This window comes from Doryrhamphus excisus, linkage group LG4 (genome assembly GCF_037039965.1).
Source record: "Doryrhamphus excisus strain RoL-2023G ecotype Guam linkage group LG4, RoL_Dexc_Guam_v1.1, whole genome shotgun sequence".
In the NCBI taxonomy this organism is placed as follows: Eukaryota; Metazoa; Chordata; class Actinopteri; order Syngnathiformes; family Syngnathidae; genus Doryrhamphus; species Doryrhamphus excisus.
This window is the reverse complement of record NC_136360.1, coordinates 4,894,353-5,038,531: the sequence shown is the minus strand read 5'-3', so window position 1 is coordinate 5,038,531 and position 144,179 is coordinate 4,894,353. Positions and strand designations below refer to the sequence as shown.

The window sequence follows — 144,179 nt, the reverse complement described above, 5'->3', positions numbered from 1 at the left end:
GTAGGAAATAAAGTCTGTGATGTCTCTCAATTTTTTTGTCTCTTGTTTCTGCACAAAGGCACAAGTACACTCACCCAGAGACACAAAATAACCATGTGCACATATAATCGCAGCAGGATCCAATTCCTCTGTCAAGATTCTGCTTAATAAACTGAAAGCTACTCGACATGATTTCAGGTTTTACCTGCTGTGAACGAATGGAATAAATTGCAGGTAAATGTACTTCTAACTTCGACTCCTATTTTATGAGTTTCTGCTGGCAAGGCTGTTCCCAGCAGGATGAAATTTCTAGAGATTACTGTGTAATAAGCCTTAAACCGACCATGGGTGAATTGAGACTGAGCAATCACCCTTCTCCCAGGGTCGCAGTACTCATTCTCCGAGGAAAAGTCACTTGTCTACCAATCCCTGGTCAGATGTATTAGTGTGGAATTGGAAAGGAACAAAGGTGAGTCAAGGTCATTTGAGGGCCTTTGGTCTATTGTTCGGGTCCTAAAGCCAATCATCATATTTGAATCCAATGATGCACATCCGCAATATGTGAGTTCATTTTAATTTCACATCAATCAGAACTTTACAATTACCCATTCAGGGAAATTATCGGCAGAGACTCTCTCTTCATCATTTATTGTCCCCTGTCAGGGATTGGTTAGATGGTGATTTGGGCAGTTGGTAAGAGTGTGCTAACCTTTTGACATCCCAACATGTTATTGCCAACTGCTGTTTCTATTATATTTAGCTGGGAAATTACATATTTTTTCATTTGGCACAGTCTCCTAATTGAAGCCGACCATCTGACCGGAATGGCCTACAAAGTTACTTCAAACCTGTCAATCACACTGTGAATCACTTGAGATCGGATTTGTTGGCAGTGATATTCATTTTATAATTTTGCAAAACTGGGACTCTTTAACCTAGATGCATCCTTCCATTTTATATACGAAGAGCTTTTTTCCAAAAGTCACCTGGGGCATTAAGTTATTTGAGTTTTTATTTTTTTTTGCAGGACAACTTTTCAAGAACTTGTATTATCAATCAAATCAAATCCTGCTATTTATTTATTTATTTATTTATTTTTCACTTCAATGTCTTAAGCAGCGTTTGTAACAAGATTTTGGAATTACACTTTTAATGGTTTAAAATCTCTGTTGTTGGTATCAGTAGGCAGCTCATTCAATATTTTACCACAAATCATACTAATTAATACATTTCATACATGTAATCACAATTCAGGTTATATCGCACAGAATTCCACCCAAGAATTGGTGAGTTATATTCAAATCATTTAATGATGCAAAACACACAAAAGCCTCCTTCAGAAGAAAAGCTCAAGAATAAGAGGTGTGACCAAGAGAAATAGGTCAGTGAACCTCTTGGGTTGTGAGCCATGCCAGTTGAAAATTCCTAGATTACAGTATCTGGTAAAGAAGGTGACTTATTATGACTACTATTTTGAAATGCATTATGGGAAGAAGTTAAAATATTTTTTTTATTTAAACTTTTACTTGTATAATTCTTTGTTACCTTTAGAGTGTTAAGGTGCTGTGTGATGAGTTTAGTGTTCTTTGTCAGATGACACTGTGAGTTGGATTGTTAAATTGAGAAATGACCTGCGATTGACAACTTGTCATTAGTTTTCTCATAACTCATGACTGGCTCATGCCAACTAAATACCTACCTGGTCCTCATGGACTCATCAGTGCCACAATAGGCCATTTTATGACGTGGACACTTCTGGCATATAGTCCTGTGTTGCTTAAACACCGGTCCGTATTATACACCAGAAATTACGGTGCTTGTTGTACTCATTGTAGGACCTCTGTTATGGGAATACATACATACAACACAGGCATTTGAATATATTACAATATCGTACAAAAGTTAATTTCAGGAATTCAGTTCTGATTCAATGCGGTGAGGCTCATGGCTGGTGAGGCACTGACTCCTTTGGAGTTTTAGTGAATTGCATGTGACGTCATTCATTGTAGTCAACAGTCTGAAAAAAGATGGATGAGGAAAAAGCATTGTAACATAAAATAGGATGTCAATAGACAAGATCACTGTTTGTGCTTTTCTTTTAATTTAAAATACAATATAAATAATGAAAAATATATTTTTAAGTTTATTGGAGACCTTTAGACAAGAACTAACACCCCTATAGTCACCTTTACACTCTGATTACCCAACATAGTAGACATAATGGAAGTAAATAAAAAATTTAACACACACAATTTTACAGACACTATTGGAAATTTAAACTAATTTGTCAGAAAATACAAATCTCTTTTGAATGCCACATACGGGTAAATCACTGCCTTTGAGCAAACCAGAAGGCCCAAGTGATACATTTTCCCCAACGAATGATCCAACACGTCAAGAGAGAGGCTGTATTTTTACATGACAGTAATTTCACCATGGCATAGAGGAGTCATTCAATGTTTTGTATTAATAATATAATAATGTGGGGATGGGGAACTGTTTTTCGAATTCATCTGGAATAATCTGTCATGGTGTAATTTTCAACAGGCGTCACTTCAGTTTGTTTTTTTTTTCTTTTTTAATGCCCATCCTCCAAATGTCAAGGACATATTCCGGATTAAGTCAAATGTCTGAATGAGAATAGCCAATAGTTTTTTGGGGTTTTTTTTGCTACTCTACAGTGTTTGCTGCTACTAACACAGATTAATCCCCACATGAGGACACGCTATGTGTTGAAATGGTCCAAATCAGCTGTATATAGGAATACATAAAGAATAAATGCTTGCGTTGAGATAACATGACAACATGAACACATCCAATTGCATAACATTTTTGACATTGCCACAAATGTGTCAAGGAGAACACAAATTAGGATGGTGTTGACACAAAGCAATGAGTGTGACGTTATGTTTTGTGCATGAGCATTGCTTTCCAGATGCATTGTGTTGTCATTCACAAGTTGCATTTTTGGGGGGGTAATGTGAACAATCAGATTTTAACAAAATATCCGAATTTGTCAACATACCCTGTAGTGTGAACATAGCCTTAGATCCACCAGCTTGACAGTATTCTTTTGCAGAGTTGGTCAGTTTCGTGTCACCAACTCAAAGTCCTGAATATGTTCCTCCGCAAAGACACAACAGTGAGTCCCACCTACAAACATTCTTCAGCACAGATTGCACAACAAAAGTTCCCGGTGTTACATATTATTATTGCACCTTTTAAATTCAGCCAATAAGCTCAGTGCATTTTCAGCCAAATGGCGTATCATAAACTGTGTGATCAATGACTATGTCTCCGTTTAGTTAAGCAGTCCAAAGAACCAGGAAGGAAGACTCAAGAGAAGCAGTAGCTTTACACTGAGCTTTGGAAAAAGAGATTGCATTTTTCCGGCCTTGTGGGAAGTTTTATAAATGGGTAATTTTGATGGAACCACATTGGGGATTTTCAAAATCTTAAGGAATTAGAAAAGTTTCCTAAAAAGTTCTTACGATGGTACAGGGGTTATTATACGTAATACTTTGCCTTTTAAACCGAACATGTTCAGGTAATGAAAGGTCTTATTAAAGCAGACAAGTTCATTTGTATTAGTCACTTAGGACACACAGGACCAAACTGCCTAATGATTTATTACAGGAAAGAATTCAGCATTCAAGCATCCTTGGACCTTTTCTGGCCCTCCAACTACAGAGATGTCATGTAACATAGGAAATTAGTGTCAGAGGAAGTTACTACTTTGGACCTGCAAATTAATCAAAGACAAGACAGTGAAAGGGGAATGGGAGCCCTTGTCATATTGCTCCCTTGCATGCAATGAACGCCGGTTTCTGGAGCATACATCAAAGTGTGAATAAGGACAGGTAGGGGCCATGAGAGCTGGCAGCCTGAAGGTGTGCAGGGGGGATGGCATGTCTGCTGGGTTGAAGGGTGATTAGGAAGGGTGCTATGACATGGAGGGTAAAAGGGAAGACAGACAAAAGACAGTTTCTCTTGCACTCATTGCAATCGTCAGAGATGCTCTGACCAAATGCTTTGAAATGTAACTTTTCAAATGTATGCTGAAAGATGTCAGTGTCCCGACAGAGTGAGTCTTTGATTAACATTACAAAAGGCAAAATTAGGACAGAAGTGACACACCGAAACAATGAAAGAGCTTACTTCGTCCCATGGTTCTCCATATATCATCCGAGCAGATGGGCTGTGCAGCTTTTATTGTCACACTTGCAATATTCATGTCCCGTCTATTTGTGTCTGTCAAGTCAAAGTTAGCTTGGTCATTTTACTTCCACAAAGTCATCGGCACAGAGCACTCTGACTTCTTCACTTGGCGTAACCTTGCGTATCTGCCACATCATTGCTCTAAGGGAACTTTTATGATGTCGCTGATTTGAAATACTATTTAGAAACCGATATCGATGTGTTTATCTGCACTGTACAGACTGACCTCAAAACTATGTTAGCTCCGCACATGTAACTCAACCTTTTACAAAACATGGTCCACAAAGCATGCTGGGAAACTGGAAGCACTCCCAGCGACGGGAGTGATGCCTCGTCCTGGCATGATTTTTGCATATTATGCACATATTAACCCACAGTGAGTTGGTTTTAGCGTCATTAATGCACACAATGTATGTATTCCTTCATGCGGCCCTCGGTGGAAATAGTTGGACACCTGCAATAGAACAGGTTTTTCAATCTTCTGCTTTCTCTTTCAGCTTTTCCTTTCAGGGGTCGCCACAGCAAATCAATCTCCATCCAACCCTGTCTTATGCATCTGTCTCTCTCACACCAACTACCCTCATGTCCATATCCTCATCCATAAACCTCCTCTTTGGTCTTCCGCTATGCCTTCTACCTGGCAGCTCTAAACGCAGCATCCTTCTACCAATATATTCACTATCTCTCCTCTGGACATGTCCCAACCATCTCAGTCTGGCCTCTCTGACTTTATCTCCAAGGCCTCTAGCATCTGATGTACTCCTTCCTGATCCTATCCATCACGGTCACTCCCAATGAGAACATCAGCATCCTCATCTCTGCTACCTCCAGTTCTGCTTCCTGTCTTTTCCTCAGTTGCATTGTATCTAGACCAAAAAACATGACTGGTCTCACCACATCTTGCCTTACCTTTCCTTTTCATTTTACCTGAAACTCTTCTAATTCATTAAAACCCCCGTCACTGCCCAAATTACTGTTGTAAGAGTAAATAACCATTCTTTAAAATGTCATTCACAGTAAAAGAAAATGCATTTATAATATAAGTATATTTTTATTTTTCACACAATAAATAACTGAATTATCATCCTCTCTGGCAATGGCGTCATTTGGAAATTGTAACACTTTAAGAAGCATCATTTTGTGAAAATCACAGTGAAATTTGGCACTGGGTTCTTACATTAGTCATTAGTCTAAATTAAACGAATGGCAAAGTTATTAGTTATTAATTTATGGGGGGGAAATACGTTTATGTTTTTGTAAGAGGGATTCTGACCAGACACTACCATCTGTAAATTAATGTATGCTTCTGAGCATTTAATTAATACATTTCACAGCACAAGCCACTATATAAGAATATATACTGTGTTCCATAGAACGTGATGCATTTTTCCCTGAAATCATTGCTAAATTGGTGTTGGTGACTGCAGGCCACAGCAGTAAAAAGCTGAAATGGTGAAACAACACTGCCCTCCTTAGGCCAAATGGGAATAATACAATGGCCCTGTCAAACCTGAGAAGAGATTTACACTCATATATATACAGTCTAAGTACTGTCTATAATCTAACCATTATGTCCCACAACCGAGACAAACCTTTTTTTTTACAAAACAACTTTACACATGGATTATTTTTCAGACACTATTGGAAGAAAAACACAGGGAGGATGACAGAAGCCATTCTGAACATAAGCTCTATAAATTGTGAGAGCTGAATTGACTCATTGCATCACATTAAGTGTTTCCATCATTGCACAGTGTTTACATGCCAGCCTCGGCAGGTTTGACAGTTTTTATTATTTGTTCTCTCTCCCGCCCGTCATCTTTCAATGTCTCTCACCTGTCAATGCATCTCTTTGTTTTTCCTCACACACTAACACACATGGCGATAACATCCACACACAGAATTTGACTTATTGTCCACATATATTAACAGAAGGTTGGACGGTTTTTAGATGCAGACAATGACACCCACTGCTAAATCATTTTGTTGGTGTGATTTTCTCCTGAAAATGTTGCTTTTGCTTGGTCTATTTTTGCGATTAACTATCAAGCATTATATATTTTAGATACCCATTAGAAATCAAAAGTCAAATAAATATTAATATAAACTGACCAGTACTGATGTTGCTGGTATCCTGTCCATCCAGTTCTGTCTATCCATGTATGTGTTTGTTTCTTGGGATGTTGTGTGATTGCTGGTTCATTGTGTTACGAGTATTTTTTTTTTTTACATTTATCATGGGTGGTCGAGGCAAGTTAGCAGGATCCCACGATCCAGATTCAGGTGTTGCGTTTAATAAAGTTTATTGTAACAAAAGATCACTCAAAGACGAGGAAACAACTGAGAAACTAGACAAAGTACAACGGAAAACACGCTGGGTTTAACCACAGGGAAAAAGAAGTAACAAACAAAAGCCGCTGCTGAAAACCAAGTAGGCGATAAGAAACTAACCGCCAAAGAAGTCATGCAGGGATACGAGGGACTTACAACAGGATACAAGGTGACCAGAAAGGAAACACAAGGCAGGGAGGCACGGGAGACAAGCAAGGTACAACTGACAATCTGGCAATGAGCACAGCTTAAGTAGTCACAGGGTAATTGGCTGGGAGCTCCTCCCATGAAACTCAGAGATGCACTGCAACCACAAACAGACAGGCGGCAGCAACGCAGCACAACAGAACATCCTTCCATCTATCTGTTTTCTATGCCGCTTATCCTCACGAGGGTCACGGGTATGCTAGAGCCTATCCCAGTTGTCTTTGGGCGAGGGGCAGGGTACACCCTGGACTGGTCGCCAGCCAATCGCAACAACAGACAACAGAACATGACAATACATACTTACAGTAAATGGGATTAGGACTAGCGACTACAGATGAGAAATAGCCTTTTGACTAATTCTTACATGTTGCCAGACGTGTTTATTATTATGCATTGTACCTATACAGATAAAAATGTATAAAAAGCAGTGTGAATTTAATTTACAAGCTTTTACTCCCCCCAACCTTATCATCATATTCAAAGTCGCTGGTTCGGCTGATCATACACACATAGAGAAAATCTCTCATTAAAAATATTACGACAGATAATTATTTCTACTGTAATCCTTTGTTTCCACAGTTTGTTGCTTGAAAATGCTTAATTTAGGCAAAAAATACATAACATGTGCTTAAATATATATATATATATATATATATATATATACGTATATGTTTTGACTAATGATAGGCCATATTCAACAACAAAACATCACTGACACCTAGTGACTAGAGTAGAGTACTATGTGAACGTCTTTGAATGTATCGTTGGAATGTCTTTTGTATTTTTGTAATTTGGTTGTTCATTCGTAAATAGTTCATTCAGCCATTTTATAGTTGAAAATAATTTCAGCAAAAAAATATGACAGCTGAAATATGCATATGCTATGACTAATAATAGGCTGTTGTCAGCCAAGGAACAGCATGATTTATTAATTAATATATTTATGAAAAACAGTGATAGAGTGAAAGCGGCGAGGGACGACTGTTACTCAATATCCGACTGTTCACAAAGCACAGCTCCTGACAGCATCTCTTACCATCACCATGTGGAGACTGGCTGAGGAGTGCGTAAAGGAACGCTGTTCTGTAGAGAAACATAATATGTCATTCAAATGAAGCAGTACATCTATTGATATTAATACAAAGATTGAGTGCAATTTTTTAATTATTCGAAATAGCTGAACATTGGTGGTCACCATTTTATGTATACAGAATGTACACAATGTATTTCATGTTCCATACTCCCCTCCAAAGTACTATATGATGAATCTCTATTCATATACAAGGGTTTAAATATACTAGAGCAGCAGTCAGTGTTTATTGAAGTCATACAATTCAATGTTTGCATTGTGTCCTGTTAGCACTGCAGGCATAATGATCTAGTACAAGATTTAACCTTGCGCACTATGAACCCCATTCAAGTTGGAATGCATGTTCCCCTTAATTATGTTCTCCATCAATGATAATAATAAACACACAGGCAGCTTGGACTCATTGCACAGCATTGAATAGTTCAAGGGCAGTCCAACATTATGTGAAGATGGATGGTGAACTGCCAAGAGCATGCTTGAGTATTTTTTTTTTTTTTATTATTTCAGTCTTTCTTTTTTTGCAAGTTACTCTGTCAGATCTGATCTTACATTTATTGGACTCCAGATGTTCTCATAATTGAATGTTTTTATATTTTTAAGACAACATTGAAATCAGTAATGATAATAATCAGCAAAATCAAAAAATGAATCTTATCTGCCAGTTGGCTAATTAAACGCTGCTTTAAGAGACACGGCACCATGCCTGTCCGTTATATGACCACGAGGCTTCTAAGCAGGAGCTCTCCATGGTGACAACAGTATGTTGTCTTTGCTGCATGCTTAATAGATGGTGTGTGTCTGAACACATCAATAATGTGTATTCGTGTGTTTTTCTACACACAGACTGGAATTAATGTGCTGTGTGTACAGCTTGTGAGTAGTAGGTGTAGGTGTGACCGTGTGTCATCTATTTTCTGTCAACAAACACCTGTTTGTTCCTTGTTAATTAAATGTTGAACATTGTCTCAATTTGTCAAGGCGTTTTCTTATGGTGGAGCTACCTCGCTATACTGCTGAAGGGTTAGCAGATTAACTGTAAGGGGCAGACTTATGTGCCATACATAATTTAGTCTTTTTATTTTGTATACAATCAATCATATTAACGGCAATATGTAGTCTTGTGTACTCATAATGTCCAGCAATTCTGCAGATGTGTTATTTTCAATTCAAACATTATGTGAGTGTCAGACGCAAGATGAATCCTACGAGAAAGCACTCTAGCGCACCATATTTCTTTCCCCTCACTTCATTCTCTCACTACTCTTTCTCATTAGCAGGTATCCCTGACAAGGCTGATGGCTGTTTGGACAATGAAGGCTAACCTCTGTAAGTCCATTTATGAGTTCATTAATTAACAGACGATTGCCTCCATCCGTCAGAGCTGGTTAGTCAGTTTGTTCTGGCAGCAGCTGTGAAGGTGTCATCTTTTAATGGCACAACCCTCATCCCCACTTTGAACTGCATCAAATATCACTTTTTCTTCTTCTTTAAAGTAATTATTTTATTCTTTTTCACACTCATGTCAAATTCTCGATGAGCCCAGAGTAGCGTATGTTTTACTTTACGTCAAAATTTCTGTATATAATCATGCATGTGTTGTCATGTTATTAATACACTGCATGAGTCCAACTGTGTTTATAATGTATTATTATCACAAAACATCCCTGTTACAACCCACCTCTTTAAATCTGTTTTTAATATCTAACTTTTTATATCTGACTGCTGTGCCCCGCCCCGCTTTTTCTCATGTTTTAACTGTGTATTAACAAATGAATGTTGTTGGATGTATTTTGGTGTGTCTTCTACTCTGTTTACTTGCTTTTATTTAACTCCATTCTTCTGTAAAGTGTCTTTGAGTATTTTGAAAAGCGCTATACAAATAAAATGTATTATTAAAAATAAAATGTATGATTAGAAAAACTTTAGCATGCTCTGAACTGGCAACAGGAACTGACAGTTATTGTCCGTTTATGACTTCATAAGTGGATTTCATAAGTCTTGTTGTTCTTTGATAACTATCACAGTACTGCTTTTCTTATTGATCATGGCTCTGCAATAACCCACAATGGGGCCAAATAAATGTGTTCACTTTCATGAAGAAGGTAAGAAAAATTCAAGAAATAAATCATAGCAAGCTACAAAGTTGGTGTCGCCGTGTTTGTCAACAGTCAAGTCCTCAATCAGGGTCAAAGTGACATTACATTTTAATGTATGCATTTTGAATTATTTTCTGCATGTGTAGCTGTAACTGTAAGACAAACTGTTTTGTGTTAACATTTTTAGGTGGCGAGACTGGATTACTTGGAATTGCATTATTTCCATCCATCCATTTTCTATACCGCTTGTCCTCACTAGGGTCATGCGTATGCTGGAGCCTGGAACCATTCACAAGTTGGAACGAAATGCCAATTTTGACTTTCCACTTAGGCAAACATGTATATTTGTTGAATGTGGTATGAAGCCACAGTACGCGGAGAAAATCCATGCATGCACGGGGATAACATGCAAACTCCATCCAGAGATGTTCCCACAGAGATAAGAACCCAGATCTCCTGACTGTGAAGCCAACATTAATTTATCCATTTTCAGTGCCAATTAATCCGTAGGCAGCTGGGATAGGCTCTAGCACACCCCCATGACCCTCACGAGGATAAGCGGCATAAAAATTGGATGGATGGATGGTTCCACACCAAAATGCAATAAATGAATTTCCACAAAGAATATGGAATATTTGGGATTAATTTTAATTTTCATTGTTATGGCACAAGAAAACTTGTTCATGGTCTTCTAAATTTGTATTTTTTAAAGATTATCAAAGCCCTCTCGACAGAAAATAACAGCCATATAGTTGCCTTTATATTCATATTACCCAATACACTAGATATAATCATAGAAAATCCAAGGCCATGGTTGGATGTTTTGGCTTTTATTTTTCCACAGCACATACTTCCTGGTTTGTATTCCGTGTCAATGTGACACTATCTTGTTACCATAGAAATCCATGCACATCGGTCAGTGCCTAGTGCTGACAACAAATCCGATTTGATCATTTGCAAATGACAGTTGAGCGCCAAAATCTGATTTGATCAACAAATCAGATTTGCCTGCAGTGTGAACATAGCCCAAGGTGTTGCGTATGTCTCGAGAATAAAAATACTGACAGTCAATAGAAAGTTTGAGGTAGAAATGTATGCATATTTCTGCTTGTAGGAGGGTTGTAATCATACCTTGTGGATTCTTTGTTGACTTAGTGCTTGGGTAGTTGAGATAATGATGAGTTGTCATGTCACAGTTCATTGTACATGGGTTGGTCTCTGTGGACCAAATACACATTGTGCGATACTCTGTAGGTGTCTGCATATTTTGAGAATTGATTTTGGAGTCCCATATAAAGGGTCAAAAAAGGCCAGCATTGTTAGTCCAGTGAACAGCATCATGCCACGTCTTTCATGTGATCGTCTCCGGGCACTGGGTATTATGGAGGCTGGTTTGAGCTACAGTGATATAGCCGAGCGTAAGGCCTGTCCCCAACCAAAAATCAAACAAAAAGCCAATATGCTTCTTTTACCAGGACATTAACAAAGTGCTGGTATTGACAACTCACCTTTTTGTATTTCACAATGCATTTATGTCTAATCTTCTCACATGAAAAGTAGGTTTATCCACCTGGGGCCCCACAGTTGTATTCGCTGCCTTTTGAAGCGCAGATGCAGCCGACTCCCTCTTTTGTGCCCAGAGACGAGATACAACATCAGAATGCAAAACTTATATCACTCTTACAATTACAGGAAGTCCCACAAACAGCAGACATGCTTGTTATGGATGCTGCACCGGGGGAGGAGCTGATTGGCGAGGGGGGATCGCCGTTTTAAAGCAAGTATTGGCGGATATCCTTACCCTTCGTTTTCACTGATATCGGCTGATACCGATCAGTGGCCGTTTAATCGGAACATACCTTATATACAGGATGGTAAGACATCTTGTGATAATTTTAATGTGGTTTTTATAGTGTATAAGATCGTCCTTGAACGGTTTGGCTTTCAGCAACCAACAATGAGAGCCTCGCTTGACATCCTTTATCCATCAAAGTTAATAATAATTCAAAAGTAATAAAAACAAATGTTGGAGCTGTCACGTACACATACATCACAAAGGTAAAGGTTAATGAGGTTAGCTTGCAATAATTAGTTGGTACACTGAAAGGTTGAGTAGCAAAAGGTTGATATGTTAATTACATATTGTCTCAGTCCATAGACAATAGATACTTCAATTAATCATTTAAAAGCCTTCACTTCAGAAACATGCATTAGATTTTTTACTTTGTTCACGATTCATTGAAAATGTCTTCATTCCGAGATGACACCCAAGTCAAGACATCTATGAGCAACAATCTAATTCACAAAGTTGACATATTAAAGAAAATGGACTGTAATATAATATAATATATGTCTCAATCGAATATTATGAGAAGCAAACACAAAAAAGAATGAAGTCGTAATTTGTAGAACATTAGGTTGGGAAAAAGTTAAATAAATAAAGTCAAATTGTAGTCAAAATCATATATTGTATTACAAGTATAAAGCCAAAATATTATGGCAATCATGTCATACATAGTACGTAATATGTAGTTGGAAAATTAAAAACAAAACAGCTGTTATTTTATTAAAATAAAGTCATTTGTTAAGAAAAAAAGCTTGTATTGTTATTGGGAGAAATAATATAATTTTAGTAGCATTTCATCTATATACATATATACATTTCATCATTGAGATCAGTTAATTGAGCAACCAGACATGTGGCTGTCGTGTTTGCTAAATAAAAGAGCATATAATTAATTATTAAACCTTCAGTAAGACTTCAGTCAGATCCAAACGCTCAGGCAGACATTTGAGATGGGCTTTGACATGAGATGCCACTGTGTTGGTTTGTAAATGTTAATAAGGTTTCTAGTTGTGACCAATCTCTAATGAATGTGCTGGGAAGGCCAAACACCAATTTAATTAAATGCCTATTTGTTTTGAAGTTGTCTCAAGACCCATATTTTGTTCTTCAAAAAATGTGATTTAGTACAATAGTGCACTACATTGACAAACAATTCTCGATGGAATATGAAGGAATAGTATGACTTTGTTGTGTCCCTTTCAAAAGTATGGATATAAAAAGAACTTGTAAAACACATTTTTGGCCTACATATGTCTTACTTACCCTCCAGCTATGAGACTGAGAAATAGCATTTCATCTCTGGTCAATACTATACCAGGGAAATATGGTATTTCCCAGCATATGTTATTCAGTGCACTTTTTCTTAAGATCATGAGCTCTAGTGGATTACATTCAAATGCAATCATTTGAGAATATTCACCCCTGATCAAAATTTGACCAGTTGAAAAATTGAAAGAATTTTGCAATGTTGGATCTTGAAAAGGAGTGGGTCGTTTTTGAGTAAGCAAGTCATTGCCAACTGAATTAGACTGATCAAAGGTTTAAGACCTTTAAAAGCCAAAATATTTGCAAAAATGTAGATTTACCGTCTGTCAGGTATTGACTCTTCATTCAGTCATGATCTCTTGGTAGCAAAGGTAATAAAGTTTTCTCACTTTTCCTACATGAAAGAAAGCAAGCCTCTCACAGCGCGCCGTCTCTACCGAGGCAGAAGACAGTATTTTAAAACTTCTTAAAATATCCTGAGGGTTATGGAACAAAAATGTCAAATGGTAGACCAAAAAAATGACATCTGCCCTGAGCTGGAGGATACGATTGACTGTCCGTCAAGACACGGGATGATACTTAGCTCAAATGAAGGTTGTTACTGCTGCCAAGTGCAGACCAATAACCATCAGATGGCATCTGTGACAGAAATGTTTTAACGTATTCAAAGGCGTCATCATCTCCTTCGATGCCACAAAAAAGAGAACCGAACATGGGACATTAATAGAAAGAAGTTTTATACTCTGATGATAAAAAAGTAACCCTGATGGGTTCCAAGGTGAAGCCCTCCAAGAAGAGACAAACTGAGATGTTTTGCTTACGCTACAGTGTCAGAGGCACCATTATAATCTGTGGTTTTCTTTCTGTGGAACAATGGAGATTCAGGTTGTGCAGGGGCGTCAAATGGCAAATTGGTATATGGAGATGTTGCAGGGGCATCCCTCATGACTCAAGGCGTCCGTCTGTGTGGTACTGATTGTGTTTTTCAACAGGACAACGCACACTAGACATAGAACTTTTCTTCAAAGTCCTCTGCTCGCCCTCTGACAACATACAGCTGCTTTCCAAGTCTGACATAGCTTGTAAATGTCCTTCCAAAGTCAATCAAGTTTGATTTACTTGAGCAACCACAAAGCCTTTGGGGGTGGATCCAACAATTTCTCCCTTCTCTCCAGTATCTTTTTGGATTAGGACTTTTTCCAAACACACAAAGCGAGTAGATTGTCCTTTTACACATTTAATACAGGTGCCTGGAATATCAGGAGACCACCTGTTGAGCTTTACAGGTGTTATATATGTCCTCATCAACAACCTGTAATAACTTAAATGAACTATCAACACGAGAATTATCGGCTTTTATAGGTGTGCTTTATCACAACCTTTGTGTGGTATATTTTCCTCAATATAACATAACTGTCGCGAAACTGCACTTTTCAAGTTGCTGAAACAACACTTTTGTGGTCCGGGAGGTGGAACAAACCCAGCAGATTGCCCCCATCTGCACACCGGTGACATGAACTGTCTCTGGGTCACATGGTTGAAATTGCCGGTATGGCTACAATGCATTGTATTTAGACCAAAGCGTAAGGTTCTGTATTAAAAAGAGTTATCTGTGTGGACATTAAAATAACCCGGGGGTTACATTGACAGAAGTCCACAGGAAAGCCAAATTAATTGAATAACATGGGTAACGGCAAGTTCAACCATTTGTGGTTCCAGAACAAAATTTAATGCATGGTTGAAAAGGGTGGATGGAAATATATACTACACCATCTGCAATAAAACTTGAATGAAAACACAGACCATCAAGGCATTGAATCCCGTGGCAAATCAGAAAAAAACGGTCATAAAATGCCAGCAGCAAGCTCATGCAATCAGCCAGTTTTATTCCACTTCAGGATCTGGAGCATCAAGGTCCATCGTGACCCAGTTTGCTGCAACTACAGTTGACCAGAGCTGCTCTGGCCACAATAGCTAAGCACAAATCATTACAATAATGAGTATCATTGGTATCAAAATCCGGGAACATGGTCTCCAACTTTTAAGTGTGGAAAAAACATGATGGCGTATATTGCATTATTTCATCAACCTCAACGATAAAGTTAAGGACCCATTCGTGCTGTTGTTTACTGAAAGTCTGAATCAAACAAATTCCAACTGTTGGATCTGCATGTACATCTTTGGGAAGGTGAGTCAGTCCAGTTAATGTTCCTTGGGGTCTCAGGTTTGGGGCATGCAACAGTCCAAGACTTGAAACATGTCAAAGTGAAACAGGGGTCACAATCCGCCATCCGTGATTGTAGTCCACATAAATACAGCTCCAGCAACTGCCTTCCCCCCCTCCCCCTTAGAGTTGCACGACCATGTAGTAGGGACCCCCGAAAAACAATAAAAAGAGAGGAGCGTGAACTGCATATTCAGAGTGGAGCTGCATGTCACTGGGTATGTTGTTTTACTCTCCTCGCTGCGAGTAACTTTGCATTTTGTTGTCTGTCTCTTCTGTATTTCAATGTTTTTACAAGTGTCACAGGAGTTTGAACCTGACAGAGTCTCAAACATGTTATTTTATTTCTAAAATAGGAAATTTATAAAAAGAAATTGTGAGAATTATGAGACCATTTTCTTAATTTGTCCAAATAACGCCACAGAATTTGGTAAGTGCACTGAGAACGGTGTGAATCACAATATGGGGGGAACTATGGCGCTTAGAGGAGTCTGTGCTCTCTGTGTGCTGTTATTTTTTTTGGGGGGGGGGGTCAATGTGTTGTCCGCTTGTTGGCAGCAGAGGGCACGCACATCACACAAACCTGTAGACTTGATGGAGTCCGGATGCAGCGAAGGTTCCTCTCGTATTAAAAATGCTACGTTGGGTCAGCAAGCGCCCAAATCCGCATTGAGGCGGTACTCCCCATGTACGGATCCCAAAAGTTTGCCAAAGTTTTTTGCACGTAGACAGCACAAACTTACAAGTGCAGCGTGTTGTGATCCCCGCTTAAGTCACTTGGAGTCTCTTTTGAGTTACAGCTACTATAGTACATCGATCAAGGAAGAATGAAGAAGGAGTCTGATGCAAAGGGAAATAAGAGAAAGGCTTTAGAATATTACATGGAGGAACTAAAAAAATGAACCTGGAAAACTTTCCAAGAAGTTTCTAAAAATCTGGCCAGAGATGCAAATAGGTTTGCAGAAGTTGTTGAAATTGGAAGTGAGATGGGCCAGCTCATGAAGTCAAATGCTCTGAGGAGGAGCTACAAGGAAAAAAAAAATAGCACAGCTCAAGAACATTGTGGAGGAGATTGGAGCTAAGGAACAAGAGCTCATGTCATGTAGAATAGTTTTTGTGTAGGCACACGCACACCGAGGGATGAGCTGGATACTCGTTATAAACCAGTATCGGTTACGATAATGCATTTTTGCCAGATATGAGTATGATACAAATACATTTCATCATTATTTGTATTTAAAGAAAATACTCATTATGTATTCACTCTTCACACTCTGCGATTGGCCAGTCACACACAGTGACCGCTTCTCCCGAGACGGTTTCACGGTGCAATTAGGAAGTTGCAGTCAACAAATGTGCCCTCTTTCTAAATTAAAAAAAATAAGTTTACGTTCAAACATTCCTTCTTGGCCCATCATATCACAAGATTCTTTGCATGCTTCCATCCAGTCCTTTTAAAAATACCAACAATCTGGGAGAAGTGTAAGTATTGTTTTAAAAAATAAATATTGGTTTGTAAGTTGTAAATATTTGTCCAAGCTGGCAATTTGATGTGCAGAGCCTTTGGATGTCAAGTCTTAAATCTTTCTACTATGGGAAAGTTTCACTTTGATCTTACTACCATGATTATGTAAATACATAACACTTCATATAACGTACATAAATTGAACAAGATTAAGTCATTTCGTGTTTGTGTACATCTTGTACATGTTTATTGGGAAATTCTGCATGTTAACATTTATGAATGTTTGTACTCGTGTTCATGTGATCTCATGTTTACATTTCTGTTGCTAGTCTTTAGAACAGTCTTGAAGGAAATGCATGCATTAGCTCACAACACATACAGTAATCAAACAATAAAAACTAAATATTGTGCTGAAGCTACTCTTGTGGCTTTCATCTGCTGTACTAAATGCAAAAGTTGAGGGATAGACAGGATATTCCGTCAAACAAATGATTTACTGATTTCTACTTTGTACTTACAAGTACAGTAAGTACAGAAAGTACAATCATTGTTAGGTTAGTTATAGGTTCGTTTGGCTGTCATGGGCAACAGATCCAAGTTTTGAAGCATCAAATAGATGTTGTTCAATCTCCCTTGCGGTCGTGAGCACTGAGATGACTCACTAGTCCAATACTAGTGGCAGACTCTTGCCCCGGGCCCGCACTGAATCCGGTAGGCACTGCGGCGAGCATCCGCAACCATGCTCGCGAGAGCAGATGTTCACATGATAACCAGCCTCGTATACTTGTCATTCTTGTAAACAATAGCCATTTGTCTGCACAGCCACGGTGTTTTTATTTTTTTTGGTCCCTTTTGATGCCATACAGTATATAAGATTGTGTCTTTTTTCATGTCTATTATTATTACATAGCGTTTCATTAGTTCATATTGTTTGTTCTTTGAGGGTACAATGTTGATAGATAGTGTCCAAATTGGCACTGTAACTATTATTATTGCAGAACATCCCGGTCCTCTATAGCCCGCAGCTCAGAACTACACAATATAAATGTTGCTACAATGACATTACTGACCCCTAGTGACCAGTGTAGAATACTACGTTATGTCTTTAAATGCATCTTCTGAAAGTATTTCCGTTCATTTAGCCATTGTTATGTTTGAAATGTTCTAGTTATGCCAATAATAAGTGCAATTTACTCAAATATTCATATTTTTACCTAGTAATATGCTGTATTGAACCATGAAATAGCAATAATGTATTAATTAAGTTATTGTGAATTATTGAGTGAAGTCACAGAACTGTGGGTTTATACTCATGTGCATGTTTGTTATGTTAGTTTCATATTATACAGTTATTATTTATGTCCTATGTTGTATCTCTTTCAAGTCACTCAATTATTTTGCATTGATATATGTTTTTTATTGTATTTAAAGTAGAGTTCTAGTAGTAAGCATGAAAAAAATGTCAAAGTGAGTCATTTTCAAATAAGGACTACATTTTACATTTACCATGAAGGTCTAGTTTAACATATGTAACACACAGATATCACAGTGATAAGCAGTACTGTATTTTTCAAAGAAAATAAATGTGTTCAAAATGTTCCACTTGGTCCATGGTACAGTTTCTATCATTGTCTTTTAAGCAGAGAAGGGTCTGGTCTTTTATTATTACATGAATACTACATAATTTGATCACAATAGTCAGAACTCAAATAAGACACACATGCTCAAACCAGCAATTAATGAGTTGACATTGACATGACTTTCCATGAACAGTATGGAAAGTTTATGGCCATATTCAAGGTGAACTTTCAGCAAATCAGTCAATTCAGTCAATATTCCATCAGTTTTCATTTTAACGACACACCACTGAAAGTGCCAACAATTACTTTTTATAATGGGAAGTAAATGAACATATTATTAACTACATTAACTATATTTCTCTCACTGAAGGTCAGAACGTGTGTCATTAAATCACCATACCAAAAACATCTTTTTGAGGGACTCTTTATTTGGATAAAACATGCTAAAAAGTGTACCATGCAAAAGCAGACGCCTTGTTAAGGGTGCTGTCATTCTCTAGTCAGCATTCCTTTCACTGATTATTAAGAGACTTGTCAGACACAAATGAGTTTCTAGGGACATTGTAGGTTTGAACCCATAAGTCTGACCAAGGAATGAGGAGTGGTTATTGGAGTTACTTTAACAAGGCTGGTCCTTTGCCATAAATCATGACACTTGGACGTTTTGTACCGTCAATTCAGTGACCTGAAATAGTGGAAGAGGAAAAATTAACTGTGCTCGCTGAGAACTTCCTTGTTCAGTCCAGTGGGGGTTTATTGGATTTTATCCTGCTGGGCTTACAATGTACTGTGTTTGCACTTACAGCTCTCGCAGAAAGTTGGGGATATCTACAACAGTTAGGTGAGTGAACATGAAGTTGTGTGTTATGTTAAGCATTGAACACGTTGGACATACACATGCATTCACCTGCAAACATTATACAGTAGTCTAATTTAGGTCTATCCTGAAAAGTAGCTGAAATACGTAGCTCCAATGGTGAGTGCATAGCCATGGCCAACAATTATGGAAATGGGTCAATTAAAACTGCAGCCTGCAGTTGCCAGTTTGTTCCCCGCCGTTGAGCCTCACCCGACCAGTCCAGAGTGTTCCCAACGTGATTGGGAAAAAAGACAGTGATTTTACTGGGTAGATACAATCTGTCATTGGTAGGGATGCTCTGATCAGGTTTTTATGCCGCTGATACCAATCATTCATGAGGGAAATCGTCCAGACACCAATCACATAGATTAATGGTACATTTTTAAATGAAAAAAAAAAAAAAAATCTTTTAATTGCTTACTTCAACCCAAACAAGGCACATGTTTGTTTTACCAGAACATGAACAAAATGCTGGTATTCACAACTCACATTTTGTATTTTAGAATGCATTTGTCTCCTGTATTCTCACATTATTTACTGCTGGGCATCGAGTCCAACTCACGTCACCCTGCCAATTGCCCGCCCCCCAAATGCTGCACCACACTAAAGCGTTTTAAGGCGTGTTTTGCAGGATGCAAAACATCACATAACATAACATTTGTTGTAACATCACTTATAACAACAAGAAGTCCCAAATGGAAGACGTGCTTGTTTTGGCTTTGTTAAGGGAGTAGGTGGGAGATGGTTACTATTGGCAGGCTACTGCACTGGGGCGGAGCTGATCAGCGAAGGGGATCAGTGCTGAAACCCAAATATCAGGATATGCCAATTGATTGGAACACGCCTAGTTAACGGCATTACCAGCAAACCTTTCTGTCAGTGTTGCAGCATGCAAATGGTGACAGAGATAATCACCGTTCTGAAAAATCACACTAAGGCTAAAAAACACCAGGAGGAAAAGAAATGTCTGGTCCCTGCACAGAAGTCAATTACACAACGTTTACAGAACACATCGGTAAATGCCCAGCTGGACACAGCCATGAGAACAGCTGAGTGAAAGCTTGCAAGCTTTTTTAGCAGAAAACAACATTGCAATTTGAGCTTCAGAGCATTTAGTGGAAAATTGAGGACATTTTCCAAAACTCAAAAATGGCAGAGAATCTCACTTTTGGCTGCACAAAGGCAACTGCAATAGCCAAGCTTGTTGGTTATTTAGTGACAAAACTACATTATTAGATATACTATACAAGGTCTGTGGTGATGTTTTACTGTACGAGATGGCCAAATCACGTATGTATGCAAGGACAGATAAATAAATAAAATCTCAGATATTACAATACCTCACAAAATTAAGCAAGTGCCTCACATTTTAGCACTTATTTTGTTTTTTGCAAGTGACATTGCTGTAAAAATTATACTTGGATATACATTTGAGTAGCCAGTGTACAGCTTGCATAACTGGATGAGCAGGATAATTGTTATAAACAAGTTATGGAAAATGAATTTTTGCCAGATACAAGTATGAAACAAGTACATGTCATTTTCCGTATTTGTGTTCCAAGACCATTCTCATTATGTATTCACTCTTCCTGCTCTGTGATTGGCCAGTCACACACAGCAACCGCCTCTACCGAGACGGTGGCAGCTCAGCCATGCCTCATTCATGTACGTGGCAAGTAAAAATGGCTTGTGTTGCATTGGTCATTTCACATGTAACTGCCTGTGTTTTTTTTTTTGCTTGCTCTCATCTAATTTGGCTGGTGAGATAAAGTCACTTGGAAAACTTTGCTTCAAGAAATGAACACTGTCTTTTGACAAAAAAGCAGTGAACAAGGCAACAACACACAGGCCTTATTCCTAATGCCTAAATAGCTGAGAGCACAAATCAGTACCAACGCGCTTGTGTCTTACTAACAGTTAAGCATGGTGGTGGTAGCTTCATTATCTGGACTGAGTGCTGCCAACGCTGAACCCAATTGAGCACCTGTATGACATTGTCAAGTGGAAGGTGTTTAGCATTCATCAGCTCCGTGTTGTTGCTTCTAAGTGCTTCTCAGACAGTGCAAGATAACATTGGTGCTCACCCAAGATATCGACACAATCTGAACACTCTCACTGTGAGTTGTACTCTTATGTTGCCAGCTATTTATAAATAAAGGCTGTGTGTTGAGTAATTTTAACTGCATAGTAAGCTGTACACTGACTATTCCATAGTATATAATGCAATGGTTGCTTAATTGTGAGGGGTGTGAGATAGTGTAATCTGAATGCATATAGTGCAGTGCAACATAAACATGAGCCTACTGGAATGCAAATTGCAGGAAAAGATGCCGTCTCCACATAAATAAGATCATCTTTCATAGTATACAGGGAAAGTGTTTACAATATCCAAGTGGCAGCTGGAAAGACTTCACACATTAATTAACCTGAGAAACTGTTTATGTCTCCTGGTCAGCAGTTTACGCTTCCATGTCAGTGTGCAGTCTAAAAGTCCTATCATTATTTGAGATTCCACTTTTTCATTTTCCACACTGCAAGGTTGACACTCATACAGATACCAACCTTCTTTTTTACCTTGTTGTTACAGTATTAGATTTGGAGGCACTCGTAACTTTAACAAAATATATAGTCACTTCAACACGAGGGCCAGATTCTTTTTCAGAAAGATTAACATTTCTGACTTCTCAGCTGTCTATCTGCTCCTCTCTTCATGAATAATAATGGCGGCTGTGCTGAAGAGACTCTCGTCACACTATCTCCACACAGGTACACAAAGACATCTTCCAAAACAGCAATGGCTTGAGTGAGTGTTGCTGTGGCTCACCTTTGTAGCACGAGATGACTCTAAAAACTTGTTGAGAATTTTGGCATTGAAATGTTCAATGCAGAATGAAATCTCAATGAAATGTGTGTGCACAAGTGTCCAAAGGAAGTATAAAACAGATGGTTTTTACGTTGCCTCTCAAAGATTTAATCTTAAGTCAGTTTTGGATAACATTTTCACTCGAAATTAGAGTAAATTGTACTCTATGGCCTGTGTCAAATTTTCAGATTTATTTCTAATTAACAATGAAATTAACAGGCCGCATGGTGGACTAGCATGTTGTCCACATAGTCATCAGATCGGGAAGATCTAGGTTCAAATTTGCATGTTCCCCATGCGTGCGTGCTCCAGTTTCCTCCCACATTCCAAAAACATGCACGTTAGATTAATTGCCGACTCCAAATTGTCCATAGGTATGAATGTAAGCGTAAATGGTTCTTTGTCGATATGTGCCCCTTTATTGGCTAACGACAAGTCCAGGTTGTACCTCGGAATCAGCATACCCCGAGACCTGCATGAGGATAAGCTTAATAAGATTAACGTGTTGGTCATACTGCAATAAATTCAGTTCTATGATCCTCAGAGAACGCCGTATGGGACCACAAACATAGCTGTCATTGGCTCTGTATGGCATTTGTATGTCAGAAGGCCTGGCGTAAATAACAAATAATCAAATGTTTGCAGTAAACAAACACATTTAACAAAGCCCAATTAACTTCAACTACTAACTTTAACTTCAACCCTACCGTTCAACCCTACAGTTGAAGTTAAACACCTTAAGGTGTACAATTCAGGACGCCTTAAGGTGTTTAACTTCAACTACACCTTTGCCCTTCCCGTTTGTCTTGCCCGTTAAAACCGAGAGCCAAAGTGCAGCAGCTTATGATAAGTAAAATGTATTTAATTTTATTTAGTTGTAGTAAAAAACAAAGCCAATGCTAACCTATGGCTATGTGCTATGCATTGGGGAAGTTCTACACAAACAGCATTACAACACACTAATTAATGCTGCCAACATGTTTTATATTTCCAGGTGGATCGCCCAGCGGCATACAGTATTTTAAATGCAAATGTGCCCAGCATAATCCGCTTATGGAACAATGTCGAGCTGGAGCTCAAGCAAGACTTTTGCTTGACCAGGATAGCAATGAACGGCTTACATAGGCTGTTATGCAGAGAGCAGGACCATGGCTGTGGGAATGAAATGGAGCCGCTGATGGCACACGGATGGTTGTACAGGGTGGTAGCGTGTGTTCAATGTCCCAAAACGTACATTTCACTGCATTGTACATGGTAGCACAAAACATGTGTCTAAAGTAAAACACACAGTGGGGTGAAAAAGTGTTGCCACCCCCCTTCCTGTTTTTTTATCTTATTTGAAACTCAATACAGATACAGCAAAAGACTGCTTCTTGGTGATATTGGTGCAATAAGTGATGTTTTCCAGACTGTTGTAGGTCAATATTCTGTGTACCTTTGGTTGTTCTGTAATTTCCAGAAGCAGCTTTTTTTTTTTTGCTTTTTGTTAGTTTTAAAATTTGCTGTACTGACATTTAAGTCTTCATGGATTTTCATTGCATTTAATTTCACTGAATGTGCAGCCTGTATGGCCCTTTTTACATAATCCCGGCAGCCAGGGCTGCAACTTTGGCTGATGTGGAACGTACTTTGGGGAAACAGAGCGAACAGTAAACTGAACTTCTGCCCAAAGACAGGCTCTACTTCACTCCAGAAATGTTGTACAGGTAGATTTGACATCCTCTTGACGACAACTCTGTGTGATGCCTGGAGGATGATACGATGTGTCTTCACTCATGGACTTTTGAGGAATATTATGTGGATGATGGTGCAAAGTGCTCATGCTTCAGTGCTTGGTTCCTGATCCTCAGCCCGCAGCTTGGCAGATGTGTTTGGCCTCCTGAAAATAGCAGCTCTAATTGTGTCTCCTGATGTAGCCTTGAGATGGTATACAAATTGTCCGCATCTACAATGTTGTGTTGTGGAAATTTGCTTTTTGCTTTTTTTTTTTTTTTTTTTTTGCATAACTGTTCTTGGTCTCACTGCAGAAGCGTAATGTTGATGCTTCTATTCACAGTTTCAGATACCTATCCTGACGAGCATTTGCGCTCATATATTTAGAATTGGATTGAATGACGTCTACCCTGTCTAGGCCTGTTGACAAGTTTGACGCTGTCATAATGTAAAGGTACAACCTGAGGAATTGTTTGGCCTACTCTTTCAAGCAGCGTTTGTCCGATGTCTGTTTCTGTGCCCCTTGGGTAAATAAATATCTTCAGTATTAGTCATGCATCTGGGCCTCTTGTTTTTATGCCCCTTTCAAAGGTGGCTGAATAGCTTCCGCTTGTATCCTAAGTGACACAAGATCCTCACTCATCAGAGGCTTGACTGCAAATTAGTTGTGCATCTGTAAATCTGGCCCCAGCCATCCTGGCTTAAACGGCAGATGCAAGTTTAATTGTTTAGAACCACAAACAAGCAAAGGAAATTATTTATTTTAGCTTGACAGTGAATAAACTGAATTACTGAATTACATTTTGTCTCTCCCACAGCATTAATCCTGTCTACCATCCATAAGAACCATGTGTAAATTATGTATTATTAATGCCATAAGTTAGTGATGTCGAGCTTATATTTAGGACAACCAATGACTTAGTGATTCTATGTATTGGCAGACTCTGGATCTTAGATGTCCCCTTGTGATACTCAGTGTATATTATATGTTAACACATATGATCACATAATTTACACAACACACACAGAAGAAGCATCCCTAAGTGTAATGGCAGAGTAATTAGTACCGTGTTATGTGATACTATCTTCAAACATAAGTAAACCTACTTACAGTGGATGAACTACTTTGAACAGTCAATATAATAAACAAAAACTAAAAAAGATAGTATCATGTGCCTTTGGGATGATAAGAATATCAACTGAGTTTGGCCAGAGGTGGCTCTTTCATTCAAAGTATCTCTTCACAGCTCAAATGACCTTGGGATGCAATTCAATCTGCAATTCAATCTCTTCCCTCTATTTTGAGTCTCAATTAGACTTAAGGCAAAACGGCACAAAGTTAAAGTGACATTCTATGGTGGACAAAAAAGAACAATCTCAACTAAAGTGTGTTGCTCTACTCCTAAAACATTTGGCATGCTGTTTCTTTTCTCCACAATGCAATTTCTTCATCAGTCACACTGTGGTAGTACTGAGCAGACAAAGTGTAATTGTATGAAATGCAAAGTTTACCGAGATCATGCTATAGGATGTAATTCTAATCATTACTGAAACTCAACAGAATGCAGGTTTTTTAATACTATGATGACAGGAACAGGGCTGCATGGCGGTCGAGTGGTTAGACCTCACAGCTAGGAGACCCGAGTTCAATCCCACTCTCAGCCATCTCTGTGTGGAGTTTGCATGTTCTCCCTGTGCATGCGTGGGTTTTTCTCCGGGTACTCCGGTTTCCTCCCACATTCCAAAAACATGCTAGGTTAATTGGCGACTCCAAATTGTCCATAGGTATGAATGTGAGTGTGAATGGTTGTTTGTCCATATGTGCCCTGTGATTGGCCGGCCACCAGTCCAGGGTGTACCCCGCCTCTCGCTCGAAGACAACTGGGATAGGCTCCAGCATCCCCCGCGACCCTCGTGAGGATAAGTGGTAGAAAATGAATGAATGAATGAATGACAGGAACAAATTCTACGCCTAAGTGACAAAGTCTGGATTTTGTGAGCCAGAAAAAATAACAACATCAAGAATGACTGAATGCTACTTACTTACGGCAAACATGGGCACACACACACACAAACACAATAATTTTATGTGTATACAGGTTTTAAATTGCCAGAATTGATCACTCAAAGAGAAAACAGCAGTTATCAAAATTTTGTCATTAAATGAGTCAAAGTGAGACGGTATGTCCAACAAAGCTTCAGTTTGTGCGTTGCTTTTAATATTTTCCCCACACCACACGGGGATGTTGCTAGACTGCTTTCTGGGTTCAGCTGCTGTCCTCAACGTTGGGGCTGATAATAGTTCAGTATAATAGTTGGTGAAATTCGTCCAAAATTATGTCAATACTTCAACTTACTGACTTGTACTTAAATATAATGACATTTACTTAAAATCTGATTACATTACAATTGACAAATTATATTTAAAATAACATCAGCAGAAAGTGAATTTCTGCAGTAGTAGGATTTCTTCATAAACAAAATATTTTTTGTAGTTGGAGCTTAGAAAACCTGTTTATAACTTCTTCAAAGTAATCCCCTAATGCACGTTCCTAGCCTTCTCTGCTCTGTCTTCATGCACTCCAAGAAGGATTCTTCTAGCATTCCTCTCTGCTTCGTCCTCAAGGCCATCCTGATGTCATCCACTTCTTGACCTGACCTGGCAAAAGCAACACACAATGCATGTGCATCAACGTGCCATGCCATATGAATCTGCGTGGCAGGATTCTTTGTCACCTTCCATGATGAAGATTGAGATGAGGGGGAAATGAACCTCATCTCTCACTCTGATTAATCGCTACAAAGTGTAATTAAAGGCTTTAGTTAATTCCCCTGTCTTTTCTCCCTGGTAACCATTTTTAATCACTTCCTCCCGTTGGCTGTATATAATTAAATGGCTTCATTATATTAACTCCATCATCTTGAATCACACTATGTACAAAATACAATACACTGCATAAAAAGTAAAATAAATACATCAGGATTTCACAGACAAAAAAAAATCAATAACTGCTGAGCGTCAACTGAGTTTGATTAACTGATTGAGGGGATTGCATCATTAGAAATTGCAAAATTAGTGCCGTCAATCATAAATGTTATCACAATTAATCAAAAGATTTCCTAGAGGAACTTGCAATTAGTTGTGTGTTTTATGTTCTAGTTGTTATTAAATTTAGATTTTTCACTTTATAACACTCCAGGGTCAGCTAATTACTCATGCATTAAACAAATGGTTATTGTTTTAATGTATTAACTGATACAAAAGAATAACACATTTATAATATTCTGGAAGCCTAAAAGTGTAAATTTTGCCCCATAAAGAAAGAAATGATGTTGGTCTGTGTAATTGTGATGCACAGACCAACCCCTGATGCTTTACACATAAAGCCACACATTGGATATAGGGTAAATGTGTTGGAAAAAACATACTGAAATGCACATATAATTTTTGTAATGACGTAAGAATTAAGAGAAAAAAAGTCAGAACTTAATATAAATTGAAAAAAAATGCAATTTTGACCCACGTACGTAGGTAAATATCAGATACTAGCGCCTACACAGAACCAGCAAACCAAGGAAACTAGACTTAAAAAGAACTGCCGACTCGACATCCATTGTATATCCTGTGCAGGTTTGACTGCTATGATGATGACATCAGCACACATTAACTGCTTTAATAGACGGTCCAAAAGACCAAATTTCTCAACTTAAATCACAAAAGTCTTCCTCTTCCTTGTCACTGAACAGCGTCATAATTTCTTCGTCACACACATCATCAGTCTCCCTCTGTCCTTCTTTCATGTGCTCTCTGTGTCCACCTCTTCATCTGGCGGTAGTCCCAACCCTTTGAAACCCGTTGAAGATAGCGTTTTTTCTGCTTGAAGCTGCAAGGATCCACTGACAGACTTGTGCAAGAGTTGCACAGTTCTTTCTGTGACAGCCAAATTCATCGCCTTTGACTTGAAAGTGGCAGCATATCATATCATATCCATTTATTTGTGTGTTTTCTATGATGGAAGATTGTGACTACCCGGCTGTCACTGCGCATGTGCAAAACGCATCTAAATTCCAGTGCAGTAGGTGGCAGTATGCACCTATGCGTTGTTTGCAACCTACCGTAAAAAAAAACAAAAAACAAGAAGAACACCTCAACATCCGGTCGCCACTTTTTTGGCAGTCAGTGTCAGATGGATGGATAACAACTTTAGTCATCTCAAAGATAACATTTATGTTTTGTTTATATGGTTTGTTGTATCTATATGTGAGCGGATATGACGTGCACACCTGTAATGCTCCGTACATTGTATAATGTTTACATCGGTTCACCTGGGGAATTGCTGGAAATTACAGCAATTATTATTCGCTATGGACTTCATAATATCCATGGTACAATGGGACCTGGGATTGTCCTTTAAGAATGTACATGTACATTCATGCACTTTCATGAGGCTAAAATCAAAAATTTATAAAAAACATTTTTTTGTAAATTTAGGAGAAAACAGGAGAAAAATAGTCAAAATGTTATCTTTGTCAAGGCCAAAGATCACATACGTCCCCCCTTTTCACAGCTGTCTCAGGCGATGGCTTATACGACGCAGTATTAAAATTATCTGAGCGTTTGAGAAAAAAAAATCATAATATTACGAGAATAAAGTCGGAGATTTATGACAAAACCTCATAAATTTATGTTACAGGTAGATTTGTGTGACTTGTGGCTTTGGGCAAGTGGAGGGGAAGGGGTAAGAAAGGTAGAAGTGACAAGAGCTAGAAATGCTAATTCTTCCTGAAGCACGATGGTCTATTTTCCCTTTGACACACATGACACATAATATTACAAATTTATTCTCATAAACTTACAACTTTTTTATAGAAATAAATCTTTGGTAGTTGCTGCACAGCGGCCGAGTGGTTAGCGCACATGCCACACTGCTAGGAGACCAAAGTTCAATTCTACCCTCGGCCATCTCTGTGTGGAGTTTGCATGTTCATGGGTTTTCTCCCGGGACTCTGGTTTTCCTCCCACATTCCAAAAACATGCTAGGTTAACTGGCGACTCCAAATTGTCCATAGGTATGAATGTGAGTGTGAATGGTTGTTTGTCTATATGTGCCCTGTGATTGGCTGGCCACCAGTCCAGTGTGTACCCCACCTCTGGCCCGAAGACAGCTGGGATAGGCTCCAGCACCCCCGCGACCCTTGTGAGGATAGAAAATGAATGAATCTTTGGTAGGCTGCACGGCGGTCTAGTGGTTAGCGCGCAGACCTCACAGCTAGGAGACCCGAGTTCAATCCCTCGGCCATCTCTGTGTGGAGTTCTCCCTGTGCATGCGTGGGTTTTCTCCGGGTACTCCGGTTACCTCCCACATTCCAAAAACATGCTAGGTTAATTGGCGACTCCAAATTGTCCATAGGTATGAATGTGAGTGTGAATGGTTGTTTGTCTATATGTGCCCTGTGATTGGCTGGCGACCAGTCCAGGGTGTACCCCGGCTCTTGCCCAAAGACAGCTGGGATAGGCTCCAGCAACCCCCATGACCCTCGTGAGGATAAGCGGTAGAAAATGAATGAATGAATGAATGAATCTTTGGTAGTGAATGAGTTCATAGTAAAGTTGACTCCCAGAATTACTGGAAGAAATGTCAGGTGCTTGAAAGGCTGTTACACTGTTGAGCCAAATGTGGCATATTCCAATAAGATGTTCTGTCTCCCCTGTTGTTTTGCATAGGCAGAAAAGCCTTCAGTCAGATCTTAACCAAGGGTGACTTTGGGTTGCTTTCAAGTGATGAGTGGTGTGCAAGACTGGTACATCTGGCAGGTACATTTCAACATTTTAATGAGTTACACACATGGATGCATGGAGGGGAAATGAAATCTGCTCACAAGTAAATATAAAATAAATGGATTTCATCCAAAGGTGTTGTTCTGAGAATGGCATTTGGAAAGCGCTAACCTTGACATGTTAAATTGTGCTGCACTGTGTGACACAACAGGTAAACATCTGCAAACTCTTGAACAGAGCATCCTTCTGGTTTTGTCGTCTTCTCTTGTGAATTTATGTTGTTAAGAGCATTAAGGGCTCCGTCAGGAACAATCACGCCTTGATCGATCAAAGTATAGACGTGCAAGAGGAATTTGGTTTCCAATTGAATTGTCTCTGTGTGTTAACTCAGATTTAACAGAGTCAAACAAGGTATTTATGTGGAAATTAAACTGAATCCTGTCCAGTCATGCCATGGAAATCCCGCAAGCTGAGAACTGCAAATATTTGGATTTTCTGATATTTGTAATTTGTACACATTTTTGAAATTAGGTTTAAATGTTTAGACAGCCTTAGAACTAATGATTATGATCGCGGAATATTGGTTGATGTGTAGCTTGTGAATCATGGCTGTAATTGCTCTACAAAGTAAGGTGTTTTTGAAGTATATATTGTGATGTAAAACTAAACAATAATATGAGTAGATAAGTATAACAAAAAACATAACTTTTATGAATATATGCCAAAACAATATTCCACAAAAACAATTAATGGTCAGACAGCAATTCTGTCACAAAATTACTTATTTCATTTTCCTCTTGTCTTCTTTCTTCATCATTGTATCCCCCAGTTTTTCCTTTCACTGGCCCTACTCTCTTTTCATTGTCCTAATTCTCCTTCCTGTTCTTCTGCTCCTTGGGAGTTTGACCCCAGCATGTCCTCAGCAAGGGAGGCAATTAGGAAAGGGGACACAATAGAAGGTCACTGTCCAAACACTTCATTCATGTGGATGTACAGGCCATGTTGCACCAGTAGCCTTCCCACTGGTCCCCCCTGGTTCTCTGCAATCCCTAAAGACAGGAAATAAATCATGTCAAGTAAGTAATTGTAAGCAAGTAAGTATATATTAAAGTATTTATTTACTTTCAGACGGAAAAACAGTTTTGTTTTTAGTCATTATCCAAAGTTGCAGATATCTTTTTTTTGTTTTTTATGTATAGTTTTTTGGGGGGATCTACCTTTCCATGGACAAGCTGTATTACGATTTTCTAAATAAAGCACTTTTCCTGTTTCCACTTTTCAAAACTATATAAATGTTATTAAACAATGCCAAAAATTAGGAAAATTAGGTTTCCGCATTTGGAAGTGAGCCCTGCAAGAAGCTTGTGATGGTTGTGAACGCTCAGTTTGAGAGACTTTTTTTCTAACACTGGCACACTGTGATGTAACAGTGTGCCAGACTTCCTTATATGGTCATGCCCGGGTTCAAGCTGTTCACTGTACAAGGTGAGTATGACCAATCCCAGCAGAGTGCCTGGAGGCACGCCCTGGGTGGAATAAATTAAAATTTTGGAAATCTAAGGAAATACAGCTGGAATAGGTGCAAATTCTGGAAGATCTCGAAAGCTTTGTGTGTGGGTTATCATTTGCAACTGCTTAATAGGAGTCCACAACTCAATACAAAGGACCCACAATGAACATGGGTACCCTTGGAAGTGGGTACAAAGGAAGGGATGACATTTACATTTCAAAGATATTGGGACGTATAAATTGCACTGTTGGTTTAGTTGTACACGTGGCTGCCTTTTGTGATGTCAGCATTTGGAAGTAAGGCTTAAAATGTGAACATATCACAACCTCGCCCTGTTACTAACCTCAAGTCACAAAAGATTAGATGTGGGGCGTCCGATGTTTAAAATAGTAAATACCACACAAACCTTTGCCCACCTTCTCAACACTTTGCCATATTTTATTAACATTGTTGAACAAAAAAAATATTTGTAAAGCTGTAAAGAGTGGTTCTGGTGCATCATTTGACACATGGCCAAAAAAAGACGCATTTAAAGGAGCCTCAGAATTTCGAAAACTACTCCACTGACTTGTGACATTATCTGTCTTCAAAGGATGGAAACTTTATTGATTCCACTTTTGATTGTCATTGAAATTAGTGAGTTTTCATTGTGAGGATTATGGTATTGTATTATTCAACAACATTTTACTTTGCAGCTATTGAGAAGGTTCTGTTTGCATCTGTTTTGCACACAATAATGGTATTTGACAGCCTGCAGCATGACAAATCCCCTTGCTTTTTTACCTGGTAAATGTTGCGTGAGCTGTGCATACCATCGTGGAAGACAGTAACATAATTAATGGGAAATGAGGCTGATAATAGCGTTTCAAAACATTTAAACTACTTAATGAGCTTATTTGTTGAGAAAATTAATGTCACGACCAATCTTCCTTGGCTAACTTGCTGTGTTAAAATAGCATATTAATATAACGCAAACAAATGTTAAGTGTCAAAACACAGCCCATTCAGAAGTCTTCTCCAGGAAAAATAACAATAAAAATATTCTTGCAAGTGTCAAAAATAGCATATACAAGTTTTCTCTCAGATGGGGGGGCATGCTTTTCAAAGAAATTTAAAACAATGCTTCTTTTTAAAGTCAGCCTTTTATGTATTGGCTGACAGGATTTGAAATCTGTCTTTTTTCAGATTTAATGCCGTCCATCCATTTCTATGCCGCTTATCCTCACTAGGATCGCGGGTGTATGCTGGAGACTATCCCAGTTGACTTTGGGCAAGAGGCGGGGTACACCGTGGACTGGTCGCCAGTCAATTGCAGCATATAGACAAACAACCATTCACATTGCCAATTAGCTAAACATGCATGTTTTGCAGATGTGGGAGGTCTCGCCCAGGTCTTCTCGATCTACTGAGAGTGTGGCTTACATGCTAACCACCCAACCACCGTGCGGCCTCAACTACAAACTTAACAAGAAAATCTGAAACTTTAAATAATGTACTGTTGCAGCTTTTCTTTTAAAGAGATAGATTTTACATTTACTTGTTTATTGGTGTTTGGGTGCTTGCTGGTTCCCTTCATAGAGGGGTTGATGGCCCTGTTGGGGTTCCATGGGATCTGTCATTTCAACATGCTGTCTCGTTGAGGTTTCCATGATACCCAAGCCGACTTGATTGCTGATATGCAGCACCTGGGAAGACACGCCCAGGAAACAAAAGGGCTCCACCTCCAGGAGCTCATTCTCTCTCTCCTTGACTTCAGGCAGCACCATGTTGTTTTTTGTTTGACTGTTTGTTTTGCTTAGTTCCTTCTTTCATGTATCTTTATGTTAAAATAAACTACCAAAAACACTCATTCAGTTGTTGACAGTCCTTGTCACAACCACTGACCAAGGAGCAACATACTGTATGTCTAACGGCTATAGTTCCAGTACTGCATGTGTATGTACGTTTTTTTTGTCAGACTTCAGCTTCTCTGTGTTGCCATATCAATGTAACTTGCCCAGGGCCTTCAGAATCAGGGTAGCTGATCCATGTCACAAATGATTGACAACCGGGCTGTTTTCTAACCAATCAGATTTCAATTTCACCTCATGGGTCCATTTGTCATTAGCCTGTCTTCCTGTTGTTTGGTCCGTGCTGCTATCGGAGTAGCATTATTAAAAATAAGAGCAATATTTCAGTTGTGGACTGTTAACATCAATGAGGAAGATGAAAGAAAGTACACAGAGCATTTATAGCAGTTTCTGCAAACTCCTAAAAAGTCCCTGGAAAATGAAAGCCAAGTCTGTTTGAATGTGAGTCAAAATCAGGAGTATTTTTACATTTTTTTATGTGTTCTGGATATTCTAAACATGTAAATAAATCAGTATTAATGAGCAATGTTACCAGATATTAAACAAATTTGCTTGTAACCTACAGCAACGGCTACTGCACAACTATTTTTCTGTATTCAACGCCCATTGGAGAAACTTTGGACAGTTTGGATGGTGTGAATGACATGCTTGTGTGTGTCCCAGTAATTTTCCATGACTCATATCTAAGTGGTACACACATCTAAGTAAGTGTGTCCTGATCATAGTTGACCCTATATTTTTAGACAGATAGTGCACTGAGCTATTAGACTGTATAATATGTAACATGGGCCACAGTGATGTCAGCAGTTTTCTGTCTTCTGATTGGTTGATCATACTCAAACAGTATGACAGTTGGAATTGAAACTGGTGAATATTGTTTATTAATTAAAAGTTTGTTAGGTTTTTGTCATGATTTTAGATGATCAATGCTTTTATGGTACTGTAGAGAAGAGGTTTGAAGTATGCTGGAGCCTATCCCAGCTTTCCTCAGGAGAGAGGTGGGGTACACCCTGGACTGGTCGCCAGCCAATCACACGGCACATATAGACAAACAACCACATGTTTTTTTTTTTTTTGGAATGTGGGAGGAAACGGGGAGAACATGCAAACACAGAAATGCCCAAGCGGAGAATCGAACCCAGGTCTTCCCGATCTCCCGCATATGTGGCCTGCATGCTAACCACTCGGCACCGTGCCACATTTATCACTAAACTATGATACATTCCTTCCTGCATTTTCTACCTAATCTCTGAAAAGATTAAATGCATGGCATAACAAAACAAGCCATGTTAATGATCCAAAGACTTAAAATAAAATAAAATAAATTACATTAGTGTTTCTACAAATGAGGAGAAAGTCATTCTGAATGATGTTTATGTGCTTTGTGAACTCAAATATACCAAGTAGGTTACCTGACATCGATAAGTTTTTGCAACAGGAAGCTTCACTGTTGATGACTCTTTCAGTGAAGAAATGATTTTAGTCAGAGCAGTTTATGTTGTAAAATGTTGTCACCAGAGTTTGGAAAACTAGGTCACTTGGGTATTGACTGAATATGGCATTGGGCCTCCTCAGAATCTTTTTGAAAGATCAAAGCAGACGACAGTCATTGTTGTGACAGTGACTCCAAAATGAGAAGAGTCAAAAAATCTAAACAAAATGTGCAGTCACTTCATTCCTTTGGTGAAGTTAAGGCACTGGTCCTCAATTATTTTCTATCATGCCACCACTTGGGGACAAACATTTTTGCGCCCCCTTGATTTTGAAATACAATTGAAAAAATGATATCTATTAATTTATCTGTACTGTACAGACTGAACTCAAAACTGAAATCAGTGAAATGCTACATAATGGAAAGCAATGAAGCATGCAAGTGTATTCAAGAGTCAAAAATTGCATGTTGACTATGACAAATTCATACGTTGGCAGTTCTGCACAAAAATTGAAAGTACTCTCTGCCTCTCACACCCCCTGTGACAGTTCACCACGATCCCCCAGTGTGTCCACTCCACCATTTGACAAGCACTGATTTAAAGGAAAAGAAAAAGCTTTCCAAGGGTTTGATCACCCTGTGGAAATCATAACTTGAAATCCTAACAAAAAAAAAGGTTTATGATCTGACTCAGTGTTACCCCATGATGTAGAAACATGGCAGCAGGTGTGATGAATTAAGTATTTATGGGTAATTATTATACCAGGCAGCAAAGTCCAAGACCTCATAGTGCAAATAATATATCCAGTAGCGACTGCGGAAGCCACGAGTCCATGCGATCACAACGACAGTGTTTGCTATCATGCTATCAAAGTAGCGCAGCACAAGCAGGGTAAAATAGTCACAGCACAGGCAATGCAGAAGATCAGAAAGCTGAACATGAGAAACAATAAAATGAAGGGTTGAGCGGGGAGCGAGTGAAGTACCTACCATTACACTGGTTTTTGAGCATTTGAAATGATTTGTGGACTCCTATAGAGCAGTTACACACAATAACCCACAAAAAAACTTTCTAGATCTTCCAGAATCTGCACCTATTCTATCTGTATTTCCTTGGTTTTGTACTTCGTGCCAAAACAGTCAGTTTTAATTTATTCCACCTATGGCCCGCCTCCAGGCACGCCCACCCCACTGTGATAGGTCATACGCCCATGTATGTATGTTTTTGGTTGATTTTGGATCCATATCGGTATCAGCCAATATTCAAGGTTGCAATCGGTGTATGCTAGCAACATCAATGAAAAAGTTGTATCAGGACACCCTTATCATATACATGCAATATATGGTTTTTAAGAATCCACCTCTTCCTTTCCATTTGGTGATAATAGTCGTAGTAATAGTTTTGGATTTTAATCCAATGTGAATTTTCGTCTTGTAAGCTATGGCCATTGGCTCGGTAAGCTATGGTTATCAAGAACCGTATTCCAGATCTCACAGCTCTGAAGAGAGACCCATTATTTCACAGTTTTCTCTTCCTGTTTAAAATGTATGTCTGCCTGTGTTTCCCATCTCCAGGGTCCGAGTGTTAAATTAGTACCATCGCGGCAGTTCCAGGTCTAGTCTCTGCCAAGGTCACTTGGCCTGAGCTGACAGATCCTAGTCAACTAAGCCAGATGGTCCCCTCTGCACACATTACCCTCTATAGATATTCACTCTGAATGAGAGGACATCAAATGTGACATTGAAAATGAGTGTATCCAGAGTTTCAGGTGTCAAGCTTATCCTTAAAACGGTGAAACAAATGTGTATAATGAAAAGAAAATCTGCCTTCAGGTTACTTGCGTAAAAGGCTATACTATAATGGGTTTCTAATTGATGATGCTTTACAGAACATGATAATAACACATTGTGCTGATCCCTTGATTCTGTGTAATCTGGTATCTGAGCCTTAAAACAATGAGCCTTCACTCATTAACACTTTTAACACTGAGATTTTAAATCAATTGCAATCATTCATATTTACATTAAAAGATCCAAATAATTAGTCTTTAATTTAACTTTTTGCAGGAATTATTTCCTTTAAATTTTAATGAAGTTGAGAAAAGCTGTATCTTTTAATGCTATATATTATAAGAATATCAGAAGGTACACTCAGAAGCAGCCGTGTCTAAGTTACCATTCCTTTTATCTTCTACTTTGCTGAATGTGTGATGTTCTTTTTTTTTTAAAATCCTGTAATTACTGTGGACTAATCAGTCCATTTAACATTTGTCTTTTCTTTTTGTCCAATGTCTAATTGGACAAGAGGAATCAGGCAAATGGTTCAGACATTCTGAAGAAAAGTGGCTTTACATATGGTACTATTCAGGGCTTACATTATGTATTGAATAATTTTCTGATAACATTGGGACCGTTTTTTGGTGACTGGCTGAAGAAAGGAAAACCTAGATGAGTAAGCTTGCAGTCAGTGTGCTTTTCTGTGAGGAATTACATCCTGCATACCAAGATAAAATGACACTTAGTGAAGCATTCATAGCAACTTTGTGTGAGCACAATTCACAAGGTTTATGGAGTTTTCTTGGACAAAGCTGACATGAATTTGTCCATTGAGGTTTGAGGTACTGCATGTCACCTGGAATCGCGTGACAGTTTTATTTTATTTTGGTATTTCCGTTTTTTTATTTGTTCATAGTTTCCTGTTTGAGTTTCTTTCTTTTCCAGTGCTGGGAGGCACTGCTAGCATCAACTGATCTCAATTTGCAATTCTTACTACACATTGACACATTTCATACCTAGAGCAACAGTATGAATGGAGTGAGACCTTTTGTCAGTCATACAGTCTCAATGGGTAGAGGCGGTGTAACGTACAGTGAAGAAAATAAGTATTTGAACACCCTGCTATTTTGCTATTTCTCCCACTTAGAAATCATGGAGGGGTCTGAAATTTTCATCGTAGGTGCATGTCCACTGTGAGAGAGATAAACTAAAAAGAAAAATCCAGAAATCACAATGCATGATTTTTTAACAATTTATTTGTGTGATACAGCTGCAAATAAGTATTTGAACACCTGTGTATCATCTAGAATTCTGACCCTGAAAGACCTGTTAGTCTGCCCATTAGAAGTCCACCTGCACTCCATGTATCATCCTGAATCAGATGCACCTGTTTGAGGTCGTTAGCTGCATAAAGACACCTGTCCACCCCATACAATCAGTAAGACTTTAACTTGTAACATGGCGAAGACCAAAGAGCTGTCCAAAGACACCAGAGACAAAATTGTACACCTCCACAAGGCTGGAAAGGGCTACGGAGCAATTACCAAGCAGCTTGGTGAAAAAAGGTCCACTGTTGGAGCTATCATTAGAAAATGGAAGAAGCTAAACATGACGGTCAATCTCAATCGGAGTGGAGCCCCATGCAAGATATCACCTCGTGGGGTCTCAATGATTCTAAGAAAGGTGAGGAATCAGCCCAGAACTACACGACAGGACTTGGTCAATGACCTGAAAAGAGCTGGGACCACCGTTTCCAAGGTTACTGTAGGTAATACACTAAGACGTCATGATGTGAAATCATGCATGGCACGAAAGGTTCCCCTGCTTAAACCAGCACATGTCAAGGCCCGTCTTAAGTTTGCATATGACCATTTGGATGATACAGAGGAGTCATGGGAGAAAGTTTTATGGTCAGATGAGACCAAAATAGAACTTTTTGGTCATAATTCCAATAAGCGTGTTTGGAGGAAGAAGAATGAAGAGTACAATCCGAAGAACACCATCCCTACTGTGAAGCATGGGGGTGGTAGCATCATGCTTTGGGGGTGTTTTTCTGCACATGGGACAGGACGAGTGCACTGCATTAAAGAGAGGATGACTGGGGCCGTGTATTGTGAGATTTTGGGGAACAACCTCCTTCCCTCTGTCAGAGCATTGAAGATGGGTCGTAGCTGGGTCTTCCAACACGACAACGACCCGAAGCACACAGCCAGGAAAACCAAGGAGTGGCTCCGTAAGAAGCATATCAAGGTTCTAGCATGGCCCAGCCAGTCTCCAGACCTGAACCCAATCGAAAATCTTTGGAGGGAGCTCAAACTCCGTGTTTCTCAGCGACAGCCCAGAAACCTGACTGATCTAGAGAAGATCTGTGTGGAGGAGTGGGCCAAGATCCCTCCTGCAGTGTGTGCAAACCTGGTGAAAAACTACAGGAAACGTTTGACCTCTGTAATAGCAAACAAAGGCTACTGTACCAAATATTAACATTCATTTTCTCAGGTGTTCAAATACTTATTTGCAGCTGTATCACACAAATAAATTGTTAAAAAATCATGCATTGTGATTTCTGGATTTTTCTTTTTAGTTTATCTCTCTCACAGTGGACATGCACCTACGATGAAAATTTCAGACCCCTCCATGATTTCTAAGTGGGAGAAATAGCAAAATAGCAGGGTGTTCAAATACTTATTTTCTTCACTGTAGTAGAGATTATATTAGTAGATTGCATTATATTGTCGTTCCCTGGATTGTTTCATTCCAAAAAGCCCAGTTTGCAGTATCTTCTGAGAAGGATCGCAATAAAAGTGGCCGTGTGTTTAGAAGTTGACTTTTTTCTTTGTCACTCAAAGTTGTAGGGGGAGTACAGATTTGGAAATAGTTGCTTTTTTTCATTCATTCATTCATTTTCTACTGCTTATCCTCATGAGTGTCACAGGGGGTGCTAAGCCTATGCCAGGTGTCTTCGGGCGAGAGGCGGGGTACACCCTGGACTGGTGGCCAGCCACCACTAGACCACCTTGCAGCCGTTTCTTTTTTCTCCATGCTTTATTTCAATGCTAATCTGGCAACACAAGAGAGGCTGAGGAGTGCCAAAAAAAAGTCCTATTAAAGAGTTCTTTCAAAATTAAGCAGGGACATCTGCTATACAGAAAAACGTCCTTGTGCACCAGAACGTGAAATGCATAATCAAAATTGTCATTCAATAAAAATGTTATTTGAAGTTAGTTTTCTTTTTAGATGCCTCATGAGTTTAACACAGATGAAAGGACAGCAGAAAGGAAAACAATCATATTTCATTTAAGAATAGAACTGACGATAAATACATAACTTTTTTATTATTCATATTGAACACCGTTTTAAAAGTCTATCAATCTCAATTGAGATTATCACCATGGAGGAGCATCGTCCTCAATTTGTCCGACTGACTTTTTGTCTTTCCAGTGGTTAGCAGTACGGATGAGCGAGTATCTTTCACCCACCTAAATTTCTGTATCTGTATTGGTACTCTGAGTGGGAGGGGCATAAACCAGAAATGGGTGGAGTTATGTCAGTGATTCTTGACACTTTATTCTTTAAAGCTGTGTGAAGTTGGCCAGGGGATAGCTAAGCAGCCATGGCTGATCACTGGTCTTGTACTTCGCAGTGTGCATAGAGCTGTCAGTGTCAATCACCGCCAGTCAAAAAACATACTTTGGGTTATACCATACTCCCTCGTACTTCCCTCAATGTGACATCACAGTCAAGATGGCGGCAGGCATTTGAAAATCACAATTTTTTACAGTAGGGAGTGTAAAGAAAAAGAGGTCTGTCCTCTGTCACAGGCTAAGTTCACACATGGAAAATGGAAAAAGTTCTGTTTATCATCTTTAAAATGTATGGCACCTCATCTTCTCGTGGCATGATCACATTTGTCATTTATGAGGATATTATTCATTTATTATCCATTCAAATTAATGTTGATTTTGTATTCATGATCTCACTGTGATTATCACATTAATGACAGTTGAGGCCAATGACAGAATTATTGAGAAAATAATTTTTACTCTTTTTACCCAATGATTGTCCTTTTATTAGAGGTGGATTTTGTATACAGACAGCAACATTGCAATTTCCCTAAGTGTTGCAGCTGAGCACATTCTTATGTGCAATGACAAACTGAAAGGGTTTCTGGTCCCCACAGAATTCCTTGCAAACATCACTCAGAAAAACCTAATTTTGCCCGAAGCACTTTAATTTGGTTATTTGTTTTCAAACTTTTTTGGCATCATGAGCACTGCAATGTTGCTGTACTGTTCCCCCATACAGTAAAGTCAGTTAGAAAAGCATTTCTGTCCTGGAGCCCAGACACAGCCACATCATTCATGCGCATACTTTGTTCCCATGTCTTCGAGCTTCTTCTGTTGCCCCGTGACTTGATCTTTTGTTTCAGTTTTAACCTTTAAAAGCTCGTCATAGTGCATTGTTGTCTCTCTCAATGCTTTCTTTTGTCTCTCTTAAGAAACCCAATTTCTTGGTTTAGCTGTTTTCCTCCATCAGCGCACCGAGAGACTGTGTTTTTTTTCTGCATGTGTTACTGTTATCTTGTTCAGCATAATAGTGTAATAATAGCTGTCAGCTCTTTGGACTCCCTGATGCTGATTTCCTTTCTGCCACTATTATATTGCTCTGTTTCTGGTGCATCATCTCGGTCCTCCCCAGGTTTTTCCACTGTGGAGGATGGACTTATCTGAGAGGTTGAGATTTGGGTGTGTGTATGTGGGGGGGGGGGGGGTATTTGCATGGCACGTTGCTAAGCAACCAATTTGCCAGTTGCGGCAGTTAACTTATTTCAGCGAATCCGTGCCTCACGACTGACATTTGTCAATACATCATCCTGCTCTCATGATAAAGAACTGTAGACCTAAAATGTGTGAAATAACCCAAAACCACTGATAGCTAGAGCAGAGCTTTTTAACTGGACACCTTTTCCTTACACCGGAAGTGACTTTATGAATGCATAATTTCACAAGCTCACAAGCTCTTCAATATGCATGCAGATGTGTGCATTCTCTCGTCAATTTGTGTTTTAGAAATCACAATGTTGATGTCTGGCCATGCAGTCTTTCTTCATGAAGTAGTCTCAAATGTTTACTGTAAGTACTCTTCCCATTTATTTGTAATCATCCACCGTTTACATTGGCCACTCACATGAACTGTCTTATGTTATGTATTTTCTCTCTGTAGTGTATGTATGATGATCCAAGTTGGGAAGATCTGGGATGAGGCTACATTGAGTCTCTCCTCTTGGCTTAATCGCATAAACTGGGCTTACAATATATGAAAAAAATCTATAAATTCAACAAAAGTATTGTTTTGTCTTTTTTTTATCTTAATGAGCAATCTGTGTTAACAACAAAAATTCCAAAAGAGTCTGTACCTCACCATATGTCACTGATTTGTATGCGCATTTACACTCACATACAACAAGGAGTGTAAATGTAAGTTTGACAGGAAAGAAAATGAGGTCTGTCCTTTGTCACAGGCTAAGTCAACACATGGAAAATTGAGAAAGTTATGTTTATCATCTTTAAAATGCATGGTATCATCTTCTCGTGGCATGATGGTGAAATTTGTCATTTATGAGAACATTATTCATTCATTATCCATTCAAATGCATGTTGATTTTGTATTAATAATCTCACATGTGATTATCACACTTACAGTGAAGAAAATAAGTATTTGAACACCCTGCTATTTTGCTATTTCTCCCACTTAGAAATCATGGAGGGGTCTGAAATTTTCATCGTAGGTGCATGTCCACTGTGAGAGAGATAAACTAAAAAGAAAAATCCAGAAATCACAATGCATGATTTTTTAACAATTTATTTGTGTGATACAGCTGCAAATAAGTATTTGAACACCTGTGTATCATCTAGAATTCTGACCCTGAAAGACCTGTTAGTCTGCCCATTAGAAGTCCACCTGCACTCCATGTATCATCCTGAATCAGATGCACCTGTTTGAGGTCGTTAGCTGCATAAAGACACCTGTCCACCCCATACAATCAGTAAGACTTTAACTTGTAACATGGCGAAGACCAAAGAGCTGTCCAAAGACACCAGAGACAAAATTGTACACCTCCACAAGGCTGGAAAGGGCTACGGAGCAATTACCAAGCAGCTTGGTGAAAAAAGGTCCACTGTTGGAGCTATCATTAGAAAATGGAAGAAGCTAAACATGACGGTCAATCTCAATCGGAGTGGAGCCCCATGCAAGATATCACCTCGTGGGGTCTCAATGATTTTAAGAAAGGTGAGGAATCAGCCCAGAACTACACGACAGGACTTGGTCAATGACCTGAAAAGAGCTGGGACCACCGTTTCCAAGGTTACTGTAGGTAATACACTAAGACGTCATGATGTGAAATCATGCATGGCACGAAAGGTTCCCCTGCTTAAACCAGCACATGTCAAGGCCCGTCTTAAGTTTGCATATGACCATTTGGATGATACAGAGGAGTCATGGGAGAAAGTTTTATGGTCCGATGAGACCAAAATAGAACTTTTTGGTCATAATTCCAATAAGCGTGTTTGGAGGAAGAAGAATGAAGAGTACAATCCGAAGAACACCATCCCTACTGTGAAGCATGGGGGTGGTAGCATCATGCTTTGGGGGTGTTTTTCTGCACATGGGACAGGACGAGTGCACTGCATTAAAGAGAGGATGACTGGGGCCGTGTATTGTGAGATTTTGGGGAACAACCTCCTTCCCTCTGTCAGAGCATTGAAGATGGGTCGTGGCTGGGTCTTCCAACACGACAACGACCCGAAGCACACAGCCAGGAAAACCAAGGAGTGGCTCCGTAAGAAGCATATCAAGGTTCTAGCATGGCCCAGCCAGTCTCCAGACCTGAACCCAATCGAAAATCTTTGGAGGGAGCTCAAACTCCGTGTTTCTCAGCGACAGCCCAGAAACCTGACTGATCTAGAGAAGATCTGTGTGGAGGAGTGGGCCAAGATCCCTCCTGCAGTGTGTGCAAACCTGGTGAAAAACTACAGGAAACGTTTGACCTCTGTAATAGCAAACAAAGGCTACTGTACCAAATATTAACATTCATTTTCTCAGGTGTTCAAATACTTATTTGCAGCTGTATCACACAAATAAATTGTTAAAAAATCATGCATTGTGATTTCTGGATTTTTCTTTTTAGTTTATCTCTCTCACAGTGGACATGCACCTACGATGAAAATTTCAGACCCCTCCATGATTTCTAAGTGGGAGAAATAGCAAAATAGCAGGGTGTTCAAATACTTATTTTCTTCACTGTAACTAAATTCTGTAATGCTGTTACTGTTAAGTATTGTTTGCTTTTTAAAGAACATTTGTGGCCACTGACAGAATTATTGCCAGAAAATATTTTTACAGCCCATTTATCCTTGTCTGATAATGAAACTTTTCCTGTTTTTACCCAATGATTGTCCTTTTATCAGAGGTGGATTTTGTATACAGACAGCAACATTGCAATTTCCCTAAGTGTTGCAGCTGAGCACACTCTTATGTGCAATGACAAACTGAAAGGGTTTCTGGTCCCCACAGAATTCCTTGCAAACATCACTCAGAAAAACCTAATTTTGCCCGAAGCACTCTGCTTGAATAGTATAGCAATACATTTTCAAATGTCTTGAGGAATTCCCACTTCTCCAAAACAAGTAGTATCTTAACATCCGTTGCAGCATAGCACTTTCCCGCGAGAATTTAGGCTACCATTGTTTAAATTAGGTTTACGCAATATCAGGAAAACATGTTTGGTGGATGAAAATGGCAATATGAATATCTGATGCAATTTGTGAACAAATAGTAGACCATTGGATATGCATTCAGAATTTTAACAAGAGGTCAAATGAATTATTTTATTTTGAAACATACTTTTATTTAAGTTGACTTAAAACTTGATCAATACCATCTGACAAATATATATATATATATATGTGTGTGTGTGTGTGTATATATATATATATATATATATATATGTGTATATATATACGTATATATATATATATGTGTGTATATATACATATCAACAAAAATATAAAGTGTTTTTTTCATGAGCTGAAGTCTTCTACTTTTTCTACGTCAGGCCCATTTCAGATATTTGTCAAATTAAAATGTCAATGTTTTTAGTGAGCATGTCTACTTTTTGGATTTCATTTTGGAATGGCTATTGCAAAAGGTATTGCAAATGTAAAAATTCTGGATGAACATGTCATCTGAACATGTCAAAGTATCTTTGGGCAAGATAGTGACCCCCCCAGTTGCCCCTGATGCTGCCTCATCAGTGGGTAAATGTATTAACAGTGTCAAAGTGCCTTGGTGGTGGAAAAGTGCTGTACAAGTGAAATACCATTTACAATTTAGTACATTATGTAATAAACCATTGAAATTGATGCCTTCATTAGAAAACCCATTGATGCAACATTAAACATTTCAGCTTAATTTGACTTAATTTTCAGAAACACAAATTGCTAGAACGTGCTCAAGCTTGAGAATAACATTGCACTATTTATTACTGACTAAGAGATTACTACAGAATTACCAGTGCACTGAGATATTGGAAGACATAGGTACATGCAAAATGTATTATGTTATGCAAATATTAAACATAATATAAAAGAAAAAAATACAAATATTCAGTATTTTCAGTGCACTGTACATAAAAGTGCACTCCTCCAATAAAAACTTTTTCTCCAACATAAACATCTCTTACAATGAATTGCTGAAGATAACAAAACACAACAGATTATTACATTCTTGATTTGGAAGTGTCCATAGTGTATGCGACTCAACAAGTCACAGGCCCTCAATCACCTGCTATTTTTTTTCCAAATAGCTATTCCAAGCTCAGTGAAAGACCACGTCCAGCTGATTTATGTAGCCTCATAAGACTAATGACACTGTCACTGTCTTGTTCCAGTTGAAGGCTCCTAGCTAAAGATTCCCTTATGAAGATTTCAGGACTAAATGGGGACATAAGGTCCTGATAGGGTTTACCAACCCCTTTTGAATAAGGCAAGGCACGTTTATTTATCGAGCACCATTCGTACAAAAGGTAATTCAAAGTGCTTTACAGAAAAGAAGGGTAAGATCACTTCATAATATCCATCCATCCATTTTCAATGCTGCTTATCCTCCCTAGGGTCGTGGGTATGTTGGAGCCTGTCCCAGCTGACTTTGGGAACAAGCAAAAGGTTTTCATGCATTCATTCATTCATTCATTCATTAATTTTCTACCGCTTTTTCCTCACGGGGGTCGCGGGGGTGCTGGAGCCTATCCCAGCTGTCCTTGGGTGAGAGGTGGGGTACACCCTGGACTGGTCGCCAGCCAATCACAGGGCACATATAGACAAACAACCATTCACACTCACATTCATACCTATGGACAATTTGGAGTCGCCAATTTTTTGGGAATGTGGGAGGAAACCGGAGTACCCAGAGAAAACCCACGCATGCACGTGGAAAACATGCAAACTCCACACAGAGGGTGGAATTGAACCCTGGTCTCCTAGCTGTGAGGTCTGTGCGCTAACCACTCACCGCCGTGCCACCTGCAAAAGGTTTTATGATTACAATTTACATAGATATTTACATAGATACGATTTACATAGATAGACAGATGCTTTATTCCAGCATCTCTGCAAAATATCATAATGAACTTAATCACTTCATCACAATATAAAACCACCAAATATAAATAATAAATAAATTCGGAATCAAGTCAAATTTGCAATTCAATATTGCTCACATAATAACAATAATGATAATTCATAAATATAATAAGTCCAGTCTTGTGTATCTTTTTATCGCTCCTCTCTGCTGTGTTGAAAAGCCGAATGGCGTGGGGGAGGAATGATCTGCTCAATGCTTCGGTGGAGCAAGGCAGTGATGGTAATCTGCCATTGAAACTGCTCTTCTGTTGCGGGATGATGTTGTGAATTGGATGATGCTGGTTGTCCATGATGGAAAGGAGCCTCCTCCGTGTCCTTTGCTCTGCCACAGATATCAGGCTGTCCAGCTCAGTGCCAATGACAGAGCCAGGCGTGTGGTGTCTTCCTCCTTCAGGCTCCTCCACCAGCACAGTACTGCATACAGGAAGGCACTGGCTACCATACTCTGGTAGAACATCTGTAGCAGCTTTTTGCACGCATTTAAAAATGTCAACCTGACGCCTCTGCCTTTTCAAGTGCAGTCATATTCTCCAGAATATTATGAATAGCGATAAGATGAATAGCAATTCATTGCAAAGTCCCTCTTTGTGATGAAATCAAATTTAATTAATAAAATCAGTGCATTTCAGCCCTGCCACAAAAGGTACTGACATGTTCATGATTGGTTGAAGATGACTCTGCCTTTGTCCTTCTTCTGTTAACGATGGTTATCTGCAAGGAAACATGTGCACTCATCATTGCTTGCCACAAAAAAGGGCTTCACAGGCAAGTATATTGCTGCTAGTAAGATTGTACCTCTGCAATTGATCACATCATCAAGAAAGTCAAGGAGAAAGGTTCATTTGTCAAAGAATAAACAAAAGGCGTGCAAGAAGATGTCCCCAAAAAATGACCTGCGAATACCTTAGGCAACAAAAGCCCAGTAAGAGGAGGAGCCTGCTGGATTGTCATGAATAGACAAGCCCCTGCATGGAATGTACCACCTACAAATTGAAAACGTGGCTGACATAGGGAAAACATACCAGTGGCTGGAAAAGGCTAGACTGATATACAGCGCAGAGGCGCTAATCATCAATCAACTCAAGATCAATCGAGGACGGTGTCTAACTCTAACTCCTTCCAAACATTTACAGAGACAAGTGGCTTTTTTGCAACGGGTTTATTCAAAGCTTGTTCTCCAAATCCACCATGAAAACTCGTTAGCTGCATGCTAAATGAAATGAAATAGGCAGCACCACACGTAGCTTGAAAGCCCATCTTTTCTTCTCTGAGTGAATTGCAAAAAAAATTACATAGCAACAAAATAAAAGCATCTTTCAACTTCAAAATAAAGAAGAATTTAGCAAACTTAAATTCGCACTCTTACAAAACGTAGCTATTTACTGCAACAATTACAAGGTCTACCAAGTCCAGCCGGTAGCTCCTACACACTTTTCAATTAGCTCTTCAAAGATTCATTTATTATACACTTACATAACCACTAAATTATAAAGTGTTGTTCAGCGTAGTCAGGAAATAGTTTGGGAATGTGACCAATCACAGCGGAGAGGGTTTGCCCAAAGGCATGCTGTGGGTGGAATAAATTAGACTGTTTTGGCAGGAAGCACAAATCTAAGGAAATACAGCGGGAATAGGTGCAGATTCTGGAAGAACTAGAAAGTTTTCTGTGCAGGTTATTGTGTGCAGCTGCTCTATATGTGTCCAACCAAATACAAAGGTTTGAAAAATGAGCATAATAGCTCCACTTTAAAAACAACTACTGTGAATACCTGTGCATGTGATTTTATGATTTTGTGGAAATCAGTTTTTTTGTAAAAATATCTTGCAAAAATTCCACATTGTCTTCATGTAGTGAAATAAAAACAATAGGAATATGAAGTGCTGTGAATAATTTCTGGATGTACTGTATATATGTTGCAGGCTCTTGCTGCAGTGGATGATTCTCCGCAAGGATGCTAATTATATTTGACATTTGTGGAAAATAGGTTAAAAAGAAAAAGAGTCATCTGCCCACTTAAATATTTGACACAATTTTGTTTGACTTCCCAAAGAGATGGTCAAGAATGGCCCCTTATACCAGTTACCAAGAAAAACTCATATGGGAGTTGTGATTTGACCTATAGTGCACCTTTACCCCCAGATCAGAGCTGCTTTTAGAACAGACAGACAAACTTTAGGTCATCTGGGATTAATTAGCTTTTTGAAACCCGGCCAGCAGATGTCAAGGTAATATTGGGATGCAAGCTACAGAGGTCAGCGTAATATAAAAGAGCACAGAACACAACCCGCCAGGGCCCAAAAGGATGCTATGTCAAGAATTCATTGCAAACAAGCTGGTGATGCTGAGTGAAAACATGAAACCTTTTTTAGTCATCATTCATGTTAAAGCTTTTAAGTGGGTCACATGTCATGCTGGTAGAACTGGTACTTCACAGCAGATGGGAATGTGGGAAGTACATTTTGCACAGACAAAACTTTGTTGTCTTTGGCAAAACTTTTGCAACACAATTGACTTTTCACACAGCAGTTGTCATCCCCTAACTATGTCTTGTTTAACTCTCATTAACTCCCGATATAAGACATTGACGAATGGAAAACTGGGAGGCATTCATATACAAACAAAATGGTCCATCTATCTTTTTGAAGTGTATAGCCTGAATAAAATTCTGTTGGTTGAAATAACTTATTTTTCATACGTGCAATGTTTATGTAACACGTTAATATTGTTATTTGTTTACTTTTCAGAGGAAAAGTAATGTATTATACAAAAGGCTTACTGTTTCATCGTTTTTGTTATTCCTGTGGTCCCAATATTTTGCAAGTAGTTCCATAAGTATACTGTGCATTATATTCTAAATACATACACACATGTGCAAACATTATATACATGTGTGTCTGCATGTGCGTGTTTTATGTATGTCCACTAATCCCAAGTGATAAGTGAATTTCGTAAGTAAGATGCCTTATTTATGAAACAAATATTTTCATATTAGAGCATCAAATCCCTGTTTCTAAATATGTTTTTTTACATTAGAGAAGCCCTCTAGTCACAAAATAATGCCCTTATAGTCATGTTTACACTTTTACACAATATAGTAGACATAAATAAATAAAATAAATAAATAAGACATATAAAACAGAAATATGGATGATATAGACCAGGAGTGTTACGTCAGGCTGCACTGTGCGTGAGTGTTTAGCGCACAGGCCACACAGCTTGGAGACCCATGTTCGATTCCCCACGCTAGCATCTCTGTGTGGAGTTTGCATGTTTTCCCCATGCATGCGTGGGTTTTCTCCGGGTACTCCGGTTTCCTCCCACATTCCAAAACCATGCTAGGTTAATTGGTGACTCCAAATTGTCCATAGGTATGAATGTGAGTGTGAATGGTTGTTTGTCTATATGTGCCCTGTGATTGGCTGGCAACCAGTCCAGGGTGTAACCCGTCTTTCGCGTGAAGACAGCTGGGATAGGCTCCAGCACCCCCTGCAACCCTTGTGAGGATAAGAGGTAGAAAATGAATGAATGAATGTATACTTCTGCATATTTTTAAGTTTTTAAAAACTTAATAAAACCTTGTCCTTTAAGTTTAAAATAAGAGAGTTTAAAATAACTCTCTTACTGCATCCAACCTCAGCAGAAATGCACCACGAGAGGCCTTGCTTATGCAGCTCAACAAGCCAACTGTGTTCAAAGAGAGAAAGTATTTTTTGCATTTGCCATCAAAAGGTCATGACAGTGTGAATGACAGAAATGCCATTGAATCCACATTTTTGCCAAGATTTCGGCTTTTAAAGGCTGTGGTCTTAAACTTTTGATCAGGTGATGAACAGCCTATTTCAGTTTTGTGCATGTTTTATATATTATCCGTGTTACAAGAACGTAGGGTTATTTCAGATGCATTTCAGGATGAACCTAAACTGTACTACTGTATAACCTTTACAGGTGAATTTAATCAAACTATTTTTAACACATATGTCCACCATGTTGAATATGCTGTAACACCATGCAACACTTGTGCATATCCCTAACTTTTTGTGAGTAGTATATTACAATTTTGCTGGTTAGTGCTTTGTCCTCTAGCAAACTAATGATGAAATGGGAGGCTCATTTATACATTGAAGCCTACTTGCAAAATAATGTCAATTCCGTTTATATAATATATGCACGTATATACAATAAAATGCGTTGAAGGGACCACAAACAGAGCCTCCTCAGACCATACAGCAACTGGTTGAAGCTGCTTTTGTAAACGTGATCATCAAGGACTCACAGCCCTTTTCCTTCATGGATGATTTTGGCTTCAGGCAGTTTGTAAGTTTGTTGGACCCGGGGAGGATGAAAAATTTAAGAAAGAAAAGGGGAAAGCAAAAAGAAATGGAGAAGGCCGCATGAGTTCATCTCATGAGTGATATGTGGACATCAATTTAAATCAATGCTCAGAAGAAAATATCTCTGAGATGAAGAGGGCCCTGATGGCCTCATCACTGATGCTGCGGAAAAACATGATTTTATGTAGAAAGATGTTGAATATGCACATACAAAGCTATGATGCACATGTTTTGTTCAGACACCATAACATACATTGATCTACATCGGATTGATTTTTTTTGTATGCACCCTTTTATTAAGCTATTTCAGGTCAGGCAAACGAGCAACCCATGCTAAATGCATCAGCAGATGGGTAGACACATCTAAAGCTCCTGCAGGCGGTGGGCACCAGGTGGAACAGCACCTACACCATGCAGCACTTGGACTATGAGGACAGAGAGCCAGTTTTGAAAAAATGTTTAGGGGCGTTTTCTCCATTATACATGGTCACCACTGAACTTTCCAAAGAGCAGAGATTGTCAGGGTCCAAAACCCTTCCGCTCATCTGCATGCTGTGGTACACAGTCAGTAGAAAACAACCCCGGGTTCAGGACGAGATATCCCTCCAGCTGTGTATCAACCTTACAAGGATGCTTAGTGAGGGTTTTTGTCTCCTTGAGACCATGAATATAATGACCCGTCCAAGATTTAAGGCTACGTTATGGCCTTCTGCAGTCAGACTGCAATGAAACGTCTGGCCGTAGAATGTGCCACCATCATCGAAGCACAAAAAAACCCCCAAATTATTCCTATCGCTCCTGTCCCTGCTCACAGAGGGAGAGAAAAAGCCAGCAGCAACAGTTTGTGTTTACTTGAAGTGCATAAAACATTGGCATGGTTCCAGCATAGTCTTGTCTTTAGAAAATGTTAAATCTGAAAATACCGTATATGGGTGATTCTGAAAAGCGTACCAGCAAGGGTGATGTCACTTCGTGGGGCATGAGGCACAGACTAAAGTGGTTTGCATATCAACATTTTTTGACGTGCATAGCAAAGTTTCTTCATTGCTGCATCCGAAACATATACTTTGACCGAAACATTGCATCTTGTTAAATTTAAACATTGCAATTGCAACAATGTATCCAAAAGTGAGTCAAGGAAAGACTATGTGCAAATAAGCAGATGTCTGCATTGACACACGCTGTGAACTTTATATTATTTCTGCAATGAGCCACTGAAGACTTCAGACTTTCTCCATCTACAAAATATGGAGACACATTGTTTCCAGGCATCTAGTTTGATCCGCAAGTCATCCTACAAGTTTAGCTTTGGATTTTTCATTTCCAGTTTAATGTAATTTCACTACCAGGAAGTTGAAAGTATACAACATTTTTATGTTTAATTTACATTTTGTGTATTTGTTTCAGATACAACAACTTGGCACTGCTATTAATGTTTATGCTTTTGCTCAAGCAGTACAGAAGTGGCTTGGTGCCAGACCCGGCAGGAGGGGTTAGGTGTGGCAATGAATATACTGTACCTTTCAAGCCTATGACATCTTCACCGTAGATAAAGCAGGATTTGAATGAAATGCTGTTATCAAACACCATGAAATGAACCCTAGTTCTTATCATTGAAATATCATTGACACCACATTGATTTTTATTCATGTTGTTGAAATTTCCACATTTCCGTGATCAGATTAGTTAAAATACATTTTAAATTATGTTGATCTATGGTTATGAAATCAGTGTTGTTTCATTTTTGGCAGTGGGTGTAAACTGATGATAAATTAACATTGAACTCTGATGTTGACTCAACAATTTAATGTTGAAAATTAAACATAGATTCTCCATTGTTTCAATGTCATGTTGCGATTTGGGTAATGTTTTGCCTCACTGTTTCAATGTTTTTAGTTGTTTCTTTGTTTCCCAGCAATGTTCTGCAAAAGTGTAATAGATGTTTTGACGCTATTTCTCGTTTAAGATCAGTTGATTCATAAGTCTTGTTCACAAACATTTTTTTTTGCTGTCATACAAACACTTTTTGAGGCAATTCTTTGTGCATTTCCCACTTTCATAAGCATTTTAGACTATTTAACTAACTATTTAAACTTCTAACACTAACTTATAACTTATATAACTTATAACTAACTTATAAGTATACACGTGTTTAGACTCGGCTCTGCTGATGAGAGCGATGGGTTCAGCAGCCACCTTCCTCTGTGCTTGCGTCTGTAATAACTTTTTCTGAAATTAAGTATTTCCACATGGAAGAACAGCACATGTAGGTGCCATTTTGCTCAGATTTTTTGCCGTCATATTTGAGTGCATGTTGAGGTCATTTCATGTCGTACTAGGTTTGTGCTCCTCTCCTTAATCTTAAGTGGTATTTTGAATGTGTGTGTTGGGTGCTGTCCGTGGTCCTGGCCCTGCATACAATACATAACTGTTTGTTGTGGCTATACTCTGTACATTTAACTTACAGTGTTGGGAGTACGTACATTGGGTGATTGCATCGATGTTACTGGTATCTGGTGCAGCTCTGTCTGCCTCATTTTCTGCTGTGTACATTTAGAAATTTGACTCACATAAAAAAACATGTCAAAATAAGAAAATGAATAAAACATACATCACAATTCAGTTAAACAATACAGATAATGACACATAATTTGTCAATAGTTGTGTTCATAGATTCAATAGCATCAAATTACGTTGCATTCATTATTCCCATAGTTCATTTCCACAGTACACTAGTTTGCTATTAAACATTACAATTAAAAAATAAACAAAAACAGTTATTGAAATTACAATACAGCTACTGTCAAGGCAAAACTCAAAACTTTAAGCCATAAAATATGTATTTCAATTTATCATAAATAATCAAAACATTAACAAGTAAAACGTACAAAACCGCATTTCCTTAATGAAGTGTGCACGGCACAGAACCAGCCACTGAAAATGGAATGAGGGCTTTAAATTGTATGTAAATGTATCTTACCGCTGAGTTATTTGATCCGGAATTTGGATAATCAAGATGAAAAATGCAGTATTGCATGCTGCTTGAGACGCCATCTGTTGCCAGCCACAACAGCAGTTGTTGATTGCTTTCACCTGAGGGGGATTTCATGATGTCAGCTTTGATGCCAGCTGATTGATGTCATGTGACATTTGTGAATTGGTCTTCAGTATTGTTTGATTCATAACGGTATCAAATTGAGACCACTGTATCAAAAGGTTCGATACAGATACATGTATTGTTGTACCCTGCACTACACAAACTAGTTAGTATGTTAATTCTAGCTAACATCAGTATTAGACATAATTATAAGACACATTTAACGTCATAAAACCCATCTAAACTTACGTTCAACATACCAACTTGCAACTTATTTATTTGCTGGAGGAGGCAAGAGCCCCCGAAGAGAAACAAACAATGAACCAAACTCTGAAACACTGAAACTTTGTCTTCAGTTGCCTGACAATTTGGTGAATCAATTTAGCAGGCAAAATCATTCTCACTCTAAGGAGTTTGTGAGGAAATGGGGAAAAAGGGAAATGCTCCTTGCAGGGAAAGTCAACCTATTCACAGCTCAGGGTCATCAACAGAGCAGACTCCCGGGAGCTTTGCATAGTGATTCTGTCTCAATGCTTGTGGGACACTTCAAGGTTATGTGTAGTTCACAGTCCCCCTGCTCACAAGAAGACCACAGTGGCCCAAAGCTATAACAAGGAGCAACAAAGGCACTGAAGGGAACGAAGGGAATGTTCCATTAGTATTTGAGTTACCTCATTGTGACTGACTGATAATATCTAGAATTGTCATGATTTTTTTGTTGTTGCTGATTGCACTGTAATATGCAGCTAAATATTTGCCTTGATTAGACTGAAATAATCATATACAGCTTTTATTGTCCTAAGTACTACAGTGACTAGAGCAGACTGTTTACTTGAATAAAAAACAAAACAAAGGTCACATTTATTCCCTAGATGTGATGGCTACTTATTGTAGTATTCTGTAAGGTAATTAATCAGTATATATTAATGATGGTAAATATAAGAATTAAAATTTGAAATGTAGGTCAGTGATTCTGGTAGAGTTTAGGCCAACAGAGAAGGCCTTGCTGGCTCTGACAAAACATTGGATTATGGTATGGGCAGGTGTGTGCTATGCACAAAAAAACACAGGTGCATTTTATTGATGGCATTTTGAATGCCCAGAGGTACCGTGACGAGATCCTGAGACCGATTGTTATGCCATTCATCCACAACCATCACCTCATGTTGCAACATTATAACGGTCCCAGCATCTTGATATGCTGCTATGATATCTGTAAGGGGGATGGATTATCACGGCAAAGGAGAAGTGCTCACAAACACAGCTTTAGATTTGTGAGCAATATTTGAGAGAAATAGACCATTTGTATACGTAAACCAAATTTGAAAGATGGAAGCAAAAACAAAAATGTTTTGTTTCTATTTTTCTATTTTCTATTCATTCCAAAAACATGCTAGGTTAATTGGTCACTACAAATTGTCAATAGGTATGAATGTGAATGTGAATGGTTGTTTGTCTATATGTGCCCTGTGATTGGCTGGCGACCAGTCCAGGGTGTACCCCGCCTCTTGCTTGAAGTCAGCTGGGATAGGCTCCAGCACCCCACGCGACCCCAGTGAGGATAAGCGGTAGAAAATGAATGAATGAATGAATGAATGATTCACTCTCCAGATAGCCTCCTCTTGGTGCACAACAGTTGTATGACTTGTTTTGATGATGATTTGACTTGTCAGAGGTATTTTCCATGAAAGACTTCCTGGCTTGCTTTTCAGAGAGCAGGTGACAGGGAATCTGTCAGGCTATCCCGTGTCATTTACTACAGATTCTGATCCATCAAACATCTCTTCATGTGCTATAAAAATTCAATAGTAACATTACTTTAGGGAAACTTGAGCTGAGAACAACCCTCAGCTGTCAAGGGGAATCCATAGTATGGGCTCCACTGGAAAGAGCTCATTAGTCACTGAGTACTTACCATGATGGGATTTGGCCTATTTAACAATTTACCCAGTGCCGGTCATGTTTGAATGTGTCATTCCATGTGAACAACATTTTGCACCATGTGAATGGAACAGCTGTATGTATCGGTACATAGTGTAGTAACTTTAATTTCATATACAGTATCAAGCTTTTTTTATTTGACATTTTTTCCATTTCAGTTCTGCAAGAAGAACTACTCGGTCTGAACGTCTTTTGCGATGATTTATTTTCGTCAGATACCCAGAATGTCACTGTTCTGTCAAATTCATTGAGTGTTCCAGGAGCAATTTCAGAAGATACACTTGAGGTCCCTTTTTGATTTGGGGCTTTGACACCTTTGCCAAAATATGAATTGCTGTATATGCAAATTGAAATTCTCTAATAAGCATCTTCTTTGGTTCAGTGGATTCAAACATTCTCATCATTCAAAACGCAATAATTGTAGTCATAAAAATAGCCTTAGTATATTCCCCAGTGAGGGCATGCATATTGAGATGTCACAATTCTTTTCTTGTGAAGCAAACTCCCCATCCGTTCAATTTGAATTCAAAATATCATTTGTGCCTCATGGGAGATTGTTACCTTGCTACAGTATGCATGTGCATGCACAGATGCGCACACCTCATGATTGTCAACCCAAATAAGAGTTGAATGATGGATGGCTTTGCAATGTATTCAAGGCCAAAATGGAAAACTCAGCTCTCTCATCCGGCTTCATCTTTTTTTAAAAAAAAGCGTAATTTTGTGTCAGAGTTGAAATGATGGACAGAAGAAGTTCACATTATCGAACTGTAGCCAAATGTGGGAGAGAGGCAGAAACATAAATATCAGCGAACCCTCTGCACTTTGGAGTTCCTGCGTGTACTCTGCATGGTCACTGCACTACCTCAATGGGAGTGATGGCCTCGATAGCTTGAAAAATGAAAAGCACAAAAGCGGATCAGAGGCACTCTTACAAAGCAGCTGCACTGTGAAATTGATATTAATTGAAATTGATTATTCAATCTGGGACACATGGGTCATTAATTTCTAATCAGGGCCTTCAATCCATGCGCCTAAAGCATTGGCTATTAGTTTTATTTTCAAATGACAATGATTACAGAGGTGCTATCCCAAAACATGACCATTAATCATAAAAACGAATAATGTGAATTTGTAGAAACAAAATGTTTTTAAGACCACAACATGAAGTCATGACTTGGGGTGATGTTTTTGTTAGTGTGTCTGCCTTACATCGCACAATGAAAACAAATAATGAAACAGAAGCATTATAATGACTGTAGCTTTTGTCAGCTGGTGAATCTGTTTCTATATGGCTCCACTTGTGTTGATGGAGATTTTTTTGTGTTTATGTGGACATGACCTTTATAAACACAGGACAAAACCTAAAAAAAAAAATATACCAAACGTATTAAAACCAAATACTAATGACTTCTACTGAGGTTTATTGCCATTTTATTGACTGCAGAGTGTTCTTACCATCACTGAAGTCATCTTCTTATGTACAATATGGGTTGATTGGCCACTGTTTGTTGGTTCAACCTTAATTATGGAGCTGTTTGGTATGCATCTCTGATTGCTGATGCATGTCAACATGAGGTTGAAAAGAGCAGCACGCTGTACATGACAACAGCGAAGAGCCACTGATGCCTCTAATGAATTTTCCTGCACTTGCACTTGCTTGTTTGGGATTTTAGTTGGGTATATACATAAACTAAATTAAGCTTTTTCAAAAAACAAGTTTTTCCATCAAGCAATTTTGAATTCATAAGCAATTTTGAATTACCAAGAACACAGGGTTTTGTTTCTCATTGTCCATTAATTTTTATTGAAAACAATTACAGTAATATTGCAGACAAATTGCGAAGGTAAGACCATTTGATTATTAGCTTTCAATATGATAAACCTTGAATTCCTTCAATCAGAGCCCTTTTTCAAAAGCTGTCCCTCTCGGTACTGGCCAATTTTGATGATTTTGATTGATTTTTTCATGATTTTTCAAGGCACACATAATATTGTATTCTCTGGCTGTATAAAAACATGGCATACACCAAAAGAATCATCTTTCATCAGAAAAAAGGTTTGTTTCTAGCTTTTTCCATTTTTTAGTAATCAGCAGTAGTAAGCGTAAGCAAAATATCAGTTCTCAACAAAGGGAGAAACAAGCTGTTTTGTGAGAAAGATACATTTTAAGCATAAATTTCAATTTGACACAAATTTTGCCATTTTCAGTATATTTAGCCAAACTGTCTAAACAATGATACCACAACATAAACAACATAAAAATGGTGATGTTACCTTCATATAATATATATTTTTTACAACAATAACACCGTAAACTATTTACAATTTTCACATTTGCCACTGAACTACATGTGTGCGTGTTAAAAATTTCCTTAATTGCATCACCTCCTTCTTGGTTGCTGTGCAGTATGTATTTGAATGGGAGGGAGGCAGCCCAAACTCTTATAAAATACACTTCTGCCACCGTGTGGCTGTTTTTTTTTTTTTTTGGAGTTGTATCATGTGTTTGTGCCACTCTTGTAATTATACGTAAAAGTATACGTCTTTGAGAGCGAGTGGTCAATTTGAAAAAGAAAGTATAAATACGTCTTTGGTATCAAATGTGTTAAGGGAAAATACCCATACACAAAAATATTCCCAAACACTACATGAAGTTTTTGGCCACAAATACCAATGAACTGTATGAGGTCCCTTTAGTGTTTGTTCCCGTGCATGTGTGTGATAACACCTGTGTGTGAATGCTCATGCTGACATACAAAGCCATGCATGTGGTCTCACACATTCCATTTTCGAATATCAGTGGCGTCAAGCCTGTGTCCACAAGGATTGTCTCCAAAACAAAGTCAACAAAATAATGCAAATGTCAGACTACACATCAGTACTGTTTTGGCATGTTCATCCATCCATCTTCTTCCGCTTATCCAAGGTCGGGTCGCAGGGGCAGCAACCTAATCAGAGAAACCTCAATAAAATTCACCTGCGCTAAGCTTGAGGATTCGACAGGCTTGTCCGTGAAAATACAGGCTGATCCTCAACCCAAATTAAGGACCTCACTGATGCTGACTGCATCCAATAGCTATAAGACGGTTACAAGATTCAGGTTGTTCAATTGGCATCTGGTCGTCAGCCCTGCCAAATGTAGGCATTTTACAAACATGACACACATTTTGACCCTTAAGAACACTTTGCTGCTCTCCAGGTATGCATTTGTTGCATTTGCCATTTTCACTTTTGAGTTCAGTCTCTGCACATTGCGTGACATGCACCTCCCTCTTTGAGCTTGGAGGAGTTCAGGGACAGGGTTGATGGTCTGAAACGCAGAGTGAATGTCAACAAACAGGATTTTTGCACAGGTCTCTGGATTGTCAAAATGTTCCAGCATGAAGTGAGACTTATGTTGACTGTGTCATTGTGTTCACTCTGTAGGCAAACTGAAGGGGATCCAGCAGGGGTCCTGTGACGATCTTCTCCAACAAGAGATGTTCAAATGACTTTATGACCACATATGTCAGAATGACATGCCTGTTGTCATTCAGTCCTGTATTTGCAGGTTCCTTGAGGACTGGGATGATGGTAGAGCAGGATGGAACTTCAGATAGATCTAGAGACCGATTAAAGATAAGACGCTCTGGGCCATGACCTTTCTTCATCTTTTGTTGTGTGAAGATCTGGCACACATTCTATTCATGAATTGTGAAGACAGATTTGGTAGCAGAATGGGAGTCAGAGGTAAAATAGCAGCCTTTCACAAGAGATCAGATGTTTGTCGAATATTTACTTAAACACACACATACACACATGCATACATATGGGTGGAGGGTGCCGTCTCTTTCAGGGGTATGAAGCACAGACTACAGTGATTTGCAACTCCGACAAAATAAAAATATACTGCCAACACACTGAATGGAACAGGGGAAACAGTGAAGAATAATTTCTTCAAGTCTGTTGTGTGTAAAGCACCATGTGATGTCAATTTCAGCTTGTTTGCACATCGTGACATGCAAAAGTGGGTCGCAAATATGATCAAATAAATAATACAAAATGGTGATGCTTATGTTTCAGCTCCTGTAATTTATAACACAAAATGTAACTGAAATTGAATAGTTGAAGATTATATGAAAATTAGTTGACCTCTGCTCGGACACACAATTTAGTAATCGCCTCCATCCAACCCAGTCTTCTGCATCTGTCTCTCTCCCACCAACTACCTTCATGTCCTCCTTCACTACATTCATAAACCTCCTCTTTGGTCTTGCTCTTCGCCTCCGACCTGGCAGCATCCTTCTAGCAATATATTCACTATCTCTCCTCTGGGCATGTCCAAACCATTTCAGTCTGCCTTCTCTGACTTTATCAACAACAAGAACAACAGTATGACAACACCCACCCCTCAAACATAACTGTCAATAATTGAAATCTATCAGTCCGTAAAAGGTTATAAAACCATTTCTAAAGGTTTGGGACCATTATCCACAAATGCCAAAAACAGCAAACGGTGGTGAACCTTACCCCAATAGCGCAGGGACGACAAAAGACCCCACAACAATTTTAAAGAAGGGCAGGCCTCACTTGCCTCAGTAAAGGTCAGTCTTCATGACCCCACCATAACAGACACTGCATGAAAAAAAATGGCCTGCATGACAGAATTCCAAGACAAAAAACACTGCTGGAAAAATAAAAAAAAAAACATTATAAGGCTTGTCTCAATTTAGCCAGTAAACATCCTGATGATCCCCAAGAACTTTGGGAAAATACTATGTGGTCTGACAAAACAAAAGTTTAACTTTTTGAAAGGTGTGTGTCCCATTACATCGGGCATAACAGTAATGCTGCGTTTCAGAAAAAGAACATAATACCAACAGTGAAATATGGTGGTGGTAGTGTGATGGTCTGGGGCTGTTTTGCTTGTCAGGACCTGGAAGACTTGCTGTGATAAATGGAACCATGAATTCTGCTGTATTCCAAAAAAATCCTCAAAGAGAATGTCCAGCCATCTGTTTGTGACCTCAAGCTGAAACCAACTTGGGTTCTCCAGCAAGACAATGATCCAAAACACACCGGCAAGTCCACCTCTAAATGGCAGAAGAAAAACAAAAATGAAGACTTTGGAGTGGCTGAGTCAAAGTCCTGACCTGAATCCCACAGAGAAGCCATGGCATCACCTTAAAAAGGTGCTTCATGCTGGAAAACCCTCCAATGTGGGTGAATTACTACAATTCTACAAAGATGAGTGGGTCAGAGTTCCTCCACAGTGCGGCACGAGAGTCAGCGCAGGTTATAGCAAGTGCTTGATTGCAGTTGTTGCCACTAAGGGTGACCCAACCAGTTATTAGATTTAGGGGGCAATCATTTTTTTCACACAATCCCATGTCGATTTGGATTTTGTTTTCTCCCATAATAATAAAAAGTTTAATTAAAAAATACCCATTTTGTGTTCAGTTGTGTTGTCATTGACTAAGATAAAAATTAGTTTGATGATATGAAACATTTAGGTGTGACAAACAGGGGATTGACTAGTAATCCAGCATACCCACTATGTAGCCAGTCAGCTTTGACAGGCTGACATCTATGTGCCTAGGGATTAAAAGTAACAAAAAAAAAAACCTGAGATGGAGCATCACAGATATTATAATTGCTGACGTTCCCTCCCACCTGAGCTGATTAATAAAATATATGTTATGGTTTCTAATTCACATCGACTGAAAAGAAACACTTCCACTGGCAGTACTCTAACTCATACATAAGATTATTCTTTTATAGATGTCACACCGTTGAATGCAAAACAGTGAGCTGTCTTTCACTATGGTTTATGAATGCAAATTTGGGAATTCAATAAGGCTACAGTACATGGCATATCAAAGTATTTAACACCTGATTTATACAGGCACTTCTTCCACGAAAGCAATTCTTTTGTAATTGATATTGCTAAATGAAAATAACTCTCCACGGCCAGATTGATTAGGTTGACTTTTGTTGTTGCTGTCGGTGAAAGGCCTCACCTTCACGAGGCACTGGACGGAATAGCAGTTTCACATTCAATTATCTGATTATGCCTGATTGCATTATTGTGTCCTGCCATGTGCTCGTCAACTCTAAATGCAAGTGCATTCGAGAAGTTCTCATTTAACTCAAATTTTAATTTGTCTGATTGACTACTTCTTGTTTTTTTATGCACTGTGTGAATTTAAACACAATACAATCTGTCAGTTTTCCTTCCAAAATACTGAATGTTATCTATAATTAATGGGCTACGAATATTAAGTAAGTAATTATTTCTATACCCTCATTGTAATTATATTTCTTTACCCTCATCTTTTCTGTTGTTCCCTGAATCTCTCCCAAGTGACAATGCCAACTGAATGCCATTGCAGTGATGTTTCACCTAAATCCACCAGGTTTAACCGGTTGTGTACTTCTCACCTTCACAGAAACAGAAATAATGAATGCTTTCAAGCTGTTTCTGTATTTCAAAAAGCCTTGTGCATTTTGAGGAGAAAGTAATCCATCGTGTCTCCTGTGAGGGATGAGAGAGACCCACATCACCCTGACTCTGTTACATTATGGAGTATTTTCCGCACCATAAGGCACACTGGATTATAAAGCGTAGTCTCAATTATGGGGTCTATGTCTATACTTAAACCATAGAGAGAAGATTTTGTCAATTGCGTGGAGAGACCAGTTCCAGTTCCATCCATCCATTTTCTATACTGCTTATCCTCACAAGGGTTGTGATCTTTGGAGCCTGTCTTTAGGAGAGAGAAGGGGTACACCCGGGACCGGTTGCCAGCCAATCACAGGGCACATATAGACAAACAACCATTCACACTCACATTCATACCTATGGACAATTTGGAGTCGCCAATTAACCTGGCATGTTTTTGGAATGTGGGAGGAAACCGGAGTACTCTGAGAAAACCCACTCATGCACGGGGAGAACATGCAAACTCCACACAGCTGAGAGTGTCTAATAAATGTAAAAATTGTATATAGAGTTGTCTTTAACAGTTTTGTGGGATTTTGTTTGGACACGTGAACAAATCAGGCAATAAGATTTGTTTATAAATGCGTACATTGGAGATTTTTACTATTTATCCATATGGCCTGGCCTTTCTGCACCCTAGTAAGACACATGCCTGTGATGGTGAGTTCATGTGCATCCCAGAGTTATATTTTAGTAGTGCTCACCAATTCACCTCCCATGTAATATTGTCCATCAGGTATCACAGTGTGCATCACAACTCAATTGAGTAGCTGGGCTACAATGTGAAAACAACATGACAAATGAATGTTAAGCTGGCACCCAAACAGCTCAATATATCTGTCAGTCTACACATCGACTAGCCAACACGGCATTGCTTATTAATGAATGGCATTCAGCTGGCACACTGAGTAATGCAATTTTATGAGCTAATAAAAATAAATTCATGCTGATCTGATCATGGCAGCTGAATGGCCTAATGCCAGGAGAATCCTATTATGTATTGATATACAGTTTTCTTCTTTTGGAGGCTCCTCAGTGGTGGTATTGATCTCAGTGCAGAGCCTTTTGTTCTCTGCAGTAATAAAGTAGTCCATTGATTTATTGGTGGGCGACACTTACCTTTTTCCTACCTTCCTGGTCTACATTTGTTCCACTATTAAGGTCTTTAGGACCTGGCAAATGTTTTGGCTTTATGTAAGCCTTCCACAGTGCCACTTCCTAATGCACATTCACACAGTCATTAATATTGGAGCTTCCTGCAGAAGTATTGATCTGGTTGACTACATTTCTCATGAATGTGTTCACCTGCAGCAGGAGGGGAAAGCAGCGATCATTGTGCATAAATATGCTTGTTGATTTTCTGACTTTTCAATTATGAAGCCCATCATTTCTCATCCCTGACTCGGGTCAAATTATCATCTGGAGCTGCTATTAAAAGGTGTGTACATTAATTATATTGTTAATATGAGCATCAAATAATGTAATGTAATGACAGATGTAAGACAAAATGCAATCTGACAAAGCTTGTAGATGCACACTGTCACCCACTGCATAAATTTATCATACTGTAATGGGAAGGGACACATAATGCATGCACAACAGGTGGTTGGAAAGAACTTAATTTTGTACCCATTCAAAATGATGGAAACGGAATCCGAAGCTGCACTCGTTTGTACGGCGGTGCATGTAATTAGCTTGTCTGTTTCACAGTTAGGTGGATTTCTGTTTGAATCTCAGTTTGGATGTCTCTGTTTGGGTCACCGGTTTTCATCTCAAAGCCTAAAAACATTCACGTTATGTTAATTGGAGACTGTACATGTGAATTGCTGTTCATACACTGTAGCTAGGTACAGGGGAGTCCTATATGGGGGAAATGTGAGGACAATTAAAAAAATCCCAAGGCCTATGGGAGTGTGTATGTGTGTGTGTATCTACAGTATGTATATATAGGCGTGTGTGTATTATACACAACAGTAATCCCTTATTTATTGTAATTAATTGGTTCCACACCAGGCCATGATAAGTGGATTTTTGTTAAGTAGGATCACTTATGTATAAATGGAATATTCCGAGTTAGAGGATAGAGACTATTCAAAATATTATTTTTTTTTAAATCAAGGTTTAGCAGTTTTACCATTTCAAAACGTTGTAGCTTGAAAATGGTTTGAGATAAAGGCAAAATCATCAGTATGTACCGATGTTGGTAATGTAAATTTACTCATCGAGTGTTACGTCGGGCTGCACTATGAGTGAGTGCATAGCGCACAGGCCACACAGCTAGGTGACCCGTGTTCGATTCCCCATGTTAGCATCTCTGTGTGGAGTTTGCATGTTCTCCCCGTGCATGAGTGGGTTTTCTCCCACATTCCAAAAACATGCTAGGATAATTGGCGACTCCAAATTGTCCATAGGTATGAATGTGAGTGTGAATGGTTGTTTGTCTATATGTGCCCTGTCCAAGACAGCTGGGATAGGCTCCAGAAATGCCTGTGACCCAAGTGAGAATAAGCGGTATAGAAAATTAATGGATGGATGGATAGTATTTCGTCACCAGGCTCTTTGTCTCCACAATAACGGCTCAACAAGAGGCTTATCAGAGGCTTTGTTTCGCTTGAAATAAGCTATGAAAATAAATGTTGTGAAAATGAGTAGCTCTTGACAGTTTTATTTCTCAAGAAAAAACCTTGGTGACCCCTAATATAGCCAATAGTACATTTAAACATTTACACTGCATACCGATGACATACATCGGTATCAGTATTTCACTCATGGATTATCGGTATCAGTATCTGCAGCATAAAATCCTGGTCGGAACATCCCTAATTATCTAAAATATACGTGTATTGATTAATAATAGGCCGTATTCAACCACCAAACAGCATGATTTATATGATATACTTTTGACCTGCTCTGTCACACCACGATATAGTGAAGCTGCCAAAGTTGAACTGCAAAGTGGTGAGGGACGACTGTATTTTTAATCATTTCATGGGGCCCAGAACTCCTGGCAGCGCCCCTAGGTTGATATATCTAGTTATCTTGGTAAATATACCATTAAGATTTCCTGAGTGCAAACATTTCCCTGCATTTGGCTCCTTTTGGTTATGAGTTAAGATGTAGTTTTTGCTTTGCAAGGTCAGTGAATGAAAAGAAATATAATTTGATGTATTACTCATCAGCAATGTAAGACGTTGATTTAATTATCTCAGTGTATGCTCCTTTATGTCTTTGTTTTTGTCAGTTTGTCTGTAAATTACGCAATGTTTTACATTTTTCAGTTCAAGGTGTCATTATCATACTGTCGACCAATATAATCCCAGAAAGCATAAATTCAATGACAGAAGCCATCCCTGATAAATCTTAAATCACATTAATCAAGTAGCTTTACAGCAAATAGGGCAGTATTTTCAGTCTCAATACCATTTATTGGCAGACTTTCAAAGGTCAGAACGTCTCTCATCAAAGCTCGTCTTTTGCCTCCCACTTACAGAACACTGACATAATTGGCACTCTGTAGATTCACTGGTGGCATCAAAAATGCAGCTATTAAAAGGCTCAAAAAGCAATGAATCATGGCTTGTTTCCCCTGCAGGAAGCAGTCTGTTAATTGCACAGAGAGCAGTGCGTGGTTAAACATCATTATGGGCTACAACCGTTTTTCTTTGCTGAAAAGAACAAATACCAATTTATTTTTCAGTGCTTACAAAAACCTGATCCTTACTTGTAATCAGTTTGATGAGAGCTCAGTGTGTTTTTATATACATATGTATACGTATATATATTTCCTCAAACATGCTACATCATCCCTCCCCACATCATGCTTTAAATTTCGTGACTTCACTCTATCACAGTTGTTTTTAATAGTGAAATACATCATTGCTGTTTTGTGGGTGACTATTTTGACTATGACTATTATTAGCCAAAAATATGCATGTTTAAGCAACATATACAATATGTATTTGTGGTCTAAATTAAGCTTAAATGACTAAATAAACCAAAATACAAATGTAAGGCATTTAGAAAAGCACTAAAAGCATATTGTGCTATGTCATATTCTGCACTGGTCACTAGGTGCCAGTACATGTAACATTATGGTACATTGTTGGACAAAGTAAATAGTAATAGTAAATACACAAATAAAAAAGTTTCCTAATGCTAACAGGTGCAAGTCTATATTATGTCTTATTTTGTACTATATTGGGTCATATTAGTGTAAAGGTGACTGACCATAGGCATGTTATTGAATGTCTAGAGGGCTCTAATGGTGTTAAGAACTGTATTTAGAATGTTGTAAAAATGTTTTTTTGTGATCATCTCTGAAAATGTTCCTTTTATATATAAGGAATCCTACTTGCAAATCATTTTGATAAACGAGGGATTACTATACCATCCATTACAGCCCTCATCCAACAGCTTTCCTTGATATGAGGCAAGCGGGTTGAGGGGCTGACATTTGGTTTTATTAAGGCGCTTAACTTTTTTCTCTGTCCTGCAGTGTTTCAGAGCAGGTGAATAATAGCGGATTAGTCGTGACAGTCTGAGATCAATAAAAAAAATTGCCGACCTATGGCACAGAGGCAAACAGTGTTGGGCCATTGTGACTGACCCCCCAAAAAATCCCTACAGGGATGCATGTGTTTCACATTCATCCAACCATCCATTTTTTATGTTGCTGTGGACTAATAGAATCACTTTCTAAAAATTAAAACACTCATTGCAGAGTGACTGAAACCAAACTGTACCGGTTTCCCTTTTGCCAAGAAAATTGATTAAAAGGTACAACATGTTGTTAAAATAGTATTTAAAGTACAGTGTTCCCCTGCTACGTAGCAGTTCACCACTTGCTGATTCGCAGGTTTTTGTAAGAGCAATTCAAATTCTTTTTTTAACAGCATATGAACATCAATTGTTTTCTGCATCCTTGTGGTGTATTATGATGATGACGACGGCAGGAGGAATATGCTTCAACAAAGATACAAAAACGCTACAGTCGAACAGCAGGACAAAGCACGGTCACAGCAGTGAATATGGTGTGTTGCTTAATAACTTAATCTGTCCAATCAATTACGTTCATCATAAAAATTATGATGAAATTTGAACTTTGAGAAGGTTTAAAATGTGCAACAATGTTTTGGCTGTCTGAAAAACGTGCATTGTGAGGGCCCCTGTGTGTTTATTATCATTATGAAAACGCGCCAGCTTAAGTTGACATCAGTATACAGTACATGTTTGACCACTTTTCTTAAATTGAATTATCAACTTCCCCGTTATCGCCAAGCAGTATTAAAATATGCACACATATAAAAACATGACAGGATTGACCTGGACGCTACATCCATTTGGTTTTTTTTTTTGGTTAGTTTTTTTTTTTGTCAACCATCGTTTGTGCTGTCTGCCGGGTAAAATTCATGTCAAAACTACTCCTGTCAAGTAGTATAAAATATTGTGTGAAACAAAAACTGATAGGCTACATTGCTTTTGAATAAAATCTGTTTCTTATAAGTCAAGACGGGAGAATATGAAGAGCAAACAATGTGCTGTGTGGGAGCATCATCCTACAAACAATAAATCAGCTGTTACTTCTGAGTAAATTTAGATAAAACATAAAACAAAACATGTATGAAAAATAATCCAACATCTGGTATCTGTTATTTTACTTGCACATTTTAATATCAATTTATCTACAAAATTTGGACTGACACAACTGTATTCTGGGCTTCATGGAAAGCGCACACCTACGAAAGCAAATAGACATATAAAAATTACAAACAAAAAGACTGCAATATTTTAGCATTAATTTGTCCATTCATTGAGTTGGTCTTGCCAGTAAAAATAAGCAGTCTTCAGATATGGTTAGTCAAGTGGTATCTGAATTTGTACTGCACTATAAGTTTTATTTTTAAATATATTGTGCATTTTTTTTAAAATCCACTCCGTCCTTTGTCATACCACTACAGGTGGTCTTGACAAAACAAACAACTGGAGTACATTCTGCAGCAGCCCTCAATTCTAAATTAGCCTTGTTTGGTAATCTATTGAAAGAGGGAACAACTGTAAACAAATGCACCACGAATGGTGCGTTTTACTTAAGGTAATTATTTTGTGACAGTTCACAAGTCAGATCTCCCTCCCAGCAGCTGTTAACTGCAAAGCTTGGTGGTTTCATAATCCATTGAACTCGGCAGGCGGGAGCTGAAGGCCTCTAAGGAGGCATGGATGCGAGCCACATCACTGGCAGTCAGTTTAAGTCGGTGTCGGAGAAGACAGGCAAACAAGTCCAATCTCGGTTGACCTTGAGGCGATATCCGGTTAACCTGGTCACGTAGTTCCAATAGCTGCAGCATTGCTGTGTCCTGGGAACCTTGTGTATACGGGTAGTCCAGTTGGAGAATCAAGTCACGAATAGCTTCTGGGTCAAAGTGCATACTATAGCCAAAGACTTGGATGCTGTTAATTTTCATGTAGCCAAGGTTACGCCCAGGATCTGTCATCTCTAAAGGTTCATAATATACACTGTCATTCACTCCATTTGGTGTCTTTATCCTACTCCGAAGGTATATATGGATTGTTTCGAAGAATGTCTTCCACTTGTTACCGAGTGTCAGGGTCCAGTTATAACACTCAAAGGGTAGGTCCAATTTGGTGGCTTGCCAGTCAGGAAAATTATTCTCATTGACTGGGATGTACCAGCTTTCTGAATGGCTCCCACCAAAGGGGTTGATGTAAAGCGTAAGGGCGGGCTCCAGTGTGCTGTTCTTTGTAAGGCAAATCTGAAGTGATATCCCTAGCAGCATGTGGACCATGTTGGACTTGTATTTGTTACTTTTCAGTGTCAGTAGCATCCTCTTTCTCCACGAGGGGTCAAACCAGCTATTGAGACGCATGTCATTGCTGATGAAAATTGCATGGACCTGACAGGAAATAGGACAAACAGCACAGACATCCACTCAGTGAGGACTTTGACTTGCATCAACAGTACTACTGCAGTATTTACAAAATCCAAATGAACCAATAACCATCAAGTGCACAGTGTCTAAATCTTACAATGTTAAAAATAAATATCTGAAAGTTCCTCACGAGTCAGAAGAGCTAGATTTCATGATGCTATATGATGCTTCCATGAGTTATAGTTATTGTGTCTTGTTTATCGCAGTTAATTGGATTCAGACCCGACCGCGGAATTGAATTTCCACGAAGTCCTATTCGGTATAATAAAAGCTATATCTTTATAATGACAGCATAGAAAACCTGTTTACGACCTTTTAAATATGATTCTTACCATTGTTAGAGCCCTTTACACATGAAATAACATCGTTATAGTCGCCTTTACACCCCCATTACTCTATGCTTACACTTTACTTTCTACAACACTGCTGCGCAAGATTAGGAGACAAACCTCATTGTACATTATATTTATTTAAATTAGAAAAACAGTCAAAATATTGTTTTAAATTGATCATCTATTTGTAATTTTTACATTTTGAAAGCAAACATAATTCAATAATTCAATAATAATTCGCTTGGCTCCTCAATATTTTAATTATCTGCTTCTGTTGACTTCCAACAAGGCCGGGTCCTTGTTGGAATGTGTAACCAACAGTATTCGAAATGTATTTTCACTGATTCCAAATATTGAACATTTTCAAAACGCGTAAACTAGATCATTTAGTATGATACATACAACAAGGCTACCGCACGGGGCTAAGTTTCAGTTTAGGAAAGAAACATTTCTAACAGAAGTGAATTATTCTCTTAATTTCCATTTTATCCTCTTGTGCAACCTGTATTAACATGAAACAAAACGATTTTTAAAAAGTCAGTGTCTCACTAGTAAGGTCTTACTTTTCTCATTTGGTAATGTTAGCTTTTGTTCTTTGTCTTTCTTTTTTCCAGTCCCTGCTTTTTAAAGTTATTATTATTATTTTGGTGAATGAACTGCTTTGACTTCCCGCATGTAATTGTGTCTGCTTAACCTGTATTCAGCTTCACCTATTCTTATGAAAAGACCCTGACTGGTTCAGCCACCCACATGTATTATATAATAGTCCAAGATTCTGCAAAATAATTGTAAAATACTACTTGTTCTCATGAATGTATTTAACCTGCAAGGAGATTAGGATTTAATACAATTAAAGTGGTCAAACCTGCAATCCAATTTGATTTTATTGTTTACCTTCAAATATCGTATTTTATGTCCATTTATGTTTGTTTTTTGTCCTTTTGACTTCAAAGAAGTGAACAGAAATGCAGGTTTTTCACTTTCCAAAAAGAAAAATACCTCAAGTCTACGATCAGCTCTCTGAAGAAGGTAGCCTAGTTCCAAATCTTGGAGGTCTGTTTCAAATCCTAGGTAGTTTTCTGTGGAGTCTGCCACCATTGGTTTACAGGCTCCTTGTAGCAGAGCGAAGCCTTGGTTACAGCTCCCACATCGGGTGTGGTTGTCTGCCGCACACTCTGCACAAGCAGAGCCTTCGCCAACAGAGCAGGGTGGAGGGAGCTGACAGGGGATGTGTTCATATCGACAGCTGCAGCTGTGGAGTTCCTCAGAGAATGCACCAAGCTGATTGTTCTCTGAACAATACAAGATGGACTGGAAATGTCTCAGCCAGTAGGACTGAGACCTGCAAGAGGGAAGGAAGGGGAAGAGACAAAGAACATGAGGAAGACATTGCAAGAATGGTTACTTTATCATTCCAGTTCCCTAGCTGTCACGTGATCGAAACAACATTAACATATTCACAAGCTTTGGATGAATGCTCAGAATAACAGCCACTCAGGTCTAAAGCTGATATAATGAGCTGGCAAGGCAGACTACCAAAGAATGTTTGAAATATTCCGGCTCATAATTGCCATGCATTAAATGTGTCAAAAAGATGTTTGAAGGTGCTCTTAATAATAACATAAAATATAACATTTATATGTACCATTTTCATTTACCTGCATATGAATCATAATTTTCCAATTATTCATCAACACCTATGATGACAAAAGTATCAGCATTCCCCCCAAATGATCAATTTTATAAGATTGTCATCGATGATAACAGGGTTGTTTGTTTGAGCAGTTTGTGACATGAATATTAGCTCCAACTATAGGGTGACTCTGCATCTTGATTTCTGTTTGTCACACTTTCTTGACTTTGCTTCCTTCATGCCTCGTATCCTCCCTGTTTACTAAAGACAGGATGTTTAGCAACTCAATAAAAGCATTTTTTCTTTGGTGGTGAGATGAGAGTATATTGTGTTATGTAATATATGCTTTTATAATAGTGTTTTGTGTTAACATTTTTCGGATCTTCTTAATGGATTAATTGTATATGCACTACTTCTTATGGGGGAAAAAAATATTTGGTTAGAGTATGTTTTGGTTTGAGTAGGCCCTTCTGGAATGGACTAATGACGCTAACCGATGTTCCACTGCATCGTGTTATTTTTTGTAGGCGTTTTGGGGCTTAGCAGAGTAATGAAATCAGTCGGCGAGCACGGATTCTAAATCACACAAAATACATGTTGACATGTGTCCACAAAAATAATTAAGTAACCAAATGTTTACGATATCAAATATGATTAAGTATTAATAAGGGGTTTGAACACTCACACCTTACCGAGTCAAATGACTCATGAAGACATGTCAGTTGCGACTCGATATTGTAGCTGTGGCTATAAATACTTGCACATTACAACTGTTTTTCAGTAATAAATGGAAAAAAGTACAAACCAAAACAATAAAAACATATTTGCCTTCATAAAACGACTTAATGCTGCTAAAGAAAACATATTGAAGCGAGAATCATGGGGAAAATAAAGTATGTCCTCAAAGAGTTTTCTCACTTTTGTCTCGGTAGGCGCACTTGTGGCTGTTGGTGGCATCGTTTACTTAAACTAAAAAGCTTGAAGATGACTCTCTCAGCGTGCTTGGCAAGGACCCGCATGCTGTTCTCCAGCTGCTCGTATCTCCCGTGGAACAAGTTGTCAAGTGACCACAAGTGTTGGATCATGGACATGTTCAGGAAATGGGTTTGGGGCAGCCTTGCATAAAATGCCTTGAATTCATCTGCAAGAACAAAACAGCACAGTGCGGATCTAAGGACATTTCACTTTGAATGAAAAATGTGCATTTTCTGTTGCCAAAGGGAGTCTCCTGTAAATTTGGTACAGCATACAAAGCAATGTCTCTTAGGACTGACCCTGAAAACGACAAACTGGATACTCGTCAAGCAAATTCCATGTATTTATCTTTTAAAACCTTTTGATGATCATTAACAATGCAAAAATTCAACCATGCCGCTATGTTTAATGGTTACTTGTAATACATGATTACAAAGCCTTCCATCAAAGTGATTTTTTAAATCAATTTAGGTGTAGGGATGCAGGCATTGTTTCCATTCTCAACCACTGTCAATGACAAGAACACTGCCTGAGGTTTTTCAAGTGATTAGATGGCAATATGGAAATCACTGAGATCCTTGCAGCATGACATATAATGACACCTTGGATGTGTATCTTCTGGGCATGCGCCTGACCTCTCTTTACTCCCAACTATTACAACATAAACTTTGAAAGTAATTGCACTTAGCGATATTTCAGATGAGGGGTGACAAAAATGACATCCATTTGATTTTGCCTGAGTAATAATCACCTTGGCTGGATGACCGAGCACAGCAATAATAACCAAACATTATTCTAAGAGCCTCCATTCAAACAATGTTTCCACAGCAATATTAACATTCAGACAAGCAATAAATGGGTTTTATGGATGATTAATCTCCTCCTAACATACTGTAAACTACTTGAGGCGAAAGCTGTGGATTTTGTTTTGTTTTTAGTCTGCTTCTGTCGTGTTTAGAATTTGCTTATGCATAAATTTCCAACAGGAAGAAAGATTCACAACCACTTCTAGTTCACCTTTGTTGCAAAACAGGGACGAACATAAGATGAAAAATATGACACTGAGGGTAAAACACTTATCAATTCATATTCAGTCCCTTTCATATGAATAATTTATACGGTGAAAGTTTGATTTCCCTGCAAGTGTTCACGGCAAGGCATGAATATGAAGGCTAAATTGCATGAGGAAGTAAGAATTGATTATCCTCATGGGGATATTCTTACCTGATTCCTCAAAATCTTTGTAAAGCTGCCCCCATGTGTCTGTGATTCTCTCCAAACTCTCTTCCATGGCTTGAATGTCCATATATGGACAGTTGCATTCTGGGAACTTGGCGTCACAGCTACACCAGCAGTCATTATCCTTGCAGACAAATTCCCCTTCACCATTACAGGCTATGTAGCTCAGAGCAGCTTGCACAAAACCTTCTCTCAAGTAGCCTGGAAGGATTACTTGCAAACCTGTGAAACCAACCTTGGTTTAGTGCAGTGCTCAATGACATTGAAAGTCACTCAATACTTCTGTGAGTTCTCTCTGTATACCACGGCTTTCTTTCACAGTCCACAGCGTTATTGAAAATGGATGAATGGACACTGACGGCTGGGGGCAGTATAGTTTTGACTGAGACTGAAGGATCTGTAAAATGGTTCAATTATCTGTAGTTACCATACAATTACAGTGGAAGTTCTAAAGTTGTACAATTCAACCAATTAATTAAACCTGCATTTTTGGTATTAAAAAAAAAGGAAAACTCAAAAGTGACCTCAAAAGTGACCTCTTGTCTCCCATTGGCCATCAAATTACTGCTGTCCAAATTATACTGTATGAAAAAAACATATCTACTGTAATAGACCACACTTTTTTGACCACTTACCCAGGCCTAAATTAAGCATTTCCAAGCAAGAAAATGGCTAAATAAACAAAAACACAAGTATAAGGCATTCAAAACATGTAATATAAAGTGTAATGCAATTTCTGTTTCTTGTTTGCATCAGCTGGATAGAGTTGACTGTTAGCTGAGTGTAAGCAGCAGGTTCGCAGTGTAGAGTGGCCGACAGCAGCTCCTGTGTGAATGTACACTGCATGTGTTTATTACTTGTTACTAAAGAGACTGAAGTGAATTGTGAGTCTCTTAACCATAATCGGTGGCACTAGTGTAGTATTTTACACTAGTCTGTAGGTGTAACATTGATGAGACAGTAGCCACCAAGTACAGTGCTCTACTAACGTCCACTTATCTTATTTACATATGTCTAAAATGGCTTATTTTACCATATTGGATAATACAAGTCTGAAAGCAACTATGGGGTGTTATTTCTTGTTATTTCATCTGCTGATGTTTATCCACCACCACTTTGACAACCAGGAAGTCCCATAGGATGTTGGTCTGGTGGTTCTCAACAACCTTCCACGTCTGTCATCTTGACTCCATAGCTATTCATTACAGATGTTCCAGTACAATGAGCCTGCTACCTGGTTATACAACTCCATGCATGCCTTTCCTGCCAGCATCTTTCACCCTGTCTCTGGGGCTTCAAACCACAGCCTGCAACTCGGGTCATGTCTGGTGTGGTAGAGGCCGGCTTTTATTGATCTTGTGTTTTGAGCCTGTTCTTGTGCTGCCATGATTAGTGCCTCCCTGTTATCTTTCAGAGCAGCCTTTTCCAGCCACGGGTATTTTTTTTTCCAATGTCAGCCAACTCTTCAATTATCTGATTACTGGTATGACATAGGTGTTAATGGCCTAGATCTTATTCTTGCTGTTCAGCTGACTCTTCAGTATCTGCAACCCCCTCTGTAGGTATTAGTTGGCTGTAACTGACCTATGAGCTGCCGCTTTATACCATTTTCCTGAGGAATCCCCAGGTATGGTATGTGTATTTGTTTCAGACATGCATAAGAAGCTACATGAAGGAACATCTCACGGTTACATATGCAGGAGTCTTAAGCGGCAGAGCTTATATTTAATCCTAGTCCCCCTAAATTTGACTAAAATAGTTCAAAACATTGGAGATTAGTGTGGCACTTCTTTCAGTCCAGCCACAAAGGAAGTGACATCACAAAAAAAAAGCATTTGTCTTGACTCTTCAATTGTGAGCATCTTTCTTCATGTAGATATCATTCACCCACACCTACCTACACAATCATGCGGCCACGCCAAGGTGGCAACTGGAAGTGTGCCATTGTGTTACGGTTTGTTTGATACACGTGTACCAATCCGTGACCCCTGTATCAAACCGTTCAATACAAGAACACATATTGTTGCACCACTAATATCCAGTATATATACATATAAATACACATTTCATAAAAAATGTGAAAAAATTAACCTTGCAGCTGGACCTTGTTTTCAGGGCTCTGAACCAGTACAGAGCTAACAGAGTCAAGGTTGTCATAGTTACTGCATCCAAGGGGACCTGTGCGGGTTTCTGTCACCTGGGAAACAAAAAAACAAAAACGTCAACACTAAGTTTACCCAGCTTTCTATTCTATTAACAAACAAGTTAAACACTGATTTCAATCTTTTCTACAAGGAAGAATCATTGGCAACAGAATATATGAGCAATTATGTAAAAATGTGTGTTTCCTACAATGAGGAAACACACATTTTTTTTGCCTGAGGAAGGCTTCTATGCCAAACATAAACGCCTGGAATTAGAAGTTGGAGTCTTGCATCAAGACATTCATCTTGTTAACAGACAAACTACACATCAATAAGGTGCAGATGTATCATTTAAAAAATTTGACTTTAGGGAATCTCACGGTGAGGAATAATTCTGTGTGACACAAATACAGTATCTCCCCATTGTGTGTTGAGTTTCCATTATATGATTTTGTAAAGTATAAATGTGCACAAGATGGTTTACTCTGCAAAATGTACGTATGCGTGGTGTGCTGCTGTTATTTTTTTAAAGTTAATGCATATGGTAATAATAATGCACATCGTTTTTGTCTTAATCTCTCATTGAGGATGTTTCAGTTGAACTTTGGCACAGTGCCACTTCAGCCCAGCAGCCTCTTTGACTTCATTTACAACAGGAGAGCTTTGTTTTTTTTGTCTTGCTTGTGACATGGTGTGCAGCACCTTTAACTGATTCTCATTTTTCTTTCTTTGTGGTTGCGAGACAGCACACTATGTTCAGCCACTTGTCCTGATCATGCTTGTCGGGGCCCAGTTGGTGTAAAATGACAGATGGATGAGGTAAAACAATGACGGTCAGCCGATCTGTAACAATCATAAACTGTGGAAGGCCTTTAGAACTCAAATTAGTTGCAGAGAAAAATAGCACTGAATAGGATCTCCTAATCATCAAGGAATGGTCTAAAATTGTTAAAAACAAACACACAAGATCGGGGATAGGATGTGTGAGAAAACTGTAATTTTATTGTAAATCTTTTCAAATAATATTTCAATCAAATCATAAATCCCCTGTGCCCTTCATGCGCCCTTCATGAATGCTGACATGAATGTCAGGAAATGAGATACAACAAAGGCACTGACAACATCTGAATATTGGAAATAGAAAAAGTAAACTATACGCTACACCGTATGGCAAAACACTGACTAATGACCGGAGCGTTCAATTTCCGGTTTGCAAAGTAGCCTCTATTATAATACAAATAAGGAATTAATAATGCATGCTGTGACATTATTGGGCAAATGTTGCCCAGCAAATGGTTGAATTAGATCATTAAAGTTCTATCGTGCTTAAGTAGTGTGAATATTTATTTAAAGTGCTGGAATTAAAATATTGTAGTAATTCAAGAAGGGAACAAATAACATACTGACTATAACGTACAATTAACCCTGAGTTTTTGTATGCTACAATTTTTATAGGATTCAGTTTTCAGTTGAATTTTTCAGTTTTGTCTTGCTTTTTGTATGCTTTCCTGGTTTTCCCAAAATAATGCACTTAACAAACCGTGAAATGGTCCGTGAAATGAACACCCAAATGAACCACTATACACGTTTCTGATAAATAACCCAAAATGGGGCCAAACTTTCGAGTACCAGCAATTTAACAAAGAAGGTAAAAAAAAATTTGAATTTGATCTCAAAGCCTGCAACAACAATATATTCCATAAAGTCATCATTTATAATTATTTTGCATTGTTTTCTGCAAGTAAAACTATAAATGTTGTTGATAAACAGATTAATTAGATTTACATTATTTACTATGGGAAAATTGTCTTGGTTTTTCAACATGTGGTGTTCGAAAGGAATTAATGACGAAAACCGAGGTACCGAGGTAGTGTAATTTCCAAAAGGCAGTGAAAATTTGAATAATGAAATGGACAAGCCAAATGTTGTTCAGCACATGGCTAAATTTGATCATCAAAATGATACCATGCTTAAAGGAAAACTTTTGGGGAATTTTTCCCATCATTAACAATTCTGATGTGAGACATGAACACATCTTTCTCTTTTCTGTGCATCCTAAATATTAATAAGTTGTTTGCATGAGGCAGCTAATAATACATGTACCGGGGATTCACCTATACCAACTATAAAGCCATCTATTAAAACAACCTCCCACAACATGCTATTTATATATGTACATGCTGTGACTATGTAGTAACAGGCAAATTCATGAAAACACTTACAGTACTTTTTGGTATTTCATCATTTTAAGCATTACCGGAACTTCTTTCCAGGGCTCACAAAGCGCCACTTCTGTCAACAGCAACAGTGTGTTTGTGACCACGAATCATGGCAGACCAACTTCATTACTTTTACTCCCCCCAGGCAAAGAATAACACTGCTGTGTGCTAGGCAGATACAGCTATAGTAAATATGCAGAACACTTTATGTAAGTTATACACTGGAGTTTTTTTAGAAGGCTTTATAGGCAAAATAGGTGACTCCCCAAATTTTTAGCTTTTTAGCTGCCTCATGAGTGCTGTTATTTGCTCTTTACAATGTTCACATAAAGATTGTAGATGATGGGCATTTTTTTAAAGGGTAATTTCTCCTTTAAAGCAGTCTGAACATTTGCAAAGAAGAACTGTGCAGTAAGACAAATTTAATCATCAAAAAAATAATTATTCCAAAATTCCAGTAATGGGTAATCTAATTAACTCCTATTCCAAAAGCTACAACACAGTTACCAATTGTGCGGTGTGTTCTTCAATGTAGCCACAACTTCCACGTTGTCTCTTTGTCCTCTCCACACCCGCACATCACTTCATCATTCTCCACCAATCATATGCATGGACATTGGGACTTAAAAAATCAACACATAACACAACTCAGATATTCAAATGTTCTTCAAACTGGTAACATAATAATTACAAAAAATATATATAGGTAGGAGGCGGCACGGCGGTCTAGTGGTTAGTGCGCAGACCTCACAGCTAGGAGACCAGGGTTCAATTCCAACCTCGGGCATCTCTGTGTGGAGATTTGCATGTTCTCCCCGTGCACGTGTGGGTTTTCTCCGGGTACTCCGGTTTCCTCCCACATTCCAAAAACATGCTAGGTTAATTGGCGACTCCAAATTGTCCATAGGTATGAATGTGACTGTGAATGGTTGTTTGTCTATATGTGCCCTGTGATTGGCTGGCGACCAGTCCGGGGTGTACACCGCCTCTCGCCCGAAGACAGCTGGGATAGGCTCCAGCACCCCCGGTGACCCTCGTGAGGAAAAAGCGGTAGAAAATGAATGAATATATAGGTAGGAATTAGCAATTACATTTTTAAGAAAGTAACTAGTCACTATATCTATAACTGACAAATTATATGTACAAGCCAAATAGCCAGATTATGGATATCTGATTTACTCTGATTAAAAATATATTGTACTCAGTTATTACAATATTCTGATTTTGATTATGTTTATGTCTATCTGTTTATATGAGTTCTTTGTACTCCACTGAATTGAATGTTAAATTTGCCTCTCAACACTTCACATTTGTTCAAGAGGTATGGATCTAACTCGAAGAGCACTCCAGTTATGTTTACTGGAGAAAAGGTCAAACAATTGACTGATGATTACGAGCCAAGATCTCAGATAAATAGGGAGTCGGTTTCATCACATGTACTCTTGTATCGTGTATCACCATGCAGAAATATCCATGAAATCACATTCATTTTAACAGTGCTCAACATACTGTTAAGGCACTTTCTAATGGACTACAAAAATGGCAAAACATTAGTAAAGAAAACACAATATATCCTGTTTTGAGCACATTGATCACTCTATGGTTTGACAATTAACTGTATGATGTTAAATTAAGCAATTCATTCATATTTCCTTGAGCCCCTCTATGTGGATTATGTGACATACTGATGTTTCAATATATTTTGTTATTATTTTGTATTTTTGTAGACAGCCAGAGCACTATCAACTTTAATTTAAGCTGTAGAGTCGTTCCTCTACACTTTGTGGTTTGAACATTACGCCCTCACTCCTTTGTGTTTTTTCAAAAGTTAATTAATAGATGGCCCCTGTTGACCAGCCTATTATTAATTAAAAATATGCATATTAAGCAAATTTGCTTAATTTGAATAAAATAAAAATGCTGACCTGAATTAAGCATTTTCAAGCATAGGCATGCCTAAATGAATTTAAATAAATTGCATTTGAATGAATTAAAGGATCTTGGGCTACACTTTGGACGAGTGGTTTGCGCGCAGGCCACACAGCTACAAGACCTGAGTTCGATTCCACCCTTAGGCATCTCTGTGTGGAGTTTGCATGTTCTCCCCGGGCATGTGTTGGTTTTCTCTGGATATTCCAGTTTCCTCCCGCATTCCAAAAACATGCATGTTAGGTTAATTGGGGACTCCAAATTGTCCATAGGTATGAACGTGAGTGTGGTGTCAATGGTTGTTTGTCTATATGTGCCCTGTGATTGGCTGTCGACCAGGCCAATCACCTGAGGACAGCTGGGATAGGGCCCAGCACGTCTGCGAACCTCGTGAGGATAAGCGGTATAAAAAAATGAATGAATGAATAAAGGATGTTGATGAACTGTACATAGTCTATGATGGTGGAAATTGTCACTAGTCACACTGGGGCCCGATGAAATCCGTTTTTGGGTTAGTGAATAAAATTGAATTAAATGAAAAATGAAAAAAAAATCCTTATATTTATTTATGTAATACATTAATGAACATTGTTGCCTGGTGATTGAGAAATAGATGTAGCATGTCTGCTAACTTTTCCAATGGCATGTCAGCCTCTGCACACAGCATACCCGTGGTTTGATTAAGCAACATTAGTCACAGATGCAATTCCAACTGCATATGAACGATTTTTTTTAATGACACACTTCTTTTGTTTACACAAATGGGGGGTAAACGGCACTCATATTCAGCTGGACGGTCACAGTGTGTTCAGTGTATGTGGAGAATGACCGTTTACAGTTAAGACGAGCTGTGTTCAAAAATATGTTCCTTACATTAAAGGGGACCCATTATCCTTTTTCCACTTTTCTGACCTATAGATGTTGTTAATGATAATGAGGTTTGCACATTTGGAAGTGAGCCGTGAAAGGAGTTTGAGATTGCTCTGAACACTCACTTTAAAGATGATTGGAGGGGTGTTATTGTATGTTGAGAGGTCTCCAATAATAATAAAAACTGCCTGTGTCGTAAACTAGTATTCTAGGCTTTAACTATGAAAATATTTGAATTATCAATAAGTAATCCTACTTTGCGGATCAGGTCTTTAACCAATTAACCGCAATAAACAAGGGATGACTGTATTCATTTTTGTGTGACCTCAGGGTCCAAGGTTCAGCATTTCTATGATGTCTTTTATTTTGTGTTTTCCCCTTCTACCAGTTGTGTTTTTTTTTTGTTTCCTTTAAGTAACCCCTGTTTCTGGTGTCACGCAATGCCACGAGTCGCACCTGCTGCCTATCATTAATCAGCACCCTATTCAGTTTGGGAGACTGCGACAGGAAGATGTTGGATCGTTCTTGCTTGTCGAGTGTTTCCTCATGTCTCTGCTGGTTCTGATGTTCCCTGGAGCCCTTCTTCACACCACGATGCTCTATGTAATTATTGCTGTCTGGCTACCTGCCGTGTAGCTTTGTCTGTCATTATATGGTTGAGCTCTATCGCTTGTAGCCTGTTGCCATTTTTTTCCTTTTGGACTACATTTTTTCCTGTATCATTGTTGTTAGTTTCATCTAGTCTGTAGGATCTGATTTGGATTAACTTCATTAAAGACTGCTTGAATATTTTCTTATTTCTTATTACAGACTGTTCTACTTTTCGGCTTAATGGTTAACAGATTCAGGTGATGGCCAAAGAAAGCAAATTCCTATTGTTAGACATTTTAGTATCATAGTCAAACGATGCTGGGACAAAATTCTATGTTCATGAATGTTTGTTTTGTCTGAAATATGTTCTCCCCATAAGACAGTTGTTTTTCCACTCATGCACAGGAAAATAAAGTTTGTATCAAAATTGTCTACCTGCTGTTATAGTCTAGACAGCAATCTCTAAATCGCAGAAGTGATGTCTTGTAATGTGTATTTCTTTTCCATCAGCAGATGGTACAACTGAGACTCAATACTAGATATCAATAATAAACATTTGAAGTTGTTTTTCTTCTGGAAAAAAGGTCTCTATTCAGCCACGTGTCTTCTTTTCAAGATCCCAGATTTCCACAGTCATCTTTCAGTGCGCTGTATCAGTAATGGGCATTCCTTGCAAAATGAGCTTCAATTTCACCTTTGCTGTGCATTGCCACTCTCCATCCTTCCTCCTCTTTGATTTTAAATGTATGCAGAGAACGCTTAGAGGGATATGTTCTGCTACTGTGTGGGTCATTGCCCCGTGGAAATGACACACAAGAGTGAGGGAATTATTCCCTTTTCACTCGTTTCTAAAAGCGATGGAGGTGAATCGCTGTCTCATATGCTCTTTGCACTCCACGGCTGTCAGTTACGGCAGATGACTGCCTTTAAAGCACATGTGTCAATGGAGGGCCGACACAATGCAGGTTTTCTCTTTGACCAGTTTTTCCAGCAGGTGATTTAATTGATGAGCTCATTCCCTCAAATAAAAGGAGGTGTTGATCATTAAACTCATCTGCTTTAGTGACTGGCTATAAAGAAAACCTGCACAGTCATGGCCCTCCAGAGCACGAGTTTGACATCCCTGCTTGAAAAGCGTGAAGACAAATTATTTCTCCTTTTCTCTATCCATTCCTGTTTGTAGCTACAAAAATGAATACATTCTAGACCATGCATCATTTTCTGCTCCTCAGATGTGCCCACCAAGCAAGCAGTGTGTGAGATCCGACCTTCTCTAACAAAGTACAGACACAGCACTGATATACATTCTACAAGAAGGCTGAATCAGGTTCCACTAAAGCAGCCAACACATCACACGCTGAATGTGGCTGTGTTCTGAGGAATGAAACAGGCAGAAAGGAGGGTCACCCTCTCCTCTGTCACCCTAATTGCGCTGTGCTACCTGAAGGTGACAACCGGTGGCAGTAACCTGTCACCGGCACTGTTTCACAAAATGCATTTATCTTCCCTTCACCATATGTGCTCATCAGTGCTTCCTGCTGACTCAGTGTGCTGCTGGAGATTAAATCTTATCATGAGCACACTGATAAAAAGCACCATCTTCATCCTGTCATTCTTAAAGTTGCCATTAAAGTAACTGTTCAGAAACATCATTCCAAAAACCAGCATGCTTCTTTCACTGCTCATCTTTGTCTCTCTCAAATCCCAGAGTCAATCACGGACAAACACTGAACATCGATTCCCTTGTTAACAGATGATGTCAACATCAGTAGCATGAGGATAGGATACAGCAAGACACATTATGTCATTTGTCAACCTAGCAACGTGTGTTTACGTGAGACATTTCTGTGAGTAGTTTCCATGTAACTCCAGATGACAGTAGGATGCTTCTGTGATCTTAAATTACCAGAATTATGTATTCTGTAAACGCTTTCAATTCAAGACAGTCCTTATCATTCACTGAATAGAGCTGCACCAAGCCTATGCCATTGCTATTCTTGTTCTTTCACATTGGTGAGGATTGGCTAATATGACAATACAACCACATTTTTTCAACTTCAGTAATATGTTCAATATGCTATTTTTTTAAAGAAGCGTGCGATTTTAAATCAACACTTCCAAGGGGTGGAATGACACGCTGTAATCATGTTTAAATATTTTCAAAATCCTGGGCTCATGGACTTAATAGCGTTATGTGATTTAGGCACGTGGTAATTAAACCAACAATAAAAAAAAAGAATAGTGAGGACATATTTTGTCTTCAAAAACTGTCAACATTATATTTATATGGTTAGCTTTCACACCGAACTTGAATGACGACAAAACATTTATGAAATGTTTGCTAAATGCTTAAAGTGTTTTGAAAAAAGCATCCTAAAGTGTCAGAAATGCTATGCAAAATGAGATGAGTGCATATATGAAGGGAATCCTGAGGCCCTTTTATTTTTGTTTTTCATTTATATTTTTAAAGACTAAATGGGTGACATGTCTGTTGAGTATGCCAAAAACTGGGATGTTTTTGAGGAATTGTGTACAGATCCTTGGGGCCATGTATTGCAGAACATGGGGTCGTGCATTACCACGCTGCACAGTAAGCTGAGGGTCGTAGAGGAATGTCAGAACAATCAGCCACAGGATCTTATCACAGTATCTGTGTGCATTGAAAATACCATCAAGAAAATACACCTGTGTTTGTTGCCCATAACATATGGCTGCCCACCCCCACATGGGCCTCACATAGGTGTATTTTATTGATTGCATGTTGAATGCACACATACGTATATCATGACAAGGTATGTTGGGCCCATTGTTGTGGTATTCATCCACGTTTGATGCAAATGGTGATCATAGTGGATATCCCTCCGTACAGTTAAGCTCCAAATTTCCGAGTGGCCTTTTATTGTGGCCAACCTAAGGCACACCTGTTCCCTGGATAAATTATGAATGTTCACTAACACATACTTCTGAACAATATTTGAGAGAGATAAGCCTGTTGTGTACAAATCGTTGAGTTCAGCTCTTGAAAAATGTGAGCAAAAACAAGTGTTTGTTGCATTTATATTTTTGTTGAGTGTATTATCTAGTATGGATTTTGCACACATCCATTAATTCCCCCCCAGGAGAACACGGTTTTTGTATGCCATCTGTAATTTTTTTGTTTTTCATTTCCTGTCACCACTGTGGGGTTGTGACTAAACAAAACTGACATATCAACGAGTGTCTTCATCCTCACCCACAAGGTATTTAGTCAAGCATTTGGCCATTCATTTGGACTAAGACTAAAAAAAAATATATAAAAATAAAAGAAGCAATTTCAAGAGGGCATCTGCAATGGCTCTATTAATGTAAAACAAACTGTAAAGGCAAAGCTATGGAGTATTGTGGCAAAGAAGGTCATAAGATCATGATCAGATCTCCCCCAAACCTTTTACAGCAAGTAAGATTCCAAACCTGAATAATACGGTAGGTTTCTCAAAACTAATAAAAAATGGTTTCACTAGTGTCACCTCCTTTACAGTTCAAAACAATATGTGTGTTAGGCATGTCTCGCATGAGAAGACCTAAAAAAACATCTCAAGAACCCATGCCAAATGTGCACAGAATGAGGGTGATATTAGTTTGAAGTAGAAATTTTTAGACATTTTAAGATTCCCAGGACTTGTACCTGAATGAGCTCTTCCTCTGGAATTCACTCTATTATTACCAAATTTGAATGTTGTCATACTGGACAAATGGGACCATCTGAATTGTTGACCTTTTTGAGGTTGTATGGGAGTGGCATTGTGTCAAATATTGATCAATCGTCATGAAACATGAAATGAAAACTCTAAAGACGCAGCTCCACAAGGTCAGAGCTTGGCCAAATGTGTTTGTGTGATGAACGTATGCTGACTTTCTTAATAAATCACAGCCCCGTAATTATTGCTTGTGTCCGGAGTAAAATAGTCTTACCTTGATGGCAGTTGAGGCGATCTGGACATGATGCAGTTTTCGCAGGGTGCTCTCCCTGTCGATGAAGTACGAGGCAGCCAGCTGGTGTAGAGCCTCAAGAGTGACAGTGGATGAATTACTTGAGTAATCGCTCACCTCTCCTTTTTTGCTGAGTTTTCGCTTGTCAACAAATATTGTCAAGGCTTCTTCTCCTGGACAAAAAGAAAAACAAATGTAAATTGGTAAACACTTTAGTTGCTGTTGTTTTCTTTAAACTCCTTCATTATAACATTCAATATAACTTTAATAACCACCATCTACTGAATTCCAGTGAAGGCAGATACATGAACATAAATACTAGATAAAAGCAGAAGAGTAGCCAGTAATGACAAAAAATTGAAAAAAGCCTGGATAAGTACAGCATATTTCTCCCTATGTCACGGACTTGGATAGCCATTGATCTCAGAATGCAGTACCTGCAGTATTCTCTTTACTTTGTGTGCCCTCAAGCCCCTGCACATCATGTTTCACATTATAATGCAGTGTCCACATCATAATGCTGTGTTAATGCTTCCGTTTTTCTTCCTCCCCCCACAATTCTGACTCTATCGTTGAAGGGCACCTACTTAATATCACAATTCATTTATTAATTTAATGTGTCCATCTGTTTTTGGAATGCAGATACTATCCACTGAGCAGCATGCAGACATACTGTATATCTGGCAGCAATCCAATACAAACTCCTCACTTTCCTATCATACCACTATGTATTGGCTGAGGGCCAGAGAGCTCAGGCGGCTAGTAGTTGCATTACATATGCAGTGACGAACAATGGTAACCATGTTCAAGCCAAGAGTGAGGTCTAAAATAATTGACAAGTGTTTCTACTTTGCAAAAGCTTCCTGAGCTTCTTTTGCATTTTCAACTGCAAGTCCAGAAAAAAATGAGCAAAAACAATATGGCAAAGATTTGGGGTTTGGTAAGCCCCACATAGACATTCAGCAAAAAGGTAGCCCTTGTTTTACGAGGTTTCGTGCTCTAAAGTTTTGTTGTTACGAACGTATGCCCATAAATTAATGAAAAATGTAAATATAGTCCAGAAATACCAGACTCACTCTCGAACTAGCACATGACGGAAGAATACGGTATGTGCCCACACCTGGGCTGAGCAAAAACAACTTATTGTTATATTATTATTATTATAAGCTTATTTAAGTTTTTGCACTTGACAATATCTTATAAGCATTAAGCAGGCTCCTCTGGTGGCAATGTGCCAAAGAAAAGTAATAACCATGAAAGTGAAAATGAACATCATAAAAAGCTAAGAAAGAGGAGAAACTCCCACCGATATTGGCCGAAGGTGTTTGCTCATTTGCATAACCTTAACGTTTAAAAAGCAGTGTTATTGTTTCAATCAATATTTTTATTTAGTGTTTTTATTACGACAGTTGATGTCATTCGTGCGTTCTGTGTACAGCATGAGTGACTTAAAGTGGTCATGACACCAAAACACAAATCTTGTTATTTTGCACAGCAAAAATAACAGTAGGCATATTTCCTGTGTTGACCCTTTTAAAAACATTTTTGCCACTGAAAAACAACCCTGTCAAAGACTGGAGAAGAAGGAGGAAGTGATATGACCTTAGGAACCCTCCCTCTCGGAACTACAGTCGTGGTCAAAAGTTTACATACACTTTTAAAGAACATAATGTCAAGGCTCTCTTGAGTTTCCAGTTATTCCTACAACTCTCATTTTTCTCTGATAAAGTGATTGGAACAGATACTTCTTTGGCACAAACAACATTCATGAAATGTGGTTCTTTTATGACTTTATCATAGGTTAACAGAAAAGGTGACCAAATCTGCTGGGTCAGAAATATACATACAGCAACATGAAGTAGTAATGTTGATGTCTTAGAAAGTTGTGTACAAAAATAACTTTCATAGCATGGCCTCTTAACTTCTTGTGAGTGATTACGGACCTGAAAAAGCGAATCATTGACTTGAACAAGTCAGGAAAGTCACTTGGAGCCCTTTTAAAGCAGCTGCAGGTCCCAAGAGCAACAGTGCAAACAGTTGTTTGTAGTATATTTATAAGTATATATATTTGTCACTACCATGATCGGGAAGATAATGCAAGCTATCATTTGCATACATTGCTTTCATCTTGTTGATTGTCTGTATTCGTTCATTGTATGGCAGGCTATGCTGGAGCACTTGAGCAGATAAAGTTAGCTTGTTTACATTTCATTCTACTGCGTGAATGGTGCGTCTTCTGTATATATCCGGCACATCATGTGCCTCAGATAAAGGAAAGTTTGGGACTGAATGTGTATTACCGGAGGATGCTTCTACCATCAGCTGTCTGGACTATCTTTCCTCGACTCAGACCGGGATTTGCGAGTGAAAGCACAATATATGAAGTTTGTGGCGAATTGCACCAAGGTGGCACTGAGTAAATCGGATTTTTTTTCTATTAGATATATTTTACGGATTAATATGTGTTTTCATGACAAATTTAAAGCTCAGCTGAACAGGGACCGCTATCACTTGTCTTGTATCTTGTAGTCTTTGCAGAGATGTTGAAGTGTCAATCGCTGCCAGTCAAAAAACAAACCAGTTGTGGTTGATTTTTTTATGTGTGTTATATCATATTCTCAATGAACTGTTCTGCTCTGGCTTTTTAAACTGATGTAGTGCCAGTCATTCTGTAAATGTTGACAAACTAATGTATACATGTATGTGGGAACAATGTATTAATAACGTATTAATTTATCGCAACACAGCATCAGTATGGTGATGTGGCCGAGTGGTTTGCATGATGTCAGGAGATAGGGAAGACCTGGCTTCAATTCTCTGCTTGGGCATCTCTGTGTGGAGTTTGCATGTTATCCCCGTGCATGCATGGGTTTTCTCTGGGGACTCCAGTTTCCACCCACATTCCAAAAACATGCTAGGTTAATTGATGACTCCAAATTGTCCATCAACTGCAACAATGAGTGTGAATGTGAATGTGAGTGTGAATGGTTGTTTGTCTATATGTGCCCTGTGATTGGCTGGTGACCAGTCCAGGGTGTACCCCTCCTCTTGCCCAAAGACAGCTGGGATAGGCTCCAGCACCCCCCACAACCCTCGTGAGGATAAGCAATAGAAAATGAATGAATGATTAAATTAATCTTTTTTGTGTGATTAATGTATGCGTACCAGAGCAAACACGCCTCTCTGTCATGACAGCAGACGGAAGCATCGTGGAGCATCCGCACACATTCACAAAGTCTGGCACTCTTTTATAACTATGGTTCACAGTTGTATCACAAAAATGTTTTATTAAGTGAATACGTTTAATTTGTATTGCTGTTTTCAAACATTTTTGATGTCATGAGCACTTTGTGTTAATTTAGGTGTGATTTACGACTTACTAAAACAATGCATCATAGGAACAGAATTAGTTTGTAACTCAACAACCACCTATACTGTATACCATGGAAGAAATTTCATTACTGCAAAAGATAAACATTTTTCAACATATGTTTACCTCCAAGTGTAGCTGATAACAGGAAGTGAGTACCATACTTCCTAATCAGGTTGTCAGTGATCATCTGGTTGGTGGGCCTGCGGCCGAGGAGTCGAATATTCCTGATGAACTCCGATGTTAAAGGTAATGGAGACTCTGAGAAATCTCTTCTTTCCGCAGCCAAATTGTTTACCTTCCATCTCCCAAACTCCCTGAACATAAACACAAATCGACATCAAATTTCACAGTATTGATCGAACAGATTTTTGAGAAGCAAACATTAGCTTGACTTCTCACTTCATTGAAGTACTAGCCAAGGTTTTATAGTGAATGAATGCAGAAAAGGCCAGTGTCCTGAAATGTAAGAGTTGGTGTCATTAAAGTAGTATAATGAAGCAAATTAGCATTTGCATCCCTTCTATACAATGGTACTTTATCACTAAATTATTTGCTCAGTAAGTGACATTAATGATGAGAAAAGTGTGACAAAAAGAGCATAATCTATTGTGACACTGCTAAAAAGGGGGGATTACAACATGGAAAAAAACACAAATCTGAATTGTATGAAATGTCATATGCCACGAGACAAATGTGTTGTCCTAATACAAAGCTGACAGATGTTTCCCTATAGCCCCGTAATGGCAGACCTACTGTACATGAACACAAGACATTGCACACTGGTTATATTGAGAGTGTATTTTGCAGTGACAGGAAACACTGTTTTCTGCCCATGACAAATAAATATGTTTATTTTTGTATTTCCAGGCTTGGACAGTAAATTTTACTGTGGTGCCACATCTGGCCAACATACTCTATTACTGATTTACAAACTTCAAATGCAGAATTGTGTATTGGTTGGGATTTCTGTTGTTATTTTTCCAAGTTATGTTGATGGAATCCGTAACAATGGTTTGGACATACATTACAAATTTATGACACTTGATTTATGGCCTTAAACTGTAAAATGCAATGTTCTTATGATGATAGCTCAGACATTGGACAGTATTGGATTGCTTTATGTAATTTTGCATACTCTGGAATCATTGAATTTGTGTTAGTTTGTCTTCAGTAGAAACAATACATATGCAGTCACAGTAGATGGTTATGATCACTTTAAAATGCCTTATGTACAGAATTCTGAACAATGCACTGCACTACACACTGTTATAATTGCAGGGTAATATTTGATAATTTTTACTTCATTTTTTGGTGGGAAATAACACAATCAAAAGTGTAAAATGTAGTTCTGTAAACTGATACTTTGTCTCTACTCTAATCCTGTTACTCAATTGTAATCAGTAACAGGATGCTGTGCCTTGGCTAGTGATGATCGATGGTACAAGTGTGGCCTTTTGAAAGGGTGTAGCTCACATTAAACCAGGAGTGATGAAGAAAACTCAACCACCCATATGTTAAAATGAAAGAAATTGTAAATCCAATAGGGTATAAAACAGTGCACAGAAATTAAAGTGCAAGGGTAATAGGGGAAATCTACCAATCTGTCACTTAAATTTTCAGAAATTAATAATTTTGTAGAAGATGATACTGAGTAATCCCTAAGCAATGATAAACATATTTGTAGCTGTACATATACGTACGTCCATACAGTAGTAATAGTAAATGAATATATGCTACATGTTGACCTTTTTTCTAATAGTGTAATCAGTCTTAGAGTAATATCTTGCTCACATATGTCTAGTGACGTGATTGATCTTTCCCAGGTTTCATGCCGTACAACATAAAATGACCTCTTCAAAAGGGACACTGTGTCTCTTGAGTTACACACTGCAGCGTGAAAGCACTATTCAAAGCCACAGCACGTCCTGTGCAACAAGACGAATACGCCGAGAGGGCGTGAACAGAAGAGTGTGAGAGGAGAGAGAACAGGTATAGAAAGAGAATTCACAAATCCCCAAATCCCCACTGTCGTCCGTTTTCTACAGTTATCATTGACTTTGATAAGCTAGCACTGTCTTATCTCATAGCACCAATAGGCCAAATGGTTTGTCCTGAAGGTAGAAAGGGAAATTAAATGGGTTTTACCAAAGCTGATTTACAAACAGCTAAGTCATTATTATCACTTTCATTGCACCAACATCACTTTGATCCCTTTCTACTTTTGGTGTCACCAGCAAAGTTGTTCAGTACAACTTGTTCAATTTGATACATTTAATCCAAGGTCATGGGTTTCCTTTTCTATTACCGATTAAGAACTTGAGAACAATTAAACCAATACAGGAACGGAATTGAGAATATTAAAACAAAGACTATTCCATTTTTGATTCTGCTTAACCATTTGCTATTTATTCTATTCAATTCTCTTATTGATTTTTGTGTGGAAATGAAGTAACATGACCTTACAAAACCAATAGTGAGGACATGAGAGGCCCACAGCCGAGGGCTCACTGATGGGTTGCCAGGAGATTTTGAAAAAAAAAAAAAAAAAAAAAAATTATGTTTCAACAAAACACAATTATTTTATGGCAATTACACAAGAATGTCCAGTAACATGTTCAACATTTAAAATATAAATTCTCCAATTCTACATGAGCTGGGCACTAAAAAAAACAGGTGACGAATACAATCAAAACAACTCCAATGGAACTGTGCACTGTGCAATTCTGCAACTATCAACTATGAAGAATTGTCAATTATTTGCTGAAAAATAAGCATATCTGCTTTCTCAACCTATGGTGTCTCCAACTGTGGAGAACACTCTCTCAGGCGAGGTGGAGGACACCTGCACACACGGATCGAAAACATGACATTCATTCGTTATTGCATGCTGTGTGTGCAAATGTTTCTGCACATTGGTAACATTTCCTCCATTTGATGGAACATCCACTTCAAAAGTATTGCAATTTATCATGTTGTCACCCTTTCTCCTTAAATGTTACCAAACATTCAAACACCATATGTCTTGCTGGCTGCAATGGTGAATGACGTCACCACACACATTGCATTGCACATGTGTTGAGATCATTTATGCCCATTGGAATAGAGAAAGGAATCGTTGGCAAAGTTGGCAAATAATTCCAAACAATTGAAACACTGGGGGCATTTTTGAGACAGAAATGTCATGCATACCGTTTTTGTGTTATGTGATGATGATGTAATAATAATAAATGACTGATCTCCCTCCTCCTTGCCCTGTGAAATGCAAAAACCTCCTGCTTCTGATATCATTTTGTGCCTGCCCCTTGCTTGTTCCCTGTCTGTCAGGTTCCCTCTTCTGAATGGTCTGCTTATCTGCCACCTCTATCCTGGACATGTGGACTATTATTGCATCCATAGTCATACATATAATTATATGATTTTCTGACTGGCCTATACTGTACTTGCAGAGTATCCATCCAATTACTTTCTCCGTAATTCTAAAGATGCCTACTAGCTTTTAATTGTTTTATCACAGATGAGCGATACACCATCAGACAAGTTGCCTTCAGTAAGACAAAATGCAGAAATAATTACAGATTGAAAGCTGTATGTATGTTTTATCTTAATCTTAAATCTTTAAACTTCAATCATGGAAATCATTTTCTGCTCTTAAATAAAATACCATATCTGTACATGGTTACTTGAAGTAAGGAGGAGACATGTTTAAGAATTAGCTCAATAGTGTTTGCTCAAACCTCTGAGGAAAAATTCAGAGTACAAACGACCGAGAACATCAATAAAAATATTCATAGACTTGAGAAGCAGCACCGGAGGAGTCAGCTGTAATATACTCACCTAACCCCGTTTCAGAGCACCTGCATGCTCCCCTGTGGTTTAACTAATGTGCTAATGCTCATTGTACTTGAAGAGCTATTATATCTAGCAGTGAGCTGCTATTTTGATAGAGTAACAACTTAATTAGTAGGAATGTCTCATGGGCTGTACTTAAGAAAAAAACTAATACTAGAATTTATGTCACCGTTCAACTGAACAGTCTGACACATTTGTTCTGTCCACCATCCAGTAATTTGTTCTCTGCAACCTTTACCTGTTCTGCTCTACTTCTTGACTGCCCTTCATATGAAGTACAAAGCAAGATGCAAAATAAAAATGTGATATGTATTGTGTGGCCACTTTCACATATGTATTTATTATACACACCATTTATTTATGTAAGTGCATGAATATTTATGGTACAATTAACCAAGAGTCACTTAAAATTACATACTGCCTGTTTGCAGTTGTGTGTCTATTTGCTTACATAAATGACAAATGTTTGCATCATTGGAACTTATATGTGTTGGTTAATTTCCTTTATCTTTTAAATTATATCATAATTGTCTCATAATTGGGTCAAATCAGCACATTATACACAAAATAAAGAGTATGTGTGCGTGTGAAGTTCTGATAATGTTTTTTTTTTTCATTATTATTAATTGAACGTTTTGTGTTTTTGTGCTTTTACACTATAAGCCTGTCAATTTCTCAAAAATTGACTGGCCTTATAATCCGACGCGCCTTATGTGTGCACTGAGTTCCAAAATCTGTAAAAATTTTGTGCTTTTGGTCAGCGCTCCGCTTGATTGACTGTCGGACCATACTCCATTGACACAGGGACGTAATATGTATGCTCGCAGCGATAAATCAATCAGAGAACATTACGTAATATGTACAGCAGGTACGTTTAACGTCACGCCTCCGGTAGGTGTACTAACGGTACTCTTTTACTGTGTAAAAACCAAGTGAAGCAAATTAATTTGGAGCTTGCCATCATTCCAGGAGGATTGACAAAATAATTCCCGCGGCTGGACATAGGTGTAAACAGGGTGTTCAAAGTGAAGAGTGATGGATAAAAGACAGTCAACACGGAGGCAGCGCCGGACGAGTTACACCACCATATGTGAATGGATTGTGGATGCTTGGGCTAGGATATCTGCTTTAACTGCTGTCCAAGCTTTTGCAAAAGCCGCCTGACAAGGGCTTTCTGACTTTTAGGGAGGTTTATAAGTGGAATAGGTGTATCCTAATTATGCTCATTCTACCAGCATGGGGCGGCCATCTAGAACACACAGACAAGGGAAAGACCTGCGTTCTTGTCTCACATAGGGATTGTGGGTGATGGGCAAAATATTTCCTTAATTTAATAAGGAAAAGGGTGAAAATGCACGCTACCGTCCTCCTGGTACTGTTATTAAAATTAAATTGCAAATGTAAAAAACTGTGTTTGAGTGTTATTCAATCACAGGTTATAACAAATTCATTCAAATCTTTAAGTGAAGTCAAAATGCTCCATTTAGAAGCATAAGGTCCTCTATTTTACAATACGAGCATGGTTTGAAGACTGAGCGCCAGGATATTACACCACAGTGTGTCCCACTCTCTTTTGATAAAATAACTTGTTGAATTTTTTATGAACCATCTCTGGGTGAGAGCTCCCAAAATCACCCACACGTTTCTTCTCACCACTCACATTTGCTAAAACAGAATAACACAATGTTTTCACAGCCCCATCCCCTCATTTTTGCCAGAATGGTCTCTGAAATTGAGTGGGACAGAATGCTAGTGAATTTAATTAAGAAAGATTCACAGGCTATTTACGTTTTAGGTTCATTTTTCCTTGTAATATCATCACTATTAATCAATGCCACATTGTGGTAATCTTGAGGGCCTCAAACACAACCGTGCAGCTGACAGAATCCTCTCAAGGGATTCTGTGATAATGTGGAGTAATAAGTACTAAGAGCTCTCTAATCACATGCCCACATGATAAGACTATTAATCTTGCCGCCCATGCTGCTCAGCTTCAGTGGACAACTACCTTTTGCCAGGGAAGGAAATATTAAACAGCCCTAATGTGGCACCCCATCAACAAGGCCATAAAACATCTGTCAGCTGAGACACACTGTAGTTATGTGGGACCGTGTCTTTCTATTTCCAGAATTCTGGGTGCCATCCTTCCATATAGTGACGGATATGATTCTTGGTACAGTCGTCACTAATTTGACATATCACCCTATTTTCTCCCATACAAAACACACATTTGAGTTGGCCATTTCATAAGGTGATTCTCTCAGGCTTCGGAAAACAGAGTCATCAGATAGTAACATGCCTCTAACTAGAAGTAATCATATTGTGACAGTGGTAAAGCTTTTCAGTTTGACAAGAGCTAATAATAACATGGCATATATTCCCCACTGTATGCTGTATTTAAAAAAAAGTATATTGTGTGTTGCGGTTTCATATGTACTTCATGTTGTTGGCACAGAAAATAAGTATATGGCTATTATAACAATACCCTGACAGTTTTAACATAGTTCACTATGTCTTTGACAGCGCATAACTAATTGTAACAATCAGAATTTTTTATTTTAATGAAGTGGCAGTTTTACTTTTTTCCCTGAACAATAGTATCACTTTGGTTGCTAGATTTAATGGGCCTGCAAAGCCTGTGCTCAACTTGTGCTTCAACTGTCACTTTGTACATAGTCCCCAAAGGTGATGAATTTTTGCAAGAGCAAGATATCGCAAAACTATGTAAAGCTACAGGACACACTTTAGTCATAGCTTGCCTCCACAAGTTTTCAATTCGGTGATGGTTATCACCATCGGTGATGGTACAAGCTATCGGCCTGCCCACCAAGCACCTAGGAGTGGGACCAATCACAACGGAGTGGGTGTGCCTAGAGGCGGGCAATGGGTGAAATTAAACAGAATAAAACAGACTGTTTTGGAAATCCAATGAAATACAGCTGGAATATGTGCAGATTATGGAAGATCTAGAAAGGTTTCTGTGTGGGTGTAGATGCTCTATAGGATTCCACAACTCAAGGGCAAACTTATTGACTCGCGGGCTGCATTGAGTTAACCAAATTAATCAGTTAACTAGTTTACGATTTTTCTTTTACGCATTCCGCCTGGAGTTATTTGTCTTATTTTATCTCTGTCAATATGCAATATGCCTTGTGTCCCTTTTTTCAGGAGCACTTTAAAGATCAGACCATCAAAACGAAATATAATTTTACAGGGCTTTTTTTAACAGAATAAGACACCTAGAATGTACATGAATAAAGGATGTGTGATATTCAATATGAACTATGAAGTAGACAATATTGTCTATTGAAGACTATGTGAACGTCCCTCCTTTATTACTTCCCAGAAAGTGCAGTGCTTAGGTTGAATTGTTTTTCACATTTTTGTTGACTTGTGTTTTTTTGGACACCATGTGAGGTAGTTGTCTGGATCACTGCATGTGTTGAAAGTAGCTTCATATAGTTTCTTTTTTTCCTCCTCTTCTTTGACACTTAACAGCACTTCTTTCAACAACAATTCACTAGAATATCATTTTAATATGGCCTAAAAGAACCTTGTCATGGTTACTGACTTATAATAATGTCATTATCATCTTTAACTATATAAACTGCAATGCAATATAGGTAGAGAAGACTTTCCACCCAAAATGTATTGATTAATTTATACCATTTTTTTTTTATCACAAACAAATGCTAAATCCAAAACTGATGAGCTACAGAGATGTTTCTTGCTTCTTATTCAGGAGAACTATTTCCTACATCCAGCCTTGATGCCAATCAAAGCTAATTGACTGCTGGCAGTGTCTTCGATGTTGATGACATGAAAGAAGTATTGATCATTTCCTCTCGCTTGTCAAGAGAGCCAACTAATGTAGTTCCGAAATGACAATATGTTCCTTTTGATCTGAGGAATCGAGGTTTGACTGCAGTTGCAAATTATTAGTGTTAGTGTGACTCGCCTGTATATCTTGTATCTGGTAGAGAAGCCTTGTCTGTTTTTGTCTGCAAAGTCAATGTACTCTGGTGAGTGGTGGAAGGGCCCCTTGTCAGACAGGAGCCAGTCCAAGGGGCCCCTGGGTTTGTCATTTGGCAGAGTTGCGGCAGCAACTGCTTCCACAGGCCTTAAACACTCCCAGCAAAGAAGGCCGAGGGTGAAGATGGGCCATAGAGCCATCAGAGATTAGGAGCAAGTACTAGATGGGGGTGCTGCTGGCAGGGGGGGCTATTCAAAGACCAAAACCACTTGTTGCAAGATGTCTCCTCCACTTGGATTGCAGAAAGACCTGCATCACTTTAAAGCCCCCCAGGCACCTGAAAGAAAAGCATATAGAGGTAAAGTTAAAAGCATTCAGACAGAGATGTTGTGATTATATCTAACTTTCATAGCCTCAAGTCAACAGGATGTATCTACTGAATTGTATAGAATATTCCATAAATGGTTTAGAGTATGGCAGACTTATTCAATGTTGTCAAAGATTATCCGAAGGTGAAAAAGACATGGTCAAGTGTGAAGTTAAATTTGTGCATTGTTTCACACCGCCTGCCAGTTGGACTCGTGTCTCTCATTTGTTTCCACCAGCTACTCCAACCTTTTAGCTATTTTTCCTTCCCTGACACATTGCGCCGTAAATTGCAAGTTGTACTGAAGGAGGGGCTGAGCCCCATTATACTGAAGTATTCAGATGAAAATCTGTCAAGCTAACTCAAGCATTTGACCGTTACACATGCACTCCAAATGTCATTACCCTTCAAAAATAACACCAAAGGCATCAAGGAAATACCACAGAACAGCTGAGGTTCGGAGAGAAGATAAAACTGAGTTAAGTAATGGTTTAGCCAGTACTGTCCAGTGTGGTATTCATCGATTAGCTGTGAGGAAAAGCATTTAAAAGTTTGACCTTTTGGGCTCGGTTTACTGTTTACTTAAGCAAAGACAGCTTAAACATTGTATGTACTTTTGCCATCTTGTGTAAAATTAGGAACAATCAAGTACTAAGGGTATTTTGCATTAATGTAGAACAGGGGTGTCAAATTAAATCCAACTGACAGCTTATATTATTTACAGCTAATATATTTCATATTATTTATCCTGATATTTTAACACTATTTATTTGTGCCTATTGAAAGTATGACAAACCTTACAACCTCCTTGTCCTTTTAACCAACATAATTGGTGAATGCAGCACACTCATGTACATTATCATTGCGCACACACCCACATACACACGCACACAGCGACGCTCGTTTGAATTTCCCAACATGACAAGACATACCCCAGTAATCTAGGCTAAAGAAAGAATAGTTAATATGGTCAGATTTTGAGAAAATGTCTCATTTGCTCTGACGAATAGATAAGTAAGCAGCCTACACACCTTCACACACCTGTCACGGTTCCCCACACATGCAGTGCAGGGATTGCAACATACAAAATAATGCACCTTTGTGGTCGCATTTTCAGGTTGGGACAAAATGCACATGTTCAATGTGTTTTTATGTTTATATATATTTTTTGCGTTCATTCATTCCTGTTTGACAACTGTACATTCTGAAAATCCAAATCGAAGAGAAAGATCATCAGTCCCTCAATGTCCAGAAAAATATAGTATTTTATATCACACAAACACATCATACTTTGACAGATGCGAAGCTGTGCAATAGGAACATAACGCATTTCCGGGCATGCTCTGCTGTAGTTAAAATGATCACTTTTGACTGTATTATGCTTCTTTAAGGTGTTATTTTGTACAGACAGAGTATAATCGTTAAAGTGCAGTGATTTTTTTGTTGGGTACAGTTAAATTGTGTTGTCTTGGGTCTGAATCTGGCACCATTATTAACTCATTCACTGCCAGCCAGGAGTTTTTTACTGCCAGTTTTGGTGCATTTTAGTGGAACTTTCAGGACCCACATAATATTGACTTTTAGGACTACATAAATATTGAAAGTATGGAAAAAAAAAAACTTTGTACCCTCTTATTTCATCAGAAAAAAGAGATTTCTAGCCTTCTGGGGTGTTTATAAATCAGCAGTAGAACATAGGGTGGTTTCAGCGGAAACACACGATTTTGACCATAAAACAGAAAATGTGTTTTTTTCTGCAGAGTAGCAAATTCAAGCAGAACGGTGACTGGTGTCCACATTTTTTGTATTAGTGACACCTCAAACATCTGAAGAGGTCTTTACTTCAATGAAATAACAAAAACACATGATTTAAAAGACAACAATAGACGTCATTTGATGTAAATTTTTACATGACTCATTTCATTAGTTAACTGACTATTCTTTTGACTTGTTTTTTATTATGTGCATGGATGTACTGTCAAGAGAGTGAGCATGTTGTTTTTTGACTTGATGGATTATTTTCAGTCTTTTTTTCTTCATATCTATTAAAGTCCTCTGTCAACTATGGAGAACGGCAGAAAGACCATCGGAAGCTTCCTTAAACATAACAAGACAATAATAACAAAAATGAATTTAAAATTTAAGCATATGGCCCTTGCATCACCATGAACGTATTAACATTTTTTTAAAGTACCATGAGGTTGCTATAAACTCTTCTATCGGTAAAGTCTTTGGAGCAACTATGTTCATGTCAGTTCTGGAGTCATAATTTATGTAAATTAAATCTTTAATTTTGTTCTTTCAAAAGCAGGCAGCAAACAACTGAGAATGATAGCATTTTGATGAGCTTGCCAATGCAGATGAATGATTAAAGTTGGAACTAATTTGGTTTTTGCTTCAGTGTAAAATTTGATATACTGTATCTTTTTTTCATTGCTTTCGCCTCAAGGGTTCACTGCTGTTTACACTTGTGTAATAAGCAATGTCCTTACATCCAAGTAATACAATTTGTCACAGCAACACTACTAGCATTAAAATGAATAGAAAGAAAAACATGAATTAAATATATATATATATATATTTCACTCCCTTTCTTAGTGCCAGTGGTGCTAATCTGTGCAGACATCCTTTAGCAATTCCCGTTCTCATTTTGACAGCATTCAGTCGTTAATTCACTTATAAAAAGGCAAAACATATATCTCGGTCTTGTGCATTTCATGAGCCACACTTTTTCTTAGCGCAAGCATGGCCCTTTTCTATCTGATCTGGACAGCCAGTGGGGGGGGGGTGTCACTTTGCTATTAACTGTTAATTATGGAAGGAGATGTATGTGTAAACAAGTATTGGCATGCATCCTGACTACCGCCTATATGTTACAGGTGAAAAGGGGTACATGTAATGTCAAGAGTAACCCAGCTCAGTGCCCTGGGTGTAGCATGTTAATGAACAGAACACAGGAGTCATAATAAAAGGACTCTCTGATCCTATAATCTAGCAGGCAACTGTCCAAAAAGCTGATGCAGAAGATTGTGGAGGGTAAACATTCGTCTCTTTGCTCTGTATTGTTCACTTGCTGTCTTTTCCTTCCCTGCAAACACCTTTGACTTTGTTTCTTCTGTTTATCCTTCGTCAAACCACCCTCTGGATTCTGGAATATCTCTAAATCCTCCTTTTGACTCATATTCTGCATGTTTTTTGTACACACTTGCTATGGCAGTCCTGTCTGCAAACATTCATCATTCTCAGACAGGTCCATGCCAGATTCATAATCACATTATCGTCCAACAAAGCCATCCGCTGAGCCTTTGTTGTCAGATGCCTGAATGATACAAGATACACAGCATTCCCAGTTTACAGGGACACAATGTGTCATAATTTAAATTACATGCAGCATGCTTTTCATCAAATAATATCTGAAATATCCCCGCTTGAGAAGCGCTCACATAGTCCAAAAACAACAAATCAAAAAACGTGTGATACAATGGGAAGACATTTTCAATTTCAATAAGTCACAAGCAGGCACCGAGCTCTAGTGAATTCATTCAAGTATGATTTTTCGCAGTGTGGCAAAGAACTAACCCAGGGCTGTTTGGAATGTCTTCAGAAATTAACTCTCTCTTTGTTTCCGTGAGACCATCTACATAAAATTTTGTGTAGGGTACGAATGAGGAAAGAAGCTGATTTTCTTACATAAGAATGTAATGAGAACATGCATACACAGAAAAAGCCAATAATGGTGGAAGAAGTGTGGCATTGTAGATTCTACATCCATCAATTCAGAAGTAATGGATGGTAATAAGTTGTATCATCCTCTTGACAAACACATTTCAGTTATACTATAAATTGAAAGCTGGACTCAACTTTTTGTGCCTTTTGGATATTCCTGTAATGGTTCTGAATTTGACAGTTTGTGCCAGTGTACTTGATGGCTTCAGCCTTGGCACGTGGTATAAAATCGTTCTTCAGTAAAGCAGTCAGTAAAGCAGGGAACCATAATCTGTTCAACACATTTGTGCTGAAAACTAATATGTCACTTGTATACCAGCAGTGAAGAAAGTAATTTTGCAAATGACACTGATCAGCGGATCATGCTTATTCATGCAGATATGGTGTGTTTGTATTTTATAAAGTAGTGCATATATTTAATTCAACTTATTTTATGTTGCTTATTTGGTGATTTTAGCAATGGTCCAAACCGTACCAGTATTTGTTTACAAACAAAGGGGTTAGGGGTGTACCAAGCCAATATCAGTACTGGATTATATCAGCATTCATCTACAATCTCTGATATTGGCACTCAAATACAAACAGTCAATTCCAGACTGCTCCCCAGCACTTCTATCAAGCAGTGCCCTGATAAAGCTCATGTGATCACCATATGCTAACATGTTAATAATAGCACAGAGTAGGAGTAATGTCGACAGTATGGCAGTATTTTTTGTTAAATGTTGTTTTGCAGTGTTGCAGCCCCTTGCAGCCCCAGAGGTGTGTCAAGACGTTAAGCGTACATACTGTACTTCCTGCTCTTTGATTGGTTTAACACTGCCAGCTTAGCATTATGTCCCTGTGTCAGCGGGATATGGTCTAACACTCAAATGGAGCGGAGCGCTTCCCGAAGTACCGTAACAACATTTTTACAGATTTTTGAACTCAGTACACACAAGGCGCAACGGATTGTAGGCGCCTTGTCGATTTTTGAGAAAATTTAAGGCCTAAATATGGTAATATTTATATCACAAATACCAACCAATCCAGTGATTTATCTACCGTTTTAAAATGTCTAATTGTTTTGGGGATGAAATGCAGCACTTCCGAAATCAATCGCCATGTTGCCTCCAAAGATTTTGGTGGCCTACTGCACTGTTGGAGTTTGACTGTCACCTTTTAAAGGACACAGTGCACTTGATGAGATGTGGGAACTCCCAGGCCTAATCTTTCTTAAGAGTTGGCACAGCCGTTCATTGGAGACCAGGACAAATCAAAACATTCAGTCTCTAAACAGCTGTTGCTCTTTTTGTAGGATGCCAAGGTAGAGCTGTGGCCTTCCTAAATGGTGTGTGAGCGTGTGTTTGTGTTTTCCTCCCATATCAGGGATATACCTGCAAGAAATTAAGACCTCAAGCTTAAATATTTTGGAGAACCATATGGGATTTGTTTTAAACGCTCAGAATTCCAAAATAAATGATGACCTTCTAACAGCACACAATGTACACATTATGCACTCAATATGTAATGATGTGTTCACATTTGGGTCATTTCAAATGAACGCTGCTGTATTTGTGGTTTGTTTGGTCAAGTATGAACACTCTCATCCAAAACCCTAGTGGACCTAGATTACTTGATAGGTAGGTCTTGGTCAGCTTGCCAGTGTTAGAACGCAATCCATCATTGGTCATAATAGCAAAGCTAAGTGTGATTCAAATGTGCTAACCATTATAGAAATTGCCCGTAGAATAAATTATTGTAGAAGTTAGTGTTAGGTAAAATTTTCAGTCATGTGCAGGGTTTCCGCTACATGCAATTTATCGTGGTGGCGTGTATTGGCCGATATCAGTACAAAAAAGAGGGTATCGTCATCTGCCGATACTTGCTCTGTCAAGCATCAGATATAAAGCCCCGGTTCCAACCCGGTTTACTTGCGAGTGTAGACAGAATTTGCGCATTAGTGCCGCCTCAGTACAGATTTGGGAGCATGTAGACAATATGTATCACTTTTAGTGCAGGAGAAACTTTGTGTGCAAGGCTGCGTCAGACTCCGGAAGATGTGTGACGCGCCATGAGTGTGTCACGTGACGAGTGAGCGTTGGCGCCGCGCTTGTGCACACTGATATCACATTGATACTTCCTCTTGTCCGGGCTCAGAAGATAGAGTCGGCTGCATCTGCGCTTCAGAAGACAGCGGACACCTGCTTATCATTCAGGCTTTCAATTAATAATGTGAGAAGACTAGAAATAAATGTATACAAAAGGTGAGTTGTGGATACCAAAATTTTGTTAATGTTCTGGTAAAACAAGCATACTGGCTTTGTTTGGCTTGAAATAAGCTACGAAAATAAATGTCTAAAAAATTTTCAGTTTTCTAAAAGTAGCTCTCACAAGAAAAAACCTTGGTGACCCCTAATATAGACAGTAGTGCATTTAAGTATTTACACTGCATACACAGTATGTGATCGGTATGGATTATCGGTATTGGCAGCATAAAATCCTGGTCGGAACATCCCAAATACAGATACATATATAGCTTATTATTTATGCAAATATTGACCACAATTAGTTTGAAAATGATTAAAAATGTCCTAAAAAATGTTTCACTGCGCTTCGTTTTGATAAGCAGGCACCAGAATCGCCTGTCTGCCTTCCTGGCACTTCCCTCATGTGTGACCAGATACACAAGGTCTGCAATACGTATGATGTTTATTTTCACTTTGCTTTTTATTATCGGGAGAATGAATAGCCCATAAAATGTGTAGTAAATTGATGACAGCTTGTCACATACTAAGCCTATCCATGCCAGTGCATGTGATCGCTCACGTTTCAATCTCATTCCACTTTCTGGCTTTTTTGTTTACATGCCTGGCTGGCAGCATTTAGCTAACTCGTTTCATTTGTGTCACAGGCAAGCTACAATCATCATAACAACTTACTTTTTAAAGTGTCACTTAACAATCTCGTTCTCTTATCATTATAATACTTATGGCTTGTCTTCAAAACATTAGTCGTCTGTCGAAGCTGTGCAACATAAGCACTGTAGTATGTACAGCTTTAGACTGGCAAGCTCCGACAGGTAGCACACCAGCTGATCTTGAGTAGTTCACCAGAGAATATTTGCTTCCAATCTTAGTATCTTAGTATCTAAGTGTCTTATTCAAACACATGTATTTAATAACAAATGAGCACACTAAGTGGAAATGTGGCAAATATGGCAGTGCTCTCTGCAGCTTTGCCATTCAATTAACAGTTTTGCAATGTTCTCTGTCCATGTTCTTCTTGTTGAAAAAAAAGTTAAATAAGTTCATAAATAAATGCAACTTCATGTTATATTTGGGTTTTTTCAACATGGGTAGAGATGGCGTGACCCATGCACTGATTTTTTTTGTTTTTTTTTAATGTAACTGACCTCCAAAAAAAGAATAGTCCATGCATTATTTATGTTTTGTGCCCTTTTGTGAAGGTTTTTTTTGTTTGAATTAAGGCAATGCAATGCATCCTTATATTACCACAGATGACCTGTTCCTGTTACCATATCTTTAGGAAAAACAACCGCAGCACAGAAAGAATGAGAAGACCAAATCAAATGCAACACACCCAAGACTAAAAGAGAAAAAATATGGAAGCGGTACAGGAGCGCGTTGGAGTCATCTTTCTGGGAGTGGGACAAGACTTTATTTTCTGTGGGAGTGGGACAGGACAGGAGTGAAAATACACACCTGTGTCAACCTCCAGTTCACACCTGATCAAACAAATTGCACGAAGAGAGAAAACAAACTAATTCCAAACAGACTGGAGAGTATGAGTGTTTGTAAGTAATAAAAGAAAATGTGTGTTCTTTCCTGTTGAGCATTGCTATAATAGATTAGATCACCTCCATAACTCTATGTTCAGGCAATAATAGAAGGAGTAGTATAACCCATTCCCCTTTGGGGTATTGCAGACATGATTAAAACATTTCTTTAGAATTCCTTCAACCGGATCCACTTTGTAAGTTGACTGCGAGCAAACCCCCAATCCATTGTCAAAGTAGGAAAACAGGAACTGATAAACTTTACATCTTCCCCTCTGTGCTGACTAATGAGTTTTTTGGCCCTAATTAACCCAGTTATATTTCCGCCTACAACTGTTGACAATACCTCTCATACCAGTGCCCAGGGTAAAACACAGCCTTTGTTGAGTTGTAGTGTGGCTGCCAGTTGCATTCATCCGGCTGTCTCACAAACAAAAAGGAGCTCCCATATTGTCCCGGGAGAAAGACATCAAAGACAAAAATGTCACTGTGTAGGCACATGAACATTCATGAATAAACATGGAGAGATCTGAAAAAATCCATCTTTGAGGGGGGGAAAGAGTAATTTGTTTATGGAATGGTTTTCCAAGGCTAACTGCTGTGTTGTCCTGGGGACTACTGTCAGGTAAATAATTATTCATGAAGATGGACAAAAACTGTCCCAATCCAGATTAACTGTGTCTACCAATATATTTACTATATATATTTTTATATATTTACATATTGATTGTGTCTCATGACAATTGTGTGCCTTGTGACTTACTGAAGACCAGTCCAGAGTCTAGTTCGCCATATGCCTGAAGTCTGCTGGGATGGTCACCAGCTCATTGTGACCCTGAACCATGAATGGGTGGACTATGACAATTTGGACAAATCTGGTAAATGTTTTCACAGTTCTCACACATGCAAGATAGAATCTGGGTTTCGATAAATATTAGGGGTGGTGCTACGATTGATCGGCCATAATCAGTATTGGCTGAAAAAACGCAGATCCCCTCCACTAATCAAGCAGAACAAGCACATCTGCCATGGGTGCCTCAAAAATGTCTCAAAAGGGTAGCGCTTTGAAAAGCATAGGTTGGTGTGCCATTTGGGGGCGAAAACTTGGCAGGGTGTGGTGAGTTTGAGGCTTGTGAGGCAGCGGTGTGGTCTTGCAAGTGTGGACAAAATATGGGAATGAGTACTGCCTCTGTATGGATTTGGGAGCATGCAGGCACTATGTAGCACTTTCAGTGAAGGAGGAACTTTCGTTGTGTGCGGGTTTGCGTCGGATGCCGGATGATGTGTGATGCGCGACGAGTGAGCATTTGCACCGTGCTTGAAACTGGCGCAAACTGGCTTCACAAAGGGGCAGACTTTCTTATATACTGTATAAACGCTCTGCCCTCCGCCAAGCTGTGCTTCGCCCACCCTCAACAGGTCTCAACAGCCAGTAGCTCCGAAAACACATTTTAATTAGCTATCCAAATACTTTATTCATTTATTATCAACTCCTATACCCACAATATTAGGTAAGTATGATCAGTCCATAGTCAGGAATTTTAAGATTTTAAGCAGGGAATCGAAATGTAAAAAAAAAAAAAAGTTAAGGTTAATTTATTGAAATTTGCATTTGAACTCAAACGGGCTGTTCATCAGCTGATCAAACGTTTGGAGACCATAGCCTTAAAACATCAAAATGAGTGCTCATATTTGTTAGTTAACACTTGGAAAAAATACCTTACAAGCATCCAAAACTATTTTTCGTCTCAGTTTCATTAATATACAGTAGTGTGTTTGTGTGTCCAAAATTGTGCATTCATCATTCAGGGAGATTCAGCTCTACTGATCTCCAAGAGTGGTTTAATTTGCACATGTGGGGTGTCAGTTTATGTTTCACAATCTTCAAAAGGATTGCAGTAAATGTAAAATGGTGGTTCCTGTGGAAAATGGATTTGGAGCAGCATATCTACGAGTGAGTGAGAAGATAGTGTCATGCATCGTTTCATCAAAATAAAACCTCTTGTGCATGTGGCCTTGAATATGACAAATGTTTCTCCTACATTGATAAAAGAACTTATTTTCCTTCTGTAGACTGACGTTTCCCCATTATATGTGAAATACTGTTGGCTTATCATTAGGGTTGTCAAAAATAACACGTTAACGGTGGTTGCTAATTCATTTCATTAATTATGTTTAATTATTTAGTGTAATTAAAACATGTGCATGATGGCAAACCACACGTTTCTGTTATGACAACACAAAGAGGCAAGTGTAGCTTCCCCACAGAGTCACACAATCTGGTTATCTGACCCGAATGCAATTCTCAGAACAGAATATTAATAATAATGGATTACATTTTACATTTTTCAAGACAGTAAACCCATTATTCATTCACTCCTCACTCACACACGGGTGTTGGTAATCTGTATCCAAAGCTGCGCTGGGGTAGTCATGAGTTAAATGTGACTGCCAATTCATGCCTACAGCCTCTCACCACCAAACATGACAGTGACCGCCAACTCGGGACGAGCCCCATACTTGTTTTAAAAGAGTATCCGTTACGGCTAATGCATTTTTGCCGGGTACGAGTACCCCACAATATAACAATTTTGTTCATTGCCAAAACATTACGTAGTATCAAATACTCTTGTATGGCTATGGTCAAATATGTTGTAGTATGCACGTTGCATTCATGCACTGATGTCACTCATGTCACTGCTGGTGTTTTTTTTTTCTGGCTGCTCTCTTTGGCTGGTGGGATAAAGTCACTTGGAAAACTTTGCTATAAGTACTGAACACTGTGTATTTTGAGAAAAATACACTGAACGAGGCTGACAAATGACTTCCGTATTTACCATCATTGCATGTTTACATGAATTACCAACTTCAAATACTTCAAAAAATAATGAAATAATAAGTCTTAGAGATCACTTGCACATATACACTGTACATATAGTGCGTAATAATAATAAATATAGCAACATCTCATCAATCTATGTCAATCTTAGACTTAAAATAATGTACAGATGTAAGCCCCACATATTTCCATTTAAACCACAGCCACTTCTGTTTTATGTCCCGCCCACTCTGAGTATAGACACCAATCAAGATAATTTAGATAGATGAACTGATACAGATATTGGTGTACTCGCTCATCCGTACCGCCTACCCCCAACCTTTCCTGACAGCCAGTTCTACCTCCTGCCCCACTGCTGCCCTACTACAGTACTTGAGTAGACCACCTAGAACTTCCTCATGCCTAGCCTCAAACATCACAACAATGTCTTTATTATGTGTAATGTGTGGTTTCAATACTTTTTGATATTTTTAAAACGTTTACATAGTGTGATGTGACTTTTAACAAGTGTCATCTTCTTACAAATGATCTGCTGATCTACAACTGATCTAAAAACAAATAGAAACAATAAGTGGATATTCTTATCAGCATTTATTCTAAGTACCTGTTTGTTATTAATAAATACATAAAAAACTGGCATGCTTCAGACATAGTGGTAAATGCTGATTAACCATGATTAATTACCTTTAAAACTGTGATTATTCTGATTAAAAACTGTAATCATTTGACACCCCTGCTTGTCTCAAGGCACTTGCACAGTTTTCACACATGTTGTACTTTTATGTGACAACACGTCTGTTTAATGTTTGAGCATATGAATCATAACAAATAATTTGGCCGATAACTCCAGAACAATGGCACTATCTTCTTTAACTTCTAACCACGCATTAACCGCATAGTAAGTAATTTTGTTGTCAGCTAATAAGATTTGGCAAAGTTTAACTACTACCGTGGAGCTGTTTTGAAGCCTACTAAAACTTATTATTGAAGCTATTAAAGTTATTGAAGCCAATGATAACTACACAATGACTCCAATCTGCCAGTCACTGCTGTTGTGTATGTACACACGCCACGGACATGACATGAGAAGCAAGAAATACGGCTGCATCGGTAGAAGCCTCTTGGATCGATAAGAATCAGCCATAAATACTGAGATTAATCGATGGGAGAGACATGTACCGGGTCAGTCTCTTAAACAAAGCAAGAGCCTGGGCTGCCAGTGAAAGGACTGTCGCGCATGCTGCGTAGCTTACCATGACTGAAGATGAGAATGGATCGAAATAGCACTAGCAGCGCACTAGCTACTCACCAGGAAAGATTGTCAACACATCAGCAAAACATATGTTATTTTTTTGTTTTTTTTTTTCTTTAAATGATTGCATTTGCTGCTCCCCAGTGGTTGGGGACCCCTACCTGACAGCATGCTTAGGGAGATTATGTGCTCTTTTAGACATTTGAAAATACCGCACACAGTATCAAATTGTTCTGTTTTTAAAATGTGTCTTTTTTAAATCACTCCTAATCCTAATCCATGTATCTAGATGCGTTTGAATCGTCTAACACAAAGACATTTAAATCCCTGGTGAATACCAGAAAGTGGTGAGTGAAAGCCATGAACGGCAATGTGTAGTTTGGAGCCAAAGAGGGACAGCGCCTTTTAAGACCTGCTTTATGTCTGACACCTGTCTACTTGAACAAATATAATTGTGAGATCGGCTGCACGGCACGTCGAGTGGTTAGCGCACAGGCCCCACAGCTAAAAGACCCGAGTTTGATTCCTTTGTGTGGAGTTTGCATGTTCTCCCTGTGCATGTGTGGGTTTTCTAAGTTAAGAAACTCCAAGACTCCAAATTGTCCATCGGTATGAATGTGAGTGTGAATGGTTGTTTGTCTATATGTGCCCTGTGATTGGCTGACGACCAGTCCAGTGTGTACCCCGCCTCTCGCCCGAAAACAGCTGGGATAGGCTCCAGCACCCCCGCGACCCTTGTAAGGATAAGCGGAAGAAAATGAATGAATGAATAAATGAATGAAAACAGAGAATATTTGTGAGAGTTGGCAAACAACTTGTGAATGTGTGCTTTTACAGAATATGTTCAGATCCAACATTCAATTACCTAAGCGAGATTCTGTATTTCAGTCTAATTCCCCACTCTGTCTTCATCAAAGAGACACTATTTTATTGCACGAGTCAATCCCAAATCCCTCAATGACGATTTTACTTTTATCATTTTTACTTTATTCTCAACCTCTCATCTACCACATTCTTCCCCTTCCCACCGCTTACACAAAGCCTGTTTCCCAACGTTTTATAGATTAGAGCCAAACTTTTCAGTTTTGTCATGATCATAATATAATAAGTAGTGAATAATGAGCAGATGTGTGAAATATCACCAATCCTGCAGTCTTTCTTCTCTTTTCATCCCTATTCTCATGTTATTTTCCTCGTTCTTTATCTTCTTATGTCAGGCTTATTATGACTCCCACGTCCCAGCAAATGACATTACAGTATTCGGCAATGGTATCTCACACAGCATGGGCTCAATTTTACACATCAAAGTTTGTTTACAGATCTTGGGGAGTAACTCTGCATATGTGGTAATAAGCTTTTGGTCTTTGGTGGTTCACCAGGGATCTTTGTAAAATCTGGTGTGATGTCACTTGTTTAAAGACATAAACATTTAATATAAATGGGCTGTCAGACGTCAGTCATTCTAGCGACATTGATTGTGTGTTAGTGATGGTCATGTTAACACTGCGTGTGTGTGTGGACTTGCAATGTTTCCCTCTCCATTTTCTCAGTGCTGTTTTTAAAGGAGTTGTGGGAGGGATGTGGCAGTGATTCGTTTGTTCCCTTACCCTCACTTAGTCTCTCGCAGCCAAACACAAAGCATTAAACTGTAAGAACAAGATGCCCTCTCAGGCATGGCATTTCTCCTAGTGGCACTGTGAGACAGTAGATGGCTTTTCATCCATAGCTATATAACACTGTTTTTTACAGTTCAGCTGCCCTAAGAAATGGCTGTGCAAGGCCATATGCATCCATGGATACAAGCTGTGTGGATATTATTGAGAAATGGGTACATGGCAATTTGTAGGTGGGGGCAGGGGCTGATAGAAGGTGAGCTATATCTCTTTTCATATGAGGAGGCAGTGTGCCTTGCAGGCTCGGATATGGTCAGGTTCACCAGTCTCCCAGGATAGATGAGGACACAGCTGAACAGTGGCACTGTTGTGGCCCAATAAACAGTCTGATGCTTTGGCACTTCAGTCTAACACTGGCAAGTGGCAGTGAAAATTACAGCTGTGATTGAGTGTTTTTCACTAGAAAACTGCTCCAAAACCATCCTACTCTCTCTTCACCTGGAGTGATGCTTTAATTCAAAGTTCAATTTTGCACATTATAGCCACTACTGTCTGCCCCGGAGGATTGTATTTAAAACATTATTGCCTGATTTGAGAGTCTTTGCCTCATTAGCAGTCATGCCTCACTGTTTTATGACTCATATGTTGTTCTCAGGTGAAGCCTGAGGGTGAAATGTATAAGTATGACATTAGTGGGACATTATAATGGACAGAGTTGATCCTATACATAGAAAAAAAAAAGCTGCCAAGACTAATTAAGTAAAATATACAACAGGACTGCGATGATCTACAGTACAAACTGGCAGGATATAAATAAAAGAAATAGCATGCAATTGTGTGCATACTGTATGTGTTAAGTATACACTTTGCTTTGTTCTAAAATGCTGTGTGTGTGTAGTTGAATGGGTGGGTGAGCATCTGCCCCCCATGTGAAAACCTCAAAAAGCATTTACTTCACATCAGGTCAAACATGTAACTGTCTATATGCATTATACATACATTGTTAAGGTTTGCACTAATTCATAAAAGACAATAGTCATAAAAGACAATAATTTCATCATGGTCATGTATACTCACCGTCGTTATGAGTAGCAGGTAAGTTTACATTTCCCATTATTCTGCTGGATGTTGGTCATTCAACCGTCGAAACTCATTTCACTGTACCAGGGCTCAGTTTTAAGACGCCAAACCGGTAACCACTCCGGTGTTTGTTCCGTCTCGTTGTTCTGCTGCTCTACACCAATGAGAAACTTTGAGAAAGCAGGCGGAATTCGCTGGTGGAGAAAGTCGACTTATTCACAGTCCCTAGAAGCACAGGCGTTGACATTTCTATAATGACTTCACAAAATGATATCATCCAGACGGCGATGTAGTCAAGAGAAGAGCAAAGTGGAGGATGAGGAGGAGGGAGCGACCCAAGGAGCACGAAAAGAGGGTGAGGTTAGTAAGAGCAGCCAGAGTCGGACAGATGTTGTGGTATTCGACAACGCGGACACACTCCCTCAAAAAAATAAAATAAAAAAATGACGTAGAAATCTCCAGTCTTAATTCCAACCCGATGTCGTTATGCCTAATTGGTCCGCTTACTCCGTACGAATGTGGAGGAAGGAAGCAGACAGATGCCGAGAGAGTGGAACGCGCCCCGGTGCAAATCACAGCTTCCCCCTGTGCCCCTCTCTCACTTTGAGTCACATGTTAACACACAAGTAGCCTTCTGTAAGAGGTGCCAGAGGAGATTCGGGCGTAGGAGACGTGGGCAGAATGATAGCAAGCTTTTGTCAACACAACCCTTCCTTCAAATGAAACGCACTGGCGCGCAAAAAGTCAAGTGACATTGTTGTCATAAAATGTATGCCTCGATAATTCCGCCGTTATTTATAATTGAACATCTTTTTTTTTTAATACAGCATCCAGAAGGACGTGAACATTAATGTCCTTATGAGGCGTATTAAGTGGAGGGTGTGAAACATACACAGATATTAGCACTGTACTAGGGGTGGGGACTGCCCAAATGTCCAGGCAGCAGACCATAAACCAGGAAGTAAATGAATGGAGGCAATTTTATAATGACTACAACAGCACAAATTATACAAACAGGAATGAACCCTTCAGAACTGTGCAGCGAACCTTGTTTTGTTTCAGAATGCACCGATCAAAATGTGTTGCTGCATGAGCTACATTTGAATTTGTCAGGAAGACGGATGTGTTTTTTTTTCGTGGCATATTAAAAAAAAAGGTCTTTGCCTGAGTTATAGCTACACACTATGCATACTTGCACAGTGACAGAGACAGAAATGTTTCATATAGGGTGAGACCATTACTCACCTAGGGGTGGCAATAAGTTCATATCTGAATTGTCTAGATGGCAAGTGGGGTGGCCAGAGGTCACCCCATCCAAGAGTCTTGGACCATCCATTACAGCAATTACAGGGTGGCCAAACCTGTGCAGGGTATAATACGTAAGTGAATGCCAATCGGCACTCTTGTTTTTACTTTAGACTCCTTGGTTTACATGACCACTCATGCTGCTACACAGAACTTCCAATATTAACAGATTTATGTGCTGAATCACGCGTCAGAATTTGAGTAGAGGTCGACATAGTGAGAAAAACTCACTGAAACCAAACAACGTAATTATGGAAAACGTACCTAACGCCTTGCAATTCATATAAGACACAGTTTTATAGACAGCTCCTCCACAAAATTGGCAGCTGTCTTATGCTCTAGACTCCCACGGAAAATTGTGTGCTGCAGTTAAGCTAAATTCATGTTCCGCGCCATAGAGCCGCATTTGTCGAAGTTGTCCCTCAGATAGGATGCCGTTAGGACACCCTGACAGACCGGAAGGAGCCCGAAGAATACCATCAGTAATAATTAAACAAATATCCAATGGGGCCCCAATGTGATTTTCTTTTCACGGGGCCCAGAATTCCTCACTTTCTATAGGTACTGCTGCTACTGTCAAAGGTATCCCAATACCTTTAGGTCCTGGGAGTGGTTGATCAGTATCGGCATGTGGATCACTGAAAAAATAGGATATTGATATCGGCCGATATTTGCTTGAAAATGCTGATCAGTTCCACCCCCGCTGCAGCATTCAGAACAACCATGTCTGCCATGTGTGGGACTTCCTGTCTTTGTAAGAGTGATATAAGCATTTTAAAAAGCTTTAGATTGGTGCGCAATTTGGGGGCAAGCACTAGGCAGGGTGCGGTGAATTTGAGGCTTGCGATTTGATCATCCGTCAGGCAGCGGCTATAAAGCCCTGGTCCCAACCCGCTGTACTTGCAAGTGTGGGCACAATTTAGGTATGAGTACCCACCTCAGTAGGGATTGGGGAGTATGCAGACATTATGAAGCACTTTTAGTGCAGGATGAATTTTGGTTGTGTGCGGGGCTGTGTCGGGCTATGGATGCCATGTGACGTGTGTGCCCTCTGCAACCACTTCTGACTTTGTGGTGGGTGCATGTCAGTCTCGGCACTTGCCCAGTTGTGCTGTCCAATGAGCACGGACAGCTCGCGTGGACTGTGACAAGTGAGCGTTTGCACCGTGCTTGACACGTGTGTTGTGCGCACTGATTTCAGCAGTGGTGCCGGCATCTGCAGTTCAGAAGGCAGCGGATGTGGTTTGAGGGGCCCAGCAGAGGAGGGAAGACCTGCTTTTCATTCAGTTTTTCAGTTAATAATGTGAGAAGATTAGAAATACATGTATTCTGAAATACAAAACAAAGTTGTGGATACCAGCATTTTGTTCATGTTCTGATAAAACAAGCATATTGTCTTTGCTTGGCTTAAAATAACCTATGGAAAATCAATACAACAATGAGTAGCTCTTGGCCATTTTTATTTTGTAAAAGTAGCTCTGCCAAAAAAACAAAACAAAATCTTGGTGACCCGAATAAAGCCGGTAAAACATTTATACGCCGCATGTAATGGATTATCGGGATCGGTATTGGCACCATAAAACCCTGATCACAACATCCCTAGTTATTACCATTACTGCACCTTCAGTAACAAAGTCTCATTCTACGCCTCTTTCTGACGATGTGAATAACAGTAAACACGAAACAATATCTAATTCCATTCACATCATCAACACAATGTGGGATGTCTGTGCTCAAATTTTAATCATTAAAACGCAATGAAAAAAGTACATTCGCTCCAATGTGTTAATTGTTGATAATTATTGCACTCCATCATGTACTGTGGCCATTTAGTATGCTACACGGTGCGTGGGTGTCTGTGTTTCCAAAGGGACTGTACGTTGCATCTCACTTGAGAGTTCTGTCAAATGATGTGTGACACAGACATTTCTAACTGCAGGTCCCATATGAGATAGTACTGCAAAATGCGACGACATACAGTATTATCAAAATCTTTAATTGTAAGTGACTGACAAGACACACAACTAGACAGGTCAACCAGACAAGTGAATCTTTGCAAGCATTCAAAACGATATTGATGTGACAGTCACATAACACCAGATTGTAGTTTAATTTATTGATATTTAATTTATTTAAATGACATCCACAAAAGGGTAAGACAATATGAATAGGTCAGGTAGAGGTTTCATAAACAAAAACTCAACTGTCCCTTTTGTTGTGGAAAAATATCAGTCAATCAGCTTCTGTCAATATTGAGTCTCTCTTAGAATAAGGACCAATTTGTCATGTTCAGTATGAAAAATGTGCTGTCTTGTGTTTGTAGTGCAATTTAATGTATGCATTTGCTATTTTCATCTGTTTTTAGGGTTTGATTGAATCAATTTGTGTCTCACTGGGGTTATTACTGGAACCATGAAAACATGCTACAGTGTTTTTACAATTTAAGCTTGTGTTGAACCAGATTGGATCTAAAAATGATGATATTCTTCACAATTACGAGTTGAACTGAATGATAGGTAGATGGTTTATGGTTGGTTGATAGTTAATGGCTGTCACTCAGTCACAGCTCACAACCATTCAACCATCAACCATTGAATGGCGTCAAAAATCGTATATGAAGAAGCATACCACAAAAATAAACCACTATACCCTGGGTGTCCAAGGAACAGGAACAATGAGGATGCAACCCGAATACAACCATCAATGGTGCAAAAACAGTTTTTTCGTGCAACATAACTGTAAAACTGTATTTTAGGTATCTGACAAAGAGCGACACTATTTTAAATTCATTCAGAAAACACATCTCATGTGCCTGAAGTACATCAAATCTATTCAGTAGAAGAATAACGAAAATAGTGTTGTATAGTAGTAGTGAGGTAATCACCAAAGAGACAGGCAATGACCCGGATTATGTTGAGCAGCACAACAATGTTGACGATAAACGACATCTTTCTTGATTCCGTAACACAACATTTAGCATTTCAAAAATCAGTATTTCTCTTAATAGGCACAGTCCGCAAACGTGTTGACGAATGAGGTGGCTGTGCATGAATCTTGTGCCGCCTGTGTGTCGTATTTTCATGAGACACTTCTTTCCTGCAAAGTCAGCATTGCCTCATCCACGCTATAAAACCACACATTTGATTTCAACTATGCTGGTGCATTTTTCCATTTAACTTCAGCGCCCCCAATTTGTTTGTTTTTTCTTTGTCTGGTTCCTTGTCTTCTTCTTCTGTGACTCCCACCTACTCACTCACTGAGGTATAACGGTGGAAGACCTTCATAATGGCTGTTTTTTAATAATAATTAATATACAGCGAGAGCATATTGCTAATCCATTGTAGCGTTAAATACAGCAATAGTTCTATATATTTTGTCACACCCACACCCCTGAGCATAGTAATAACTGATGACTCACTGAATGATTCTCAGCCATTGTTTCTGGAACATAAGCAACACAATCATCATGGTGTTTGTTACTAGTAATACCTTGTGGCTAGTGTAGACTACAGTTCATCAACGTCTTGTATTAAACCATACTGCCGGGCGAAGCCTAACAAAAATGAGAACGCAAAACGTTGCAGGAAACAGCCAAGAAGGTAATGCTAAAAATATGCAAAAAGACAACAAGGTATTGAAACTGGCAAGCAGAATAAATACAAAATGCTAAGGTAGCAAAAGGACCAGAAGGTAGAACACTTGACAAAGCCATAATACGAGAGTGTAGTTGAGCAGAGAGCAAGTGAAATTCAAGGTAACTATGTGGCAATGAGTGAGACTCCCATCATGGCTTAGGAAGGCCTGATTAGAATATGTATGTGCAGCCGGGTCAGAAATGACCCCAAGGCCGCATCTTGGACACCCCAGATTTAGCATCTCCAATGGCTTACATGCAAATGTTTGGAATGGGGGGGAGGAAGTTGCAGTACACTGAGACAATGCAGGCTCCAGACAGAGACTGTGCGGCCCTGTCCCTTTTCACTATTATACTTTTCTATATACTAAAACAAGAACTATTTGCATTTTATAGAATTTCTGACTAGGCCACCAGAACACATTTTAAGCTGATTTTCACAACACAGGGTTGATTTGTTTTCTAGTCACGTTTTCATTTAAACTGTATACCAATTGTAATACATAATAATATTTGCATATTTCTGTATGTGATCCAATCTGGGTTTTTTACAAGCAACTTATGAAGCTCCCGTGTACTCTTAAGGGATATTTTTCCGTCGTCAAATGCAAGGTGAACGACACTGTAATTTGAACTTAGTCATCTCCAGAATCCCTCAGGCAGCAGCAGAATTCTGATAACTACATTCAATTGGGCCTGTGAAATAAGTTTTTTTTTTCTTTTTCAGCTAAAAGCCCATTCATTTTAGCACCATTTCCTCCAGAATACAATCAGGCTCGTATGCACTCTATATTTAAAATAGCTTGGGTCATTTTGTGTAGGGTTATATCATATTACTTTATATTTCTTACAGATTCTCAAAAACTATTCCACAACACAATTGACATACTCAAGATTTGGTTTGTGAATACAGGCAGTTACAGCAGTTTCATATACTCTACTCTTTGCTATAGTCTTACACAGTATAAAAAATGTTAAACCTTAAAGAGAATGCTGTTCCGTTATACTGTTGCGAATTGTCTCATTCACTGTTTAAAGGGGACCTATTAGGTTATGCTCAGTTTCACCGCTGCACGTGATAACCCGCACAGAAAGCTTTCTAGATCTTCCAGATTCGGCACCTCTTTCAACAGTGTTTCCATTGAATTCCTGCTTCCGACCGAATTGTCTGTTTAATTTACTCCACTCTCGGCCCTCCTCTTGGTGATTGGTCATACTAAGCGCTCCCAAAGACTTCCAGATACTGTACGTTGGTTCTTGTAAGGTAATCTGCAGTCCATATATGGAAGATCAACTTTAATGTATCATAAACACTGGAGTGCCATGCATTGTTTCGTTTCACTTATTGTCAGTGTTTTTCTCACGTTTCTGTCCACATACTTTACTATTCGCTCTTCGTGTTACATGCGCATTCCCTGTTCCCACGACTGTATCATCGATACCAAAGGCTGTGTTTTTAAAAGATAAAACATAACCTTGACTTGGGATAAAAAAAAATTCCCACAGTAATCCTTTGATAGTGAATAGTGTTTTCATTCACCTTATTTATCATGAGGTGGCAGCTTCAGTGCTTAACAGAGTGTCTGCTCACTCAATGGGACGGTTATATTGATGGAAATGATAAATTTAAGCCGATTTGTCGACAGTTCAGTTAAAAGATGAAGATTAATTTCCCAGTATCATACATATTGGAGAGACTGTGCTTTGAACAAAAGTTTACAGAATTATATATATTTAGTTTTAAGTTTAAAGGAAAACTTTTTTTTTTCCCCTCATCCACAATCCCTATATGATACAAGTACACATGTCTTTCCCTTCTCTGTTCCTTCTAAATATGTAATGCTAATATAATGCATGGGATTCCGCTATTTCACCTATCAAGCGCTCTAAAAGTACTTCTGAAAATCACCAACACTTCATTTATATGCTGTGACCCGCATACTAACCAAGCTATATCAACATTGTTATTGTAAGAGCTAACACCCAAGAACACTCAAAACTTGTGTCCAATTTTAGTTAGTTTAGTTTTTAACATTAACATATCTCCTTAAATGGAGTCTACTGCCATGAAGGAGACCTGACATTGAGAGTCAGTGAACAGATAAATAACAATTCGCACAATGTGAGGACCATGACTTCTCTGCCACCCATCCATCACGAGTGATGTATTGCAGATAAAAGAGCAGACAGCAAAAACCTCTTGCTGAGGGGCTGACCTCCTTGATGAAAGTAAATACTCCCCTATGGCCACCACAATGTACTCAAGCCCTTTATCAATACAACAGGCAGGCTATGTCTCCCTGCAGGAGGACTCATATCAACACAATCACTTGTTGGGGGATAGTGTGCATACACTGAAAAAGAAAACCAAAAAAAGTGGAGTAGTATGGTGTATACGGATTAATATTCACACACAAACAATACCACACAGATTTAAAACAAATAGTATATGCGATACTGAGAAATGTTTACTTTTGAAAATCAGTGTTTATTGTGTTGCTTTATCGTTTATAGTTTGACTGGTAACAAATATATAGAACAAAAGCATTTTTTTTTCAGACCACTGCGCATACTCTTCTAAACATGTACTCCCATGACCCGACCTCGGATAAGCGGTAGAAGATGGATGGATGGATGGAGTACCTTAATCTTTATCATGATTAATTGGTTCCACACTAGACTGCAATAGGTGAATTTTTGCTAAGTAGGAGCCATTATGTCTAAATCACTTTTTTCCACAATTGGAGCATAGAAAACATGTGTATAACCTTCTAAATACAGGTTTTACCATTATTAGAGCCTCCTCGACGCAAAATAACACCTCTATAATCACCTTAAAAGAAGTAGAAGACATAATGACTGAAAATAAGCCATTTAAGACCTAGTATATAAAAAGTGTGTGCTAGAGCTAGGAGGGCAAAGTGGTAGAATATTATACTATATGAATATGATTATATTAAATATGTATTCTGAAATGCTCCAGGTGATGTGGTAGTGTTTGGAGTATGGGGTTGTTTAGAGATTATATATTCAAATGTAAGGGGTTAACTGGGTTTGTTGCGTTATTAACAGTGGTATTCATCCCAAATCATTTAATGCCAGGCATTGTTATATTGTGTTTCCGTATATTCTTGACAGTTTGTATAATTGTGGAGCAATAGTGGCGGAATTAAGAATTGGATTGTGTTGCTTAATGCCCCACTGAAATGCACAATATGAATCAAGTCACACACAATGGTTGTCATGGAAGAAAGTTGCTTCCTGTTCCCAACAACCAAATGTTGGTTGTGTTTTTTTTAGGTGGACAAAGCTGGAAAAGGGCCTTGTTTGAAGACAACCAGATCAATATACAATATTGGCCAGTCCAATGTCCAGACCTGAATGAACCCCACTGAAAACCTCTGGAATGTGATTAAAAGGAAGATGAATGGTCACAAGTCATCAAGCCAAGCTGTTGGAATTTCTGTGCCAGGAGTTGCATAAAGTCACCCAACAGCAATGTGGAATGCTGGTGGGAAGAATGCCAAGATGAATAAAATCTATGATTGCAAATCTGGGTTATTCCATTAAATATTGATTTCTGAATTCTCCTTGAGTTAAAACGTGAATATTGTGTTTAAATATGAATATGAACTTGTTTGCTTCCTATTTGTGATCTGAAAACACTCATATTTTATTATTTTGACCAGACAATTTCTCTATACACATTGATTTGGAATTTGTGAGTAATGTCAGCTGTACAGTAATCCCTTTTCATCGCGGTTAATTGGTTCCAGACCCGACTGTGAAAAGTGAATTTCCACAAAGTAGGATTCTTTATTTATAAATCTAATTTTGTAAATACTAAATACCTACTCACGACCTTCTACAGATACACTATTAGCACTCCCTAGACATGAAATCATCCCTATACTACCCTGTATACTCATATACCATAATAATACATCTGAGTCTAATGTATACTAACACTACACTGACTCTGACACAGAGTGAACAGAATGCTAAATATCGACATGTCTCAATGCGTTTTCTGAATGCCCTATATTTGTATTTTAGTTGATTTAGTCATTTTTATGCACGAAAATGCTATTTTTGCCCAAGAATAGGTAACATTCAACATATATGTATGTTTTTTTTATAATAATATGCCCAAGCCAACCATGAAGGAGCAATGAATAGAGTGAGGCCGCTGAATGTGAAGCGCAATGTATGGAATTAACCAAAATGGCAAAATAAGAGAATTCCAAAATGTTGCAGTCTTAATATGTTTTAATGGTGTTAAGTGTTATGTTGCAGTCTTGGGCAGCAGTGGCTGAGGAGGTAGAGCAGGTCATCCATAACCCGTAAGGGTGGGGTTTCGATCTTTGTTTCCGCCACCAAGTCGTTGTATCCCTGGGCAAGACACTTCACCCACCTTTCATCCAGTGTTGCCCACACTGGTGTATGAATGTGAATGAATGTTTGGTGGTTGTTGGAGTGGCCATAGGCACAACTTCTGTCAGACTACCCTAGGGCATTTTAAAGCGCTTTGGGTGCCTTGAAAAGTGCTATAAAATTATTATTATTAATCGATTCACAAGGCATATGTGGTTAGTTTCACCATACCAGCCGAGGATTGAAATAGAAATGAAACAAAGCTAAGCAGAACTTGTAGATTCCCAATCAGTGGTTTGTAAAGGATTGTGCGTTGAAAGAAGGGACAAGTAAAGGCATGTGAAGTGACCCGGTCCACATTACCCCTGTCACTATCAGTATTTCCCAGCTTGGCCTGATAGATCCATGGGCCCTCTGCTGACAGAGATAATAAAAGGCAGAGAGAAGGACAGTTTTGTGACAACACTGTGGAAAGCTGAAAAGGAGTGGAGGAAAGGAGGGTAAGGGGAAAGTGCGTGACTCAGCAAAATGTGTGGCACCATTAAAATTAGATTTACAGCTGGTTTCAGACAAATCTGTATGCTCTGGTGCTGTAAGTAGAGGTGGTTCTGTTTGGAGGACATTACAAATTGACACTCATACATCTCAGGACTACTGAATCATTTATTATACCTTCTACTACTTTATGCTGTCTACACAGTGATGGGTTTGGCAATATGCTATGTCCACAGTTAATTTATTGACATGACTTGTGCTTTCTGCCCAGCCTTTAATCCTACTATTTCAACATAAATTACACCTCTCACCACTGTTTTCAAGTATGTGTAAATGTAAAAAAATATAAATATAATTTAAACATAATTATAAATGATATAAAAAACATTAAATCTGACTGAGTACTTTGAAAAGCGCTATACAAATAAAATTTATTATTATTATTATTATTATTATTATTATTATTATTATTATTATTATTATTATTATTATTATTATTATTATTATATTCAGGTTAACATAAGCCTATATCAGTGGTCTGAAAAATGACCTTAATCAGGATTGTCGGATTCAGAATATTTGCTACAGTCTGGTTAATGCAGGAATGTTGTATGCATGTTTACATCGTGATTAATGCTTGTGCTGTCAAAGATTAAAAAGAAAATATTAATTGATTGTCATCCGTAATGAATTGATCTAATCATCCTGTTTTTTAATCTCACCTAAAATTACTGATAACAGCCTTCACCTGGGGTTATTTTCATTTACATGCATTATATCATTGTGCCAGATTATTAAAAAACACTATGTAATCATAATAATTATACAATAATATAATACAATACATAGGCTGCACGATGGAGGGGGGTTAGTGTATGTAAACTGTATGTAAAATGTAAATGTAACTGGAATGTATGAACATGAACATGTTTTCCGCCAGTGTAAAGCTTCCCCTTTCGTTTGTTTAAGGGTAGATAATTAAAGGCCAAATGTCTGTCCAAGTGAGTCCTCCTATTATGCATAATACGTCAGCCAATCATGTAAATGACTATGCTTTACATGCGGTATCTAAGACACAGAGAGTGATTACCAGTGTAGGACCAGAGGTCATAAATCACACCCACTAGCTGTAAACAGTTTCATTCAGAAAAGATAGTAGAGATCTAGCTGATTCCATTAACAATTGTTTTTCACCCAAAAGACAACACAAGGGTTACCTTGCTCTGCTCACATGCTTTGAGCCAAACCTGTGCTGTTATGTATCTATAAAATTTTTCATATGAATCCTTTCATCTGAGTGAAGATAATGTTCAAATTGTGTATAGTTGCTGTAGAGTTTAAAATATGTTGGCATTTCTTATAGGCATGCATGTTATTGATTCCTTTGGGTTTAAATCAATCACGGTGATAACTTCACTGTCACACAAGGTACCGGGAGCCATCTTTCAAGAGTGAGAATGAATAGGAAGGGACAGAAATCTATTGACTCCTTATCCTCACAGTTTTACCCATGTCTTTGTGTTCCCAGCGTGTGTCGTAATGTTAGAAGTTGTTGTCATATACAGACTTGCCTCGATATTGATCAATACTTTTTTCATCACTTCAGTTTTGTTTTCACATTGTGTTGATGCTGACATGATGAAAAACAATCCTTGTCAACATCATCTTTTCCAGGATGGACACTGATCCTTGTTGATTTATATTGACTATTTATTGGGAATTTGATGATTTAAAACATTACTAAAACGTCTTTCCGAGGCTAATTTATTTCACAGCAGCACAGATACAGCGACAACACTTGTTCCGCTCTCCTTGGGATGGCTGGGTGTTCCAGCACAAGATGTGTGCTCCGGTCCTCAGGTAAAAACCGCTGACAGCAAACTTGTTGAGTCTTTGTAGCAAATTGAGAGCAAATTGAAGAGGTATCCACTTTTCCGTCTGTGATCACGTACATGAATGGCAAGCGAGGCATCATGTTTGTCCGCCAGATAAATATAGTTTTTCCATGTTAGATGTTACAATAACAATATCGCTGTTGTTTAATATAGACGTTCGTTATGTAAATGGGGAATTGTTGGGGTTTTGTAAGGGCTTTAGCGTCAATTTCCCATGCCGTCCATTGTTAACTAGATCATATTAACTTTTCTCGCACTAGAATGCAGAAAGGTTCCACATCATGATTGTGAATAATGTGCAAAATTGCAAAAAAAGTGCAGTTCATTCATTTTCTATACCGCTTATGCTTAGGCATGCTGGAGACTCTCCCAGCCGTCTTCGGGCGAGAGGCAAGGTACACCCGGACTGGTCGCCAGCCAATCACAGTGCACATATGGATAAACAACCATCCACACTCACATTCATACCTATGGACAATTAACCTAGCATGGTCACCAATTAACTTAGCATGTTTGTGTAATGTGGGAGGAAACCCGAGTCTCTGTAGAAAACCCACATATGCACGGGGAGAACATGCAAACTCCTCACAGAGATACGCTAACCACTTTAACACCATGCGGCCATAAAAGTGCAGTTCCCCTTTAAAATGTTGTTTACATTTATACAGTTATATTTCAGGTGATAATTAATTGCTTTCTTAGTAAAGGTCTAAAGAGAGATTACAGCATGAAACAATGTCTCAGAACACCTGGATTATTTGAATTCCATTCCAGATTGCAGTTTTGTCCAAGTCATCAAGTCATTTGCCTCAAGATCCTTTCCCTTCCCACACTCCCAATTGTTCATTTTCCATGCAGCACCTGCCAGCAGCTCCGCTCCTGCTATGCTGTATCTCACAGCCAACGCACCACTGCAGCACTTCTATGCCAGGGTACACATTCTGCCAGAAATCTGAGATTTGCCCTATGACTTGGCTAAATGTGAAGTATATATATATATATATATATATATATATATATATATATATATATACTGTTGCATGGTTTGTTGGATCTTATGAAAGAGACATTTTGCTCTTCCTGCAAATCAAAGCCATTTTCTTTTCCTCACATTTCTTCATGTTCATTTGTAATGTCCTTTTCTGCATCCATCCATCTATTTTTGATGACACTTATCCTCATTAGGGTACACCCTGGACTGGTCACCAGTCAATCACAGGGCGCATGTTTTTGGAATGTGGGAGGAAACCGGAGTACCTGGAGAAACACCCACACACACACACAAGGAGAACATGCAAACTCCACACAGAGATACAGGCGGAGAACGTTCAACCATGACTTTTCTGCATACTGGCTGTGAAAAATCATCAAAAAAAAGAAACATTGCTTGGTCATTCTTCAAGTTCAAGCACACATTTCCTGCTTCATAGTTTTCTCTCCAAGAACTGCTTCTCTGTTCAAAGATTGGTGCTCTAATGTTCTGTTAACTGCAGCTATAAAGAGTCCATAAATCGCTGTTAAAATAAAGGTTTTTGTGATGTAAAAATATATTGAGATTAATCCCTCAAGAGCTAGTACAACTTAATTGAAAATATAAATTGAAATATTTCTTTGGGCGAGAGTAAAAGTTTGCACACTTAACAATAAAATAGGCTGCAGAAATTTGTAGTGGCTGTGTGCTACATGTGACAATGTACATTATGCATGTAGCAAGACTTTTATTACTAAAAAATAACAAAACAATGCCCATTTTGAACAAACTTGAACTGAAACCATTATTTATTCACACATGTGGTGGTAAGGTGTATCTGTGTTCACTGCTGTCCTGGGGTAGAATGCCGAAAACACGGCTGACAGTTTGACAACCACAGTGGGCAATATTATATTTCATTGCCTATTTGTAACCGATTCACCCTGAATAGTTGGTGCCCCTTGGTGTCCCAACACTAGTCAATTACAGCACAATACTTTCAGCCTAGTTCTATAAAGCTGAATGAGGAGAGGAATTTCATCATCAACAACCCACAGTATATGTCCAAAGCAACAAAAGAATGGCTTCACCAGAAGATAAATGTCTTGGAATGGTGCAGTCGGAGACTCCGAGATCAGACCTGTAATCCATGTGAAAATCTGTACGGTGCTATGAAGACAGCTATCCACAAACTACAGACAGTCCACAGACTATGTCCTACAATCTGACAGATTTGGAGCTTTTGTGAAAGGATGAATGGGCAAAAATGCCATGCTGACAAAGCCCTATAATGCCTACTGCCAAGCCCTCCTTTTGACCAAGAAGGTCATGTGGGAACACAATGGCCAGTCAGGTCATAATACAAGGACTCACCTGATCCGATCCGGTGCTCTTCTAGAGGCAGCTTAGCTCTTTGCACCTGCATTGACTCAGACGATCAAATAGGGCACACATCCTGGTAAACATGACTGAATAGCATGCAAGGAGAATTGTTGGGTGGACGCTTTAGTCTTACCCCCCCCCCCCCACTCACATTCATTTAGTAAGTGAGCTTAATGTAAGATGTAAAACGTGAATTGTATTACCTGGTCAACATTGTGATATTGCTCTCCAGTAGCACTTGAAAGGGTTGCCTTCATTTTATGTTTTTGTTTTCTTTATTTATGAAGACCTCTGTGTAAATTTGGCCTAGTTTATATGGCCAAGATTGACAAAAAGTCTCCAAACACAAAACTCATTAAATAAAACAAGGGTTCTATTTTTGTCTTAAAGGTGCACAGACTTAAGCTTGAGCTGGCATGACCAACAAGGGTCCAGAGGGAATAAAAAAAACACGGGCTAGTGCCCGATAAGGAGATCCAGAAGAAGAGAAATAAAACACAGGAGCTTGAATTAGTTTTAAAACACTGTTACACAAAGGTACCCTGGTGAACTGGCAATGTATGGAAGTGAAGACCAGGTGTACATGTAGCAGCAATTGGCCCATGGTAATCAGAGAGATCAGCAGCAGGTGTGGTGTGTAGTCAAAGAGGCAAGGACACCTGAGCGAAATCCAGCCAAGACACAGGGAAGACGAGATTAAAAACAAACACATAAGACGTGTAGGGGCAATAACAGAGAAAACGAGGGTAGGAACTTACAGATTCTAATAACGTTTGATGGAGTCATCCTTTTGTCCCCTATCACATTTTGTTACACCATTGCTTTTAACACTCAATGTCCAACAAACATTTTAAAGACATGTCGGTTTTCATCACATGGCAGATGGTAGACATATATGGCGTTGTGTGGGTGAACAGTTTGATGATGTGGCTCGAGTATTGACAATGAGGTTATGGTAGCTATATGTGTTACACAACAGAAGTATGCATTTTATTGATGGCATTTTTAATGCGCCGAAATACCAAAACAAGATCCTGAGGCCTATTACTTTGCCATTCATCCACAACCATCCCCCAAGTAAGATAATACACAGCTTCATGTTACAAGGACCTGTCAACAATTTCTGGAAAGCTACAAATATCCCACTTCTTGCATGGCCAGCATATTCCTGGGAAATGTAATCCATTGAGCATGTTTGGAAATGCTCTGGATTGGCGTATACGATATTTGAGGCAAATGGACATATGGCTGGATGCTGGATTTTTTTTTTTTTTACATTCTGCCTCGCTCTGTTCCAAACCTAGCATAAAAATTCTGGACTGGGTTTCTAGGGAAAACCACAAAGAATTTCCACAAAGTGGGATTCCTTATATTTCATTGGAATATTCTCACAGTTATAGAATAGAAAACCTGTTTACAACCATCTAAATACAGTTTTTAACATTAGAGCTCCATAGACATTAAAATGCGATAGTCACCTTTACACTCATATTACCGATACCAGAGACATAATAATAGTAAATAAGTCATTGAAGACATAAGGAAGACTATTGTGTGTGGCTAGAAACTTGTTCCCTCGGGGAGCAGAGTGAGTGACGGACAGGAGGTGACACTGGGAGTTTAGGAGTGTAGTCTGTGTCTTTATTTATTTATTTATTTATTATTAGGATTTATATAAGGAATTACTTTGATATAATTGAAACTTGCAATAAAAGCCTGTTCTTCCAAACAAGTGATTTTATTGACTGACTTTACGGAGTGTAGAACCTTAACCTAACCTTAAGTGACATCTTTGAATGTGTTTTAGTTCATTAAGCATTTTTTTACACTTAAAAATGCAAATGTGTCTTTCACTTACCCCCAAAGAAACTGCTTTTACGGGCCATTGCTAGCAACATAAACACAGGAGCAAAGCTTGAGGGAGGGCAGAGATTGTATCTGACCTACAACCACGCCCATAAGGAAGCACGCTCCTCTGTGACATCACAAAGGAACGGTTGTGCAATGCTCTCAGAAACCGAGCGTTTTGAGCCATTCCAAACTTCTTCCAAATATGAAAACCTCATTATATGAAACTTTGGCATCGTCTAACACAAGAATACAACATTCTAACTACATTTATAGGTCAGAGAAGTGGAAAAAAACACAGTAGGTCCCCTTTAATATGTAACACTTATACATCTTAAATATGCATATGTTTTCATGAACAAATAGGCACTATTCAACCATGAAACAGTATGATTTATTGATTACTATATTTTTGAAACAGTGTGATAGAACAGCAAAGTGGCAAAAGATGACTGTATGCCACTTTCACGACCTGTTTTGTGCAAATGCAACTTTTATAAATGAGACTGCAGATCTGAAAGTCTTGGCACAGAAAGCTCTCGCATCTGTTAAGCTCGAGTCTTCTGCCTATATTGCTTGAGCATGCCAACTCTATGGCGGCTAGCCTGCTGCTTCACATTAGCTCACTCATCTTCCTGCCTTTTCTCAGCTTCAGACATCCTAAACAACATCCTAGTTAAGTAACTAATTTAAAATATTTTTCTTGTTTCTATGCGACCCAAATGTTGCCCTTTTTCCAGTATAATAACTAATAAGTATAAATTACTACATAATCTCTCAACTGTTTTTCCACAGATCAATGCGGTTCCTTTTTTGACAGCAATATGGATGTATTTGAAAGTCAATTTATTATATATCTGGATGACTGACAAGCTGTCGACATTGCTGACACTGTCTTAATTGTGCTGGTGCGGTAAATCCCTGCCATCATATACTGCAAACAGATCAAAACACAAAGATTGATTTTGGACTTTGACCCAGCGTTTCTTCACAAGCTTGATCAAATGCCACTCACAAAAGCCGAACTCTCTGACAAGGGGAGCAAGACACAGCAGTGAATATTAGCTTATGTTGATGTTTATGTAAGAAGCAGCAGTGGATAAACAAGTGGACAAGTGTCTGATGACTTTGTGTTACCACTCTCCCTTGAATAATGGGAGCCTGCTTCAAAGTGGTTCAGCCAACCACATCAGTGGTTAATTGCTACATTAAACGGCAATTATCACATTTCAGTGCTACACTAATAATATTGTATATAATAATACTAGATGTGTTATGATTGATCAGCCACCGATCGGTATCGGCAGATATCAGTGGAAAAAAGCAAGTATCAGCCCCTGCTGCAGCATTCAGAACAACCATCTCTGCTGCGTGTGGTGACTTAATGTGTTTGTGAGAGTGATAGAAGTTTTGCACTCTACAAAAGTGCCTCGAAAAATTTCTCACCGTGGTGACACTTTGAAAAGTCCACAACTCAATACAAAGGGCTGAAAAATAAACATAATACCCCTTTAAGCGAAGCAAAGTATAACAAATAATTGTTAGATCAAACACTTTTGGCTCATTAATTGCAAAACAATAATGATGATCCATGACGGCATCCATATGGTGCATGCCCATTTCATCACAAATTTGAAAAAAAAATACAAAGTACAAACACCCAATGTCAATATAGACATAACAAATGATGCAAGAGAAATCTGAAGCTCCATCATCTTATCATCTACTGTTATAATCAGAGGTTGCATTAACACATCAAGCAGACCTGTCATCGCCTGACATTTCTCGTACTTTGCACTCATTTTGACCCTTAATTACGCTTGGATGCATCACTGCTCTCCGACTATGCATTTAGTTGCGTTTCAAGCTTTCATTTTCAAGTTGCAACAACAATCTGTAGGTGGAATGACAAGCTCTCAGCGAATCAGAGTTCTCCCTGTATAATTGACTCCTGCAGCTGCCTCTCTTAGCAAGTGCTGTGTGAAGTGCAAGCATTGAATTCAGTTCAGTCAGTGCCTCAAAGCGATCATCTTTGCTGCTGCTACTATTCATGTGCATGTGCAGCCCTAGCAGCATTTAAATGGTAAAATAAAGATGTTAAGTTTTTCTTGAAGATATTGTTAGCCCATTCATTTTTTGGGTGTGTGTGTGTTGCAAAGCACATAGTAGGATAACCGCCATGTTTCCTCAAAATTAAAATAAAAAAATAATTGTTTGATGGAGTGAACGGCACCCCTCCACCCGTAACTTTAAGACTTAAGCCTCATTTTTACTTGCACAAATTTTGTCTACTCAGTAGTATGCATCTTGAATTGGAATTGGAAAATAAAAACAGAATTTACTGTTAACCACCCATACGCACAGCACGGTGGTATCTCACTACATACTTCTCACAGGACACACTTTTGATTTTATAGAATTTTGCAATATGTTACTTCCCCATACACAGAAAGCATGTTCCCATTATCTTCACTTTGTTTTTTCTATCACCAATGTTGTGGTCTGGTAATATTCACATTTGTGTTCATGTTTGAACAAACAGTTGTATTGTCTCACTCGGTTTATGCAGTGCAGCAGAAGATGTGGGGTCTTCTCATTTTGACACCATTCATTTGCTGCTTATGTGGCTTGTTCTCAACTTTCTGTGGGGTGCATGACCTTGTCATTGGTTGCACTTTTTCCTCTGCTCTGAACCTCGTTCTGTAAAAAAGTGATTATTTCACACACCTTCCATTCATCCTCATCTGTCTTCCGACCACTATATTCAAGGACTGTGTCATCCGGAATCATCTTCAGCAGGATTGGGCATAATAGGGTTCCATAGGTCTCTGACGCCCAATGACTCCAGACTCTTAGAATCTCTGATTCATCAAATTGCTGTCTCAAAGCATGCGCTTCAATGACCTTTCGACAGGGGTCAGGTTTTGTAACTTTGACATGTGAGTGCTGATCACCGCATCCTTTATTCCAAATCTGTATGTAGCTGCAGCATCATTTTCATGTGTTGACATTATTCCTGCCACTGCCTTCGTAGCTTGTCCGGTGAAGTTCAAATAAGAGAATAGTGATTCATATTAATTCCCAAGGATATATCTCCATTATATTTATTAATAATCAAGTTTGTCAACTTTACTGATGCTCTCTCACATTGTCCAAATAAGCTAATTATCATAACTTACTCTATGCTGTTACCTCATTTGGTCTGAGCTTATCATGTGTTGTGCACAGCTTTTGGACACGATAAACTGTTCCTTATAGTCCTATGATGTTTTAGTCTCAATCTTAAACCCAAGTGATCAACATTCAGGTCAGGATTAGCCATTTCTGTGTCATTATAAGATAAATAAATCATATGGTAGCACCACCAATCGCATGCCGCTGTCACTTAATCCTTTCCTAGTCTTAACAACAATATTCTAATCTGCCACTGCTTTGGCTTTGGCTGCATCTCTCTGTTTGAGTTCTGTATGCTCATCCTGGAGCTTCAGCACCAAAAAATGTAGCAAATCTACACTTGATCCCAAAAAGGGAGACAGACATGTTTTTAGCTAATTTACCAATTCAAAGATGTCACAAACACAATCGTGTTACACTGAATGGTTTATCTGACTAACTCAGTCTGTTACGACTCAGAGGAACAGACTTTACACTTTAGCATAAAACAGGGATGTCAAATTCCTTTTCATTGAGGGCCATATTGCAATTATGGCTGCCCTCAGAGGCCCTCCTGTAAGTGTCAATATATACTACTCATACCAATATATAATATTACACAATCACCCATGCATTTTTATATTTTTACTAACAAATTTAACTTGCTTTGAAATGAGAATGTCAAGCTGACAAGCCAACAAGTATTTATTTTGTTAACAAAATATTCTTGGAATATCTTGTTATGATCAGATAATATTCAAGTTTAGAAGAATTCTAAAATTCTAAATTTTTTTCTGCCAAAATAAAAGAAAAAACTACATTGAGAAGGAAAAAAGTGAAGTGCATTATTGATTCAGGCTTTAACGGCCACGTAAAATGATGTGGCCTGGGGGCCAGGCCTTGAGTTCGACACCTACGGCATAAAACCTCAGCTTTGAATGAATCAAATAAATCTAAAATTGAAATCAGCTGTTAACAGACAATACAGCGGAAGTTACAACTTCTAGTGTGGGAGAGTAAAAGGTGTAGCTGATCCTACTGGCGATACGCCACTCTTGATAGATGTTGATGCAAACGTCTTACTGCACCTTTTGAAGTAGTGGTTTTGTGTTACCACTGGTGGTTTCCTTTCTGATCCAATATATATTCAGGCTGGTGTTGGCGATATCGACACTTAATTGGAAAAAAGTAGTATACTTCAAATGTAGTATAACTCATAGTTATAAAATAAGACATCAAAGTCACTGACTGCTATTGTGTACTTACACAGACGGGAGGAAAAGTAGTACCCACCAACCACATATCATTTAGATAATACCTCAATCAGTGAGTTACTTTCCACCGTGTCCCCATTAATGATACACACTGAAGTATCAAAATGATCAATATTTTGTATTTGGAATCGATTTTTGAGCATAAGGATCTGGTATCGGAGGTATTGATATTTCAGTATCGATCCACACATCCCGATGTGAAAGCGGTGCATGGTGTGAATAGCTAGGTTTAGCTTTTGTTTCCTGTTCCTTTCCCTCGTGCGCCACCTCCTCGATATGACAGAAGCGCAGGCCATATGTTGTGAGACTGCTGGAAGTCCCTTGTAAAGTCAAGCGATAATGTCAGCTCTGCTTGGGTTTATGTGTTTTGTTTTGTTTTTTCTGTTTGCTCCATCTCAGACACACACACACACACACACACACCCACACATGCATGCATAATAACTCACACTAACACGAGAATGCACCTCATGCATTGCTATCACTTAACCAACCAACCAATTTAAATGAATTCTACCAATTCCACCAAGGAGAATTTTTTAGTACAATTATGCCAGAAGCGTGTTGATGGCTACAAAAAGCAGTCGAGGTGAAATTTGCTGAGGCACATATAACCAAGTATTAGTGGGGGTGTATGCATATATGCATATATTTGAACTTGTTTGGATTATTCTGACCTATTGTAAATTCGAGAAAATCCAAACGACATGCAAACTTCTGTGTGCAATTTTCAAAAATAAATCAACATGTATGTTATGTATGTAATCATTCCACCTTGGAAAAATAATTCAAATGAATCATGAAGTGGCTAAATGACTTTCAATTGTCCGCTATTGTATGTGATCTCACAGCAGCAATGAGTCAAACCATACATTTAATAATTGTTGGAATTAAACCCATATGAAGTATTATAAGGCTTTTTCTGCCACAATAGGGACATCATTAACATGGACATGGCTCAGTGCCGCAAGCCTTCAACTACACTGAAAAATGTGAAAAAAGTGGAAAATTAGCAAATGTCAATCATCACAACTATCAAGAGCAGTCAGCAGGAGTCTGAAAGAGCCTACGGGTGATGGTGGTAGGTGGACTCGTCACATATCAGCTCATTATGTACTGTTCATCCATTGTCACTTATTATTCACTTTTTGCTTAGAGTGTGTCACAGCAAGTCATCGCCTCCTCTGTCACCAGATTTTTTGGAAAAGGAAGTTGCAGGATATCAATTGTCAATAAATGGAAATGCACGCACAGATTGTACTGCAGTGGCATAATATACTGTATATTATGCCATATATATATATATATATATATATATATATATACATATATATATATATATATAGTCCCACATATGCTAACACAATGGTTATTCAGCTACACAAAAAATAAACATGAACAGAAAAGGTGTCCAGCAGTGTTTATGTAACATAACAGTTTTAAGTACAGTAACTGTTTTGTTTTCTTCGTGGCAGTAAGAGTAGCCTCCGCTTTACGCCAGTCCCTACCAAGTTTCTCACTTACTCCAAACTGCTGCTCCATTACTGTTTTCAGATCCTAATTTGACTACTTGCAGCTTGTAGTCTGCAGAATATGATTTTTTTTTGTGTTCTGTCATTCTCAGTTGTCTTTGTAGGCTAACAGCTACTGTTTAAATATTGAATTGTTAAGTAGTCGGAGATATCGATGTGAAAGTCTAGAGTGCCCTCTTGTGGCTGTCTGTGAAATTATATATATATATTAATTTTTTTAGTGTATAAGTCGCTCTGGAGTATAAGTCGCAGGAACAGCCAACCTATTAAAAAAAGTACAACTTACAGTCTGGAAAATACGGTACATCTCAAAATCTCAAAGTATAATAAAGTAGTTTAGCCTGTATGCTGACAAAGTTTTGAACGACACATGACTGAGCCAATCTGGAATACAATCAACAACCTTCACACGCAGCCAACCCAAATGCTCCTGCAGTAAAATCATTTGTCAATGACTTACCTTCATAAATCTATGTAATGTAATGTATGCCTCCAAGGGGTACAGAATGCAGCAGCCCAACTATTGACAGGGACAAAATGCCGGGACCACAAAACCCCTGTGCATGCAGCTCTTTACTGGACCCCAGTGAAACAAAGGAACGTGGATGGATGGATGGATGGATGGATGATTTTATTAGTCTCATTATACAGTATATATAGCTTGTGCATTACTTTGGTCAACCCTGGTTGTTTTAATATGTGCTATATAAATAAAGTTTGACATTATTTGACTAAAGCCTTTTCCAGACATGCTCCAGAATTCCGGTACAGTTGTGATGCGACTGTAAATAATGAATAATGAATAAATAAAAATATTTTCCAGCCAGTGTGCTTATTATCTGGGAAATGTCTATAGAAAGAACTGAACTAAATATTTGAAAATGGCAGAGAGCTTATTTCACCCCAAATAAACTGAAAGTGCTTGTTTTGTCAACATGAACAAAATGTTTGGATCGACAACTTACATTTTGTATAGAATTAATTTTTTTTGTCTCCAACTTTCATCAGTGATAGAGCTATATTGCAAATCTCCCCTCAAACATTGTGGTCATTTTCTTGATGCTGTTTTGTGGTAATTGAATTGAATAACTGAATTGAACAGTTACAGTATAAATACTCAACCCAGTATTCTTTATCCCTTTGGTGAATTACTCCAAATGAACTTGGTGGGCTACTGGTAGCTCCCAAGCTGCTGGTTGGAGACCCCTTTTCTAAACAGACAGATTTTAACTTCAAGAACCACAGCTAGTCCTTGATTAATGTTGAGAGTATCTGTATTTTAATAGCACATGAACGTGAGATAACTAGCATTGATTATGTCAAATTCTTGTGGAAAGGAATGCATCTCTGAGAATTAACTTTAGGTCCTTAACTCCAATCATTTTTAACTAAAGTGATAAAATGAAGGCGAGAGTGATCAATATGACTTCGACTGAGTCCATGTGGGGCTCCACTTTTTATCCTCCACTCCGATATCATTGACAGATGCATTTACAACAGTTCCACTATCTCCACCACAAGGTAAAGTCTTTGGAGCCTTGCTCAGGCAGTTTCATTAGAATTGATGACTGCATCACATCAAGTTCAGTCAAAAATAACCTTTTCTCGTTTCCTTTTTTCTCTCAAGAAATACATTTAAGCTGAATTATTTCTTGGAAATTGTCACAACCCTTGCAAGAGTAGAATGGATAAATTTGTATTCATGATTTCAGTCATGGATTCTTTCAGCAAAAAAAAAAAAAAAATGGAGACGGATGTGGAAGTTTTGGGGAGCTGGAGCCTATCCCAGCTGACTATGTGTGAAAGGCAGACCACACAATGGACTGCTTAACAGTCAATCACATCACCTGTCTCACCATCACTTAATGGGAACTGAACGTTAACAGTGACTCTTAACCTGGATTCCCATTACTTACGTTTAAACTTGATACAATGGGCTTGAGCATGTCGGTCTACATATTTAATCAGACCCTGCATACTTGTAGAATACATGTAGAATATTTATAAGTCAAGGTATGTATATTTAAATATATATAATATTGAGGAAGAAGTACATTTCGCTGGAAACATTTTTCACATGACCTATACCATGATAGCCTCAGGACAATGTACCCAATTTATTTTACTATGATCCATATTGTTGCAGATAGGCGCTAAAGAATTGCATCTCGTGGTCGTGTGCCATTGTATTCAATTTGATATGAAGTGATTATCCCTCAGGCATATGCTCGTATCTTGTGTGTTTTTACTGCAATTGTTCTGATGGTGAGAAAACACTATTCAGAAATTATCTGCAGCTGTGATGAAAGTTGCATTTCCGCAAAGGAATTTAACATGCAACTGTATTTTATAATGAATAGAAAAATATTTCACGATGACTTTTGGTAGTCAATAAAACCCAATGATTTAGTGCATCAAAGTGACACATAACTGACTAACATTTAAATATGGATTTGATTTAAAATATGTACACCATTTAACCGTAATAATAACTGATTTTCCATGCCATTTAATATCCATGTGATATCCGCATGGGTTCCAGTAACAACTTAGTCGCAAATCAAAAGGATCTGCAGAGGGTTGTTAACGCAGTGTAAAAAGTAAACACACCCACATCACTCGAAGATAACGTTACCTCTTCAAAACTTCAGGTCTCCGAAAAGACTCATTCCGCTCTGCACGTCCATTGTTTGAACTCCTGCCCTCAGGTAGATGTTACTGATCTAAAAAAAAGTTCACAGCACAGGAATGTCTAACAGTTTTTACCCTGAAGCCATCTCCAGACTGAACTCTGTTCTTAAAGGTGTTATCTCTCCACCCAAAAAATATAAGGTCACCAATGCAGGCTAGTATACAAAAAAAGTAGACAATACAAAAAAAGCTTTTAGCCTTGTTTTAGCTCTGAATGAATGTTCGGATATTGTATTTTAATGCATCTTTTACTCTGTTTTTACTCAACTCTTTCATTTCTTTTTCTCTACTATAAAGTGTCTTTGAGTACTCTGAATAGTGCTATACAAATAAAATGTATTATTATTATTATTATTATAATTATTATATTATTATATGTGCCCTGTGATTGGCTGGAGACCAGTCCAGGGTGTACCCTGCCTCTTGCCTGAAGACAGCTGGGATAGGCTCCAGCACCCTCCGTGACCCTCGTGAGGATAAGCGGTAGAAAATGAATGAATTAATGACAGTGTTTACATGAGTGGATGAAGACTTAATTTTGTAAGTCACCATTGATGTCAAACATTCATGTCAAAACATGCACGTATGCTTGGAAAGCCTTGAAAATGTATCTACATTTGAAACAGGTGAACATTAAAATTACGTGGTGTCTTTGAACGCAACCCATTCAACCCATTCATAGCTCATAATAACGTTTGATTCAAGTCTGATTAGGTCAAACAATCAGGGAAATTATGTTCCAAAATATTGCTGCCTTTTATTTAACGACGATGGACTTGTTGGTTACGGACAGTTCCCCATCAGTGACAGTGAGAATGAACTGCTTGCGTTTGCGCTCAGCTGCGGCATCGGACTTGACATTACTTCATTGTATCATACTCCAGAGTTTATTGTGCACTCGACTCAGCGCTGAGTTGAAAATACCATGTACTCAGTTAATGTCCATTAATTTTTTCCTCAGATCATCTTCCAGTCTTCCACACTGGTTGTTTTGTAAATCCCACGTAGATGAACCAAACCACTCATGGTATGAGGTGGCTGAGCAAGGGGAATGCTCTCAAGAGAGTTTGTGGACTGTGGGAGGAGATTGTCACTTTCCTGCTTGAATGTGAGTACAAGAAGGTTGTTGGTTTTCTATTGCAAATGATGGATGACATATTTGGACTGGACTTAATCCGTGTACAAGTAGTTGACATCAACTTGTCAACTGGTACATCACTTTTTAAATGATGTATTGTTTTGTCTTAATGGACTTAATCTGCATGTACAAGGGAGAAATACGACACTAGTCGTCATTTAACTCATTTAACACTTTTACACATTGCTTTTTGTCAACTCAGCTCAAAAACAGACTTCTTCACTTCCCAAAACACTATGCCACAGTAACTCCAAAAATGTCAGATTTATTGCACTGATAACTTTTCAACCAGATTTTGTGATTTTGACATACTCAAAGAGATTCTTCAAATGAAAAAGAACCAATTTACCGGTGCAACAAATATTTTCACAAAAGCTCAATACCTTTTCGCATCTCTTGACATTGAAAAAGCCTTCCTGCAAATGGAGATGATTGACATTCAAGCATCATTTCCACTCAAACATGCACTTGAGAATGGAGACTTTACAAATCTTTAGGTTAAGTATGTTGAAGAAAATTCCCAACCACAAAAAAGCCATTTCTCTAAATTCTACTTCTACCTGTGAATGCACAAAGTGAGTATGCAATTTTGAACAGATGAGTTTTGAGTATTGATATCCAGATGGGGAATATTTCGGATGTTGGATGGTAATCAGTTCCAGAGTTTGGGAGCAGAGCGGCTGAAAGCTGTGCTCCCCATGGTGCTGAGGCGGGCAGAGGGCACGGTGAGGTGAATGGAGGAGGAGGTTCTGAGGGAGCCATTATATGAATGCCATTAAAACTACGTGTTAATATCTGTTGTAAATAAAATGCTGTTTTGTTTGCCTGGTGTGTTCATTATGTGCTGTGTTAGTTTAATTACATCTACTGGACAATGTCAATTTTACTTAAAATACAGTGCTAATACAGTGTTGATGTAACTTTTTTAATGCATGTTTATTCTTCTTATTACTTGGAAAACTGCTGTGATGCAACTTAATTTAGTTTTCAGTTTGAATTTATTTGAAATACTGCTGTGAAGCTCCATATTCTTACTAACTGCACTTGCTGTTATACTAAATCAGTCATTTACAACTAAAACAACATTTAGAACACAGGGTTGAATGTTTGTGGAATGCAGTTTCAATGCTATATAAAATAAAAGCATTCAAAATGTGGTTACTCGTGTTAAATGAGCATAATGGGACAGCACATATCTGACCTTTGGGTGATTGGAACTGTGGCCCTCTTCATTATGTACTTGAAAAGTAATGTTAGACCAGATACCTAATGGAGAGAACTAATATCCTCAGTCGTATCCGTGGTCTTGCGCTTTTGGTTACCAGCTGAAGCTCATGACCAAAAGTGAGGGTAGGACAATAGATCCAGAGCTTTGCTTTCCCTGATTGGAAATACTAGAGAAACTGATCATATTAATTCATTTATGTGCACTGTGCAGACTGAGCTTCAAAGTGAAACCAGTAAAATTCAAAGAAATTCCACACTAACACAAAGCCTGCGACTTTCAGTCTTTACGTTAAAATGTTTTGAATTTGGACCTTAATTTTTAAATTTTTGTGCTTTTTTATGTTGTTTTTTTTAACTGTAAATAGTGTGCAGTGTCAATGACATCAGTGTGTGTTTATTAAAACTGGTAAACATTTGAAATTTCCTGTTATATGTTTGTCAAAAGCCTATGATGCCTACAATGGAAAATGAAACTGGTGTCGTAGTTAAAAGTCCAGCACCAACACCAAAGTTCACTACAGTGGGGAAGGGGTATCGGTAAAAATTTGCAGCACCCCACTGATACTGATACTAATAAGGCTGGGTATTCTTGCTCACCACCTTTCCCTTGCAAGAACTCCAGAACAGGGTCCAGCCTCTCTTGAGTTTGGTTCCACAGCCCAAAACTGTGGGTTTGAGGTGAGGCTGAGTAGCTCAAGTTGGAATTTCTGAATCCCTCTTTGCCTGGCCCTTTAACTCTCACCTGTTTGCCTTGTTAAACCCTTCCAGGGTAATTTCCCCCAAACGACAGAGCTCATAGGATCACTCAAACCACCACAATCAGATAGTGATTCACAGAGAAGAAGTATTTCTCTTTGTTGAACAAATTTAATTACATTCAATTAGATTAATTAATATAATTATATTATTGTATAGAAAGATGGTAGAGAACAAAAATTGGTTTAAGAGGGCACGGATGGAAAGGGTTGGCAATTAGAATCTGAATAGAAAATTGCAAGACGTGGACTGCTGGACACACCCTTCTTATTGTGTAGGTGCTGTCAGGAATTCTGCATGTTTTTATCCAGTCAGAATTTGTTTAGCATATTTTAATATTAGAGCACACTTTTTGTGCGCCAATTAATTTATTGATGGCCAAATTGTAAGTCCTCGGCAGACAACAAGCAAGCCGTGAAGAAGCAGCGAAAGAAGGGAGGCTGGAGGTAATCATTGTAAGAGGAACGGTCTATCCACAGGGGCTCTTGCTAATTGCCTCACTCATGAGTATGTGGAACTATTTTGTTGGCTAGCAGATCAGGATCCAACTCTGGCGCCCCAGGAGCGTTGGCATCTTGTTTCACCAGACGACAGCTCAGTATGACATGGATTTTTTTCCCCCCTGTCACTGCAGCTTGTCTTCCCTAAAGATTTGCCCCCCATCAGAAGTGGCCTAGCCATGATGGATTGGCATCCTGTGAGTGTCAAACAGCTTTATGGCTCTTTAATGAGGCGATCAGGCAGCTTCCTCTGCCTGTGCCTCTCTTAGTACTTAAGTAGGAAATCAAAACGGGTAAAGTCTCATTATAACGCCTGCTATTGCAGCCAGCTCATTGACCACATCATCATTTCAGCTTGCTTTGGTCATATTTCTAATTTTAGAGTTGTTGACATATTTAAAGATTGTATCTACCTACTTTTTCTGTCAATTTTAATGTTTAAACACCACAACCGTACCTGTACACCATTAGAATACCTCCTTATCCCAATTCAGCTAAATACTTTTATTTGGCATTTTTAAACAGAGGTTTCAACTTATTATGTGGATTGAAGACCTTTGGATTGCTTTGGGCAGGTTGTATATTTTTTTCCTATATCAGATGCAATCAATTTGGCCAGTATTGGACCGACTCCGAGTATCAGATTGGACCATTCCTATAATTGTGAATATAGTGAACATATACAATGGTTATTATTGACAGGTGATCACTTAATCCATGTACTAAATTGACACTTAAGCAAGTCAATTCAAATCTGTTCAGGACTAGATCAGTGGTGCTCACACTTGTTCTAAACTACCTTTTAAAATGAGCAAGTCTCAAAAGTCTCCAACTCTAAACAGAGAGATTAAATATATTTAGTATATTTATAAATATGAGCATGTGTGTACAGTATATTTACATGTATATCAGTGGTGCACACACTTTTTCAGTGTGAAAATGATTTACCACTTACTATAAAACAGAAAGTGGAACCTTAGCTGGCATCGTTAATTTGTTCCACAAGGTCTGCTTTAAGTGAAATCCAATACATTTTTACCATAAGAAATAATATATATCCAATTAATCCGTACCAGAAAGCCAAACATATTAACACAGAACATTTTTTTATAGTTTTACATCTTGAATCCATTCATCCATTTTCTATTCCGCTAATCTCACTAGGGTCGCGGGAGTATGCTGGAGCCTATCCCAGCTGTCTTTGGGCGAGAAGTGGCGTACACCCTGGATTGCTCGCCAGTAAATCATAGGGCACATATAGGAGAAACATTCATTTACACTATCACCTATGGACAATTAAGAGACGCCAATTAACCTAGCATGTTTTTGGAATTTGGGAGAAAGCAGAGTACTTCGAGAAAATCCACACATGCACAGGGAGAACATGTGAATTCCACACAGAGATGACCAAGCGGAGATTGGAATCCACATTAGCCTTTAGGGATGCATTAAACCAGTATCCGGCTCATCCTTAATGCTCACCACTTGGCCAAATAGGAAATAAGCATCTGAGTTGTATGCTTGCCTCGTGGTGAGTTCAGTCACATCTTTATATGGCGTTTTTTTCAAGTAATCTGACTTCCCTCCAAATTCCAAAAATATACATGTTGGGCTTGCTCAACTATGTTCCCAATACATACAAAATAGTTGGTTGGAAACAAGCACCTCCCATATTTTATACTCCCATGCCAAATATTAAGTGTATTTTATCTGATTAGATTGTTTTAGGTTCATTTGAAAGAGTATTTCCAAAACCTTCCACCTTTGACAAGTTAGACAATGACTACTTTCCAGAAGTTAGTTGATAATCCTGAGATGATGCACAAGCCCCCCCCCCCACCCCCCCGCATTTCCATCTCGATGTCAGCTTTGATTAATCACCTTATGAGAGCCCACTGCCAGGCCGTGCTTAAAGACAAGGCTTCATCTTGCCAACCCTGGAAAAATATACAAATAAATTAACATATATAGATTCTAAATTGAGAAATTACATTATAGGCTACAATAAAGCGGGGGTATTAAAAGATTGCCATCCATGTTTTATCATATTTTATTATTTTTTACCGATACGTCAAATGAGAAAATGAAAGTGTAACTTGAATTAGTCAAAAGTCATTTTATTTCCTACCAATGATTGATATATCTGTCATGTGTCATGTTCCAATAAATATTAATCTTTTTCTGATTAAAAGCAAATCTAAAAACAAATAACCTTTCACAATGTAAATGAAAAATGTGCTTATTTAATATTATTCAGGTATAAGATTAAGTATAAGACAGTCCATCTACTGATAATGTCAGTCAAAATTATTAATTTCAAAATGATCTGTCATTTTTATTGTTATGACTGCATCTAATTAATAATCCCTGAAATTATATATCAGATGAGAACTAAAACTTTTTGGCACAGTGTTGTCAGGAATTAAATGAAGTAAAGTATTACTTTTAATGTGATTAAAAGGGGTGTGATGTGGGGTTTCTTTTGAAATTAAACACACAAAAGCAAATGAAAAGACAAATCTGTGGAAATTATTACAATATGAGGAGTAGATATTGAAGGGTTGGGTTTTTTTTGTTGCCTCAATTATTGTGCCTCTATATGGGGATAATTAGCTCATGAAGAAAATCAAGACAGTACTTAATTTCTTGCCATGTTGAGTGTCAGATACCCTCATCTTTAACATCGAAAGAAGTCCGGGAGAGTGATGTTTGGTTAACAGTGAACTGGACCATCCTTCCAATCCACCAGTTTGGGAATGTTTGATTTTGGAACCCACAAACAAAATAAACAAATGCAATGTGATTCAAACTTTGGTAACCACTACACTCACAATACAAGCATACTCACCGCACATGTCATCTATTGAGCATGTTTGGGATGCTCTAAATCGGCATACACGGTTTACTGTATGAGACAAATGGTAGTCACATCAGATACTGACTGGTTTTCTAACCCCCATGTATTCCCAATACAATTAAACAGCACACTTCGGAGTGGCCTTTTATTGCTGCCAATCTAAGGCACACCTGTGCAATAACAATAATCATGCTGTCTAATAGCATCTCCAGAAGCCATAAATGTGATATGGATCAATTATGAATGCTCACTAACAGATTTAGACAGATTTGTGAACAATATTTGAGAGAAGCAGGCCTTCTGTGCAAATACAAAAAGGGATACTTTAGACTTTTTAGTACAGCTCCTGAAAAATGGGGGCAAAAATATTTTTTGCACTTGAGAATGTATATTTTCAGTCACATATTAGATTACATACAGTGGACTGTTTTACACTATAGGTGACTAATTTAACTATGCATTTAATCCACATGGTTATACCATTTTTGGAAATCAAGAACAGGTCGAGGAGATGAAACTGGGTCAAAAGTCGCCCTGTGATTGGCTGGCGACCAGTTCGAAGACAGCTGGGATAGGCTCCAGCACCCCCGCGACCCTCGTGGATAAGTGGTAGAAAATGAATGAATGACTATTAATTTGGCCTGAGAGGCAAACATTTTGGACTATATACTGTCTTACACATCACAGCACAAATTAACTTGCAAAGAGTTAAATGATGTTCCATCTCAAGAAAATGTTCTGTCCATTGTTTCCGCATGGAAACATATCCTTCCAGCTGAGGAGAGAATAGGCCAGCGTCCTTCAAGACAGATTGGATCTAAATTGCTGCAATGTTGGTGGTACATAATGGCAGAGGCATCCTACTGTGGCGCTGCAAGGTTTCTCTGTATCTCCATACAACTCACTGGGAAAGTAATGAGAAGGTGGTTAGTCTTTTGAAATGTTGCACCAAGAAATGAAAAAAAAAAACAGACATGTCATCAGCGAAAATGGGTATTGAGGTTTATCAAAATGGTCTGTGTTGATGTAAGGACGTACCTAGGTTGATACTCCTCATGCACAGATAGCTAAATCCAAACAGTACAAACATTCCATGGCATGTTTTCTTGATAGTGATTTGCGGCTCGTTACTGAAATATTGATACCAGCTCTTCATGCTCTAAAATACTTTTTGTCAACATGTCTGTTGAAATAAAGCCATGTGTGAATTGTGAATACAGTTTTCATTCCTAACCGAGTGGTCAGCACACAGGCCACACAGCTAGGACACCTGGGTTTGATACCCCATGGTTAAAAAAACATTTTTAAATGAATTTGGATAGCAATGCTAACAGAGAAACATAAGTTGAGGTAAATATAGAAAAGCGCTAGTTGCTAGTTGCAATTAAATATTAAGATGTATGAAATTGAGTGCTTGGATTCACAGGCAGTTGAGTAGAAGTTGATCCGTAAAAAGGAAAGGAATGCGGTATGGAAATATTATAAGCCTGATCTCACAGAGCAACTTTGAGGATATGTGACACGTACATAAAGTTCCAAGAAAAACTCAGAGCCAGCCAGTCTGGTCCTGAATTATAGTCGAAGATAAATTGCCACAAATTACCATCTTGGCATACAGTAGTATGAGTTTAGGAGGGCACGCTGTATTAATCAGTGGCTAATCTATACAGACAACTGGTCACATTTAACAACAGTTGTATTCGCAAGAAACCTGGGAAACCCACGCATCCAATCTCAGTTTTATTCGTTGCTTTTCTCATTTGTCTTCCATGACCTTTTGAACATGTGACATAGTTTTTTTTCATCTCTCTCTATACCTTGTCTTGTTCCGTGCTTTCCTCAGACGCCTTGAGCATGTAATAACAGCACAGTGTCAAAAATCAATACAGAGATTAAAAATAATAAGCTTGCGGCGGTCCTCATAGGAACTCATCTTTCAGCCAAACTTTGTGGAAAAACTTGAAAAAATATTTACATTGCACATCCAGATAAGTGCCAGGTCCAATATTTATTCTGCAAATTCTTGTGAGATAATTTCAGTAGTTAGGTTGACATGATTTTGTACTGAAGAGTTCTCTTGTGGGCATATAGTGATTATAAATACTAGTACATAACATTTCAGCGATAAGCCTAAAGAATGTGAAGCTATTGTGGGCAGCATGTTGACACGTGGTTCCCAAGTTAGTCTCACCGCAAAGGTTGTCTTGGATTTAAACTTTGGCTTGGACCTCATCGTTTGAAGTTTGTATTTTCTCCTCAAACTAGTCTATTTCCCCTCACAGACCAAAAACATGAACATTAAAAAGTTAATTGGAAAATCTTGAATTAGTTTTGAATGTGAATGTTTATTTGTCCATAAGTGCCTGTGACTGATGACCTGTCAGCTGCAATAGGATCTAGCTCCATCATGACCCTGAAGAGGATGATCTGTCCAATGTGAAGAAAGGTCGCCTATGCCCCAATTTTTCTACAGATTTTTTTCTCCATATTTTCACTTCTTAGGTCAGTGTTGGCCACAAGGTGCCCGAGTGGTTACAGGAGATGTGGAAGACCTGAGTCTGATTGGACATCTCTGCATGGAGTTTGCATGCTCTTCCTGTGTGGGGGGGGTTTCTCTCTGTACTCCAGTTTCGTCCCACATTCCAAAAGGTTAATTGGTGATTTTGAGTGTGAAATATTGCTTGTCCATAAGTGCCCTGCAATTGGCTGGCTACCAGACCAGGGTGCACCACCTCTGAACAGAAGTCAGCTGGGATAGGCTCCAGCATACCCTGTGCTAATGAGGATAATGGATGGATGGATAGGTCAGTACAACA

The 144,179-nt window shown here is 38.6% G+C and overlaps 1 protein-coding gene and 1 long non-coding RNA gene across 2 annotated transcripts; both read right to left on the bottom strand.

The window, feature by feature from the left end:
* Window positions 1-45,902: 45,902 nt before the first annotated feature.
* On the bottom strand, window positions 45,903-53,163 carry LOC131130107 (uncharacterized). Its single transcript, XR_009129955.2, has 3 exons — window positions 53,095-53,163; window positions 46,434-46,493; window positions 45,903-46,196 (listed from the first exon to the last, which is right to left on the bottom strand). It is a non-coding gene; the product is annotated as an uncharacterized LOC131130107 (long non-coding RNA).
* Window positions 53,164-65,743: 12,580 nt separating this feature from the next.
* On the bottom strand, window positions 65,744-111,056 carry LOC131129795 (BMP/retinoic acid-inducible neural-specific protein 3-like). The gene is made up of 9 exons (XM_058073662.2): window positions 110,329-111,056; window positions 95,665-96,016; window positions 87,981-88,171; window positions 84,467-84,657; window positions 74,854-74,959; window positions 72,748-72,984; window positions 71,467-71,689; window positions 69,915-70,257; window positions 65,744-68,547 (listed from the first exon to the last, which is right to left on the bottom strand). Exons 2-9 carry the CDS (start codon window positions 95,877-95,879, stop codon window positions 67,777-67,779), a joined length of 2,277 nt encoding a protein of 758 aa, XP_057929645.2. The 5' UTR covers window positions 95,880-96,016; window positions 110,329-111,056; the 3' UTR covers window positions 65,744-67,776.
* Between the last annotated feature and the right edge of the window lie 33,123 nt (window positions 111,057-144,179).

What these genes read in the sequence shown, in the direction of transcription:
- LOC131129795 (XM_058073662.2), bottom strand. Translation starts at nt 95,879, where the DNA reads ATGGCTCTATGGCCCATCTTCACCCTCGGCCTTCTTTGCTGGGAGTGT. An exon ending in AAACAAGGTCCAGCTGCAAG is followed by an intron (nt 72,985 to 74,853) that starts GTTAATTTTTTC and finishes TTGGTTTCACAG; the next exon opens with GTTTGCAAGTAATCCTTCCA. An exon ending in GAGCTGATCGTAGACTTGAG is followed by an intron (nt 68,548 to 69,914) that starts GTATTTTTCTTT and finishes ATTTCCTGTCAG; the next exon opens with GTCCATGCAATTTTCATCAG.